General features: G+C 44.7%; 1 long non-coding RNA gene and 1 pseudogene across 1 annotated transcript; both read left to right on the top strand.

The window, feature by feature from the left end:
• The first annotated feature begins 426 nt into the window (after nt 1–426).
• LOC146784481 (uncharacterized) lies at nt 427–86,338 on the top strand. Its single transcript, XR_014970837.1, has 3 exons — nt 427–476; nt 51,734–51,910; nt 85,006–86,338. It is a non-coding gene; the product is annotated as an uncharacterized LOC146784481 (long non-coding RNA).
• Nucleotides 57,967–60,827, top strand: LOC146784482 (serine/arginine-rich splicing factor 5-like; annotated as a pseudogene).
• Nucleotides 86,339–121,896: the final 35,558 nt, after the last annotated feature.

Genomic DNA, 121,896 nt, shown 5'->3' with positions numbered 1-121,896 from the left:
AAGGTCTCAATCTTTTGGAGGATTGGACTTCATTAATATAACTGCGCCTCTTCTTAAGCATTTTTGCGAGTTGTGGTTCTCTACACAGGCATTGACTGTTTTAACTGCCCTGCTCTGTTCTTTTTTATTGTTCAATGTGTCTCTCTCCATTTTTGCCTCTTGACTTTATTACCGATTTTGTAGTTGCTGAAATATACTACGCTCTGTTTTGCTCCATTATATTCAATGCGGCAAGATCTGCCACTTCAGGCCACTCGCTTCCCTAATTTCACTATTCTCTATAATGCACATGAATGTCTTCACACTTCAAGATGGCCGTAGCTTTTGCAACTGCAAGTCTATCTTTTATTTCTATTACTCACGGTCACCTGACCCACTGCTCCCAATAGGAAGGTCCCATTTATAGCACCTCTTCCCGGTTCACTCAGTGCTGCGATCGGCAATACTAATGGATTGACAGACCCAAGACCACGTAGGTAAGCGAGAGTGCCCCATATGCTGGTTTTTCCCATCATAGATGATGCTCTCACAATCCTAATCTCCCCTTGCTCCTTCCTTTTAGCATTTGCACGAAACTGGACTCGAGACCGCACAAACAGCTTGATATACATTCAAACATGTTTACCTTGGACCTTTTGTAAATCGGTAAGCGCGTACGCCTGCACGCTTAGATCTCTCACTCCCAGATAACACTTTCACATCCCTAATCTACCCCTTGCTCCTCCCTTTCAGCCTTGGCTAGGAACTTGGATTGCAACCGCTAATGCGGCTTGTTTTATATCCTATCACATTCTGACTGAACCTTCACAATCAGTAAGCACATATGACTTGCACGCTATGCTTCCCCCTTCCCCCTTTCAGCCGATAACTAACATCCTTCCCCTCCCCCTCCATCCATTGCAGATCTCCAGTTTCCCGATTGCATCACTCCACGCATCTTTACCAAGACCTTCTCCTTAGCACGTACCACGCCGTTGGTCTTTTGTCTTGATTCTAAGACAGTCTGCCATCTGTCCGGGGGTAAGCTCACTACATGAGCACCAATAGATTCTCCACCTCTTTAGGTCACATTGCGTCGCTGCGCAGCGCGTTCTTAACATCTGGCACTTCTGTCCTTTCCTTTTGTTTACCACCGACAACACAGCTCTGAGTAGAGAACTCCTCTGACACTTTTGCTAGATCCATCTTGATTACCACCATTTTTATGGATTATCTATCGTTTCGCATCACTCTTTCTAGAATTTCTCACGGTTTTCTCACGTGCCCTCCTTTTCATTGAGGAGCTCCACGCATTATATCGGAAACCACAACAGAGGCAATTTCACAAGCACTTTTTAATTTTATTTTTTATTTTTAAAACAACTTTATTAACCAAAATTGCATGGCAAAATTACAAAATTGCACCATATCAAAGTACCATGTATATGAATACAATATATTTCAGCGAGGTTAAACTTGTGTGCATACTGCTGGGAAGCGATACTTAAATTATATAGTATAAGAGCACCAGGACAGTGGGACGAGTCATGATAAGAGGCACCGTAAACAAGGGGGAGGGGCGGGACAAGCTGAGGGGAGTAAGATTGGGGGCAAGCTGCTCAATGACCTTCACCGGAGAGGCAATTTCAAGAGCACTTTGAATGAATGCTGATACTACCCTGCCTGTAAACTAATTCCAATGCATTCTTTCTTTCCTCCTTTTTAGGTCTCGCTGGCGTTGCAGCGCAAAGCGCTGCCGCCAACGAGAAACTATTGTTGCTGTGATGCCTCTCAAGGGAGACAGACTTGGGCACGAGCCGATTCTGGTCCGGGCACGAGCCGATTCTGGTCTGTGAACGCTCTTCACAGTGTGCCCGGACCAGAATCAGCTCGTGCCCAGGTCTGTCTCCCGGCAACAATAGTCTCGTTGGCGGCAGGTCCCTTTCACCCTCCCAAAATATCATTTCCTGTTTCCCTTGCACTCACTTGCTGTTAGTCTGCCCTTCTCCGGTGATGCTCTTCACCCCCTCCGCTGCTGCTTCCTCTGCCCCGGACCCTCCATGCTTCTTTCCTTGGGTTTGTTTTGTTTATGTCCTACCTGGCGGGTTCCTGGAAAGCGCGTGACTCCCCCTGGTCACGTGTGACTCTACAGTCCAATTGCAAGACCCCGGCAGCAGGCGTGGGCCAATCACTAGCTGCCCGCTACATGGGCAGCCAATCACAGACAGACTGGGTGAGTGTTGCGCGCACGCCGTGGCGAGTCTTTCGCTCATGGCATCTCTTGCACGCGGTGTTTTCTACAGGGCCGCGGAGTAGGGGTCCGGCTGCATGTCCTGTAACTGGCGCTTCAGCTTCATCCGGAGAACGAGAGGACAATCCCCCGCACGCCCAGCTAGATTCCTCACTGAGGCAGGTTATTTGTGCCTTTCTGCCCTCTGCTCCTCTCGTCTTTTGTGCCCTTCTGCGCCACTCGTTTTTGTGCCTTTCTGTCCTCTGTTCCACTCGTTTCCCTCTTGTTTTGTGCCTTTCTGTCCTCTGTTCCACTCGTTTCCCTCTTGTTTTGTGCCTTTCTGCCCTCTGCTCCTCTCGTTTTTTCTGCCCTCTGTTCCACTCGTTTTTTTGTGCCCTTCTGCCCTCTGTGCCACTCGTTTTTCCCTCGTGTTTTGTACCTTTCTGCCCTCTGTTCCTCTTGTTTTTTTTGTGCCCCTCGTTTTTCCCCCCTTTTGTGCCCCTTTTGCCCTCTGTCCCACTGGTTTCCCCGCCGCTGTGGACCCCTTCCAACACTACATATTCACCAAAGGATTGTGTGTGTGTGGGTCGGTGTGTGGCTCTTTTGTGCCCTTCTGCCCTCTGTGCCACTCGTTTTTGTGCCTTTCTGCCCTCTGTGCCACTCGTTTTTCCCTCTTTTTTTTGTGCATTTCTGTCCTCTGTTCCACTCGTTTTCCCTCTCTTTTTGTTCCTTTCTGCCCTCTGCTCCTCTCGTTTTTGTGCCCTTCTGCCCTCTGTGCCACTCGTTTTTGTGCCTTTCTGACCTCTGTGCCACTCGTTTTTCCCTCTTTTTTTTGTGCCTTTCTGTCCTCTGTTCCACTCGTTTTCCCCCTTTTTTTGTTCCTTTCTGCCACTCACGTTTTTGTGCCCTCCTGCCCTCTGTTCCACTCGTTTTTTTGTGCCTTTCTGCCCTCTGCTCCTCTCTTTTTTTGTGCCCTTCTGCCCTCTGTGCCACTCGTTTTTGTGCCTTTCTGCCCTCTGTGCCACTCGTTTTCCACTCTTTTTTTGTGCCTTTCTGTCCTCTGTTCCACTCGTTTCCCTCTTTTTAATAGTGCCTTTCTGCCCTCTGCTCCTCTCGTTGTTTGTGCCCTCTGTTCCACTCTTTTTTTGTGCCCTTCTGCCCTCTGTGCCACTCGTTTTTCCTCGTTTTTTGTGCCTTTCTGCCCTCTGTTCCTCTCATTTTTCTGTGCCCTTCTGCGCCACTCGTTTTTTTTCCTTTTTGTGCCCCTTTTGCCCTCTGTCCCACTCGTTTCCCCACCGCTGTGCCCCCTGTGGACTCCTTCCAACACTACATATTCACCAAAGGATTGTGTGTGTGGGGCTCGGTGTGTTTGTGTGTGTATAGATGCAATAGGTCTCGCCTTTGCGAGAGCTAAAGTTATTGACATTGTAAATGACTATGCCATTTATTTATCTGTTTTCAAAAGCAACCCATAAATAAAAAAGTTTGTCATTTACAATACCAATAGCTCCAACTTATGCAAAAGGTGAGACCATTGCATTGTAAATGCTTGTGTTCAATTCCCATCAAACACCGTTATTGATGTGAGTGGCCATTACCCCGCCTGAGTTCGAGAATTTAATGGCTGCAAGAATGCTTGAGAGATTTTTGGTTTATCATTGTATAGTTTGGAATAATTCCTATATTCACCTCCCTCCACTGGTGGAAAACAGCAAGCCTCAGAGTTATATCGGCTTTACTTTCTTTGCTCTTTCTTGTTATGATGCTTACACAAATCAGGGTTTTAAAATACTTTAAACCAAGCTGTGACTTTCTTAGTCAGAGAAGCTAAGGGCCTGGTTCATTGACTGGCCGGTGCTCCGCCGTCCAACAGGGTGATGGAGGGGACATGACATATGCCACCCTGGCAGACCACCGCCTACCACACCAGGGGATCACCTCTCCTATATCTGTGCTTTAACAGGAGCCTCCATCATAGAAGCTCTTGTGAATACACACAACTTTGGTGAGCATCCACCATGTTTCGGGGGGCCAAGCCCCAAGCGTTGTTTGTTTTTCAGCAACAAAGTCTCAGAGGGGGAGCTTGTTTCTGAAAACAAAATACTTAAATACCTTGACAGCCTGGGAGTTTTCCTGATGGTGAGGGGGTCGTTTAGTAATTATTTTTTTTCTGTTCAGGACTGCTAGGTTTTGCGCCATCTTTGCAGCCGGGTACCCTGTTGTCAAACTATAAATCAAGCACTAGATATAAATTCATATGTTAGTATCAGAGCGAATGCAGGACACATGCCTACTCTTTCCTTTCCTTCAGTCCTGAGACCCAGATTTCTTGGAGGAGGGCAGAATCCATGCCAGACGTTCCTGATACTCTGTGGTTTCCTCTCTTTCTATGTGTCTCTGTCTCTCTCTCTCTCTCTGTTTCTCATTGTGTCTCTATCTCTCTTGTATCCCTGCATCTCCTATCTCTGTCCCTCTCTGACTCTCTTCACTCTTTCTCTGTCTCTTTTCTTTTTCTCTGTTTCTTTTCTCGTTCTCTCTGTCTCTCCCTACATCTCTATCTCTCTCTCTTGTTTCTATGTATCTCTGAACCTCCTATCTCTCTCTGTCTCTCTTTTCTCTTTCTCTGCCTCTCCATGTGTCTCTATCTGTCTCTCGTCTCTATTTATTTCAGATTTCCTCTGTGTTCTGTCCCTCTCTGACTCTTCTCTCTTTCTCCCTCTCTTTTCTCATTGTCTGTCTCTTTTGTCTTTCTCTCCCTCCGCCTCTATTTCTCTCTCTCGTCTGTATGCATTTCTGAATCTGTCTCTCTTGTGTCTATGTATCTCTGATTCTCCTCTCTCTCTCTCTCTCTCTCTCTCTCCCTCTCCCTCTCTCTGTCTCTTATCTCTATGTATCTCCTCTCTCTGTTTCTCCCATCGCTGTCTCTCTTCTCTCTTTCGTTCTCTCTCCAGAGCTTGCCCCTTGAGAGGTGAGAGCCGAGAGCCATGTCAGGACCCTAAGGCAAGTCCGGCTCAGTTGGTTTATACTCCGTCATCAGCTGCAAACATAAACCCATCTGAGGATGAATTTTCGCATCACCCAATAACCAAACAAGCAGATTATGAAATAAACAGCCGGAGAAAACAAGTGCCACTAATTTGTTCTTCACCCTTCAGTGTGCTTTATTGCCCAATATCTCCGAAGAGGAGAAGCAAACATGAAACCATTGTTTAATTCCTAGAAAGTCTCATAAACTCATCTGGCGTGAATAGATCCTGCGCAGTGACACAGAGCTAAACATGATAAAGGTCTTTTTAATGAGACTTAACAGCCACCTTTGATGCACACATGCGAGTAGGAATAATAAAGGAACGTTTCTGAATGTTTCCATATCTTTTATTGGGTATACGGAGAAGAGAAAGAAACAATGATACAACGATGCATTTCTCAGATGCTGCCAACATCTTGTTGTCGACATGGCCATGTAACACCCACCTCTGTGATGTAAGGCCTTGTGAGCCAATCAGACAATAGAAAACAACGGTCCTCAGGCGAAAACTCACTAAACTCTCGAGGAGAAATAACAAGCATTAAAAATGCAATAGGTCTCGCCTTTCATTAAGTTAAAGCCATTTGCTTTGCTATACAAAACCATTAGCAAAGCAAATGGCTTTAACTTAATCAAAGGCGAGACCTATTGCATTTTCAATGCTTGTTACCTTTTTCTATGGTTCTAGCAATTAACGCCACATGTAAACAGGCATGTCAATTATAATCTCCTGAAGATGATCCCAGCATTGTTTTAAGGGAACGAAACACCGTCGACACCTTGCACACCATATACACTTTCAAAATGCTGTAATTTCTGTGTAATGGTGTCTTTTGCATATTTTGTTTGTTCTATAAGAAATGTGTTTGAAACAAACAATCTCCCTTGACTGAACCCCTCACTTTATGTTGTATGTCTTTCTTACCCAAGTTGGATGCAGGCATGTGTCCCACTGAAACTGTTTTGTGTTTATTGCTTGTAAATATTGTTTTGATTGCATATTAAATATCTGTCCGGCTGGAAAGATGTCTACAATATAGTACTGATTAGGTCTATATTTACTGATCATAACTTATTTTCTGTCTGGGGACCACTGTCTGTAGAAAAAGCTCAATTACCCAAAGGTCCCTGACCGACTATATTTAAGTCTCCTTGTTTGTTCATAATATCAAGGTATAGACCAGCAAGTTCCGCCTCCCTCCTTGTGGAAACTGCTATTACTTCTCCTAATTGAGGGATTTAGGCCAGATATCTCCTACCGATCCTATCTCGTAGAGAATGTTGCAACTTCTCACTAGTGTTTTGTTGGATGTTTTACGCACTATTTGTAATGTCTCTCTGATATGTAGGATAGTCCCCTCTGAGTGGAAGAAAGCCTGTGTGGTGCCACTATTAAAAAAAGCCTATGAATGATCCATCCACTCTCAACAAATTCCATCCGATTTCACTGCTTCCTTTCCCAGTAAAAGTCTTGGAAAAGTATGTGAATTCAACACTTCCAAAATATCTTGAGAGTAACAATTTGCCGGACCCAGCACAGTCATGTTTTTTACTAATTCATTGAAAGGAAACAGTTTTGGTCACTGTTCTAGGTGATGTCAAGAGGGCACCAGACTATGGCAAATTTGTTGAGCTAGTATAATTAGATCGTCCTCTACCTTTGACACCGTCTCCAATGAGATCTTGTTATCGAGATTGGCGGAAATAGGTGTTGGGGACACAGCATCGAAATGGTGCAGGTCTTATCTCAATGACAGAGCTCAAGAGATTTCTCTCGCTTACTACTGCTCGAGGTTTACAACCATTAAACAGGGAGTCCCACAGAGCTCATCATTAAGCCCTACTCTCTTCTATCTGTTTGAGACCACAGGCTTAGCTGATGCACGATCAGGGAACCGTCTTTATGAATTATGCGGATGACCCTCAGCTTGTCATCTCGAGGATTTCATTACAAGACTGGAGGCTCCCACTGTGCATAACATCTTTTATTGCCACTCCTGCGGCATCAGTGGAACATAATTGTGATTGCTGTGGATATGACAATAATTGGCAAGAAATGAGGGAGAACTCCCTATTGGACACCAGTAAGGTGTCTGAGTTAAAGGTAGGTGGTAACGGAAAATATTCAGATTTGTGAATGAAGTGGTAAACTCCCCACTGGAGTATATTCCTACTCTAATTCGCATCACTTTCCTGGCCGCCCTTTTGGATTGTATCATTGGTAGGATGTTGGATGTAATATGTCTTATGTGGGAGGAAATGACTAGGGGTGCATGCTTCACAAAAGGTGTAGCACGTGTTTTTGTCCACAAATGTGAACCTTTGCGCACAGTTATGAAAATAGATGTATTTTTGCATATCAGCATTCCGGCTTATATAGTTCACCATCTGCACGCTGAGCTAGCTGTATGGAATGAGGCCTTGACAAGACGTCTAGAATGAAGAAGCCACCGTGCATCAGAAGCGCACCATTTTGCATGTGTGATCTACCGTTTTCACTACTGCCTATTCCCTTGGAACCCGGAAGCAGCCTCACTTCCTTGACAACACCCACAACTTACTCCTTTTCTCATATCACATCACTTCTCAGAACCCATACATTCTGAAGACACTGAATGGAAGTTTTATAACATGACCAATGAGTCACCTCTTGGGTGTTCACAATGCCAGGCTTTTAACCTACCAAGTGCTGTCAGCCTTGTAAAAAGGCCAGGAGGATGAAACACCTACCTGCTGCCCCGGATGTTCCATGTATTCGGCTGGTCATCTGCTTATTATAACAACTGCATCATCGCAACAACTCTTGAAGAATAAGAAGGTGGTTTTCTGGACATTACTTGAATCAAAGGAAGAATCTCTTACAGACTTTCTAAGATTGCTTTGAAACATTTTGTGTTGTGTGCTCCAACCCCTTTGTGTTTTTCCTTGCACATCTTTCTTTTATCAGACGCAATGGCTGGCTGACCATTCACAAAATGTTGCTCATAGTTCCATTGCTGGGCGGGCATGGCTGCACTGAAGGTTAAGAGGCTCCTTCTCTTCTGGATTAGGTCCTCTTCCCTGCAGGTCTTCATCTACCCTCTTTATTAGCATATCTAAAGTTAGACCACTCATCACGTCACTGTGTAAAGAAGGGTTGGGCCCTGAAAGGCATTCTTTCACAATGTATTCAAAGTGTGTTCCTACATGTTCTTGGAAAAGTGTGGTCCACCCTTGAAGAGTGCTTTCAAATTCAACAACCAACCAGAGAACCAGAGATGCAATTTGAATCAGTTTTAAGAAACTAACAGTTATGATGTAAGTCCATAGCAATCACTGAAGCAATCAGTGCATCTGGCTAATTGAGACGCCTCTCTGTTTGACAGATACAGATGCCTCTACATCTAGTGCAAAATGAACTCATTTTATTTCTAAACACTGATGGACTGAACCATTCCACATATATATATATTCACTGAAAAAACCATAGGTTTCAGGCACGTGTCATGAGTGATGTCACTGACCATGTCATGAGTGATGTAATATGTGACGTCATCAGCAGTGTATTGCGGGCGCGCGAGTTATAGTTAGCTGAACTAACTATAACGGGGGAATTTCTATGGTTTTGTACGAGTGAAAAGTCCAGCTAACTATATCGCCCCTGAAACCTATGGTTTTTTCAGTGAATTTCTAAGGTTTTTTAAATGCTAATTCCTAGCTATAACGTGCCTGAAACCTATGGTTTTTTCAGTGAATTTCAAAGGTTTTTTAAATGCTAATTTCTAACTATGCCTACAGAGATAGGACATGTGAAGAAAGAAGGAAAAACGCACAGAAAGAAAAAAAAACAAATGCAGAAAGAAGCAACAGAAGTCCTCATAGACGAAGAAAAGTGCAGGAAGAAATATAACATGCAGAAAGAACAAACAGAAGAGCAGAAAGAAGCCTTGTTTCAAAATCATCCTGTACCTTCAACTTTTTCAGACGGATACTGGTGGTAACTGAGTCTGCCTAAGCAGTCCTAGAGCCAGTGCTATGTTAAAAGACACTCAGAATACAGTGAAAACACCTACATACACTAGGGCACACTATGCGTTGGGGTCCCCCTGTGATTAGCATGACCTCCTCTGTAAGCCCCTAGTATATAATAGGGCAGGGGATTAAAACTACCTCTTAAAACGCACCACAGGGCGAGTTTGAACACGTCACCTCATGCCCCGTCCCCTCCCTTCCCCACTGTGTAAACACACCCTGTAGCCATTTTAAGTTGGGAGATTAAGTACCCTTGAATCCTGAGGGTCCCTAGGGTCCAACTAGACCACTAGGTACCTCCAGTAAGCGCCACAGAGCTGCGTTGCAGAGAGGTGTAAAAAGTGGCACGGCCTGCACCACCTCTCTGCAACGCAGAGCAGTGGTGCTTACTGGAAGCACCTGGTGGGCAAGTTGGACCCCAGGGTCCCTCGGGATTGAAAGGGAATTATTTCCCCAACTTAAAAACGCGCCACAGGACGTGTTTGCACACGTCACCTCAGGCCTCGTCCCCTCCCTTCACCACTGTGTAAACGCGCCCTGTGGCCGTTCTTAGTTGAGAGATTAAGTCCCCTTGAATCCTAAGGGTCCCTAGGGTCAAACTAGCCCACTAGGTACCTCCAGTAAGCGCCACAGAGCTGCGTTGCATGGAGGTGTAAAAAGTGGCGTGGCCTCAGAACACCTGTCTGCAACGCAGCTCCCTGGCGCATACTGGAGATACCTGTTGGGCTAGTTGGCCCTCAGGGACCCTCAGTATTGAAGGGGAATTAATTACTCAACTTACAACTGGCCAGGGGGCGCGTTTGCAGAGTGCTGCAAGGAGGGGGCATGGCCTCTGGCGCGATGTCGGTCTTTTATTTATTTATTTTTAAGAAGGAGGGCCGTGTGGCCCCCGTTCTTTTTCTAATTTATTAGCCCTGGGGACCCCATCCCCCAGGACCTGCACCCTAATTTTTTTTGTTGAAAAAAATTAATTTGGCCCTCCCAAGGCCTTAATTGGCCCCGGGGACCCCAACCCCCGGGTCATGGCCTTTTTTTTTAATTTTTTTTTTTTTATTCTTTAGGAGGGGGGTGTGTTGCTGGATAAACCGTATGTACCTATCACCATGACGATTTGCGTGATATTCATTAAAAGGCGACTATGCATACAATGAATCCACGTAGAATGTATTCACACCGCTAGTGGAGCTCTGACATGTCTGACACCCTACCGTGCCTAATCCCGGCGCCCCCGCTGGTGGGTACCCTTTAAGTAGACACCCTTGTCGTTTATTTATACAAACATGAGTAGCTATTGACGGGCACATTTAATACACATGCACACCAAGCCATTCAAAGGGGATTCGACAAAAATTCGACCAAACTATGCAAGAAACCCCCTCACGGTTAATAAAACACACATCCACCGCCGGATGTGTAATACTTTTTATTTTACTCTCTGGAAAGGAGACAAACCTCACTTGAGAGTCACAGCGTGCTCCTGGCTGAGCCCAATGCTGTGTTACACCCACCATTGCCTGCTGAGTGCCACACACCTCTGTGTTGTATTCCACCATCTAGTGCTTATGCTATGACACTCTCTAGGCCATGTGCACTGTAACACCACCCCGTGAATATGTCATGCCACACTTGCCTTCGCACGGGTTATATTGCCCCATCTAACGTGCCTTCCTCGATGCCTATGTTATAAAGCACAGCGCTATGCCATACTTATTGCAATCTGGGACCCATATCTTTGTCACAGTGCATGTGCAATGTTTCACTACCCAGTACATATTTTATATTACAACTTTAGAGACTACTTAGGTTACACAACACTGCCCTGTGCATATTACACTCCAAGGCGCATATCACATAGCAAGCGCTAGTGCCTGTGCTATCTCGCGCTCTCCAATGAATCTGTCATTGCGCACAATGTATTGCATATTATATTTCACGCCCCGGTTCATCTTATATCACACGTTTTGGTGCATAGTTTATACCATATACTATATCTAGTTTTCATTTTCAATCGTGCTCTCAGGACTATGTTCTATATAACACTGCGTCCACCTACCCTTTTCACGGGCATTACATTTTACGATGAGGGGTGGAAGGTCAGGGGATGTTTCTGCCAAGTGAGCCCGTAGTCACAGTCCCAAACGTTCTCTTCTTCCTGAATAAAAGTGAGAGTATGCTGCATACTTGTTCATATTTTAAGTAGTTCGCACAGACACACATTTTAAAATCAATAAAGTTCCTAATACCCACCTTCTATGAACAGTTAGCTTGCTGCCCCATCCACCTCCTCCCTATCCTCTGTTGTCTGAATCCATGGACTAGCCTCCTCCCTCCTGCCATGCATGGTCTGATGTGCTGCCACTGCCCTCCATTTAGCATGATGTACTAGTCCACTCCTCCTGCCCTCCATTGCCCAATTCTATGGGCAATCATTGACCTCCTGCTTAGCCTCTGTGCTTAGCTTGCTGCCCCTATTCTCCTTCCCCCTGCCCTCCGATGTCTTTGTGCATGCCCCTGCTCCATCCTTTTTGACCACCATGTTCCATGGACCTGCCACTCCTATCTACTCTGAGTGTTCTGTTGAGCTGCCACTCCCCTCCCACCTGCCTAGCATTGTCAGATGACTGTAACCTGTCCCTGCCACCTCCACCCTGCCTGTCCACATGCCATGCCCCTATCCCCTTCCTCCTGTCCTTCATGGTCCATTTTACTGCCACACCCTTCTGCCCTCCCTGGTCTGTTGTGCTGCAACTGCTCCTCCTGCCTGCCCCGCGCGGTCTGTTGTGAGGCCCCTTCCCCTGAACTCTCTTGTCTGTGCCCAGGTCCTGACCCGCCCTTCTATCCTCCATGGTCCTTTGTGCATGCCCCTGCACCCTCCTTCTTGCCCATCATAGCCATTGTGCTGCCACTAACCCTCCTGCTTGCCCTGCATGGTCTTCTGTGCTGCCATGGCCCCTCCCACCTTCCCTGTGTGGTCAGCTAGCTGCTCCTGACCCCCTCCCACCTTCCCTCCATGGTCTGTGTGTATGCCATCAGTCTCACTGTTGCTCTCCGTGGTGTGTCTTGTTTCTAGTGCCCATCCTGCCTGACCTCCATGGTCATCTTGCTGCTCCTGCCCTGCCCCCTTGCCCCCAGCCCTCTGTTTCCATGTGCAGACCCCTATTCCCTCCTTCCTGGCTTGTCGGTTCCATTGTAATGCCCCTGATCCGTCCCTCCTGCCCTTTATGGTCTGTTATAATTAAGGCTCCCTGTTTTCCGTTTTTACGGATTTTTACAGATAAATACAGACAGAAAGCAATGTGTTTTCTGTCTGCATTTATTTTTTAAAGTGGATAAATACAGAAAATTGTGCTTCTTTTAAGTGATTCTCCGTGCAGCCTTTCATGAACTATAGGCCAGCAGCTGAGCAGATGGACAGCAAGTGAAATTAAAAACAGGATGACATTTCTTTAAATAACAGCATATGTCAACTTACATTTATGGTATAATGCTAGTATATTACAGTGGGTGTACTGTTATGTAATATTTGGCTGCTTAAATAGCTAAAAACCGACAGACATCATAGTATGAGTGTGTGTCTATCAGTTAAATAGATATGGAAATGTACAGTTTTACAACTTCATTTATATGTAAAGTACAAAATAAATATGGATAAATACAGATAAAATGGCCAAAAAATAAATATGGATAAATACAGACGGAAATGGCCAAAAAATAAATACCATAAAACCGGGAGCCTTAGTTATAATGCAGCTTTCACTCCTGTCTGTCCATTATGGTCAGCTAGCTACCATTGCCTCTTTCCCCTCTGTTGTCTGTTGTCCATGTGCATGGTCCTGTCCCCTCCCTATTGCTTTCTATGGATTGTTGTGCTGCACTCAGTCCCGCATGCCCTGTGTGGTGTATTGTGCTGCTGCAAACCCTGATGGGCCCTGTAGGGTCAGTTTGGTGCACCTCTCAATGTCCCTCCTGTCCTCTGTTATCCGAGTCCATGTCCCTACCCCAATTCCTCCTGCCTACCATGATCCAATGTACCATACTTGCGAACATTTTGAACTTGGTAAGAGGGAGATTTTGAAATAAAACTGGGGTATTGATTTTCCCTTTTGAGTTACATTGAAAAAGAGAAGATTGTAGACAGGAACCAGATCAAGTAAAGCCCATTTGAGCTTAAAAACATTGGACGTTTCCTGGCTGAAACGGGTCTGTTGCATGTATGGTTGTATGACCACTGCCTCTTCCTTCTGCCCACAATGGTCTATTACATCACCACAGCCTCTCTTGCCAGTCCTGTATTGTTGGTTTGTAGCCCCTGCCCCCCTTTCCACTGCCCTCCATAGTCTGTTTTGCTGCCACTGCCCTTCCTGCCTGCCTAGTGTGGTCAAATTGTTGCCTCTGCACTCTCCTGCCTGCCTTCAATTTTCAGAGTCCGTGCCCCTGGCCTCTGCCTCTCAACAGTATCCCAATGAACAACTAGATTGCTAACATTCTATATTTATTACAAAAGTGTGGACTGCCTGACGTCATCTTGATGTAATCAAAACTGTAATGCCTAGAGCATTTCCTTTAGAAATTACATATATGAGAGGGTCTTATTTGCATCAAAATTATGGTTAGTGCTCTAAAAACTAAAATGAGGACATATTTTCTGAGTTTTCAAATAGCGACAAAGAACTTTTAAATTATTTGTAATCTTTATGTTTTTGTATCCAGTTGACCACTTGATTAAATGTTGCACCTAGGGGAGAGGATGTGGTATTACTTCCAGAGCTGCAGACTTTGCAACTGGGGAACCAGGTTGGAGTTTCTGCTTCAGCTCAACATTCTGTGATTCTGGTCAAATTACTTAATCTCCCCATGTCTACAACCAAAATGAATTTGATCTTGTGTGATGTAACCAATGCTCATGTAAAGCACTCCAATACCTGACAAGTCTGCACTATATAAAACTGCAAATACACAACAAATAAGTGTTTTGCACACTTCTGTCATTGGGCTACATTTGGGCTACATTTGGGTGATATTTGGGCTACATTTGGGCTACATTTGGGCTCTTTTGTCTCTGGTGGCCATTTTAGGAGATTTATTTGTTATGAAGTTTCCTAATTTCCTCATTTACTGCAGTCTCCTCAGTAGGAAATGCTTTCAGTGTTTTACTTTGATCCCATCAAGAAGGTATTCAGATATGTCACACATTTGCCATAAATTCTGAATGTTAGCACTCTAGTTGCTCATTAGATCACTGTAGTAAAGCTACTGCTCACCACGGAAGTCTGCTGCTAGTATTAGAAGTGCATGTTTCAGTCTGCATATCAGACTTTTTTAATGAAATAGAAGAGGATTTGAGAAGTCACTCAAATATGCCCTAATTTTTATTTCTTCACCACTAATCATAATTTCAATGGCAAAATGAACCTCCTCATTGTGTTCCCTTTTAAATTAAATGTTTTAAGTGTTACCAGTTTATTCCAATCAAGATGGCTTCAGGTATGCCATACTTTTGTCATAAGTAAGAAAGTAAGCGCTCTAGTTGATTTTAAGAACACTCTGGGACGTTCTGTCATTGGGCTACATTTGGGCTACATCTGGGTGATATTTGGGCTACATTTGGGCTCTTTTGTCTCTGGTGGCCATCTTGGGAGATTTATTTGTTATGAAGTTTCCTAATTTTCTCATTTACTGCAGTCTCCTCAGTAGGAAATACTTTCAGTTTTTTACTTTTATTCCATCAAGAAGGCATTCAGATGTGTCACACATTTTCCATAAATTCTGAATGTTAGCACTCTAGTTGCTCATTAGATCACTGTAGTAAAGCTACTGCTCACCAGGCAAATCTGCTGCTGGTATTGAAAGTGCATGTTTCAGTCTGCATGTCAGAATTTTTTTATGAAATAAAAGAGGATTTCAGAAGTCAAAATGTGTTTTTCTTTCTGCAGCACTAATCATAATTTATATGGCAAAATGAACCCCCTCATTTTGTTCCTTTGTAAATTAAATGTTTTAAGTGTTACCACTTTATTGCAATCAAGATGGCTTCAGGTGTGCCATACTTTTGTCATAAGTAAGACTGTTAGCGCTCTAGTTGTTCTTTAGAACACTCTGGTAAGCTGCAGTAGAACACAAAGGAATCAACTGACAGTCTCTGCCCTTGTTGGATGTACATGTTTTACTGAGAATGTCAGACTTCATTCTCACATGACTGAGAAAGATAATGTGAATTTACAGAAAATATGCTCTCAGTTTAGCTTATAGATCACCTTCCAAACCTCTGTGGGAAAAGCATGAGAAAATAGTTTTCTCTAAAACATGGTTCATGATATCACAGCAGAAGGCTTTTTCACATGGTAAAATCACCTTAGAACACACCACAATTCCTTAAATGAGTATGGTACCATCAACAAATGATTTATAATGTAACTAAAGTCTTAAAACCTTCTATTAACTGCAATGCTTTTTAATGAGGTGCTATCATGTATATTGGTCCCAGGATGGCTGCCAACACTTCTTGGATGAAGTGCTGACAGCCAATCAGATCTCAGGATGAGATGTGTGGTTAGGCTCCGCCCAGATATATATATGATTTTACTTTTGATTTTCTCAGGAACTACTGAACAGATTGACTCCATATATGCAAAAGGCACATCCCTGAGCTGAGGACTACCTCTTTGCCAAATTTCAAGTAATTCTGTTCAGCCGTTCGGGCTGTACCTTGGACTAAAGGTCCCTATGGAAAATTGCATGGGGAAAATGCGTTTTGGGACCCCCCTTTTTTCTCCGCCCCCGCTTGACGAATCCCCCCGAGACTTTCAGGATAGGAGCGGAGCGGAGCGCCCCACCTATTTCGAAAATTTCGCGAGGATTCGTCAACCGGCGTCAAAGTTATTCCAAATAGAATGTTGCGGATTTCCTATGGAAACACGGTCCTAACTATAACTATCTACTGGCGACCGCCACTAGATAATATATGTATATATATATATATATAAACTTCCAGGATGCTCCTTCTGATTGCTCACGGACCCGTGGGAGTTGGCGCACACGCCAGCGGAGCATGCTGGAATTCCAATATTCAGTAAATGTCCATTAACGTGCGCTCTCAGTACCAAAAGATTCCACAATGCAGAAGATGCGGCAAAGGGGTGTTTATTCACAACGCGTTTCAACTACAAGAGTCTTGATCACGTGATCAAGACTCTTGTAGTTGAAACGCGTTGTGAATAAACACCCCTTTGCCGCATCTTCTGCATTGTGGAATCTTTTGGTACTGAGAGCGCACGTTAATGGACATTTACTGAATATATGTTGTACCGGTAGCAGGCACCGTTTACCGACATGCCTTCTCGGTCAGGAGAACGCGCTCGGCTTGCATCAGTTTGGTTAGGTGTTTGGAAGACACAAGCGCGTGCCCCCCCAGCTGGTTTCAGATACTCACCTGAGCAAGGGACCATACGGGGAGAGAAGAAGTAGCAGTAGGCTGCTTTAAGGTGGTTGAAAATGGAGATGACATCATTGCACCCTGCCTTGACTGCCGGAGGATGATTGCAACACGCAGCCAGCAATGGGACACCACCTGGTGTATGAAAAAGCAGATCACTGTATCTGCAATCACAGCGTGGGACATGAAAACCCGAGACGGATCACAGCAGGAGTGGCGGAGTCAAAGGCTGAGAGAGGCGGGGTCAAGAGCAATATGCTCCAATGAGGGAAGTACTATCTACCTTCAAATACAAGCCCCCAGGCAGAACACTATCAAAGTGAAGCGGGCACTGAGGAAAGCCACAAGGCTGAAACGCGTCTACCCAGCGTTTCACCATTTTAACAAGACTTTGAACTGGGAAACCTTTGCAATAAATCCATCTTCTCCACTGAGCATGTGTCGGACCCGTTTCTTTTGAAGTGGGATTGGACTCGATGTTGTACCGGTAGCAGGCACCGTTTACTGACACGCCTTCTCGGTCAGGAGCACGCGCTCGGCTTGCATCAGTTTGGTTAGGTGTTTGGAAGACACAAGCGCGTGCCCCCCCAGCTGGTTTCAGATACTCACCTGAGCAAGGGACCATACGGGGAGAGAAGAAGTAGCAGTATGCTGCTTTAAGGTGGTTGAAAATGGAGATGACATCATTGCACCCTGCCTTGACTGCCGGAGGATGATTGCAACACGCAGCCAGCAATGGGACACCACCTGGTGTATGAAAAAGCAGATCACTGTATCTGCAATCACAGCGTGGGACATGAAAACCCGAGACGGATCACAGCAGGAGTGGCGGAGTCAAAGGCTGAGAGAGGCGGGGTCAAGAGCAATATGCTCCAATGAGGGAAGTACTATCTACCTTCAAATACAAGCCCCCAGGCAGAACACTATCAAAGTGAAGCGGGCACTGAGGAAAGCCGTAAGGCTGAAACGCGTCTGCCCAGCGTTTCACCATTTTAACAGGACTTTGAACTGGGAAACCTTTGCAATAAATCCATCTTCCCCACTGAGCATGTGTCGGACCCGTTTCTTTTGAAGTGGGATTGGACTCGATGTTGTACCGGTAGCAGGCACCGTTTACCGACACGCCTTCTCGGTCAGGAGCACGCGCTCGGCTTGCATCAGTTTGGTTAGGTGTTTGGAAGACACAAGCGCGTGCCCCCCCAGCTGGTTTCAGATACTCACCTGAGCAAGGGACCATGCGGGGAGAGAAGAAGTAGCAGTATGCTGCTTTAAGGTGGTTGAAAATGGAGATGACATCATTGCACCCTGCCTTGACTGCCGGAGGATGATTGCAACACGCAGCCAGCAATGGGACACCACCTGGTGTATGAAAAAGCAGATCACTGTATCTGCAATCACAGCGTGGGACATGAAAACCCGAGACGGATCACAGCAGGAGTGGCGGAGTCAAAGGCTGAGAGAGGCGGGGTCAAGAGCAATATGCTCCAATGAGGGAAGTACTATCTACCTTCAAATACAAGCCCCCAGGCAGAACACTATCAAAGTGAAGCGGGCACTGAGGAAAGCCGCAAGGCTGAAACGCGTCTGCCCAGCGTTTCACCATTTTAACAGGACTTTGAACTGGGAAACCTTTGCAATAAATCCATCTTCTCCACTGAGCATGTGTCGGACCCGTTTCTTTTGAAGTGGGATTGGACTCGATGTTGTACCGGTAGCAGGCACCGTTTACCGACACGCCTTCTCGGTCAGGAGCACGCGCTCGGCTTGCATCAGTTTGGTTAGGTGTTTGGAAGACACAAGCGCGTGCCCCCCCAGCTGGTTTCAGATACTCACCTGAGCAAGGGACCATACGGGGAGAGAAGAAGTAGCAGTATGCTGCTTTAAGGTAGTTGAAAATGGAGATGACATCATTGCACCCTGCCTTGACTGCCGGAGGATGATTGCAACACGCAGCCAGCAATGGGACACCACCTGGTGTATGAAAAAGCAGATCACTGTATCTGCAATCACAGCGTGGGACATGAAAACCCGAGACGGATCACAGCAGGAGTCAAAGGCTGAGAGAGGCAGGGTCAAGAGCAATATGCTCCAATGAGGGAAGTACTATCTACCTTCAAATACAAGCCCCCAGGCAGAACACTATCAAAGTGAAGCGGGCACTGAGGAAAGCCGCAAGGCTGAAACGCGTCTGCCCAGCGTTTCACCATTTTAACAGGACTTTGAACTGGGAAACCTTTGCAATAAATCCATCTTCTCCACTGAGCATGTGTCGGACCCGTTTCTTTTGAAGTGGGATTGGACTCGATATATATATATATATGTATATATCACTTAAAAAAACCATAGGTTTCACACATGTTATAGTTAGGTGGACATTTCACTCGTAAAAAAACGATGAAATTCCCCCGTTATAGTTAGTTCAGATAACTATAACTCGCGCGACCGCAATCCACTGCTGATGACGTCACATATTACATCACTCATGACATGGTCAGTGGCATCACTCATGACATCACTGATGACATCATCCTTTTGATAGAGTGGCGGTTGCGCGAGTTATAGTTATCTGAACTAACTATAACGGGGGAATTTCATTGTTTTTTTATGAGTGAAATGTCCACCTAACTATAACATGTGTGAAACCTATGGTTTTTTAAGTGAATTTGCAAGGTTTTTTTAAATGCTAATTCCTAACTATAACGTGTGTGAAACCCATGGTTTTTTCAGTGAATTTGTACGTTTTTTTAAATGCTAAGTTATATATTTATTATTATATATATTTATTTTACAATAAGCTACGTATTAAAAATTTTGGGGGGGGGGTTTTCACAGTGCGCGCATGGTGCGTGCACGGTGCGTGCACCCCGCGATTTTTAGGGACCCCCTGACAAAGGCTAGGGGGTCAGGAACTCTCTACCCTGCCTCCTTTTCACGTTCGCCACCTTCCTTTTTCACTCTTGCGCTCAAAACAAACAAAATGGCGGCCGACACTTCCTGATTTCGACCGATTAGAACGTTGACTGACATGTAACCACCAATCAGAATTACGCTTGCGCATGTTAGGGTGCGCGCACGGTGCGCGGCTATAGATATTTATGTACTTTAACTGCAATTTTCTCAGGAACTACTGAACAGATTGACTCCATATATGAAAAAGGCACATCCCTGACCTGAGGACTACCTCTTTGCCAAATTTCAAGTAATTCTGTTCAGCCGTTCGGGCTGTACCTTCGACTAAAGATCCTATGGGAAAATGCATGGGGAAAACGTGTTTTGGGACCCCCCTTTTTTCTCGGCCCCCGCTTGACGAATCCCTCCGAGACTTTCAGGGTAGGAGCTGAGCAGAGCACCCCATTAGCTTTGAAAATTTGGCGAGGATTCGTCAACCGGCGCCAAAGTTATTCAAAATAGAATTTTGAGATTTCCTATGGAAACACGGTCCTAACTATAACTATCTACTGCCGACCGCCAGTAGATAATATATATATATATATATATATATATATATATATATATATATATATATATATATATATCCAGAGCACTCCTACGCCACCGCAAGTTCACAGAAAGGAGCACGGACCACAGTTTGATGCTCGTGATGATAGTTTATTTCATTCGAGGTAAGCCAGCCATGACGCGTTTCGACTCCGTGGAGCCTTGATCACATATATAAATTATATATATATATATATATATATATATATATATATAATTTATTTTTTTCACTGAAAAAAACATAGGTGTCAGGCAAGTTATAGTTAGAAATTAGCATTTAAGCAGCCTTAGAAATTCATAGTAAAAAAACCATAGGTTTCAGGGGCGATATAGTTAGCTGGACATTTCACTCGTACAAAACCATAGAAATTCCCCCGTTATAGTTAGTTCAGCTAACTATAAATCGCGCCCCCGCAATGCACTGCTGATGACGTCACATATTACATCACTCATGACATGGTAAGTGACATCACTAATGACATCACTGATCACATCTCAAATGACATCACTGATGACATCATCCATGTGATAATTTGATGCATCTTCTCACACCCTAATATAACCTTTGATACACCCACTCTAAATTACAGGCTGCCATTCTCAAAACCATAGACACTCCTACACCAATAACTACATACCCACGCACTGATTCTTAAGTTTACACACACATCCACGCACTCATCCGTACAGTCACTCATACTTATGGTCACTCAGTACAGGACTATCATATGCACTCATGCACCTATATAGACACTCACACACTGCCACTCATCCATAAAGTTAGTCACACACCTAGTCAGTCATGCAACTAATTAATCACACTGCCATTTACTCACCTATACAGTTATACACACACCAGTTCACTTACTCATACAAATACTAGCACATTCTTACGCTCTTATACAATCACAGATAAAAGCACACACTCATACATACTCCAACACACATATATACTGCCTTTCACATATGTAGTTACTCACACATGTACCACTGAGATATACATTCACTCACTAACACACCCATACACACACTCAACCACCCATATAGTCCATCACAGATGCCCTCTTGAAACCATGCACCTAGTGAATCATCCACTCACACATCTATGCACAGAGTCACACACAGCCCACCCACACAAACACTCAGGCACCCATACAGATACTCAGACAACCAATCAATAACCGATATAGACACTCATGTAGCTATTCACAAACCCATGCAGCCGCTTACACACCAACAGACAGACGGATACAGAAATTCACACAGTTTAGTCACTAACCCATGCATTCAGTAAGATACGTTTAATCACTCACTTATAGAGTCAGTCACGCACCTACTAAATCACCTATTCAGACACTTATACACCCACTCATTGTTCAACACGCCTTTCCCTATATATATTAAACATATTTAAACTTTACAGAAACACACAGTCACTGGATGATGTCATCAGTGATGTCATCAGTGATGTCATTTGAGATGTCATCAGTGATGTCATCGGGTGATGTCACTGACCATGTCATGAGTGATGTAATATGTGGCGTCATCAGCAGTGCATTGCGGGGGCGCGAGTTATAGTTAGCTGAACTAACTATAACTATAACGGGGGAATTTCTATGGTTTTGTACGAGTGAAATGTCCAATTAATTATAACGCCCCTGAAACCTATGTTTTTTTCAGTGAATTTCTAAGGTTTTTTAAATGCTAATTTCTAACTCTAACGTGCCTGGAACCTATGGTTTTTTCAATGAATTTCAAAGGTTTTTTCAATGCTAATTTCTAACTATAACGTGCCTGAAACCTATGGTTTTTAAAGTAAATTTCAAAGATTTTTAAATGCTAGTTTCTAACTATGCCTACAGAGGTAGGACATGTGATAAAAGAAGAAACAACGCACAGAAAGAAGCAAAAGAAATGCAGGAAGAAGCAACAGAAGTCCACAAAGACGAAGGAAAGTGCAGGAAGAAGCAAGACATGTGCAGAAAGAACCAACAGAGGAGCAGAAAGAGGCCTTGTTGCAAAACCATCCTGTACCCACAACTTTTTCAGACGGGTACTGGTGGTAACTGACTCTGACTAACCAGGCCTAGAGCTAGTGCTATGCTAAATGACACTTAGAATACAGTGAAAATGTCACGACCCACAGAGGACGCCGACGAGCACTGCCAGGTTACAGGAAGAACACCCGTGGTAAACGGGAGTAAGGGGAACTACAGTTCCCAGGGCGCAAGGCGGGCAGACGTACATACGTCAGCGCGCTCGGCGCAATCAAGAACAAAAGGAACATCCGGCGGAACTCAGGTGCCGGTTATTTTGGTTTCCTGGTTCGAGCAAGACAGAGTGCTGCGTACTGGTAGGGGTGCTCCGCACCGACTTACTTTTCCTCGCAGGCTCAAGGGCTTGCACTTCTTGAGCATTACAGGTTTGAACTTAATCTGTAGTGATTTCGAACGTAGTCGATCCCGTTGGACGCCGATCACGGCATTGCGGGATCGCCAAGGCTTTTGCTTCTACTTCCGAATAGACCTTTGTCGATCCCGTTGGGCGCCTTACGAGGCATTGCGGGGTCGCGAATACAGGGTCTAGAATCCTTGAGACAATCAGAGGTTCGAGTCCGAGAGAAACCAGACATACAGCGGTTTCGTCTTAGGAGGGACTCAGCGAATGCTCCCAGAGCTAGCAGTACTTACTATCAGAACATTGTGGTAGTAAAACCGCTGCGATACTGTTGGGGGTCATACGTTGTTACTTGCTAGTACTGCACAAGACGTATTGGAGCAGTGCTATAGGGGTGTGTTGAACCCCCACACAGGGGTGCAGGATTTACCCGGGGCGCTAGTCCCATCTGCACGTCATTTGTTTATTTGTACTCCATACAGGGGCGGTGAGGTGACTTCTGGCATACGTCCTCCCCCCCCCTGTACAGTCCGTACACCTAGGAATGGTGGTAGGTACTGAAAACCTAGGGAGATAAGTGAGTGGGGGAGTAGAGTGAGAGGGTGACCCCTATGCTAATCCCTGCCTTCTCTGTAGGACTCCCGAACATCAGCTTCAAGGGGATCCACGTCTCCCAAGCAGTTATTTCCTTTACAGGTACTGCGGGGTAGCTGGGGATAGCAATGTGCCCAGGGTTCTAGGGCTGTTCTAACCATAGCATACTGTTTATTTCTCTTTCAGGTCTCCCTCCCCGCAGTTCCCATCCTTTCCTTCCCTCGCCTGATCGCCCTTCTGTGTCTGTCATATTTATATCAGACCAAGGGGCTATCTGGAGGTGGACCCCTTACAGCATCGTGCGACCCCGAGGACTATTGGACGGTGACAAAATAACCGGCCCACGAATTTACTGTCCTCCCAGTCGCACGGTGGGATGGCCACCTTAGAGGACGTCTTAGCCGCTTTGGCCCAGTTACAGGCCGAGGTGGTTGCCTCTAGAACAGAAACTGCCACACTACAGGCGCAGGTAGACCGCTTGGAGCGGAATCCCTTTGATGCTGGCCCACAACGCCTTCACCCCGCGGCCCCTGTAGTGGTGGAAATCCCCACGCCAAGTCCGTTAGCCACCCCGGAAAGATACAGCGGGGACGGCGGTAAATTGCAAGTCTTCCTGGCGCAAGTTATGTTACATTTTACATGTAAAGCCAGGGCCTTCAATACCAACCATTCGAAGGTCGCTTTCCTTCTCTCCTATTTATCAGGGGATGCAGCCCAATGGGCAGTTCCCTTAGTGAGGAGGGACGACCCGCTCCTGTACGATTGGACCGCCTTTCTGGTAGAATTTGAGAAAACTTTCAATCGCAGAGCCGCTACGCTTTCGGCAGACAGGGATCTGCTGGAGTTGCGACAAGGCCATAGGGATGTCATCGCATATCTCAACGATTTCCGACGACTAATAGCAGAGTCAGAGTGGCCTGAAGGGAAACACGCGGCTATCTTCCATCAGGGCTTATGCGACGAGATGAAAGACGTCTTGGCACAGATCGACCCACAACCCACTTCCTGTGAGGCTCTCATAAGTCTGGTCCTTCGGTTGGACCATAGAATGAGCGAGAGAAAAGGGGAGCACCGAAGGCGAGAGAGACTTGTACCTAATATGGAGAATACCAAGACGACCCACAATGCGGCGCCCAGTAAGCCAGAGCCTATGGAAATCGGAGCGGTACGGTCCACGCTCACCGCCGAGGAACGAGAGTATCGGAGGAAGAGAGGCCTGTGTTTATATTGTGGGCGGAAGGGTCATTTCATACGGGAATGCAGTATGAGGCCAAAAAGTTCGCGTCCCGATCAAAAAGCAGCAGTAACTCGAACTAGTTTATCGTCGGCGGGAAACGACTCGGCTTAAAGAAGAAGGAAGGGAATTCTTTGAGCACCTTGTATATCCCTTCATTGGAAGAGCTGAAAACCCCGAACAGAAATCACTTTTACGTGGACTTGCATATTCTGGTAGCGAGGGAATGGCTGCCAGTCCAGGCGTTAGTGGATTCTGGGGCCACAGGGTGCTTTATCGATCAGGACCAGGTGGTACGTCTCGGAATAACCTTACAGGAGAAGAGCACGCCAGAGATGGTGTTTGCGGTAGATGGAAAGATGTTGGATTCCGGTCCCGTGAGATTCCATACAGGACCCTTGTCGGTGCGGCAGGGAAAGGAACACCAGGAGGTTCTTTCCTTTAATGTTATTCCGGCACCCCATTACGGCGTCATCTTGGGGTTGCCGTGGTTACGTCTCCACAATCCGCTCATCAACTGGCACGAGAAGACCCTACAGTTCGCCTCGGATTACTGCATGGCTAATTGCTCCGTTTCCCCTCAGAACCCAGCCTCCTCGTTGGCAACGGGTTATCAAGTGGCAACTGCGGTGGAACACGCGGTTGCGTTGCCGGAAGCCTATGCCGAATTCGAAGACGTCTTTAATGAAGACAAGGCTGAAGTTTTACCTCCGCACAGGGCTTACGATTGCCAAATAGATCTGATACCCGGAGCAGTCATTCCAGCCGGACGGGTGTATGCCCTAACGGAGCCCGAACATAAATACCTTAGGGAATATCTTGATAAATACTTGGGCCTGGGGTTTATCAGAGTATCTAAGTCTCCCGCAGCATCACCTCTTTTTTTTATTCCCAAAGCAAATGGCGAGCTCCGTGCGTGTGTGGACTTCAGGGCGTTAAACGCCATTACAGTCAAAAATCGGTACCCTCTACCGTTAATTAACGTGCTGCTGGAGCAGGTAAAGGAGGCTGTGATATACACGCGTCTGGACCTAAAAGGAGCTTATCATTTGGTTCGTATGAGGAGAGGTGACGAGTGGAAGACCGGGTTTAAAACGCGCTTCGGCCTCTACGAGTATTTGGTTATGCCGTTTGGGCTGTGCAACGCCCCGGCTGCCTTTCAGTTTTTCCTAAATGACGTCCTTCGTGAATACCTTGATCATTTCGTCATAGTGTACATAGACGATATCTTGATCTATTCTAAAGACACCAAGGATCATACTCACCATGTAAAGACCATACTACACACCTTGCGCAAACACCACTTATTTTGTAAGATCAGTAAGTGTGAGTTTGGGGTAACCATGGTGGAATTTCTAGGGGTGAACCTCACCCCCTGGGGTCAAGAAATGTCGGAACGGAAGATACTGGCAGTGAAGAACTGGCCAACCCCTCACAACCTTCGAGACGTGCAATGTTTCCTGGGGTTTGCCAACTTTTATCGTCGGTTTATCGATCGATTCTCTGACATGGCAAATCCCCTGACTCAACTATTGCGCAAGAAAACAGTGTTTCGGTGGACCGCTCGAGCCCAACAAGGATTCGAAGAACTGAAGGACGCCTTCTCAAAGGCCCCGGTCTTGGCTCATGCTCACCCGGAATACCCATTCATCGTGGAAGCAGACGCCTCGGACACAGCCGTGGGAGCGGTGTTGTCACAGCGACACTTCGAGACAGGCAGACTGCATCCAGTGGCGTACATGTCTAGGAAGTTAAACCCCGCTGAGTGTAATTATAACATCGCAGAAAAAGAGCTGCTTGCCATCAAGGATGCTTTCAGTGAATGGAGACACCACTTGATGGGCGCCAGACATGTGGTCACGGTTTACACCGACCACAGAAACTTGCAGTTTATGACGGCCGCGAGACATCTCACACCCCGTCAACTGAGATGGACTCTCTTTTTTGCAGGGTACAACTTTCTTGTTACCTACTGGCCCGGAAGAGAGAATAAAAAAGCGGACGCTTTATCCCGACAAGCCTCTCAGGGTACCCCCTCGACAGTTCCCAAAGGAGCCATCATCAGTTCGGAGCACGTCATCGGGGCTACTTGCACGGATCCGTTCCTACGGAGTATAGCTCAAAACGTCAGGACTCCCAGGTGGAGGGACTGGCTGAGAAGTAATGCTGAATGGAAGCTAGTACAAGGCCTGCCGATGAGAGAAAAGCAGTTGCTCCTTCCAATCCGATCTCTACGCCTGCAGGCGTTTAAATGGTGTCATCAACTACCTTGTGCGGGTCACAATGGCAAAGAGAAAACTCTAGACAGGATTTTGCGTCAATTCTGGTGGCCTTCGGTACACAAAGATATCACAGCCTGGGTTGAGGAATGTCGAGTGTGCAGTCAGATGAAATCCTCGCATACGAAACAAGCGGGACTGTTGCATCCTCTCCCCACACCCGAACTCCCCTGGGAAAACATTTCAGTGGATTTCATCGTTGGAATGCCTAGTGATAAAGGATGTACCGTGATTACGGTCATTGTGGACTATTTGACAAAAATGGCACACTTCGTGGCTTGTAAGACACTACCCTCTTCAGGACAACTAGCGCATCTGCTGTTAGAGAACGTGGTGCGACTGCACGGATTGCCAAGGAAGATTGTTTCGGATCGAGGTGGTCAGTTCACTGCCCATTTCTGGAAAGCATGGTGTTCGGCCTTGGGGATCGAATCCAACATCTCCACCAGCTTCCACCCCCAGACGGATGGGCAAACCGAACGTGTGAACCAAACCCTGAAACAATATCTTAGGTGTTATTCCAGCGCATCCAAGAACGAGTGGGTGGACTTACTCTGGTTGGCGGAGGTGGCATATAACAGCGCTTCCCACTCGTCCACCAAGCTTACTCCTTTTTTCTGCTCGTATGGTTTCCACCCCTGGTTTTCTCCCTTCCTTAAACCCGTTCTTGCCACGAAGGTGCCTGAGGCGCAGTATAGAATAGAACGCATCCGGAAAAACTTCCAGGCAGCTAAAAGCAATTTAAGAGCAGCGAAGGGCAGTTACAAGGCTTATGCGGACAGGAGTAGACGGCAGGGTCCTATTTATAAAGTAGGAGATTACGTATGGTTGTCCACCAAACATATAAGGTTCAAGCGCTATAGCATCTTTAATCCCAAATACATCGGGCCATATAGGGTGGTGCAGTTAGTAAACCCTGTAGTGGTGAAGCTTTCCTTGCCGTCATCACTGAGAATCCACCCGGCATTCCACGTGTCCCTCGTGAAACCTGCCGTAGGGGGGCCCAGTAAAACCCCTGCGCCTACCATCATAGACAGTGAGGTCGAATACGAGGTGAAGGGAATACTGGACTCCAAGATCTATCGCAACCGGTTGTGGTACCTGCTGGCGTGGGTGGGATACGGGGTGGAGGAGAACTCGTGGGAACCTGCTTCCAACGTCCATGCTCCCAAGCTGAAGGCTCAATATCATAAGGCCCATCCAAAGAAAGCTTGCTTCTGTCAGTGCTCTTCGGGGGAGGGATGTACTGTCACGACCCACAGAGGGCGCCGACGAGCACTGCCAGGTTACAGGAAGAACACCCGTGGTAAACGGGAGTAAGGGGAACTACAGTTCCCAGGGCGCAAGGCGGGCAGACGTACATACGTCAGCGCGCTCGGCGCAATCAAGAACAAAAGGAACATCCGGCGGAACTCAGGTGCCGGTTATTTTGGTTTCCTGGTTCGAGCAAGACAGAGTGCTGCGTACTGGTAGGGGTGCTCCGCACCGACTTACTTTTCCTCGCAGGCTCAAGGGCTTGCACTTCTTGAGCATTACAGGTTTGAACTTAATCTGTAGTGATTTCGAACGTAGTCGATCCCGTTGGACGCCGATCACGGCATTGCGGGATCGCCAAGGCTTTTGCTTCTACTTCCGAATAGTCCTTTGTCGATCCCGTTGGGCGCCTTACGAGGCATTGCGGGGTCGCGAATACAGGGTCTAGAATCCTTGAGACAATCAGAGGTTCGAGTCCGAGAGAAACCAGACATACAGCGGTTTCGTCTTAGGAGGGACTCAGCGAATGCTCCCAGAGCTAGCAGTACTTACTATCAGAACATTGTGGTAGTAAAACCGCTGCGATACTGTTGGGGGTCATACGTTGTTACTTGCTAGTACTGCACAAGACGTATTGGAGCAGTGCTATAGGGGTGTGTTGAACCCCCACACAGGGGTGCAGGATTTACCCGGGGCGCTAGTCCCATCTGCACGTCATTTGTTTATTTGTACTCCATACAGGGGCGGTGAGGTGACTTCTGGCATACGTCCTCCCCCCCCTGTACAGTCCGTACACCTAGGAATGGTGGTAGGTACTGAAAACCTAGGGAGATAAGTGAGTGGGGGAGTAGAGTGAGAGGGTGACCCCTATGCTAATCCCTGCCTTCTCTGTAGGACTCCCGAACATCAGCTTCAAGGGGATCCACGTCTCCCAAGCAGTTATTTCCTTTACAGGTACTGCGGGGTAGCTGGGGATAGCAATGTGCCCAGGGTTCTAGGGCTGTTCTAACCATAGCATACTGTTTATTTCTCTTTCAGGTCTCCCTCCCCGCAGTTCCCATCCTTTCCTTCCCTCGCCTGATCGTCCTTCTGTGTCTGTCATATTTATATCAGACCAAGGGGCTATCTGGAGGTGGACCCCTTACAGCATCGTGCGACCCCGAGGACTATTGGACGGTGACAGAAAACACCTATGTCCACTAGGGAACACTATGCGTGGGGGTACCCCTGTGATTAGCATGACCTCCTCTGTAAGGCCCTAGTACATAATAGGGCAGGGGGATTAAAATTACCTCTCAAAATGCTCCATGGGGCGCGTTTGCACAGTGGTGAAGGGAGGGGGGCCTGAGGTGACATGTGTGAAAACACGCCCTGTGGCCGTTTTAAGTTGGGAGATCAAGTCCTCTTGAATCCTGAGGGTCCCTGGGGTCCAACTAGCCCACTAGGTACCTCCAGTAAGCACCACAGAGCTGCGTTGCAGAGAGGTGTAAAAAGGGGCATGGCCTGGATCACCTCTCTGCAACGCAGGCCTGTGGCGCTTACTGGAGGTACCTGGTGGCCTAGTTGGCCCCCAGGAGCCCCCAGGATTGAAGGGGACTTAATTCCCCAACTTAAAACGCGGCACACGGCATGTTTGCATACGTCACCTCAGGCCCTGCCCCCTCCCTTTACCACTGTGCAAAGGCACCTCGTGGTACGTTTTAAGTTGGGGGATTAAGTCCCCTTGAATCCTGGGGTCCAACTAGCCCACCATGTACCTCCAGTAAGCACCACAGAGCTGTGTTGCAGAGAGGTGGTCCGAGGCCATGCCACATTTTACACCTCTCCCCGGGGCCTGGCCTCTCCTTTTATTTTTTTGTTTTTAATATACAGGGAAGGGGGGCCACGTGGCCCCCCCTCCCGGGCCACTTCTAGCCCCGGGGACCCCATCCCCCGGGGCTGGCCCTCTCCTTTGGGGACCGTTTGGGGAGCCCCAATGCCCCCACGTTCCCTGCCGGTTCCCCGCCTCCTGCGGGAGCCGGAATTGCTTTTCCACATGGGGAGCTGCTGACATGCAGCTCCCCGTGTGGAAAAGCAATATGGTTTGGATTTTGGAAGAGAGAGCAGGTTTCCTGCTCTCTCTTCCAAAATCCAAACCACTGTTTGCTATGGCAGGGCGGGAGCCGCAAGGCTCCCACCCTGCCATAGCAAACAGCAGTGTCCCGGGGGAGGGCACCTTGGGACACTGCAGGAGCTGGCCCTGAGGGGTGGCAGTCCCCAGGGCCATCACAGGCTCCAGGAGGGGGGCCATGCAGACCCCCTCCCAACATTGGGAAAGCACTGGGGAGCTGGTGGTCCCCGGGGCTCAGGGGTCCGTAATGGACCCCCAAATTTGCATAGTTAGGCCCCAGTGAGGTGGTGGTCCCCGGGGCGTGTGGGGGGGGGGCTCGACCCCCCCACACAGGTTGTTTATTTTAAAAAAACAAGCCCCGGGGTGTGGCGATCACGAGGGCTGTGGGGGGGCCATGTGCCCCTGCAAATACTTTAGAAAAGCCGGGGTGTGGCGGTCCCTGGGGCTTGAGGGGCCTTGGAGGCCCCTCACCCATTTAAAACACAAGCCCCGGGGGTGGCAGTCCCCGGAGCTACGGGGGGCCGTGAGCCCCCCGCAAATATGTAAAGAAAGCCCCAGGGGTAGCGGTCCCCAGGGATGGGGGCCCCTTTGGGCCCCCCATTACAATATAAACATTGCCCCCGGGACTTGGCCCAACCGGGGGCTAAATAATAACGTATCATTTTTTTTTCTTCGCGGCAGGATCCACGGATCCTCCGCGCATCTCACCGCTTTTTGGCCCTGGGGGTCCTTGTGGGACCCCCTAAGCAGGACTAGGGTGTCAGGGTGTTCCTACCCTGCCCCCTTTTCTTGTTTTACACGTTTTGTTTTCTGTTTTCTTGTGACTCGGTTCTACCGAGTCACAAGATGGCTGCCAACACTTCCTGGTTTGGAGTGTTGACAGCCAATTAGAATAAAGCTCGTGGCCGGGAGGGTGCGCGGATCCTCCATGCCTCTATATATCGAAACTTTTATTTTTTTATTTTCTCAGCAACTACTGAATGGATTTACACCATTTAAGAAAAAGAATGCTTCCTGAACCAAGCACTACCTTTTTGCCAAATTTGGTGTAATTCCGTTCAGCAGTTCGAGCTGTAGCGGTGTCTAAAGTTTCCAATGGGAAATTTATTTTTTGGCCTCTATTTTTTTAATTTCTCAGGAACTACTGAACAGATTTACACCATTTAACAAAAAGGTCTCTTTCTGAACCAAGGGCTACCTTTTTGCCAAATTTGGTGTAATTCTGTTCAGCAGTTCGGGTTGTAGTCCTGTCTAAAGTTTCCTATGGGAAATAACATGGAGAAAACACGTTTTGGGACCCCCCCTTTTTTATCAGCCCCCGCCTGCCCAATCACCCCAAAACTTTCAAGACAGGAGCTGACCGGAGCGCGCCACGAGTTTTGAAAATTTGGCGAAGATTCGTCAACTGGCCCCAAAGTTATTGGGGAAAAAAAACGCTTTTCCTATGGAAACTAGGTCCTAACTATAACTACCTACTGGCGACCGCCAATAGGTAATATATATATACATATATATATTCACTGAAAAAACCATAGGTTTCAGGGGCATTATAGTTAGGAATTGGCATTTACAAAACCTTAGAAATTCACTGAAAAAACCATAGGTTTCAGGGGCGTTATAGTTAGCTGGACATTTTCCTCGTACAAAACCCTAGAAATTCCCCTGTTATAGTTAGTTCAGCTAACTATAACTCGCGCCCCCGCAATGCACTGCTGATGACGTCACATACTACATCACTCATGACATGGTCAGTGACATCACTGATGACATCTGAAATGACTTCACTGATGACGTCATCCAGTGAGTGTGTGTTTCTGTAAATTTTAAATATGTTTAATATATATATAGGGAAAAACCTATGGAAGAATGAGTGGGTGTATAAGTGTGTGAATGGATGATTTAGTAGGTGCGTGACTGACTATGTAAGTGAGTCATTAAACGTATCTTACTGCAGACTAGTGACTAAACTGTGTGAATGTTTGTATCTGTCTGTTTGTTGGTGTATAAGCGGCTGCATGGTTTTGTGAATAGCTATATGAGTGTCTCTATGGGTTATTGATTGGTTGTCTGAGTATCTGTTTGGGTGCCTGAGTGTTTGTGTGGGTGGGGTGTGTGTGACTCTGTGCATACATGTATGAGTGGGTGTGCATCTGTGATGGACTGTATGGTTGGGTGAGTGTATGTATGGGTGTGTTAGTGATTGAATGTATATCTCAGTGGTACATGTGTGAGTAACTACATATGTGAAAGGCAGTATATATGTGTGTAAGAGTATATAAGTGGGTATATGTGAGAGTGTGTGATTGTGAGAGTGGCTGTATGGATGAGTGTGTGCTTGTATCAGTGATTGTATAAGAGCGTAAGACTGTGGTACTATTTTTATGAGTAAGTGAACTTGTGTGTGTATAATTGCATAGGTGAGTAAATGAGAGTGTGATTAATTATTTGCATGACTGACTAGGTGTGAGAGTGCCTCTATGGATGATTGGTGGTGTGTGAGTGTCTATGTAGGTGTATAAATGCATATGATAGTCCTGTACTGAGTGACTGTAAGTATGAGTGACTGTACAGGTGAGTGAGTGGATGTGTGTGTAGATCTAAGAGTCAATGAGTGGGTATGTAGTTATTGGTATTGGAGTATTTATGGTTTTGAGAATGGACATCTGAAATTTTGATTGAGTATATCAAAGGGTGTGAGAAGATGCACTAATTTATCACATGGATGACGTCATAAGTGATGTCATCAGTGATGTCATTTCAGATGTCATGAGTGATGTAATATGTGACGTCATCAGCAGTGCATTGCGGGGGCGCGAGTTATAGTTAGCTGAACTAACTATAACAGGGGAATTTCTAGGGTTTTGTACGAGGGAAATGTCCAGCTAACTATAACGCCCCTGAAACCTATGGTTTTTTCAGTGAATTTCTAAGGTTTTTTAAATGCCAATTCCTAACTATAACGCCCCTGAAACCTATGGTTTTTTCAGTGAATTTCAAAGGTTTTTTAAATGCTAATTCCTAAGTATATCAGGCCTGAAACCTATGGTTTTTTCAGTGAATTTCAAAGGTTTTCTAAATGACAATTTTGAATGTATTAATTGGTATACTGATTTTTTTGATACTGATTTACTACATTTTTTAAACTATTTATTTTTAGATATATATTTTTTAATTACATTATAATTACATTATACATTACAATACAAAATATACTTTCTCAGAATGAATTACTTTAGTTTAAATACTTGGCAAATAGGCAACAGACTTTTAAGTGCAGTAGATACAGTTGTTGCAATGGGCAACACAATTTCAAACACAAAGCAACATTGAGCTCAATGTGAATTTCTAGTTAAATGCAATTAGTTACTTTATGGATTACTTTTCTAACCACAAGACTGGATCCTAGATTCAGTCCTTGGACATCTCCTGTAAACAGTTGAGTAAAAGCGTTTTGGTTACAGTAGTGATTTTTAAGGAATATTATTGTATTTTTAAAGTTGACACTTAGAAACTTTTTCCCATAGAATCACTAATGTTATCCTACGGCAGAAAATTCACTTAGCAGGTAAGTAGTGTTATCGTTACTTTTTCTTACTCAGTGGTGGATCCTGGATCCAGCACTGGCCAACCTCCTGTAAACAGTTGAAAGAATGTGTTTAAGTCATACAGATGATTTTTTAGGAATATTTTTAGTTTGTGAAGATAGACACTTAGAAACTTTTCTGGTGAAAACCACACAATGGATTCCTATGGAAGGAAATAAAAGTTACTGGTAAGTACGCTTAGAATTACTTTTCAGGGTCAGTGCTGGGCTAAAAGATGCAGCCCTGGGTTCTCTCCTGATAACAGGTGAGTAAATCAGAATTCGTAGTTCGGCTGATTTTAGAGGAATATTTGTACGTTTCAAAAATGGACACTGAAAATTTTCTGGTGAAAACCACATAATGGATTCCTATGGAAGGAAATACAAGTTACTGGTAAGTACGCTTAGAATTACTTTTCAGGGTCAGTGCTGGGCTAAAAGATGCAGCACTGGGTTCTCTCCTGATTACAGGTGATTAAATCGGAATTTGTCGTTCGGCTGATTTTAGAGGAATATTTGTACGTTTCAAAAATGGACACTTAGAACATTTTCTGGTGAAAACCACACAATGGATTCCTAAGGAAGGAAATACAAGTTACTGGTAAGTACGCTTAGAATTTCTTTTCAGGGTCAGTGCTGGGCTAAAAGATGCAGTACTGGGTTCTCTCCTGATTACAGGTGAGTAAATCGGAATTCGTAGTTCGGCTGATTTTAGAGGAATATTTTTACAATGGTGAAGGAAGGGGGAGGGGCCTGAAGTGACGTGTGCAAACACGCCCTGTGGCGCGTTTTAAGTTGGGGAATTAATTCCTCTTCAATCCTGAGGTCCCCTGGGGGCCAACTAGCCCACCAGGTACCTCCAGTATGCGCCAGGGAGCTGCATTGCAGAGAGGTATTCAGAGGCCACGCCCCTTTTTACAACACTCTGCAGCACAGCTCCGTGGCGCTTACTGGAGGTACCTGGTGGGCTAGTTGGTCCCCAGGGACCCTCAGGATTGAAGAGGAATTAATTCCCCGCGTAGCCCCCCTCCCCAGACCATAATTTGCCCCGGGGACCCCATCCCCCGGGGCATGGCCCTTTTTAAAAAAAGTATTTTTGTTTTATAGAGGGGGGCTGCATAGCCCCCCTCCTGTGCCACCTATGGCCCCGGGGACCCCATCCCCGGGGCCATTTTTTTAAATTTTCTTTTTTTAAATTTTGGGGAGGGGGGCCGCGAGGCCCCCTCCCGGGCCACTTATGGCCCGGGACCCCATCCCCCGGGGCCTGGCCTCCATTGGGGGTCATGGGGGGTCCCCAATCCACCCACGGCCCCGCCGGCTCCCCGTGTCCTGTGGGAGCCGGCATTGCTTTTCCACATGGGGAGCAGCTAACATGCTGCTCCCCATGTGGAAAAGCAATCGTCTTTGGTATTTGGAAGAGAGAGCATGTTTCCTGCTCTCTCTTCCAAATACCAAAGCAGTTTGCTATGGCAGGATGGGAGCCGCGAGCCTCCCACCCTGCCATAGCAAACAGCAGTGTCCCGGGGGTGGGCACCCCGGGACACTGCAGGAGCCGGCCCTGGGGGGTGGCGGTCCCCAGGGCCATCATTGGCTCCAGGGCGAGGGCCGCGTGGCCCCCCCACTTAAGTTAAAGCCCCGGGGGGGTGGTGGTCCCCGGGGTTTGGGGGTCTGTAATTTTACATATTCAGTGCCCCGGGGAGGTGGCGGTCCCCGGGGCAAGTGGGGGGCTCGAGCCCCCCCACACAGGGTTGTTTTCTTTTTTTTTTTTTAAAGCCCCGGGGGGTGGCGGTGGCGGGCCACGAGCCCCCCGAATACATTAACATAAGCCCCGGGGGTGGCGGTCCCCGGGGCTGGGGGGCCCCTCTGGGCCCCCATTATAAAACCATATTGCCCCCGGGACTTGGCCCCCTCCGGGGGCTAGATCTAAACGAAGCGCGGGTGTCCGCGCTTCGTTTTTTTGTTTTTTTTGTTAGCGGGATGCGCTATCCCGCGCATCCCGCAATTTAAAAAAATGGTTTGGGGGGGCATTGGGGGTCCTTGTTGGACCCCCTGAGCAGGCCTAGGGGGTCAGGGTGTTTCTACCCTGCCCCCTTGTTGCGTTTTGCGTCTTTGTTTTTGTGCTTTCTTGTGCCTCGGTTCTACCGAGGCTCAAGATGGCTGCCAACACTTCCTGATTCAGAGTGTTGGCAGCCAATTAGCATTCAGCTCTTGCTCGGGAGGGTTCGGGGAGGGTGCGTGGAGGATCCGCGGATCCTCTGCGGCCATAGATATTTATGTACTTTTAACTCTAATTTTCTCAGGAACTACTGAACGGATTCACACCATATATGCAAAAGGCACGTGTCCGAACTGAGGACTACCTCTTTGCCAAATTTGGTGTCATTCTGTTCAGCGGTTCGGGCTTTAGCTGCGACAACAGATCCTATGGGAAATTGCATGGGGAAAACGCGTTTTGGGACCCCCCTTTTTTCTCGGCCCCCGCTTGACGAATCACCGTCAATCAAAACTTTCAGGGTAGGAGCGGAGCGGAGCTGGCCAAAAGTTTGGAAAATTTTGCGAAGATCCGTCAATCGGTGCCAAAGATATTCCCAATAGAATGTTGCGGATTTCCTATGGAAAATAGGTCCTAACTATAACTATCTACTGGCAACCGCCAGTAGATAATATATCTATCTATATATATATTCACTGAAAAAACCATAGGTTTCAGGCACGTTAGTTAGGAATTAGCATTTAAAAAACCTCAGAAATTCACTGAAAAAACCATAGGTTTCAGGGGTGTTATAGTTAGCTGGACTTTTCACTTGTATAAAACCATTGAAATTCCCCCATTATAGTTAGTTCAGCTAACTATAACTCACGCGCCCACAATGCACTGCTGATGACGTCACATATTACATCACTCATGACATGGTCAGTGACATCACTCATGACATCACTGAGTGAAAAGTCCAGCTAACTATAACACCGCTGAAACCTATGGTTTTTTTCAGTGAATTTCTGAGGTTTTTTAAATGCTAATTCCTAACTATAACGTGCCTGAAACCTATGGTTTTTTCTGTGAATATATATATATATATATATCAATCAAACGAGTACTCCTGTCTGCCACTCACTCTGGCGGAACCTGCAGGCAAGGACCTCAGATACTCCAAAGAATTTAGAGAGTCCCATGCTGCGTTGGTGGATGCAGTAGTGTAATTTTATTAAGTAGAAAGTCCACAAATTAAACAGGCATAGGTGCCGATTCCGATCCTGGAAAAACCGGGTACGAACCGTCGGTCGGAGCGTTTTCTCCGTCCGACTCGTACCCGGTTGTAAAACTTTACAAACATGCAAGTACGATTCGCACGGAAACACCATTTCCGTACGAGTCGTACAAAACACCGACCGATGAAAATATACAGACAAATGTGATCTGGGAAATCGCGGACGTGACGTCGGGACGCGTTCAGGCAGCGTTTCACGAACCGGGAAGTACGAATCGAACCGACAGCAGTCCGGACGGCAAAATTTACGGCACCCAAAAAGTGCCGGAAAAGCGAAGTACGCCACGAAACGACCAGATTAGGGTGCCCGGTACGCGCCGTACCCCCCCCCCAGCCCCCGTGAGTATGCCCCGTACCCCCCCAGCCCCTGTATGTACGCGCCGTACCCCCCCCGGCCCCCGTATGTACGCGCCGACCCCCCATGTATGTACACCCGTGTACGTACGCGCCGTACCCCCACCCGTGTATGTACACCCGTGTACGTACGCGTCGTACCCCCACCCGTGTATGTACACCCATGTACGTACGAGTCGTACCCCCACGTACATACACGGGTGGGGGTACGACTCGTACGTACACGGGTGTACATACACGGGTGGGGGTATGGTGCGTACATACGGGGGCTGGGGGGGTGGTTCGGCGCGTACATACGGGGGCTGGGGGGGTGTTCGGCGCGTATGTATGCACATGTCTCCATGGTTGCAATGGGAGTTCGGTGCGGACGGTGTTTTTTCCATACGGTTGTAACATCGGACGCACGGGATGGATCGTACTTGCGTGGTCGGACTTCACTTTTCACATTTGTACGGTAAATCGTCCGGGGACGTGTCGGACACATTTTCCGACCCGAGGACGTGTGGGGAATTATTCCCAATGCGATTCGTATGGACTTTTTCCCATGCGAATCGTACTTGGCAGTTTGTACGGCACTTGTACGATTCGTACGGTAAAAAGACCGGATACGAGTCGTACGGGGAAATTTTTTCCAGGATCGGAATTGGCACCATAATGTCTGCCATGACACGTTTCACTCCTCACCGGGAGCTTGATCACATAATGCGTATCCTCAAAGGGAACTCATTAAAAAACAAGATAGCGGTAAGTGTTAGTCCCTTCAGCCCTCATTGGGCCGTGAAGCGCAGGTAATGCCCATATTTAAAACAGTCTCCCCACATGTAGCGTCAACATAATTTCGCATTTGTCGAAATTACCCGCGCTTCACGGCCCAATGAGGGAAGAAGGGACTAGCACTTATCGCATCCCATCTGGGCAAGAGGCTGGCAGCAAGACACTACAAATCCCAGCAGGCATTGGGAAAACGAACTAAAGATCCCATTGGAGAGAGAATCTTTAAATAAAGTGGCAGCTGCCATACTAATTACTGGAGTCAGCCTATGATTAAGGAATCGTCCGGAACGCGTCAGGCTCATTCAGAGGTTGGAGTGCTGGCGGTGCCAAGAAAAAGATTGCAGTCTCAAGTTTTGAGCACTCATATGATAATATATATATATATTCACTTAAAAAACCATAGGTTTCACACATGTTATAGTTAGGTGGATATTTCACTCGTAAAAAACCAATGAAATTCCCCCGTTATAGTTAGTTCAGATAACTATAACTCGCGCGCCCGCAATCCACTGCTGATGACGTCACATATTACATCACTCATGACATGGTCAGTGGCATCACTCATGACATCACTGATGACATCATCCTTGTGATAGAGTGGCGGCCGCGCGAGTTATAGTTATCTGAACTAACTATAACGGGGGAATTTCATTGTTTTTTTACGAGTGAAATATCCACCTAACTATAACATGTGTGAAACCTATGGTTTTTTAAGTGAATATATATATATATATATATATATATATTCACTGAAAAAACCATAGGTTTCACACATGTTATAGTTAGCTGTACATTTTACTGATAAAAAACCAATGAAATTCCCCCGTTATAGTTACTGTAGGCAACTATAACTCACGCGACCGTAATCCTCTGCTGATGCTAATACTGTATTTATTTGCCCATGTCTTCTTCCATTAAATTTTAGCTATACATATATTACAAATATTTTTTTTTCATAAAGACACATATGTCATCAGCAGAGCATTACGGTCGCGTGAGTTATAGTTGCCTACAGTAACTATAACGGGGGAATTTCATTGGTTTTTTATCAGTAAAATGTACAGCTAACTATAACATGTGTGAAACCTATGGTTTTTTCAGTGAATTTGCAAGGATTTTTAAATGCTAATTCCTAACTATAACGTGTGTGAAACCTATGGTTTTTTCAGTGAATTTGTACGGTTTTTTAAATGCTAACTTACTTTACGCCATTCGTGGCGTGCGCGCCCAGTTAACGCAGTTCGTTCCGTGCGCGCACGGTGCGCTTCACGCACCGTGCGCGCACAGTGAGCACGCGGTGCGCTTCGCGCACCACGCGCCCACTTTACGCAGTTAGTGCCATGCACGCACGGTGGTCACGTGGTGCGCGCAGCGCACCGCGTGCCCACATTATGCTGCATGGGCCATGTACGCACGATGCGCTTCGCGCACCGTGCGCACATGGGGGACATATTATACGCATCGTTGTGAAATGTTTTGTTTATTATTTTCGTTTAGTTGTTAAGCCATGCACACATGGTGCCATTCGGGCACCATTTGAACATGGGGTGGGGAGAGTGTGGATAATTTTTTATTTTTAAACAAATTTTTACCGTACGCGTACGGTAAGCGTAATCGGCGATTTTTCGAAAAAAACAAAACAAATTTTTTTGGCCTTGGGGGTTGTTTGGGGGCCCGTATATCACTGCTGGGTGATTATTATCTCAATATACTGCCCCTTTACAAATTTTTGGGCTTCATTTATGCTGCCCCACTCAGAGTGCGAGAGAGAAAATGGCGGCCGCCGCTTCCTGGTTTCGGCCGATTCGAATGTTTACTAAGATCTAAGAGCCAATCAGAATCGCGCTCGCGCACGTCACCGTACGCGTACGGTAAGCGCACCGTAAGCGCACCGTAAGCTGGCTCAGATATATATATTGATTTAAAGGCTATTTTCTCAGAATCTACTGAACAGATTTACACCAAACCTACAAAAGGCACTTCCTTGACCTGAGGACTACCTCTCTGCCAAATTTCAAGTAATTCTGTTCAGCCGTTCGGGCTGTAGCTGTGTCTAAAGGTCCTATGGAAAAATGCATGGGAAAAACGCGTTTTGGGACCCCCCTTTTATCTCAGCCCCCGCTTGACGAATCCCCCCGAGACTTTCAGGGTAGGAGCGGAGCGTAGCGCCCCACCTATTTTGAAAAAATTTGCGCGGATTCGTCGACCGGCGCAAAAGTTATTCAAAATAGAATGTTGGGGATTTCCTATGGAAACGTGGTCCTAACTATAACTACCTACTGGCGACCGCCAGTAGGTAATATACAGATATACATATATATATATATATATATATATATATATACATATATATATATATATATATATATATATATATATATATATATATATATATATATATATTACCTACTGGCGGTCGCCAGTAGGTAGTTATAGTTAGGACCACGTTTCCATAGGAAAACCTCAACATTCTATTTTGAATAACTTTGGCGCCGGTCGACGAATCCTCGCGAATTTCTCAAAATAGGTGGGGCGCTACGCTCCGCTCCTACCCTGAAAGTCTCGGGGGGATCCGTCAAGCGGGGGCTGAGATAAAAGGGGGGTCCCAAAACGCGTTTTTCCCATGCATTTTTCCATAGGACCTTTAGAACGAGCTACAGCCCGAACGGCTGAACAGAATTACTCAAAATTTGGCAGAGAGGTAGTCCCTAGGTCAAGGAAGTGCCTTTTGTAGGTTTGGTGTAAATCTGTTCAGTAGATTCTGAGAAAATAGCCTTTAAATCAATATATATATCTGAGCCCGCTTACGGTACGCTTACCGTACGCTTACGGTAAGCGTACGGTGGCGTGCGCGAGCGCGATTCTGATTGGCTCTTAGATCTTAGTAAACATTCGAATCGGCCGAATCCAGGAAGCGGCGGCCGCCATTTTGTGTATTTCACTCTGAAAAAAAAGAGTGAAAACAAGGAAAGGGGGCAATGAGGAGAGTTACAGACCCCCTAACATTTGTAAGGGGGTCAAAGAAGGACAGAAAAGTACAAAGAAAACATTTATTGATTTTAAAAAAAATCACGGGGTACGCGTACTGTAAGCTTACGGTAAGCGTACGGTAGGAAAAAAAAAACAAAAAAAAAATGAAAATCAGATTTAAGTGTTTAGATATTAGGGGGCTCTAAAAAGAGCCGTTGTGTTTATGAAATGATTTTTTAGTGGTACCTACAAGTAAGTACCGATGCAGAGTCTAAGGTTCAAGAGGAAGACTCTGTTCCCTTCATCATTGAAGTGCACACCATCTCCTCTATAAATGTCTTGCATGTCATAACGCAAGTTGTTGTGGTAAATGGCACCCATACCATAGTCACGGAGGAAAGCAGAAACAGATTTGTTGACGTGCTTTCTTGCTTTGTCATCGCACCGCATGCCCACCGTGCGTGCATGGCACTAACTGCGTAAAGTGGGCGCGCGGTGCGCGAAGCGCACCGCGTGCTCACTGTGCGCGCACGGTGCGCGAAGCGCACCGTGCGCGCACGGAACGAACTGCGTTAAGTGGGCGCGCACGCCACGAATGGCGTAAAGTAACTTAGCATTTAAAAAACCGTACAAATTCACTGAAAAAACCATAGGTTTCACACACGTTATAGTTAGGAATTAGCATTTAAAAAACCTTGCAAATTCACTGAAAAAACCATAGGTTTCACACATGTTATAGTTAGTGGAAATTTTACTGATAAAAAACCAATGAAATTCCCCCGTTATAGTTAGTGCAGGCAACTATAACTCACGCGACCGCAATCTTCTGCTGATGACATATGTGTCTTTATGAAAAAAAAATATTTGTAATATATGTATAGCTAAAAATGTATGGAAGAAGACATGGGCAAATAAGTGTCTAAATACAGTATTAGCATCAGCAGAGGATTGCGGTCGCGTGAGTTATAGTTGCCTGCACTAACTATAACGGGGGAATTTCATTGGTTTTTTATCAGTAAAATTTCCACTAACTATAACATGTGTGAAACCTATGGTTTTTTCAGTGAATATATATATATATATATGTATATATATATATTCACTGAAAAAACCATAGGTTTCAGGGGTGTTATAGTTAGCTGGACTTTTCACTTGTACAAAACCATTGAAATTCCCCCGTTATAGTTAGTTCAGCTAACTATAACTCGCGCGCCCGCAATGCACTGCTGATGACGTCACATATTACATCACTCATGACATGGTCAGTGACATCACTCATGACATCACTGATGACATCTCAAATGACATCACTGATGACATCACTGATGACATCATCCAGTGAATGTGTGTTTTTCTGAAAATTAAAAATATTTTATATATGTATATCTCAAGGTCGATGGAAGAATAAATGGATATATAAGTGTCTAAATGGATGATTTGTTTTTGAAAAATTGATTGTGTAACTGACTGATTAAGTGTATCATAGTGAATATATGGCTTAGTGAGTAATGTTTAAATATGTAAATATCTGTATCAATCTCTCACTTTGTGTATAAGTGGCTGCATGGGTTGGTGAGTAGCTACATGGGTGTCTATATAGGTTATTAGTTGTTTTTTTGAGTATCAGTCTGAGTGTCTGCATGGTTCGGTGGGGGGTATTACGTAGTGCATAGGTGCATGAATGAGTGACTCACTGTTTGTATGTGTTGAAGACAGCATGTGTGCAGGACTGTATGGGTGGATGAGTGTGTGTATGGGTGTGTTAGTGAGTGAATGACTGTCTCAATAGTGTCTTTATGAGTAACTACATATGTTTTAAACTATTATATGTGACTATTGGTGTATATAAGTGAGTATATGTGAGAGTGAGAGATTGAAAGAGTTCCTGTATGAATAAGTATGTGTTTCTATAAGTGATTGTTTAAAAGACTAAGTATGTGTAAGTTTCCGTAGAAGTAAGTGTGGTGGTGTGTGTATAACTGTATATGCAAGTAAATGTATGTTTGATTCTTTATTAGCATGAGTGACTATGTGTGTGAGTAACTCTATGGATGAGTGGCATTGTGTAACAGGATGTATAGGTGTATGAGTACATATGATGAGTGAGTACATGTATGAGTGACTGTATAGGACTGTTGGTGAATGAGTGGATGTGTATGTGGATCTTAGAATTACTGAAGAGGTTGTTGTAACTGGTATTGGTTTGTCCATTGTTTTGAAAATTGTAGTCTCTATTTTTGAATGTGTGTATCAAAGGTTATATTAGGGTGAGAGGAGGTCTGCCACTCTATCACAAGGAGGATGTCATCAGTGATGTCATCAGTGATGTCATTTGAGATGTCATCAGTGATGTCATGAGTGATGTCACTGACCATGTCATGAGTGATGTAATATGTGACGTCATCAGCAGTGCATTGCGGGCGCGCGAGTTATAGTTAGCTGAACTAACTATAACGGGGGAATTTCAATGGTTTTGTACAAGTGAAAAGTCCAGCTAACTATAACACCCCTGAAACCTAGGGTTTTTTCAGTGAATATATATATATGTATATATATATATACATACCGTGATTCGGGTGAGTTGAAACGCGTAGCTGTTTGCTACGTGCTAATAAAACAACAAGTGGTTTATTACATACGGAGACTGGAGTGCAGCGTTTTTCTTCCTTTGGAGAAGTGGGAGTGCATGTGTGATATATATGCGATATATATATATAAATATATACGGCTCTCTTCAAATAGACCAGAGTTGTGCCACATAATCAAACTGGCGCTCCTCAGCATTGAATGAGATGTACAGACATTTCCCGTTAATGTTGGTGTTTAAATACACAGCTCAATACAACGTGCTGGTCCAGTCTATCTACATATATAGTAAGACCAAGGTCACGCAGCGTTGTGGCAGTATCACACAGTGCGCATCTGGTATTTCAATGCACATCCCCATTATCAAACAGCGCTTGTCCAATTCACATCAATGGCCCATATTCACATACCATGTCCTCAACGCCCATTAACCCAAAGTCCTATGGTCACATATGCTGGCCTACAACATTCTGCAGTGATGACCAATGTGCACAGTTCTTCATCTCTCAAATTAATTCTGGTGAGCCTTTGGGTATGGTATCATTTGGTCCATCCGTATACATACAGCGAACTGCATGGATAACCAGTGTGTGTATAGGAGAAAACGAGGTTGGAGCCCTTCAAATGAGGATTCCTTAAAAACTGTGGTGCAGAAGTCACCTCATAATACAGAGCCCACTGTATACTTGGTAGCATATTGGGAATACTTGGGAATAGCTTTAGAGACATACATTTCAATAATGATATTTTCCAGTTAGCTTTGTTCTGAATGAAGGGAAAAGTATGAGGCAGTTAAAATATAATTTTAAGATAACATTCTTCCACCTTCATCAGGCGTTTTGCCATTAGGGTCTAAGTGCTGCTTTCTATCAGCTTACCCTTATCTTTTCATAGACTGTGTCCTCTATGTGGAACAAAGCACTGGGCAATGATCTGAAGTGACTGAGCCAAGACCCCACAGCACTGGAACAAGACAGAATATCTGTGTTTCAGTACCTCCCAGTATTGGCCTAAATTAAAGCGATAGCTCAAGATCAGACCAGGAGGCTCAAACTTGCACAGTGTTGGCCAAGAACACACATTACTTGCCAAAGACCACACCCCATGAATCACATGTCACACAGTACTGAACCAATATCAGGCAATGCGGGATCAACATCACACAGAGCTTAGCCAAGATCACATACTGGTGGACAAAAGAACAGTCAAATCACGCGTGACTGAGACAAGGTTGCACAGCACCGAATCAAGACAACAAAGTACTGGCTCAATATTGCCTGTTGCTGACCCAATCTTACTCAACACATGCGCAAGATCATACATATCTGGCTTAACAATGCATAGCACTGGCACAGAATCAAACACTATTGGTCCATGATCAAACAGCGAGGGTCCAACAGCAAAAGGCCCAAGTACAAACAGTACATGGCCAAGGTCTCAGCTGGACTAATATCACCCTGTGCAGATCTTTATGCACGGTTCTAAACCTGGTAAACTTGTACTGAAAATCTTGTGGCATCGAATGCATAGTCCAAGCTTAACATGTCCTCTTGAGGGAAAGCGATCTAACAGTGGAGTCGATGCCCATGCGCGCTGTCGCCGAGGGGAGGATTCACCTTGCCTTGTGGCTGGAGCGACTTCTTCGGGGTGGAACAGGTTTCGGGCATCGGGTTCAACCGTTGGATGGCAGGCGTGTGCTGGGTATGTGAATCTACAGCTCTACATGCCAAGAACAGATGTTTACTGGGTAAGTAACATAATCCTTCCAATTTTCGATTTTTTCCAAATTTGTTTTCACTAGTGTTATGGCCTTGGTTAAGTCTCCCACTGTTTAAGAATTTAAAATCTGTAGAGTTATTAGGCCTTAGTAGTGCTTAGCATTTTTTTAAGTCTCTAATATGACCCTAACTACTTTAAAAACCATGACAGAAACTCCAGGGTCCAGCAAGGATCTCAACCCTGAGAAAATTGCAATGATTCCCAGGTAGTGGATGAGTAGAACACTGACTCCATCACTACCCCCTCAGATAGCAACCGGTCCTAGGACGCTTGTTTCCGGTCCAGGGAAGACATGGCTTGGCAGTTTGGGCTGGACTGTTCCCATGAGGCACAGGGTCAGACTGATTTGCATATGGCCATGTCTGAACTGGGGTGGCAGAGTGGGCTAAAGAACGGTGATGGATTAAACCCAGATCAGTTGACTGGGGGTGAGTGCTTGCAATGTTCAATACTCCGTCCATCATTTCCTTTGGTTTTTGCTTTGTTCGCCATAAGTTGGCAGGGTATGCTCAGACGTGAGTACCTTGCTCACTTTGCCACTGGATTGAAGCAAGCCTGGCTGAAGACGGCTGAAATGGGTTTAGGAAATCAACGGATTTCCCTTTTACCCCGTCACAATTAGCTCACTCACAGTTTTGCTTATTATTAGCTTCTGAAACACAATTAAATTGCATTTATTATTATTCTTTGCATTGACTACTTGTATAATTCCAATTTCTCATTGTATTAATTGTGATACTCTACCTACTTTTTGTGAATGGGACCATTGTTCCTTAAAATACAGAGACTCTTAACAGCCTGAGGGTGGATGCCGGGGAAGAACTGGGATCCCAACAAAGCTTGCTGTCACAACTGTAGAGCATTTGGACACCGAACTGGAGATCCTAGCTGTAAAAACAAGAGAAATGCCTCTAGGCAACTTGCAGTACATGCAGTTGCTAATGTCCAGATGGGATTCCAGGTGTGGCCTGACCATGCCATTGACCTCACTGAGGCAACATTATTCTCTGAGAAAGGGGTAGACTTATCCCATGCTGCCTGGCCCACTAATATGCACAAATACAGGCAGTAACCCTTGATTAATAGGACTAGAATGGATACAGTGATACTGGTGCTATTGTTACCATGGTGACCCAGCAACTGGTTCACTCAGATTAATACCTGATTGGAAGTACCTATCCAGTCACCAAGCCTGACAATGTAACAAAGATCCATCCCATGGATATGGTATCTTTTGACTGGGGGAGAGTAGTTGGAAAGAAGGAAGTGGTTGTGTCCTCAACCATCCATGTAGACTGTCTGCTTTCTAAATGATCTGGAGACTTTCCCTTGGGCTGGAGCCGAACTGAGGACCAATGTAAGCATGTCTGGTCTCTCAGAATGGTGTTTTGTGAAAACCAGAGAACAGAGCAGAGCTCAAAGTAAAAAAGAGGTACTGGATCCTGAAAGAGTGGACCAACCCTCCTAGAGAAAAGGCAAGACGACAGTGGTACCAACTTCTAAACAGATTCCAAGTCAGAACCCCTCTTCTCAGGAAGAGGACTTGTTATCCTCAGAGGGATCTGAGCCTGAGTAGCTCGGCGCTTACACGGAAGAGCTCTTGGTCCCAGGGGGAACCTCTAGGATGGATCTGTGCCCGGGCAAGAAACCTGTCCCACTCGAGAGCCGAGGCTTCAAGCTGCTGCACATGAGAAGGGTGATATCAGTGGCACCCAAAGGGTCTAGTGGGAGGATGGACCTTTATACAGAGAGGCCAGAGACCCCAAACCTGGTGCAACCAGGAGGCTGATAGTACCGCAGAGGTTTAGAGAGTTCCTCCTCACTTTGGCCCATGATATCCCATTAGCTGGGCACCTTTGTCAGGCTAAAACTTGGAGTAGATTAGTCAATCACTTCTACTGGCCAGGGATGTCTCAGAAGGTGAATGACTTTTGTCAGTCCTGTGCCTCCTGCCAAGCCCAGTGGTAAGGCAAGAGGTGACCTAAAGGCCCCCCTAATTCTACTTCTAGTGGTTGTCGTACCCTTTGAAAGGGTAGAGGTCAACATTGCTGCCCCCTGCACCCTCAAACAGCCTCAGGAAACAGATATATTCTAGTGGTAGTGGATCATGCCACTAGGTATCCTGAAGCTATTCCACTTAGGACAACTACTGCCCCAGCAGTAGCTAAGGCCCTCCTTGCTTTGACGCCTCATCAGGGGTAGTAAGCGCTATATAAATGTAATTACAATACAATACAATACAATGGGCTGCTCACCCATTTGAAAGGGTCATAGCAGGAGACAGGCTATTAATTGTCTTTATAGGCTTTGTGCCATATGTGCACAAGGAATTTGCATACACGGGAAATTTTAGACTATTTGCAAGGGTAATGCAAGGGCAAATTAATACTTGAAAGATGACAAAAGTGTCTCTATATAACATTGATATATATATACAACTGGGCACTGGAAAAAAACGACCCAGTATTAGGTGGTACCCTAACCAGGTCCCCCAACATAACTTTCAGAAAATCTCGATCTATGAGGGATATGTTAGTTAAAAGTAGTCCTGAGGTGAGAAATACTACTAACTGGCTCAACACAAGTAAGGGATTTATCAAATGTGCTGTTTGCAAACTTGCAAACATGGTGTTAATACGACTGAATACATTACGCCTTTCAACAGTAAACCTGTCCACATCACCAAGAAATTGACATGCAAAACCGAGTTTGCCGTTTATGTGCTGGAGTGTCCCTGTGGCCTGCGATACGTAGGCAGCACCAAGCTACAGGTCCACAAGCGGATACTCCAGCACATAAAGGCAATACACAATGGTGACAATACATATCCGGTTGCTAGACATTTGGTGAGAGTCACTCCATAATATCAATGAAGCTTAAACACTTTGTTGTGGACTCGGTTCCTCCACTAACAAGAGGTGGTGACCGCGAGGCTATGTTACGCAAATTAGAGACAAAATACATTCTAGAGCTGGATTGTAAGACTCCAAATGGTTTGAACTCTAGTGAAGATTTTTTTACATACTTATGAAGTTAAGGGTTTGTTCAAACTGCCTTAAATCTTGTTGCTGCCTCATCATTATTGTTTTTAATCATTCAAGGTTTTAAGTTTTGCACGAATTTGCACACGTGAATCCTATGAGTTCATTTGGTGAAACTTTATTTTGCACAAGCACTTTATTGTAGACAAAGAGTGATTACTTTTTATGCCCACTTGGGCTGTATTATGGAGTATTTGTAATTGTCTAATTTTGGCAATATGGTGCATGCAAATCAGGATCATGCAGGATTGGAAATATGCTTTTAATAATATAAAAAAGTTTACATTGGTTTTACTTTTTACAAGCATCTTTTACCATTCTATGTGAATTTTTAAACATCAAGCATTTGCACTTTGTTTTTATTGAGCTTCATATGTATATATTTAAAATGTATCTATTTATATATTTATTGAATTACAATCTGCTCATTTTTGCACCTTAATTGATTTGCCAAATGAAAATTCATAATACTGCGAATTGATATTAGCCATTGAGCTGGAAACCGTGAGGATTTTTTCTATGTCTATCAATTTGATTGTCACAATATGTTGCACTATCACTTTAAAAGGCTGTGCATGCCCCCTTAAGGTGTCATGTGATCAAGGCCCCACAAGGGCTGAAACGCGTTATGGCTGGGTGCACGGGACGAAAATAAATTAATTGCACCATATCTGAGTTCGCTTTGTCTTTTCCTGACCGAGAAGGTTTCAAGAGACTTTTTATCGATACATATATCTATATATATATATATATATATATATTCACTGAAAAAACCATAGGTTTCACACATGTTATAGTTAGCGGAAATTTTACTGATAAAAAAACCAATGAAATTCCCCCGTTATAGTTAGTGCAGGCAACTATAACTCACGCGACCGCAATCCTCTGCTGATGCTAATACTGTATTTAGACACTTATTTGCCCATGTCTTCTTCCATACATTTTTAGCTATACATATATTACAAATATTTTTTTTTCATAAAGACACATATGTCATCAGCAGAAGATTGCGGTCGCGTGAGTTATAGTTGCCTGCACTAACTATAACGGGGGAATTTCATTGGTTTTTTATCAGTAAAATTTCCGCTAACTATAACATGTGTGAAACCTATGGTTTTTTCAGTGAATTTGCAAGGTTTTTTAAATGCTAATTCCTAACTATAACGTGTGTGAAACCTATGGTTTTTTCAGTGAATTTGTACGGTTTATTAAATGCTAAGTTACTTTACGCCATTCGTGGCGTGCGCGCCCACTTAACGCAGTTCGGCATTTTGACTTGGGAAGAATATGGGTATCTGAAAAGGGATTTCCCTACCCTCCCTGTCCTGTATCTTCTTCCGAAGATACATAAGGACCCCAAAATGCCCCCAGGGAGACCCATTGTCTCTTCCAGAGGCAGTGTGACAGAATGTATCTCCAAGTACATAGATCATTTTCTGAGGGAGTATGTTGTGACTCTCCCGAGTTACATCCGTGACACCAAGGACTTCCTCAAAAAAATCGACAACTTCACATGGAACAGTGAGCTCCTCATGATCACACTCGATGTACACAGCCTCTATACTATTATTAATCACCAGCAAGGTTTGGAGGCGTGTAAGCATTATTTGAAGGACAGGCCCATCAGGTTCCGTGATCATACCTCAATGATCATAGACATGACAGAATTCTGTCTGTTGAACAATATATTCATGTTTGACGGTTCTCTGTTTCGCCAAACCACAGGTACCGCGATGGGTTCGTGCTTTGCTCCCAGCTTCGCCAATCTTTTCATGGGGAGCTGGGAGGAGTCTGTTCGATCCCATCCGGGTCTCATCTCGGATTTTGGACATGTGTCGTTGTGGCTTCGCTACATCGACGACTTGTTCATTATCTGGAGGGGGACCGAGCGAGAGGCTGAGAAGTTCATTGAGAAACTCAATGACAATGAGTACAACATCAAACTCAGTGGGAATATCAGCAATATCTACGCTGAATATCTCGATGTGAAGCTCGAAGTAAGGGAGAATAAGATACACACCTCCCTGTTCAGAAAATGTACTGCAGGTAACAGCATCTTACATGCTCACAGCAGCCACCCGGATACTCTTAAATGGAGTATCCCCTATGGTGAGCTGCTGAGAGCAAAAAGGAACTGCAACACAGAAGAGGCATACGTACTTGAGAGCAACAACATCATCACTCGGTTTACGGAGAGAGGTTACCCGAAATGGGTACTTAAGAGAGCACTTGATCGAGCCAAACAGGTAGATAGATCAACTACCATTGCTGACAAACCGTGTGATGAGACGGAGGGTGAGGCCTCCCCTAGAATAATTACCACTTTCAGCACAGATGCCAATAAGATCAGGCATATCATCTCGAAACACTGGGGTACCCTCAAGAGTGACAACGTTATTGGGGGGGTGATTCCAGACAGACCCAACATAACTTTCAGGAGAGGGAGAAACCTTAGAGACATGTTGGTACGCAGTGATGTCACTATCTATCCACAGAAAGACCTGCATGGCCTAAGGGGTTTTTTCCCCTGCGGCCATTGCAAAGCGTGCAATAAGAGTAATTTTCGTAAACATGTCAGATACAATGGTGTCAGTAAGGAACTCACCCAATTCCTCACATGCAGTTCGACATTTGTGGTGTATGCCATTGAGTGTACATGCAACCTCTGGTACATCGGCAGCACCACATGCATGGCCAAGAAGCGCATTCTGGAACATGCCAGGGCCATAAAAAATCAGGACCCCAAATACCCAGTAGCGCGTCATTTCAGAGAGACACATCGCTCAAACACCAATGACATGAGTTTCTTCATCCTAGAACAGATTGAAAAACATCCTAGGGGGGGGAACAGGCTACTCATGTTAAGGCAAAGAGAGTCGAAATACATCATAGACTTTCAAACAAAAAATCCCACTGGATTGAACCAGGACGAGGAGTTGTCAATACACCTTAAAGAATGATCCTGTTGACACCCAGATAACACCTGGGCGTGTCATTCTTGTACATACATACATCTCTATATTCAGATTTTAGTGCGAACCTGGAGCTTCTCATTATTGTAGTTGTCTTGCTTTTCACATTTAGTTTCTCTTTCCAGACATCTGTTCATCTGAACATGGGATGTTTTTTATAACTAGCCGTGGCATATGTTATTGTCACATTGCTGGATGGGTGGCTGCTATTAGTGCGAGTCATGTTATCCCCTCCCTTTATTCATGAGGGTGTCACTATCATAGATACTTACTACCAGTTACTATCCTTTGCTCTATGACTGAATGCTCTTCCTCTTTTATCTTCTTTCCTAATTTTTGTTTCCTGTGTTTCTTTTTAGTCACTTGAGCCAAGGACTTGGCCCTTCTATCAAATTTCACCAGCACAAGATATTTATCAATTCCTCACATGACACAGGAACTTGTACATCACTCACTTCTTTCTCTTATCTTTTCGGATGGCAGAAATGATTGCAACTTCATCATTGAAAACACGAGCACATGAGGATGACGCTTTGGTATTTACCTTTCAATGTCATTTTATGCATTATGTATATCCTTTATGACAACGTGATTAAGATGGACATATCTTTTGGACTTTGGAACCGTACATAATACTATAACCCCATGAGATGTAACTGACCGATGCTTGAGATGCTCGTTGTGTACAACACGGGGCACTAGACCCCCATTAGTTAGTATTTTGCAATTTTCCTGTGTGAACTGCCAATCATGCGGATCACTGGTTTCTCTTACCTCGTTTTGTTAATTATGAGAATGCGAGCTTCAACACATCTGTGTTTTATTTTATTTTATTTTATTTTTAACACAGAGCACAGTACACTTATACTATTGTGGTTCCATTGTTCAAATTAGTCAGTCCGTGTGACAACATGCAGCGCCAATTGTTAAGTTATTGTATTTCACGCTATCTGGTCACTGAGACGATGTTGGGTGACAGTTCTTTCAAGTGTATTCACACCGTTACAAGATGTCCGCTGCACCCAGCACATTAGTCCACCTTTCAATGACTGTTGTTGTTTTCTATTTAACTGCATTGCCATTCGTCAGCCTACATTCACGTGATCAAGCTCGAGGGCGAGCGAAACGCGTTGTGAATAAACGGCGATTTCACCTTGGTACGGAGTTTTGTGTTTCTGAGAGTGCACTTATTTGTAACGTTGGTTCTAATGATATATATATATATATATATATATATATATATATATATCTATATATATATATATATATATCTATATATATATATATATATATATATATATATATATATATATATATATATATATATATATATATATACATATATATATATATAAAAAACCCCTACCAACATCTTGCCCCACCCCCTAGATAAAACTGATGATTACCTGCACTTATTTTTTCTCATTTAAAGGACTGACCCCACCAATATTGTGCAGTGCATCTCTTGCTTTCAAATGAATCTTTCAAACAAGTTAGGCCTTGGCCTTACCCGAGTCTAAAGTGGATTCTAGACTGAGTCGGACTCCTAAAGGTGCCTCTGAACGCTGTTGGGCTGAGTCAGTGTGGGTTACAAGTCTCTCTCATTCGACCTCTCACTGACTTTGCTGCGCTTCACACTCTTTAACGCAAGACCAGGAGAAACGGATCCATGGAACATTTTTAACATAATCACTAACTGTGTAAATGAATTCCATTTAGATTTTTATATATAAATATACCCTGAAACTGTGACATGGATGTGGCCCTCTAGGACCAAAGGTGGACAAGTATATCCTTTCAGCAGAGACACCTGGTTTATAATGATATGTTTTTCCATAGGACAATCCATTGCTGGGAATGAAAAAAATAATTAATTTCCGGACCTTGTGAAACGACTTGCATTCAGTACCTGTAAACACGAAGAAGTTGGCAAAGTAAAAATAACCTCAGACAAACAAAAAAAAAAAGTCAACGTGGCATGATGCAGCGTTTTCCATTTAGAAAGGTGTATTGGCACATCGCGATGGCGCAATGGCAGACGTATCCGGCAATTAAAGGCGGCTCCCATGAAGAGCGAATCTTGCATAATCACCAAGGAGTTGATAGGCAACACCTCTGTATAAACCAGGCAGTTTGGTCATTCCCATAGCTGTCACATGGGACCATGTCATTCATCATATCTTCAGCCAGTTTGACTTTTTAGGGAAAAGCGCAAGGTATGCTGGACTGTTTTAGTGCATGTTTACAAAGCTTAAAGTGACATTACAACTCCCAGAATGCAATGTGCTGCTGGCAAAAAATGCAGGGCTATTTGATTGTGTCACACATTTAATCAGGAGTGAACCGTTTTTTCTTAAACTGTGTGCACTGGAGTCCACCTGACTCTTTCGAATTGTAAGCCACAGCCCTTTGATGTTTGCATTTCTTTAGCTTCAGCCCTCATTCTTAGTGGCCTGTTATTTCTTTTTATTATACCACACTTGTGCCACACTGTGCAGCATTCATTCAGTCTATAGGAAATGTCATCCATTCATAGTAGGCAGCATATTTTAAGAGTGTTTGGTTTGGAGAAGCACAAACTAAGAATCTAAAAAGTACCACAATAGTTAGTGTTGACTTTACTACTAACAACGTGTTTCTACACAAACAAACCCTTTTTAGCAACATTAGGATAGAGAGACTGGGGGAAACCATAATGTTCTAAACTATATTATGCAGTTTGCATGAAGCTATTTCATGAAGGTTTATAGGTCGTTGTACTTTTTAAGTACTGTAATGTATGAACTGCAAGTAACAAAACGATCTCTGTGACATAAGCAGCAACCCACAGATATAATACCGTTTTGCAATCTGCATGTTACACATTCTTTGCAGCAGGCATATTAACCCTCTGCATTCTACTTTATGATGAGTCAAAACTGCCACTATGCAAAACTCAGATCTATTTCCATCAGGAACATTAATCATCACAGTTCTCCTGACATTTTTATTATTGTCTGAAAACTGTTAGGAACACACACACAGAACTCTGCAGCAGGTGCTTTTAAAACCCATAAGTTATTTTGTATCAGGGCACATGCCCAGCTTAGTGTCAGGTACGGCTGCACTGGTCACACCACCCTAAAGCCAGCCCTTGCTGCTGTGGCTCACCGGCACTCATTTTTGGGGGCGGGCACCTTTTTTTCCTCATCAGTCATTTACCGAGAGCAAGAGGGGGAAACAAACAAAGAGGAAAGTAGAAGGAAACGAAAGACAGAAAAAACACCACAAAGGCAGGAAGCAGGAAGCTGCAAGAGTTAAACAAAGTGGCAAGGCGTGTCTGATGGATTAAAGAGGCAGGAGGTGGATTCCAGAATATGCAGCCTTAGTATTGGGCGTGCAGACATTTACATTTAATAACGTCAGCTGTGGGCTTCTGAACAGAGTTTTGGGCACAGATATTCCTTATTTTACAAATTAAGCACTGTATGAGTCAGCTTACACACACAGGTCCTGTTTCTTAAGTCATGTGCGGGTGCTGAGCTTTTATCGGTAGTCTAAAACCAGCTGCCAGAGAAAATGAAGCTGAACTTTTTTTCAAATGATATGGATGAATAAGGGACATAGATCTGAAAATGAGGCTTTGGTTTTACAGAACTCCTGAAACTTACCAGTTATCTTCATTACTCCAAGTTCTACTCTTCCCCGTCACAGTCCTCGCCTAGCGAGCTCTAGCTCTCCCCTCCAGGCGTATCACAAAGCTTTCAAACAATTGTTTCCAATCCCTTCAAGATGTCGGAAAAGTCGCTTCCTATCACTTGGTATAATAGAAGATGAGAACTGACCTCACATCTTTTAATCCCAAGCATAAGCCGACATAATCCCCTCAGGAGGGAGGGATGGGAAACTTGGCCTGTGACAGGGGGTGACGGGGAAAGGTAGAACTCGGAGCAATGGAGATTGCCAGTATGTAATCAGACATTACCTCCTACTCCCTCTTCTTCATCACAGTCCTTATCTAGCGAGTCAATACGGATGCAAAAGCACAACATCTCAATGAATGCAGATTAAGCTACATTTATTTCATAAACCTTCTAACTGTTGGGAAAAAAAGAACACAAATACAAAGAAAATCGCATCATGGATTGTTCACAGCACTTAGAACAGACACTCCAAAAGCTGCTGTACTCCTACCACCCAAAGTCAACTTACAGGGATTCACAAAAGTTGTTAAAGCCCACTTAGATACAATACAAAAGGTCTGTATTGTAGCCCCCTTGAATACTGCCTAGGAGGCTGCCACACCTCTGGTAGACCTTCCCTGGACCACCCCAGATATATATTCACCTCTTCCGCCTTAAGCAGATATAACGGCACACATCATCCATTTACTCAGTGTAGCGGTTGAGGGCCTCAACCCTTGACCAGCAAGACCAAATGTAATAAACAGAGAATCTACCTTTCTGAAATGCTGAGTCCTCTCCAAATAGATTGCTAAGGCTCTACCCTCATCCAGAAATGTAAATCTCACTTCTCAACTGAATCAGGAGATGGACACAGAACTGGTAGTACTATCTCTTCTGTACAATGAATTTGGGATTCTACTTTAGCAACAAAGCTAGGCCCTGGACGTGAAATGACTTTGTCCAGAAAAAATTGTGGAAAGGGTGCAGAACACAACAATGAATCTAATTCTACTGCCTTCTTTGCAGAGGAAATGGAAATGTCCACTAGAAAACTCAAGTTTAGCAGTAAGGGACTTTGGCTCTGCAGTCACCAAACGAAGACTAGGACAAAGCGGTCTTTCCACAAAAACATCTAAGTAATCTTATCACTAGTGGAACCAAAACTACAAAATCTTGATTCCTGAAGGCTATCACTGCTTCCCATTGGTCTCTCAATGTTGATAGATCAAGATCCAAATCCGAACCTTGTGTACGAAAATCAAAAACCAGATTAATTGCTAAATCTGAGGACTGTCTTTTCTTATACCAAGAATCAAAGTAGTTACAATGCCGAGAGAACACCCTTATTGTTCCTGGACACCTAGACGACTGTACCAGTTATGCCACATCTGGAGAGCGGCCTTTTACCTTCCAATTCAGCCTCTCAATAACCAGGCCCCCAACCTGTCTCTGAGGTGTCAGAAGGAGCAACAGAGGTAGTTTCAATGGGTAAGGATCCAATGGAATCACCAAAGGAGGCCCCTTTGATAGTTGGAGAAGGGTTAGAAACCAAGGACTGAGGTTCCAATGGGGAACAACCAGGAGAAGTAAAGCCTTGTCCTCCTTCACTTCTGTAAAACCCTTAGAATCAGGGGAATCAGAGGAAAAGCATACAACATGCCTTTTTGTCAAACATACTATTTTGCATATATCTTCCAACCTCTCAGAGAGGACGCAATTGTGTAGAACTTGAGAAGAAGAGCATTCGTTTCCAAAGCAAACAGATCCAACAGATGAAGACCAAATATCATCCCCAGCTGTTACAATGTCTGCATCAACAATGCTGTTACAGATGGAAAGATTCTGCTGGGATGATCTGCTGCTTCATTCTCTCTTCCGGGGAGGTAGACTGCCTTCAGACCCAAAATATTATGTTCCATCCAAAAACAAATCACTTGAGATAGAGAATTTAATGACTGTACCCGGCAACTTCTCTGATGTTCAAGTAACTCATTACAATCCTGTTGTCTATCCTGATCAGTACTGTTTGCTGTTCAGGAAGCAAACTGTCTGCTGATCAGGAAGCAAACTGAAAAAAAGTCAATGTACTGTTTGCTGTTCAGGAAGCAAACTGTCTGCTGATCTGGAAGCAAACTGAAAAAAAGTCAATGGAACTGACTTTAGCTTTCTCCAATTGGAAGAAACCAACATTTTCTGGGGAGACCACTGTCTCTGAGCTAAGACTTGATCCAGAACTTCTCCCCAACCCAATAGACTGGCATCTGTGGCAGTTATTTTGGTTGGACAACACCTGAATGGAAATACCTTCAAAAAATTCTCCTCCTAAAGCCACCATTGCATCTGCTGACAAACAAGGGGGTCCCTTGGAATATCCTTATCAGCCTGCCCTGACCACAGATCTCAAAGGAACAGGAAATTATTGATTAGAGGATAGAGATGTACTCTTGCCCAGGGGACCACAATTATTGTAGCAGACATCAATCCTTGCACGCTTAACCACTTCCTGGCTGGAGTAGTTGGTTTCAATTGAAGACGTAACCAGGCCATTCTGAGTCTCTGAGCTCTTGTCTCTGGAAGTAAAACATTCTCTTCTATGGTAGTGAACTGTCCCCCAAGGAACTGAAGAATCTGGGAAGGGATCAGTTGAGACTTTTTCTAATTTAAAAGCAGAAGATGGCTTAGCACCACCTTGCAGACCTCTTGGACGGGCAGCTTTGTTTTTGAAAAAGAAGATGAACAAATGAGACAATCATCGAGGTATGGAAACATTTTGAATGCCCTTTTTTTAAATGAAACCCACAAAAGGAGCCATCACCTTAGTGAATACCCTTGGAATCGAAGAAAATCCAAAAGGCAGTACCTGAAATTGATAATGGTTGTGTCCCAAACAAAAACAAAGGTACTTTTGGGATTCTGGATGAACCGGCATGTGGAGGTAAGCATTGCAGAGATCTTTAGACACCAAGAAGTCTCCTTTGTTCACAAAAGGAAGGATCAATTTAAGGGAGAGCAATTTGAACCTTATGTGGGGAATGAACAAGTTAAGTGCCTTGAGATCTAAAACAGGCATGAACTGGCCTGACATTTTGCTGACCAAAAACAAATTCCACTTTTCTCTCTGCTGAAAGGGAACTTGAATTATCTCTTCTTTGTTCAACAGTTTTTGTACTCTCCTTGAAGGGCCTGTCTCTTCACTGAGTCTCTTAGAAGATAAATAATACAGAAAAACCCTTTAGGAAGCATAGTGAATTCTATCCAATATCCTTCCTGAATAGGTTGTAACACCCATCTGTCTTGAATCGATTGTTCTCACTGTTTCAGGACGTTATTCATCCTTCCTCCCACCAGAAGTTTCAGTGATGTTCTGGCATAGTCCATGTTTCCGGGATGTCTGAGACTGACTCGTTGATTCTAACCTGCTGAGACCAGGGCTTGTCAGAAGGAGGGACTCCCCGGCTGCATCCTATCCCTTTAAAGGGCTGATTCCAAACTTTGAACTGAAAATCCTGACCAAATGCTCTACGAAACCCTCAATTTTTAGAGGCTTGTATCACTGCCGGCAGTAGCTTCTTATCTTCATTCAACTTCTTCATTAGATTAACCAGCTAATCATCAAACAATTTTGGACCCGAGACAGGAATCTTCATAAGCAAATCCTGTTGTGAGGCATTGGCTTTCCAGGGTCTCATTCTTAGCTGCTGATGTACCGCTATGTTAGAACCCACAGCAGAAGAAGGCACAATCAAGGAATTATAAGGCGTATTTGACAGAAATCAACTTTACCTGTCCATAATTACTAAAGTCTGAGAAACATCTGCTCCATAATCCTCAACTAGCATCTGAATGTCCTAAATGAGGGACTGGACAGTGTAGAATGAATAAGCCGCTCCCTGAGTAGCAAAATTATTGACTACATAGGCTTTCTTCATCACCAAATTTACTTTGCTATCTACTGGATCAGACGGAGATGCTTCCTCATAAACTATGGAGCCCTGAGATGAAAGAGCAGCCATCAGAGAATCCACTCTGGCTATTGACGGGAAATCCTCCAAGAACCCCTGCAATAGGTATTTCTTGGCTAGGAAACGTGGAAAGTTATGCTTGTTCACCTCCTCCCTTTCTGTCTCCAGAACCCTCTTAATTGCTCCATGTGAAGGACAGGTTTCTGGATTCTTTTTAATAAAATGATATGGAAAAAAAACTTTTGCTTAATCAATGTTAGGATGATCAGGAAACAACATTTTCAACCTTATATGCGCCAGCACCTGTTTAAGGTCAGTCCCTCAGATAAATCTTCTGCTGACCCGCTAATCCAAGTCTGGGTCATTAGGATGCAAATGAGGGGGGGCGACCTATTTAGCTTTGAAAGCCACAGCCACCGCCTCCTGAACCATGTCTTGCAGATCAGCCACAGTAGGAATGGAGACTGAGGGCTTCTCTACAGCATTCGCCACATGATGTGTCTTACTTGAACATTTCTTTGTCTTTATACTCTCCATCTTGCACTTCAGCAAAGACCATCTCCAGAAGCTAAAATGTATACCCCTGCTGGGGATAGAAATTAAATGCCTGTAAAGCTTAGCTTTGTACATCCTGGAAATAATAACTATAGCTCCCAACAAATCAGAAGGTACTAATGACCAGGAAGCAGCGTTTACAACAAAACGGTAACTGACAATCAGAATTCATGTTCCTTAACCACTCTGAGGCCAGAAATTTCAGTGGAAGTAATACCTGAACTTTCCCCCGCACGGGCATCATACGCTGCCCCTCAATGTGCGAGAAATCTGCTGTTCACACCATGGCTCCGCGAAAGCAGGAGCTCTGATTAGCATTTTAATGTAAATGAGCAAACTTAGCAGACCCTCCTACCAAGCCATAGAATTAGACATGAGGCCACTAAAGCAGGCTCTCTAGTGCAGGAAATATAACAATTTCAATAAATAATGTGAAACGTGGTGGGCTCAGAGAAAGCCTTGCAGAAGAACAAAAATAAAGTGTGAGGTCAGTTTGTGACTCATTTTACTGACAGGAAACAGCTGATCTGACATCTTGGAGGGATGGGAAACAATTGTTTGAGAGCATGTCGATATGTCTGGAGGGAAGAGCTAGAGTTCGCTAGGACTGTAGCATGACATTGAAGAAGGACGAGGAGGTATTTTGATGATCCTAGAGATGTAGATGATGCTGTCTTTGAACTGGATGGAAACGAACTGTGCAGTGGAGGTAACTTCATAACTCGCTCCAGAAGTGGTGGCGGTGGCATGAGTGGGACGAGGAGTAGGAAGACGCAGAGGCCGTTTTAGCAGTAGTAGTTGTTGTCCACATAGTAGTGATAGGAGATCTACTCCACCTGTTGGGACTGAAAATCTCCTCATAGTAAAAAACTTCAAGAGTGAGCTAGCAGGATCTGAATGAACTTTCCTTTGCTGATGCACACAGATCCAAATTAAATGAAGGGGTTGTTGAGTTTGCATCTTACAGTGACTTGAAAACTGCGATTGAGAAGATGTCTGGGAAAGAGGGAAATTAAAGAAAGATCATGTCCCGGAGCAGGTCTCGTTCATGCAGCAGAAGCTCATCCCAATATCGTAGCTAGTCTTGCTCCAGAAGCCATAAATCTAACGCCAGGACACGAAGCAGAAGCCATAGCCGAAGCTATAGGAGCAACTGCAGTAAACAGAGCAACAACCGAAACCACAGAAATCAAAGGATCGGGTTTTTTTTGCATATAGAAATATATTCAGTCATGTTGGCTCCAAGTCGTATGTGGTTGAAATTGAACTAACTCATTATTATGCATGATGTAGGTCGCAAACTGCGACCCACTAGGAATAGCTGCCATGACAGGGATGGTGGCCTGCTGGGGTCAGCATACCACCATGTCTATAACTGCTTTTGGATAAACAAATCTTATTTTAAAACGCAGCTCATTTTCCTTAGAGGAAAACAGGATACATTAAAAAACACAAAAAGTTTATAAAACTTTTTTTCACAAGTAAGCTATGGCTTTAGAGACCACTGCTGTTAGACATGGCATCCCTGGTGTGGTTTTCACCTAACATTTTGCCTTCAGACCTCCTGTTTTTCCTGACTTCTTTTTTGATGGACTGAGGACAGAGCACTTTACCTCTGCCAACCAGCGCTAAAGTGCTTGTGCTCTCTTCTTAAAACATGGCAACATGGCTTATACTCAATTGGCATATTTAATTCACTTATAAGTCTCAAGTAAAGCACGCTATATATGCCCAGGGGCTGTAAATGAAATGCTACTAGTGTGCCTGTAGTAAAACTTGTGCCACCCACTTAAGTAGTCCTTGAAAACATGTCTCAGACCTGCCATTGCAGCTTGTGTGCATGCAGTTTTAAACTGCCATTTCGACCTGACAAAGTAACCCTCTTGCCAGGCCCAAACCTTCCTTTTTAGTACATATAAGTCACCCCTAGGATAGGCGCTGGACAGCCCAAAGGGGAGAGTGCAATGTATTTAAAAAACTAAGGGCCAGATGTAGGTGGCCAAATACCGAGCGATAACGCAGAAATTCGCAGAATTTCTGTGTTACCGACCGGTATTTGGCTGAGTGCAATGTAGGTGAGTTGAAACCTACTTGCAAAATAAGGAATCGCAAAAAAGCGATTCCTTATGTTGCTCTTGCATTTAAGGAATCGGAAATACCGATTCCTTAAATGCAATGTACGTAGCACTAAAAATAGTGCACTTCAGCCTTAAGGAATCGCTAATTACCACCAACTTCAAGTTGGTGCTAAGTAGCGATTTCCTTTGAAAAAGCACTTTTTTGCTTTTTAAAATGTGCCATGTGGCACACATGCATGCCCTTAGGGCATGCATGTGTGCCACATGTGCACACATGCACATTTCAGGGGTGCAACAGGGTGTCCTTTGGACACCCTGGCACCCTTGAAATAGCTCCCACTATTAGCGATTCGGTAATACCGAATCGCTAATAGTGAATATCTTCCCATTCATTCCTATGGGCCTCCTAGCCCATAGGAATGAATGGGTAGGTATTCCTTAACTACGAATCTCAATTACCGATTCGTTAATAAGGAATGTTAAGGAATCTCTAATATTTTAGCGATTCCTACCTACATTCCATTTAACGAGTCCTTAATAGCGATTCGGTAAAAATCGCTATTAAGGACTGGAAAGTCTCCCATTGACTTCAATGGGAGCCTGTGTTCCGACCGACAACACAGGCTCCCATTGAAAAAAAGGGGTGGTTGCGACAAACCTTGCACCCTGGTGCAGGCACCCCATGTTGCCTGCCACACTGTACATGGTTTTAAAGGAGGGTCCCCTGGTACCCTCACGGGCCCCAACCGGGCCAAGGAGCGCCTGCTATGGGCCCCCAAATCAGATTCTGACAGCTGTTCCGTATTGGCAGACTGATTCGGAAAGGCTGTCCAAATCTGACATCGCAATGCGTTGGTCGGTTGGAAACGCGGTCCATAGAGATGTACGATTCGGCTTCGACTACCTCGGAGTCTCCAAATGCCGGTCGGACCCAATTCAGACTGACCGAACAGTTACCTTTCCATCATAATTGGTTGGTCGGAAAGGAGAATCCGAATGCCGTTAGAGCATTCCGACCGACATCGTAATCAGGCCCTTAGTGTTCAAACTCTCTTGCTTTACTCCTTCAATGCATGCCAGTGAATAAAATATGAATGGCACTACTTAGTGTTCAAACTCTCTTCCTTTCCTGCTTCCACATGTGAGCATGAGTGCAGTAATCACGATACAAAGAGAAACCTGATGGTGTATTATTTTATCCCCTGCCCCTCATCAGCTCTAGCTGACACAAGTCTTAACACTGTATTAAGTAATATAAATTCAGGTTTTGATTGCACTGTATACTGGGCCGACTTTTGGCATGGGCGAGCTGGGCCCAGACCCAGAGCACCAGCCTCTAGAGGTGCCCACTGGCCGGTCTGCAAGAAGGATGTGCATGCGGCAGTCTCCCTCTGACCGGGCTCCAGTGATTTCCAAACTTCTTTTTATCTTTTTAGTTTTAGTATGCTCAGGCACCCTTTTTAGCACCTATTAACTCCCACAATTCACCTCCCCTCTCCCTCTCACCCCCTACTGTCCCACATTTCACACACCATTCACCACCACCACCACCTTCTCACCAGTGTGAAGGAGGTAAGATATGGTTAATTAGGGTATCTTCGGGAGAGGCGCGGAAATGTTTGTGTTCAGAGGCTGTCACTCCATGTGATAGCAACTGGCCTGTGAATAAAAATCGAACGCCCTGTTGTTTCTTGCTTTGGTGACTAGCAGCAGCTTGAGGTCCAAATTTGTTTCCGCTCAGGAAGCTATCTGAGCAAAGGCCAGCCCTGACTGTACAGTTTTCAGGTGAGCTCTATGTGGCAAATACATGGATTTGTATGAGACAATGCTTTGCAGTATGGCCGAAAGTAAAACAAAAAACAAAGTGCTATGACACAGTCAATGCTGGCCCCACAATAGCTCTTTTTAGGTTTCGCCTAGGCAGCGCTTGCGCTGTCTCTTTGAGACATGCTGTATTCAGGTATGACTTGAAGCTCTGCCTATTTTCCACCCATCGTTTCAATTGGCTCCTGTCCCTGTCCTTTGTAAATGGTGGCTTTGCATTGGTCAATAGGATTAGTAGCCCCTCCTTAGTACCACCTTTTCTCTTCTGGTAACCTCCCATGAGGACTCCCCCTGTTACATGTGTTGTTAGTTGGTAGCCTTTAATTACAGCCTCCAAGCACTATTTTTCCAAATTGCTCTGTCCTGCCTACTGTTGCAGGCAGCACACGCTCTCCCGCAATGCTTTTCCCCCCATTTTTCTAGTTCTGCACGCCTCTGCAAGCTTAATGGTGGCAGCGATTTTATTTTCTTATTTGTTGGCTGAACGTGGCTGCAGGGGCAAAAGAGAGCAATTACAATATCAGGTGCACAAGTTGGAGCGTATTCACCATCGCATTGGAGTTCCTAGGATTTGGCGCCAATTGGAAGCTGTCAGGAAACAGTTGTCAGGGTTAGATCTCGACAGATCTGAGTATTCCTTGCTGCGTCTGAAGCATTCTTTTTATGTGGGTGGGAAAAGATGTGGGAGGTTACTGGCAAACAAACTCAGGACACAACGAAAAACCATGGGAGTTGAATCCTTAGTGGAGGATGAGGGGGTAGTTGTCAGGGGGGATGGTTCCATCGCTTCCAGGTTCAGATACTTGTATAAAAATCTCTACTTAGAACAATCCTTCACCGCTGACAGGCCAGTCCTTTACCTACAACGTGGAAATACAACCCGCTTGACAGATGATCAAGCAATGGCGCTTGATTGCCCGATATCTATAGAAGAAGTTATAACTGCCATTTCCAGACAGAGACCTCTGAAATCCCTGGGTCCCGATGGATTCCTGGCACTTTTCTATAAGACCTTCTGTGACTTATTAGCTCCACTCCTCATGAGACTCTTCAATTCAATCACTAACTCTTCCTCGATCCCACCCTCGATGATATAGGCATCAATTGTGGGCATCCCTTAACCCAGCAAGGACAACCACTGGTGTGGGTCCTACAGACCCATATCATTGCTAAATGTAGATGCTAAGCTGTTTACTGGCATTCTGGCAGCCCAAATCAACCCTTGATGCCAGTATTGGTGGCCCCAGACCAGGAGGGCTATATTCCCAAGGGAAAATGTGCGGATAAAACCAAAAGTATCTTTCACCTCATAGATGCGGCTAACTGCTCTAAAAGAGAGATCATGCTACTCTTTATCGATATCGAGAAGGCCTTTGTTCTTGTTCAGTTCACAGGCCTTTCTTGGAGGAGACACTGGCCCATTTTGGCTTTTGTTTTGGAGAAGGGTTCCGAACCTGGATCTTAAGCTATTATCGGGAACCTAAAGCTACTGTTAGAGTTAACAGACAGAGTTCTGCAACCTTTCGAATACACCGAGGCAGACGAAAGGTGTTTCCATTTTCACCTGTTATTCGTGCTCTAAATGGAGCCATTCATGCAAAGCGTGAGGGACCACCCAGGTATTACTGGAGTAAGCATCGTTGGGGAGGAACATGTCATAAGCTTATACACACATGACGTTATTACGGCATTAGATAATCCCTGAGACACCCTGCCAATCTTTTTAGAGGAGGTGAGGGAGTTTGGAGAGGCCCCAGACTTTCACATAAACCTCCATAAGTCGCAGGCTCCGACTATGTCTATTCCACCAGATACGACTCAACTGTCACAGAATTCTACCTACTTGGATATTCAGCTGGCGCCGACATTGGAGGAGGTCAAAACTCTTAATTACCAGAACCTCTTATGATGAGTGAAGGCTGATTTGGTTTGCTGGAAACCCTATCCTCTGTCTTCGCTGGGTTGAGTGGCACCTCTGAAAATGACAGTTCTACCCAGGACTCTATTCCTTTCCCAGTGCATCCCTCTGCCGCCTCCACCAGGGATGATATCATTTTTACAAGAGCTGATACAGAACTTTGTTTGGGCCAACGGATGCCCTTGTTTGAAAAATAAGCTTTGCTTGCGTACTCCTGCGGAACGGGGCCTGGGTAACCCAAGCTTACTTCATTACTATCAAGCGACTCAGCTTCACTACCTGGTCGAATGGTGCAGAGCAGAGTCAGAGAAGCTGTGGTTATTTATGGATCAGGCAGTTGCCGGAATTCTGCTAGGAAGGATTCCGTTTCTACCTCTTGCCCACAGACCACGGGCCTCTATCTGTTCCCGATAACTGGCTCGATCCTGAGGGCCTGGGATAGGCATGTGATACGGAGGAGTCTTTCATCGTCTCCCTCCCTCCTAACCCCAGTAGTAGGGAACACGGCTTTTACGCCGGGACTGGACCAGACAGAGTTCCAGATCTGGCAGGAGGCTGGATGCCGCTCTATTGGGCATTTTTCCAATGAGGAAGGTTTCATACCTTTTGATAGACTTAGAGAATATCTTGCAATACCTGAAAGGGAGAGGTTACACTATCTCCGAATCAGACACTGGATCATGCAGCCCTCGGTCAAAGTAGAGGCACAGAGACACTTGACGAGGTTTGAAAAATGGTTTCTCACCAAACAAACAGATAGTCATCTCATCACGCACTTCTACACAATGCTGCTTCCTGCTGTACCTGGGCCGAAGTCCCCTGCAAACCTCCACTGAGAGGTGGAGCTGGGTAGACAGTTAACCCATAAAGTGCACCAAGATATATAGTACAGGGCGTGGCATTCAGCACGCAATATATCAAGCATAGAGACTGCTACTAAAATAGTAACCTACTGGTATTCAGGGGCGGCTCCTCTGCTAAGACGGAGAAGCGTCACCCCACTGCTTTAAGAGCAGTGCAGAGGAAAAATAAAATGATAATAACGAAACATTATTATCATTTTATTTTTCCGTTCCTGGGTGCAGAGAGGGGCGGGCTAGGGCAGCGGCCAGGGGAGGAGTGGTGTACACACTCAAAGTATGCATAAATGTTTGACCAACAGTCTTTGGATGGCCAAGCATTCATTCGCAATTTGCATGTTCCTTACCAGGCTGCATTTCACAGCCTGGTGGGGACCATGCACAGGCTCCCTGTCCCCGTCTTGAGCGCCAACCACGGCGCTCAGACCAGTCAGTGCATTACAATGCAGTGTTGTGATTGGCTTAGGGGAAATTAGGGGAACCAATCACAATGCTGCATTGCAGTGTTGTCATTGGCTTAGAGAGCCTGGGAGCCCGGGTGCTTCCTGTGACGAGGAGAGGCAGCGGAGAGACGGCGGCTGACAGTGTTACCAGCAGGCAAATTTGCTTTGTTTTTCTTAATTTTTTTTATTTTCTAGCCCCCACACCCCCCCGCCACCGTTCCATACCAGCCGCCATTGCTGGCATTTGACACCCACCCGGCTGAACAGAGGTAACCTGACCCGCAGTGCTGACTGCTGGCGGTGCTTCGCTGCCCTGGCACTCTTCTCCACATTCTGTGGGATTGTCTTAAGATAACTCACTTCTGGGAAGAGATACTAACCAAAATTGATACACATTTTCAGACTCAAATTCCCCGTTTTCTGGCCAAAACCATTTTGGGACTTCCCAATGTCCTTACATACCCACTCACATCACATTAGCTTGGCACTGGGTGCAGCACATAGACAATTCTGGCGCACTGGGGGATGGAGAGACTACCGACACATCTAGGATGACTCCACTGCATTCGATATGCACTGGGGATGGAGACACTAAGGGCTTGGGGGTACTCCTATAGAGACTTGTGGCAAGCATATATGACCCTCCTTTCTCCTGAATTTAGAGAGCTGACCTGTCCCTGCTACCTGAGATTGTGCCGTTTGACCAAACCGATCCATACACCTGGGAAGGGGCATCCACCCCGGTAATTCATTCCTTTTCAATTTTTGCTCTTTGTTTTCAGGATTAGCTGTGAGTACTCCGGGAGTGTGGAGGGTGGGATGGGAGGGAACGTTCGTTGAAACGGGTTGAAATAGTTGCCCTGTTTCGTATGATAATCGTTCATGCGAAACAGTGCAATTGATATGCTGTTGAAACCGAGGAGCTTTGTGTGTGAGTATTGTTGCAACCATAAATACAGATTTGAACCTAAAATAGTGGTATTCATTATTGATTGTCTAGGACAGGGTTGTCCATGTTGGCATAGGATGGACAGGTTTATGCCATATACATGGATACTAAAATAAGATAAAAGTATATACGATGATTCTAAAGAGAACTAATTTACATAGACACAAATTCCTGAAATGCAGAATTCAAATACTTTATTGTTTGATTAATAAAAATCATTACAATGATGGACGTGCAACAATAAAAACGTATGTCAGACAGTTGCTAAAATATTTTCACATGTGGAGCAATAGAAAAGAGCATTAATTGAGTTTTTGTATCTTTACTTACATTATTTCCTCATGCTCTTTTAAAAGCGAGCCTAGATGCGGCCATTTAATCTATCAATAGCGTCACGTATAAATAGAGGATATGATTTTTAACAATAAATAGTTATTTAAAAACCTGAAATCCAGCAAACATACTGCCCTTCTGGATCTATGTTAGGCAAATCTGTCTAAAGGGATCTGATTCTGGATTAATTTGCCGAAACCTGAAATTAACCACTGCCTGCATAGTATTCAGGAGCTAATCAAGACTTAAAGTCTGACTTATAGTTTGGGCAGCAGATTTTAAGTCCACCAATTTAGCAGAATGTTTACCCCATCCATGCTGGAAATAGTAATTCTGACCCGCATAAAAGAGTTCAGCAGCAATAGTTAAGGTATCTCAACTAAAACGGCGATTGTGCATGGGCGGAACCTCCTTGAAGTAGAAACATAAAAACTAAAAATACACCAGTGTCTGTCACTGCTGGTGCCAGTTCTGCCACAAATGTGAGAACTGTAAATATAACACCAAACACATACCAAAGTGAAGTCAACCACATATATAGTCTCCAAAACAGACTTAGGGTGTCTTTGAAGCATGTTAGCGACAGAAAAGTACAGATTTGTGAAAGGATGCCACCCTTTCCGCGGCAGACTTTCAGAGAGGTATTCTCATCAAACACGGTGATTGCCATCTTCCATGGGGAAGGTAATAGCCCACCTTTTCTAGCTGAGTTACCCTTGCACCTTGCCAGGCCTGATGGTGGAATACCCACACACATAGCATGATTTCCACTAGATTAATGCTATAATTTGTACATTCGGCCCCTTCTTTCTTTAAAAGAGGATTCATTACACCAATACTATCAGTGTCAGAGATTGGACACAAACATTGCTGCACAAAAAAGAAACATATCACACAACATATTTCCAAACTGGCAGTGATTGAAGTGACGGGAAAACGTGGTCTTGCCTCCCCACTGCTAAATGAACCGAAATTAAAGAAGATTAAAGGGTCAAGGAACAGTAGCTAATACTCCTAAAAGTCCCAAAAAATGAGGTCTGTCATGCAGAAAAGCACAGTTTACACTAAGTCTGTTCATGCCTCATTTAAAAGGAGCACTTTCATCAGTCACATAAATGTGTAAGAAGGCCTCAGGCCTTGCCTTCAAGAAACAGGAATCTAATCTGAACCTGTTTTTCTTCATTCCCTTGCAGTCCTGCCAACGTTTGTGCTTTGAGTTCTGTATTGTTTACATTCCACTGAAAGAATGTGGTGCAGTGGAGGAAAAAGCCCACTGCAACTTCAGTTATTGCCCGAGGCATTCATTCACAGTTATATCACATGTCAATCACCAGTGGGCATGGCAAGGTGATAACTAAAGATCAAGCGAGCTTCTTAAAGATTCATTTGTTTTTCAGTAATACGATGATCCGGCAATTAAATCATTGCAACTGACAATAGTGTTATCGTCAAACACTTAGACGTAACATCCCGAAGCTGCGTTTCTTCTGTTTTACTCATTTAAAGGTTTGAAGCCAATGCCTGCATTTTGCTAGAACTAACAGGCAGCTAGTTCTGTCTTATGATGTGGTGTTACTGCATTTATGATGACTTTAAATTCTAAACTCGGACACAGTCACGAAAATCCACTCACTGCTTACAAGGTTTTTTCTCTCACTGACCTACTTTTAATGAAGGTCACGCGGTTTCCCGTAATTTTTCTACTGGATACAAAAAGTTCCCGAAGCACAGTCACGAAACTTTTCCAACTCTTGCTTGTTCCCCTTCTGGCACAGCCATTAAACACTTCTTTTCTTGTGCTTCTTTCCTTCCTCTGCACAGTCATGAAACTCTTTCTATTCCTGCCTCTTTCCCTCATGCCACACATGGTCCGTGACTGGCTACCCTCCCCTCCCAGCTTTCCACACCACCTTGAAGGATAGACATAAGCAAATTATCTTTGGAAGGCGGGGGGTCAGGGACCCCCCGGCCGTATTTATTATACAAAACAATAAAATGATGAATATTAACATAACATCGATTATGTAAGAATAAGCAAAATTCATGACATTAGATTTACAGTATTGTAGACAAAGATTGAAGGCTAACCTTAACAAACGTCTAATACAGCGTGTATCCTATCCGAATCTAACATCCTGCCTGAATTTTGCATTCTAACATTTCTGGCCGGACGGCAAGGTCGCTAACCGGTGTCAAGTCCTACTAACCACGCCCTTACCCACAGGTGCGCATGCGCGACAGGGGACCGCCTACCCCGTCGGCATCGTGAACTTCATTTAACCAACAAGGAGGGCCCTTACACTCGGCGTCATATGCTGACGTCATGGTGTATGTGCGGGGTGGCTACCTGCCTAAGGAAAGCGTGACTCCCTCCCCCGCATTTTTAGCAGCTAGCGGATATTCCTGCCCCTGAAGTTCTAGGAGGGACCAGTGGCCCCTCCCCCTGGGCCGCCCCCTCCGTGGATGGTGACGCCCCCCCTTAGGACCTTAAATTGCTGCTCACCGATCATGACCTTACCGCCCGACCAACCCTAATAAATACGACGATGAACCTAGGGAAAAAGAACTAGCTAAAGGACAGCTACACTAAACTAAAACCAGATCATATAAATACAAAGCATGCTGTGCTAATGGGAAAAAGGCCTAAGTACACACAATATTACCTTTATCAGAACAACTTAATCGCAGCTATATAACGGGAAAAAGGCCTAGGTACACCCAATATTGCCCCTAAAATAACATAATCTCAGCTGTATAACGGGAAAAAGGCCTAAGTACAGACAACATTCCTAACTAACCACAACCAAACCTACCTGTCAACGGGAAAAAAGGCCTATGACAAATTTAACTAGAACCCCCGACTAGCATGTTCAGTACCTTGTTTTGGGCTGGTGGGTGGGGAAAATTAGCAAGCCCCAAGCGTGGGGCAGACGAGAGGCGCGGGGAACAAGCCAAGGGCAAGAGGGTGTCCAGCTCGCCCTCCGCGCCTTAAGTAGCGAATTTACTCGCCGTTCTCGGGGCCCGCCCCCCGGCCGTCCCGCCCCCCTGCCCCGGAAGCTGAACAGCTGCTTCCGGGTCACGGGGGAGGCGTCAACCAATCGGTGTTGAGGGCGCGCCGCGCGCGTCATCGCCCCGCGACACACCCCCAACACCGAAAGGCCGGGGGAGGGGGGGGCGCCGCACTGCCATGAGGACGTGAGGGCCGAGTGGCCCCCACTTTACATTCTCTCCCTCCATCGGCCAGAAACTTAAGGAGCTCGCCTTAAACGCATCGTGCATTCAAACTTTTCTGTAATAATCCCCCCCCCCCCCCATTCATTATTGATAATTCAGTATTAGCACCCAGGTGATGAGTACTAACTACTGGTCTAATTGGCATCTAACTGGGTTCTCACATTGTCTCCTCCTTTCTAGACAAGGCCATCAATTTTGTTAGCAGAATATCGTACAACTCGTGTGACTTGACAGAGCTGGACAGGCCTTTTATTCGACTGGGCATTTCCCCGTGGGCCTGAGCCGTTGCCAGGGCCGGACTGGCCGTAGCGGGCACCAGGCATTTCCCCGGTGGGCTGCTAGGGTGGGGGCCGGTTTTGGGCTCCTGGGGGGCTGTTTTTGTTACTGGGGGTCAGCAATATCGCCCCCTGTGATGGAGACTCCCACCCTCGGGTCATGCAGCCCTTACTCTCCCTGCCCGGGTTATCACCCTACGCCGCTCTCCATTCCAGGGCGCGCGATCCAGAGTTTCCACCAAAGCGTCCGTGACAACAGGAACCCCGCCCCTCTCTCTATTGCAGAAACCAATCCCGACCGAAGACCCGCCGGAAGGGATACCTCCTGAACCCGGAAGTCCCTCCTCCAAGTCCCCAGCCGGAGACAGAAAAGACGGAAGGCGAGAGACAGAAGGCGTCGGAGGATCGTGGCAGGAGATTTCGGCTGGAGGTGCGACGGAAGGAGAGGACTGGAGTGGCGAACCTGAAGAGTGGTCTGAAGACTGGTGGAGTCCCCCGGAGGTGGCTGAAGAGCGGCCGTAACTCGGAGGAGAGTTACGGCGGAGCCCGTAAGTACCAGCTTCCTTCGTTAGAATAACATAGTAAACCCGTATGTACAGTAGTCCCCCTGTATATATACTCCCTCTATATTAGGCACACCATTGCACCCTGATAGGAACCCTTTGTAGATATTGTACAGCATCTTGCACTGTGTATAGTAGCCCACACGACCCTTTTCCGAGCACCCCTCTTTTCTCAGAACATCCATCCTTCCTCCTCCCCTTCCCTTTTTCCTCACGGTCTCTTTCGCCTTTATCACCCCTGGTTGCGGTAACGGGCATAGAACTCCAGCAGGACTAACGGCTCCCTCTGTTTTCTCTTACTGCCCTCCAAGGAGCCCATCCAACCTCATCCCTACGGCAGACGGCGAAGACCTGGAAGTCAGGGGAGCCCCATCGACGTCGACCGCGACAGAATAATCCAACACCATTTTCCTCCTGTTCGGGCCTGTCTCAGTGTACTCTCCTATTGCACGCAGTGCCTAGGCACAATAAAAGAACAATATTGCACACTATATCCGGCCTCCTTGCCTGCTTTTCCAGCCCGCCGACTCCCTACGCCCACACCCCCCTGTAACAAAACAAACTGCTCGGCTGCACTCCCCTTCACCCCAGGGGGGGCGGCTGAGCAGTTGGCAGGGCCGGTTTCTGTTCCCAGTCCGTCCCTGGCCGTTGCAGGCCGGTTTGGAAAGCTCTGGGTCACTCCTGGTGCCTCTGTCACTTTCCCCAGCTCCCCGAGGAGCAGGCATGAGGAGGCTTCAAGAGAGAGAGCTGGGGTGAAGGGAGTGAGAAAGCGACCAGAGAAGCAGAAGGGCGAGACAGAGGAGAAAAGGAGAAGTCAAGAATGGATGGCTGGGAAGAGGAAGACTACACAAGGAGAAGGGCGAGGGGCTGGTTGGAGCATTTTTGCCAGGGCTGCTTTCATTTCCCAGTGCGACAATGCTAATTGAAAATTATTAGGTTGGGGCCAAGTAGCAAGCCATCTAAAAACGACTTATCTTTGAATGCAAAATCACTAATAACACCTTTCAATTACCTATTCACCATTATTAAAAGGCACTGTTGTCACCCTGCACTGCCAATCATCAGCTAGTGGCTGTCTCTAAAAATCCGTGTACCCCATCATGGTTGGTTATGGACTGCTAGTACATGTGGGGATTTCTAAAGTGCTAGCCCAGCTACATAGGAAAAGACATTATTCGGGCATGCCTTCCCAATCTAGAAAAGAGCCACCCACCCCTGTACCGAATTCAAATGGACACGAACAGGCATATTTATCAATAAGTCACACAGCAAGCCAACGTGCTGCGCTGCGTGACAGGCAAAGGGCAGGAATGTGCCATTTTTAACATAATACGGTGCATTACTGTCTTTTCCCAGGGCTGGTGCACAATGTGCTGGCTAGCGCCAACGCAGGACCCTTGCACGATGGTGTAAGGGTGCCTGTGTTGTAAGCAGGATTGTTTTTTGTGCAGGAATGGACACATTCCTGCATAAAAACAATACCCTGAGGCATTTTCTTCTTTGCATGTGTGCTCCATAATGCAGCACACAGCACACATAGAAAGAGGAAAAATTAGGAGAAATACAAATATTTTTTCTCGTTATGCCTCACCAGGGAAGGCGTAGCATCTTGATGTATTTCCAGGTCTACCAGTAATGGTAAATCTGGAAATGCATCAAAATCCAAGGGTGTTGAATGGGAAAACCCATGCACCACTCAGGGAATGCCTCCCTGGGGCAGGGTAACGCAAAACAGTGATTTGCGCTGCATTTCGTTACTCTAGATTTATCAAGCCACTCCTGGCCGCGCAAGGCCCTGCGTGCTCATCAGTTGTTCATCCCTTAGCTACGTACATATGCAAACAGACTATGTGCTTATGTGTGGTCTGAGTTGTCTGAAATACAATCTTCTATATTCAACATCTTCGTTCTACCATTTTACGACCTATGTTTCACCAACCTCTGTATGTGCAGCCACCAAACATTTGCAGCTGTCTTTGAGTACAGACTTGCAACTATGTACAACACTCTTTAAAGGGCTCAACAATCTAAATAATTATAAAATGCTAGCTGTTGTTAGTAAGGAAGCTAGGGATGGCTGAAAGTCTCAAACACCATAGTTAAGGAACACAATGATATTTTTAATCTCCAATGACAACCCATAATGTTTCTTTTTGCAATAAAGGCAAAAATCCCAGACATGTCATTTTCACAGAACCAACATTTACACAGCTCATTACAACCTACACCTGAAGTGCAAACCAGAGTGTACCTAGTATCAATAAAGATGTAACGTCTGTTCCTGACTATACATCGTCTCCAGTTTTATCTTGGTTTATTCAGTAATGTTGACCTCCCTTGTCTGTTGCAGACTTTCTTTTTCATTCAACATCGATGGCCCTTCCTACTGGGAGGTTCTTTGGTTCACAGACCATCGTTTCAGCAGAATAACACTTGCTAATTTTGTCCACCTTCAAAATAGCAAGGAACACCATCTCGATCTCTGCAAAGTGTCAAGATACCCTCAACTTACTGGTGACACAATACTCACAAAACATACCTGTGCCAGCGATACCTTCAGAGCAGCTGAATCCAGCTCAGTGAAAAGATGAGTTAACAGTAGCACATCATGACAGCAAAACTGAATGTAGGAAATGCAGTTTTAGGGAAAGAACTGCACTCCGCTGAATACTTTAAATGGTGCTCAATTATAAAGGAAAATTGGTAGTGTTGTGTGTTTCCTGCATGGCCCATAGTAGTATTCCCTATGTTAGCCTAACTGTGCACATTGTAGGCCTTATTTTTCCTTTGCACACATTAATATATAAACATGCTTGCTCTTGTGCCACACCACCAACAAGGTCAAACAATAAGGTCTCCTGTTATTCTTTTTGGTCAGGCACTAGCACCTACATATAACACAAGAATGCAGCTGTTGTTTATGTGAATACATGTCTTGTCATGTAGATAAGCACATGAGCCCCAAACAGACACATGTAACGAGAGTTCTGAGACAAAAACACTGCGTGTGCTGAGATGTAGAACGTCCATCTGTGTATGCTAAGGTACGGGGTCTGCCAGTAATCCCAGAGATCTTTGGTATATAATCATTTAGCTTCAGTAGCAGGGCAGAGGGGTTTAAGTTTGTCTGTCCAATAAAATGACAGGGCTTTTTATGGTCTACGGTTTATGAACCATGCTTACAGTATTTTTAGTATGCATTTGTTTTCTTATTGTGGCACATATGCTGCATTTCAGAGCACAATCGTTTAAATAAATATTCTAAACTTCCTCCATGTCTCCTGGTTACATTATTGTGGACAAGTACAAGTGAGAGAGCGAAAGGGTGTGTCCTGTTACCACGATCCCTGAGAGGGTAGAGAGGGTTGTGTACTGACGTGCCAATTGACTAGTCTCGCTGGTAATGTTAGTAGGGCAAGTGAGTCTCTATCGCTAGTAGGATTCGGCCGCAGAGTTAATGCAGCGATATGGTTACTTAGTCCCTACATATTAAGGTTCTATGGTTCCAAGCATAGTTCTGTTCTAGAGCGGAATCCCTACAAAATGGTGCTGCCAACGTTTGGTCTGGTACTTACTTGCGGGTACCCTGAGTAGTGCTTGTACATGTTCGCAATACCCTTGTCCATGGTGTTAGGGATTTGTCCTCCACAGTTTTTAGGGAACACCTAGTTCTGTTAGTTTTTCAAGCTTGAACATTAAAAGGTTATAGCCCTCATTTTGCTACCCTTCAAATCCATCCTTAATTAATTATGGCACAGCCCATTGTTATTACTGTTTACTGCTGTCCGGAAGTTACACAGCATTTACTACAACATGGAGTACCTAATGCGGGTGCTCCTTTAATTTTTGTTGTTGAGGCGGACGCAGTGAACCGCTTTGAAGTTTTTTATTCCTGGGTCACGTTTCCAGCTGTGGGCGCTAATGATAATACCTTTCATAAATTAACAGTGCAGCAGGCACCTAATGCATATAGTCCATTTGCGCTTTTTGAAATCCCTCTAGCCGTATGGGGACACCAGCTGTGATTTAATGGTGTCCTCCCCCACGTCTTTGGGACTGTTAGAATGGGTCCCTTAAGTCCTGAAGGGGCCACATGCCGGCATTAGCGGGCTATACTCCCTATCCTAATATGGTGAACATTCATTTAGTAGAGACACACGCTTTGTATAATATTCTAGTGATATTATATTGACGTCTTACTTAATATATTTCCTGGGCTTTGCTAGCTAGTCTACCTAGACTTGGCATAAAAGGACAGGCCCAAAAACTGACCAGTAGGACCTGTGATTAGTTCTGTAGTTGTTCATTCAGTTATGGGCAAAAGACCCATAAATCGTGAAGAAATACCATTTTAACCGGCTAAATAAATTGACCAACTTGAAGCTCTGTTTCCCCTTACAGGATCACAAGACAAACACTGAATTTTAACTATATGCTTACCCACTGGACTGGTCCCTAGTCTACCTGACTGCAGCCCCTGGGGTATTAGTTTTGCCACTGTCTATACTCTTTGTCATGGCACTCCCTCAATGGCGGTTCTACTAAATACAGGGCTGAACTACAGAGACCAACCACTCAGATGGTAAAGGTGGTCAAGTAGTTATCCCAGTCGTGAGAGAAAATGGTAGGGTGATGGTTGCAGTGCAGAAGGTGAAACAAAAAGTGCTATTAAAAATGACTATCTAGATGCTAATAATTTTATTCTGGCGCTTATCTAAATGCCATTAATAAAACCTGTGCGTAAACAGCTTAAAAAATAACTGCTGGATTGATGGTCGACATGTTTCGGCAATCGGACAATGAGTCCACGCTCTCATCAGGACCCAAATACGCTACTGCAAAAATGTGGAAAACGGAACATTCAAAGAAAATTATAGGTTAAAAGCATGATTTCCACCAGGAGGATATAACATACAACCTGATCTGCTCTGTATGTCCAATTAGAACTGTTACAGGTAGGAAACCTAGATATAAATCAGAAATTGAAGGAGGTTCAGCTAGACGTTAGTGACAATACAACAGAATGTATACAAAGACAATGTGGCTTATCATTTGTCATGATCATAGTATATATATGACTACAAGTCAAAAAGTACTTGGATTATGCACTTACCCACAAATTTATGGGCATGTACACATTCTGTTGTATTGTCACTAACGTCTAGCTGAACCTCCACATTTTTGCAGTAGCGTATTTGGGTCCTGATGAGAGCGTGGACTCATTGTCCGATTGCCGAAACATGTCGACCATCAATCCAGCAGTTATTTTTTAAGCTGTTTACGCACAGGTTTTATTAATGGCATTTAGATAAGCGCCAGAATAAAATTATTAGCATCTAGATAGTCATTTTTAATAGCACTTTTTGTTTCACCTTCTGCACTGCAACCATCACCCTACCATTTTCTCTCACGACTGGGATAACTACTTGACCACCTTTACCATCTGAGTGGTTGGTCTCTGTAGTTCAGCCCTGTATTCCCAGATGATGATAAGCCACCTCTGGTGGGTGATGGGAATTATATTTTTGGTATATTACTCATTGTAATCGTTTTGGAGGTTCCTTTTGTCTAGTTCGTTAGAGTTATGTACACACAGTATATTAGACCCTCAGTACTTGTTGTTAAGTATATATAGATTTGGGGATTTATACTGCAGATGGTCTTTAAATTTTCCCTTGGACCCTCCTCCACTTTCACACTTTGTGAGAACCTTTTGTATTCAAGGTTCTACTAAATATCCTCAAACAAATACAGAATGAGCATGGGGCAGGTCCTGCCCTCGATATGGGAATAAAACCTTTGGTAAATGTCCCCATCGTCTCTGAAATAATTATTTCTAATGTTAAAGGTGAAGCAGCGTCTTTGGCTATACACCAGCTGCTTGCCACGGTGGCAGTAGCTGACCGGAAATGCGAGTTGCCTGTCATTATTACTAGTGTGTATACCTCTCTAGGATGTAAAAGTTTGGAGACCAGACCTTCAGTACCACCGCTTGGCAGGCCTAGCTCTGGCAAGGATGCCAGACCAGCCCATGAATTTCCTAAGAAGCCATGGGATAAATCTAAACAATGACAAAAACCTAGGCCACATGGGGGTTCTCTGCATCTGAATCCCCTGAGAGGAGATACGATTTTTGTGATCACACAAAACATTTAAACTCCTGACAGGTATCAGATTCCTGATCCTTGTCATCCCTGTTTCTTTAAGGACTAGTCTGATCAACAATACGATAGAGGAGGGAGATCTGACTGCATACAAGAAGAGGATATACAACTCACATCTTACGTGAAGATAAAGAAGGCGGATAGACCTCCTCCATATAAACCCCCTTCTTAGACAAAGCAAGTTGCTGCATTAGCTGCTAAATATGCCATAGACAGTGATAACCCTCCTCTTGAAAAGGAGTTGGGGGTGTGGCAGAAGTCACCATAGTACACCTGAATCTCCACCAATTTCTGGTAGAAAGAGCAACTGAAACATTTATTACATTTGAAACTGCGGACACCCGCATAGCCCCCCCAGGAATGACTCTTTGACTTGGATATTCAAATTGAAGGTGACGTCAAACGCACCATTAAAGCAGTATTTTGGGACAATTTAACTGCGTCCAATGACATTCTCTTGGCTGAGGTTTATTGGCTCTCACCATTTTTTCTTGCATGCCCGCAGGGTGAGGATGCCATACTCTCTTCTTTCTTGCATCTAGTACCAGACGAAGTCGAACAAACATATGCATCTGATTGGGTTCTTGCATTGGCCCCCATTCTTTTTTGTAGTCATACTGGTTGGGATAAGGATTCTCCTTATCATGTTATTCCAGTACAGTCCACACCTCAGGTACAACCAAAGTATCCTATTAAACGGGATGCGAAAGCACTTGTTAAAGAAATTCTTTCCCAGCTGGTGCACCAGGGAGTAATTAAACCTTCTGTGTCTCCGATGAATGATCCTCTTTTTCCTGTTATGAAACCAAATCATTCATATTGCATTGTCTTAGATTATAGACATTTAAATAGTCTTACATGCACTATTGTGGTAAAACAATACACAGTACGGCACTCATTAATAATGTGGTCCGTAAAAAATATAGGACCAAGAGCACTTTTGGTTAGCCACAATTTGGCTCCATAGAGCCATGACTGGTCCTCATTTAGCACCCTTGGTTTTCAGATGCGCTACGCATGACTCCCTATGGGATATAAGAACAGCACAAAAGTTTTGTGCGCACAGATTGTATTGATTCTCCATGACATTGATCCTGATGATCTGTCATACACGGATGATATGTACTTCATTGAAGATGAATTGAACCCTTAGTTAGCGAGAGTGGACAGCATAATATGCAATTTGCAGTCCTCGGTTACAAATTTAACTTCAAAAAATCTTTTGTAGCTTTTTTCAGTGTCTTTTTCTTAGGATGTGAACTTACACATGAGGGGAAAATTCTTGACCCTGAATTTCTGGAAAAACTGTGCTCAATTACAGCCACCCATACACTTACAAAAATTGCAGTCTTTGCTGGGATTCTTGAATTTTGGCAGGACATACATACAAGATTATGCTCAACATATTAAACCTCTTTATGCCGGCCCAGATTTTGTTGCTTCCTACTGGACGTTGGAACATACTGATATGCTCAGATCGTAACAGTCTTACTTGCTTGAAACACGCCTTTTACATACACGTCAATACTATGAACATAGGCTTAGGCATCCGTGTTTTACCAGTAGCAATTCGATTTACATCTGTCACCTTTAATTAAGGTGAAACAGTACCAATAGCTTATAAATCGCATTTCTGATCACCTGTGGAGATTAATTTAGCTTCTACTGAAAATATTCTAACTGATCCTGAAGGAACGGCCACTTGCTCAAGGTAAACACATTATTGGCATTTCTCCTGTTCCTGCCCTGGAGACTGTTACAAAAGCCAGAGTTCCTAATGCAAAAGCCCTCCACCCTCATTAGATACAATGAGCTACATCCTTAACAGCCGTGGATCTAGACTTTGTCTTTGACCCTTCTTTGTAAACACAAGAATTTTTGCAATATGCACAAGTTTATTCTTTGCCTTCTTCGATCTGCCTTTTGACCAATATAGGTCCATCATTTATACTGCTGGGTCTTCACAACCTGCTATTGGTTCTAAACAGCATTATTCTGCTGCATGTGCCATCATTCTTAGTACTATCTCTGATGGCATCTTTCCCTCTCAAACTACTTGCATGCAATCTCTTGGGGACTGCACTGTGCAGTTGACTGAACTGAAGGGTTTACTTCTTGCACTTGAAAATATGGATCCTAAATTTCCCACACTTTTTATGTGTGATTCATATTATTGTGTACAATCTCTCAATGATAATTTACATTTTTGGTGACAAAATGACTTAGAAGAGTGCAAGGGTAGCACAATCAAGCACAAGTTGCTTTTGGTTAAGGTGGCAGATCATAAAGATAGGTTGCCACATGTTATGCATACATTGAGCCATCATCATGTGGGAGCACACGCCATAGGGAATATTCTGGCTGATGAAGCTACCAAATCTGCAGTAGCTACAGCTAAAATTGCAGCGATCATGCACTCTAAGACTCATATCGTCAATGATACTTTGTTTTCCATCAAAGCTTTAAAAAGGAGCACCCCCTTAACGAGGGGCTTTCCTTATAACTATTCCTATAATTTAAATGGCCAAAATGTTCCTTTTGTAACTATTCCTGGCATTGGTGATCGCATGATTCCCATGGCAGACTGCAGATATGATTTCATTGTAGGCGCACGTGAAGGTATAGCTTCTGCGAATGCCGGTGTGGCTGCCACCATTTCACTATTAAAGAAAAAACATTGGTGGCAAGGTTTTATACTAACAGACCAGAAATTATGTTTTGTGTTGTGACATTTGTCAACAGATTAAAAGCTCTACTGTGACTCGTCCATCGCAGACACAACTTTTTATATCTAAGCAGCCTTTCGGCTGTATTTATTTAGATCAATGTGCTCCACTGATTTCAGATACTGTATTCAAATTAGTTCTGGTTGCAGTTGATTCTTTCTCTGGATTGTCTCTCTGGGTTTGGCCACAGTGCTCAGCTGATGCTCGAACTCTTATTAAAGACTTGCAAGACTTCATCTGGACTCATGCCTGTTGCACATTCCATTAGGACCAACGTCGGCTTTCGTTTCTAAAGGGTATGGTTATTCAATGAAATCCATGGGTGTGCAAGTACATTTTTCTTCTCTGTATAGATTTAAAGTGTAATTCTGTTGTGGAGATAATGAACCATGACTTAGATCAGCCCTTAACGGTTAGTGAAATAGTTACGGGGTTGGATTGGTTGATCCATCTATTTGGGGTTCAACGAGCTTTAAAAATCCTCACAAAAAGAACTCTGGGTGGGTGGGCCCTGTATGAATTGCTTTTTGGGTGGGTGGGCCCAGTATGAATTGCTTTTTGGCATCCAGATGTATGTTCCAAAACTTGATGGTCCAGACTTTGTTGGGGAGCAGCAACCTTTGACGTAGATTACTATTGTGCTGTCTTACAGGACCTACAAAAGATCTGTGGCGCTAACTCACACAAAAATGTGCCTGCATCTCATCCTTTGCTTCTGAAGTTCCTCTTCCAGTTTCCCGCTGGCTTCCAAACATTGGAGATCTGGTTCGAGAATAGGTGGCCATAAAAAACAAATTTGACCCAATGTACCGTGCTCCGGTTCCAGTCTCTGGTCTTCAAGGTATACAAACTGTGATTTTGCCACCTCTCCAGGTTTATAAAGACAAGCGCTTTGTCTCCATTGAACATGGCATACTACACCATTTGGGCAATACTACATAATATGCCACGGTATAGAAATTATTTTCCGCAAGACTTTTCTTTACAGCCTGTGAGCACCACTGATGCTGATACTACCTGTATGAGAGATGGGGAGACTAGGTCCTCTTCCGACAACTTCCCTGACAAGATACCTGTTTCTACTATCACGTCTTCTACAACAGATGTCATTTTTAATGATCCACTGTTGGTGGGTCCATCCAAGTTGGTTTTTCTAGTCCTACTGCTGAGTCCCAACTTCCTGTTTTCCAGATGAGTACCTCCAGATACTACATGGATAAAAATGATTTTTCTTCTGATAGTTCTTCTGTTTTGAATCCGCCTCCAGCACCGATTTATGTTTTTATTTCATGATTAAAAGGCACTTATCTAGTCTCTTTGGAAAAATGTCTGAATCATACTTTTCTTGGTTTTCTTGTTCATGTGGATTGGATCTGTGAGTGTTTTCCTACTAATCAATGCCCATTCCCTTCTGGAACGTTCTGCTGCAGAACTGGTTGATGGGGTGTTGGCCCCCCACTCTTCATCACATAAAAAGAAAAAAGACTTGCCCCTTGTTAACATTTTAGCCACTACAGTGACTGATGAAATTCTATGGGATTAAGTTCCTTTTGACATATTTGGTCCGACGGAGATCCTGCAGTTACCATATGTGTTCAAAGTTTCTATGGGTGACGTAATAGTACCAGAGTTACAGTCAGATGATTGGGTTGCTGATACTGTATATTCTATGTTTTCTGAATTAGTTTATTATACTGTTTTTGAATCAGAGGACCTTCATCTTAGTCCTGCTAATTGTGCTGATATGTTCTTTTACCATCAATCTGGACACCATTTTCTACATAGAACAATTAGACAGCATCCCTATTTTAATTATACACAATGGAAACTTTGTCCAACTCCCCCTCAAGAGAGTTCCAAAATGCAAAATAATAAATATACATTTTTGGGCATATGACACTTCAGACCCCATGTCATAATATTTTAAATTAACACCAACATCATGAAAGAATTATATGCATACTCAAACTAAGCTTATATATACTGCAATGTTTTTTAATCAGTTGGCCCTTAAAGATTAAGATTATTGGAAGAACACTATTGATTTGAAATTGATTTGGGGTACGAAGTCCTGGCAGGTTCAGGGCATGGAAACCTTGTTTCGAGCCTGTCTATTCCCCACACAGATGATTTTCTTGAATGAAACAATCAGACAGACCACTTGTCTGGGATTGGCCGAAATTTAAAAAATGAATGCTCCGACCATTCCCTTGTTGCCTGCTTTAATAAATGGCAGAGTTTGACAAATTACACAGAAGAACAATTAAATAGAATGGTGCAGAAAGGTACATTTAATTCTTCATTTTCCAGTCCTGGCGGGTGGTTAGTATGACCAGTGGACATAAATGGTTGTCATGCTTGTTTTCTTAATTCCGCACCTGGGTTTAAATCAAGTAGACCTGATCCCCGATGTTCACAGTCAACACATTCTGGTATTATTATCACCTATTCATTAGGAAATGTATGTCAACAATAGTTGGAACATTCAATACTGTCAGCAGTAAAAAAAACACCTTTCTCTCCTGTCCGAGGACATTAATTTATCAGATTTTCTTTTAGGTCCCAAATCCCCCCATTCTAAAAGATTTATATATGCTACCTATAATGAAATTTGGAAATTGTCCAAGATGGAAGCTGCTGCATGTTTAAGACAAATTGACCAAGATAATTTGGACAAAGTGCTTGCTTTTGTTGATAATAGTATTAATATGCTGTCATCTCATATTTACAACTTAAACAACACTGTATTGTCTCTTATTGATATTGTGCAGGGTGACATGTCAGTGCTGTATCATGGGCAAGGTCAGCTTAGATATATTGTGCAGTTTAGCTGGACACTTCAAACACTCAAAAATGGGCGTGTTCCTTGGCATTACTTGAATTACAATGATTTATTTCTGCCTTGTAATTTAACACATAAACTACAATTGATGGCCATAAAAGACGTGACCTATACAATGCTGCATTAAAAAAATTAGAACAGCTCCCATTCACTATACCTGAAAGCCTTTAGTGGTGTGGTTGATACACAGAGCTATGTCACTGCCTATTTCGACATTTCAATTTACAGCTTGCATGAAACATTTTCCTGTGGATAGATATGAACCCTAGATAGCAGTTACATAATTGAATTATGGTCATTCCCCTTTACTTATCATTGGGAACGTAGTGACAAGGAAGTTTCTTAACAGTGGTGACAAATGTGACTCTACTGTCGGTCATTCACTCATTTGTAAACACGTTAAAATTCACTGCGCATGTTACACTTCGGCACCTATTTTGGCTTGCTATTTAAAAGTAATTCCAGTTCCCTCAATTCTCCCTTTCAATACAGTACTCTCTAACGGATGTCATCTCGTTCCTAGTGATCAAGACTGTTGTGGAATGATGGCTAAAGTCCTGTATATATTTTGTAAGTTTTCCAGTTGGTAACTTGTTGTAACAACGTCTTGTTTCCCCATCCGCATGGGATTGTAGATAGCTCATTGTGACCTTCTATTCCAACTTTGAAGGTAGATTTCGACAAGCTAAGCAGACTCAAAGCATTATTGTTCAGCAGCGGCCCGTGGAGGTGAGAGAGGTAGGGCAGTGGGGCCGGGTGAGGTGGGATTTCGGCAGAGGACAATAAGGGAAAATTCATTATTTATTTAATTTTCCCTCTTGGTCGTCTGTCGAATCTCCCCCTAACATGGCCCCACTGCCCCACCGCTCTTACCTGCATGGGCCGCTGCTATTATTGTTTTAACAAGAAGTAGCTCTTACATCTTCTTCTGAGGCCTTTGAATTGCAGGTAGCTAGAACTTCTAGTAATACACAGTTATTGTTAAACACTAGCCTTCCCTGCATTTCGGAGAATTGGTACATCAAATCTTTAATGCCTCTAGTACGGCAAGCATTGCCCGCTTTTTTTAAGTTGTGGGCTCCGGCCTCGTTAGTGCTATTCAGACCATCTTTGGAGTAATCCCGGCTTTTATCCACTCCATTTTCTCTAGTGTATTCAGAGGATTTCCACTGCTGTTATTCTTCATTTGCCACATTCTCAACTTGTACCTGTTTCTCTGCAATGGGTGCTTCTTTTGCAGGTGCCCTGGAACTGGAATCGCTCCAACACTACTGCGAGCCTATGTTTGAAATGTTTGGAATGCTTCTACAGCAAGAACTGGATCTGGATTGGACTTTAACATTCTGCCCTGCCTGGTTTACCTGGATTCAATCTATGTTCCGCTGCATTTGTTGTCCATGTGAATGGGCAATGGACATATGCCTGGCTTCACAGACCCCCCCACCCCCCCCCCCTCTGCCTTGTACTTTGAACTGCTAATGAGTCAATTAGCAACCCATTTTCAGAACAGTCCTTTGGGCTCGCAACATCTTCACAATGCAAGGTTTGAGCCTCTGGCCTATGAGGAACTATGTGCATCGGCGCATTGATCACAAGATACAGGCTGTATTAACGGAGATGCAGTTTGCCTGATAACTGTCTCAGCATTGGGTGAGACCAGAGAGCATGTTTATTCTTTGGAGCTCATTACAGGGCCTGTTGACCAATCATCCTGTGTGGAATCAGATTCCTTCATGGAGTCTTTGGCCTATGAAATTGTGAGTGACACTATGGATTCCTCTGAAGCACCTTGATTTGATTAGTTTTACAAATTGACATTTCTTTCTAATTTTAGTTTTTAGTCATTCATATGTCTGAAACCATGCTTTGGGTATGCCTACTTTCTAATTATATTGATCCTATCTAGTATCCTTTTAGTGCTATTGTGCTTACCAAGGGGAGGGTGATGTGTGTTTCCTGCATGACCCATATTAGTCTTCCCTATGTTAGTCTAACTGTGCATGTTTTAGGCCTTTTTTTTCCTTTGCACATGTTAAGATATAAACCTGCTTGCTTTTGAGCCACATTGTACTTTCACATGGAACCTGCATATATTGTCGCATTCTGTTTATTCCTGGAATTTAGTTTCAACACCACTGACTAGGTCAAGCAACAATGTCCCTTGTTATTCTTTCTGGCCAGGCACTAGCACCTAAATATAACACAAGAATGCAGCTGTTGTTTATGTGCATACATGTCTTGTCATATAAATGAGCACATGAGCCCAAAACAGACAGATGGAACAAGAGTTCTGAGACAAGAACACTGCATCTGCTGAGATGTAGAATGTCAATCTATGTATGCTAAGGTACGGGGTCTGCCAGTAATCCCAGAGATCTTTGAAATATAATAATTTAGCTTCAGTAACAGGGGAGGGGGGTTTAAGTTCCTCTGTCCTATAAAATGACAAGGCTTTTTATGGTTTATGGGTTATTATCCATGCTTACAGTATTTTTAGTATGCATTTGTTTTCTAATTGTGGCACTTTTATTGCATTTCGGAGCACAGTAGTTCAAATAAATATTCAAAACTTCCTTTGTGTCTCCTGGTTATCTTATTGTGGACAAGTACGAGTGACAGAGCTAAATGGTGTGTCCTGTTATCGTGATCCCTGAGAGGGTCGAGAGTGTTGTGTTCTGGATGGCCAATTCACTAGGTTCTCTGGTACGGTTTGGAGGGCAAGTGAGGCCCTATAGCTAGTCAGACTCGGATTCATATTTACTGATATGGTATGGTGAATCAGTGCCTACATACTAAGCTTCTGTGGTTCCAAACTTAGTTCTGTTCTAGAGCAGAATCCCTGCAACAGTAGTTAGCAGTAAAATGCGGACTAAGGTCATAGTGCTTCCCTTACCAACAAGGCATGACTGAGTGTAGTACAGGAAGATCAGCAGACACAGTCCCTTACAAGTTCATCCCTGTAATCAGTCTAAACCCCCATTTGACGGCAGGAGGAGTACAGAAAGTACAGAAAGTACCCATTCCAGTTCTCAAACAAAGATACTGATAATCAGTTTTAAGCAAGTAATGACTTGATGCTCTGAGGGTGAGTAACTGTGGGCCATGGTAGTGTGGTTGAATGTTTGAGGATACCTGAAGGGAATGAAGCTTTCAGGTAGTAAGAAGTTAGCTTCTAGTTGCCATTTGAATGGGGGTGGCATTCCAAAGTAACTGTCTGTTGCTTTGTAGCTAGGCTTGTACTCTAAAAACCCCCATTCATAGCGGTACTGATGGTTCATTAGAATTTATGGTCAGCTGTCAGTCAGTGGCTGATGGTTGGCAGTGTATGCTAATAACATTGTTGTATAGCATGGGAGGATAGCTATTGAAAGCCCTGTCATGAGGGGCTTTGCGCCCGCATCCAGTCAGGTGCTGCGCCCCACTACATAATAAGTGCACTTCAGTGGCCATCACACACAGAATGAAAACACATCACACATAGGCTCAAAACCAAAATAACACCCATCCACTCACACACCCTATATGATGTAGTTTGCGCTCCATGTTGTAAGCCCTTCAGTGCCCCACACAGGTGTAATAAGTGCTATACTAATGTTACAATACAGTACAATACAATCCAGGATCTGAGCTCTCCAATGCAAATGTAGGTTGGAAGGGTCCTTCCATGCCTCACATATTACATGTGGTTGAAGCTGTTTTAACACTTAGTGCTAATGCTTTTTTGTTACCCATTAGTGAGTTCTGCTATTGCAAATGTAACCTGCTGAGCAACTGAAGCATAATGCCTCATACTAGGTGCAGAACTAAGCATCCCGCATCCTGTCACACACCTTGCTCTGCCTTCAGGTGCCACTAAATATACCTAGCTTCAGCAGTAAGAATCTGTGCAACAATAGTCCTCAATTCAGCTACGGGGTCAGTGTAACATATGCAGTCTCAGCTCTCATTCTTGCTGCACAATCCTCGCCCTGATTAGGCCTCAACCCAGCATCAGGGCTCAGTGTAAGGCATGCAGTCACAGACCTCACTCAAGTTGCACCTGCACATCAGCTGTAGGCTTCTCTATGGAGACAGGACTCAGCTTCTGACATGCAGTCACATGTCTCATTTTAGCTGCACCATTCACTAATCATTGGGCTTCAGTCAGGCGACATGGCTCAGCACTTTATATACAGTCACAGGCCTCACTGTGTCTTCAGGTTTCACTTAGATGTAGTCCTCACTCCCACTTGAAAAATCAGCAGAAGGCCTCACTCTAGGTCCAGGGCTAAGCATCTCACTAGCAGTCAAACATTTTGCTTTGTCTTCAGTTGTCGAAGGAGATGTGATGGAAAGTTAATTTGTGGAAGAATATATAAAAGGTGTTTATTACAAGACTCAGAGCTCAGAACTGCTCTAAGACTGAACAAATTGAGAACTATAGAGTTTGCGGTATCAACGAGAGGTGTGTAGTTCCTACAGGGTGAAAAGTCGAAGGGGAATAAAGTTTTCCGATAACAGACTTTCACCTAGTGAGTGTAAGTGCACAAGGGAAGGGGATCCCTTAAGGGTGGAACTGAAACCCTCACACACCCAGCAAGCTAGGTGTCATGCTTCATCATCTGGGTTTTGCTCCTCGTCGGGTCGGCGGTGCAATACCCGACGGGCACCCATACAGGGGCTCTTTATCGGAGATCTTTTGTTCCCTGCCGTATGGTGCATGCGTGTGAGGGCCCGGGAGTGTAGATGTAAGTGAATTAAAAAGGTTGGTTAATCTGAAATGTAACTTTATTGGCTCAGTCAACCACCTTGTTAAAAAGGGGTGAGTGGCGTCAAAGCTATATTTGCTCACAAAGGAGGAGTGGCTAGCTACGCTCTACTCTTCTGGTCAACATGTTTCGCGCCCAGTCGGTCAGAGGGATCTCATGGCGCTTCGTCAGGACCTATAATGCTAAAGTGAAGTGTGCTAAAAACTATCTACAGTGTGGTGTGAAAACAAGGGTGAAAAATAGTTTGTTAGTCAACCCTTAATAGGTGCCCCTACCTTATGTATTGTTTATAAAAGGGGTCACCTAAGGAAAAGGAAAAAAATTTGGAAAAATATATATATCAAGAGCCACCCTTGGCATCTGTAAAACATTAAAAAAAAATAGTTAATAACCACCAGTTCAGTAAACCAGTGATCCATTTGATATAATGCAGACTGTAATTATACTGGACTACTAACTGGATATTGACCAATCAACCAATTATGATTTATCAAGGAAAGGAAAAACGGTTAACACAGGAAGCATAGCGAGGCTCTAGTTAAAAAGCACAACCATTATTACAGTTGTAAAGAACAAATCATGGTTAAGTGTGGACTCACCAATTCTTTTTTATAAAAACCTCATCATCAGGTGCATGGCGCGTCAACAGGGGGAGAAACACATTCGTTCCCTACGGTATAATGATATTATAAAGAGAAGAAGTAGAGGCACAGGCAAATTTGAAGTTAAAAAGGTCACAAGGGAGAGAACTCCATCCTTAGTGTCTCATAAACATATTGCTCAAGCGTGTGACACCTCTCGTGTGTTATAATAATATGGTCTTTAACGTGGTCAACCAGGTGCAGCTAACCGAAGGCGAGACAAAGGTGTGCATGTCCCGATTGGATCATCAAAAAAAGCCTTTGATAAATTATAGAACACAAAAATGAGTGTGAATACAAGAAGCAATGTCTATCTATGTGTGTGCCCGAATTAGTCATTGCAATCCTTAGTGTGAAGTCACAGTGCAAATGCGCGTGTTAAAAGAATTGCGCCCAAGATGTGGAAAGGTCAAACTCATAGACCCGTGATGATCGTGTTACTGACCAGTACAGAGTCCTATGAGATAAAACATCTCAATAGCATCGCATTGCAGCAATTCAAGTGTGTCCCGGGGCTAGACAGAGACTTGATGAAAGGTGCGGTTTCTCCTTAAGGTGTCTAGAGAGCCCCAACGAGTGTCTAATGTTTGAAACCACACGTCCGAATCATTCATCGAGGAAACCCAGGGTGTACTTACACGGCAAGATTCCCCTGGAGGTAAGTAAACCTGCCCGCGTCGCCGAACCCGGAAGCTGAGAGATGGGTCGGTGACGCTGTATTTTATTCAATCAATGATTGGCTAGGAGCTGGTCACGTGTGATGATGTCACGTCCATAGCAACAATCACTAGCTAAGTGTATTTTATTCAATCAATGATTGGCTAGGAGCTGGTCACGTGTGATGATGTCACGTCTATAGCAACAATCACTAGCTGAGTGTATGTCATTCCGGATGTGAAAAGGAGTTTATTTTGGGCGCCATGTTGTAGTCGTCAAAATGTGTTATAAATACTTCGAAGGGAGGCATAAGTTAGTACCCCACGGAGCGAAATAGTATCGAGAAAGGCTAGCCAAGGAAATATTCGATAGCGTTTAGGTTCACCCAGGCATGCGCACCATATGTTATGCCTATTGTCGGTGGTTCCTACCAGATCTGGTTAGTTAGGTAACCCAAACCGGGAGCCATGATGGAGTGGTGTGGGTCTAGGAGCAAGGTAGGCAGGTAGAAGGGAATTTGGCTCTATTAGTATAAGGAGCAGTGCATAATCAGTGATGCTAACATCCGTCTATGCTGTGGTGGCTAAATCACGGGCTCATGGTGTAATGGTGCAAATGTTGGTCAACATAAAGGACTAAGTGTCAGTAAGCCCATCAGGTGGTACTAGTACTGTCCTGCCACTTCAACACTATCGCTGGTAAGGAGTCCTATCGATTAGATATTGTTGACCAGGGTATGTCATCATTGAGGCCAAGTCTATCCAATGAAAGGCGATGTACCCAACGTTGTTCTAGCCTAAACAAGGAATGTTGAGACATTCCAGGCTGGCTTTCAAGGACAATCCAATGTAGATCTGTAGGGCTATGTTTACATACAAGGTAATGACTGTAAAGTTTCGTGTTAGATTTGCCGCATTTAATGTTGCTTTTATGTTCAGTGATACGTGTTTTCACTGCTCGTGTCGTCATCCCTATATAATAGAGATCGCATGGGCAAATTAATAGATAAATACAGTTAGTAGAATTGCAATTCGTATGTCTTTTTAGGACCCATTCGAAAGTGGCAGTGAGGCGAATAGATTTTGCCACAATAGTTTGTCCACAGCAAGAGCACCCTCCGCAGGTATAGTGACCCTGTACAGGGGGAAGATTCCAGAGGGTGTTATGTGCTGAAGTTATTTGTTTTTTTGGTCTCGTGTGTATCAAAGTGTCTTACAGATTGTTAGTCCTTTTGAAAGCGAAACGTGGCGGGGGAATCATGAGTGTACCTGAGGATAGTATTCCCCAATGTTTCTTTATCACTTTTTTAAGGTTGTTGGACTCTGGTGTAAAAGATGTTACACAAGTAATGGTTTCTATGTTGTCTTTTGTTCTCACTTCCAAAAGGGCCTCGCGATTGTTATTTCTGGCCCTCTTCATTGAGTTGTGAATTACTCGGGGAGGATAGCCTCTTTGTGTCAAATTCCCTGAGAGGATGTTGGCCTCAATTTTGTAGTCAGTGATAGAGCTACAGTTTCTCCTGAGTCGAAGGAATTGGCCAAAAGGCAAGTTATCGCGTAGGGCAACATTAGCTCTCACGGAGAACTATTTTGCATTTAAAGACAACCTTTACCATCAGTCCCAAGGTACTTCGATGGGGAGTACCTTTGCTCCCAGTGTGGCCTGCCTGTATATGGCGGCTTTTGAAGAGGCAGTGATAATGAACGTGGATAACCCCTTCGGGCCAAACTTAACCCTGTGGAAAAGATACATCGACGATGTCATGATCTTATGGAAAGGGGATTTAACAACCTGCAACGAATTCTGTGAATGGATTAACACTAAGAATCAGTTTTTGAAATTCACAAGTCATATCTCTGACTCTGACATCCCTTTCCTAGATTTAAACATCAGACTGACACCCACAGGGTTGAGTACAAGTCTCTACAGAAAACCAACTGACAGGAACAGTTTACTTCTCTACAGCAGTCACCACCCTAAGGCCCTACGCGATAACTTGCCTTTGGGCCAATTCCTTCGACTCAGGAGAAACTGTAGCTCTATCACTGACTACAAAATTGAGGCCAACATCCTCTCAGGGAATTTGACACAAAGAGGCTATCCTCCCCGAGTAATTCACAACTCAATGAAGAGGGCCAGAAATAACAATCGCGAGGCCCTTTTGGAAGTGAGAACAAAAGACAACATAGAAACCATTACTTGTGTAACATCTTTTACACCAGAGTCCAACAACCTTAAAAAAGTGATAAAGAAACATTGGGGAATACTATCCGCAGGTACACTCATGATTCCCCCGCCACGTTTCGCTTTCAAAAGGACTAACAATCTGAAAGACACTTTGATACACACGAGACCAAAAAAACAAATAACTTCAGCACATAACACCCTCTGGAATCTTCCCCCTGTACAGGGTCACTATACCTGCGGAGGGTGCTCTTGCTGTGGACAAACTATTGTGGCAAAATCTATTCGCCTCACTGCCACTTTCGAATGGGTCCTAAAAAGACATACGAATTGCAATTCTACTAACTGTATTTATCTATTAATTTGCCCATGCGATCTCTATTATATAGGGATGACGACACGAGCAGTGAAAACACGTATCACTGAACATAAAAGCAACATTAGATGCGGCAAATCTAACACGAAACTTTACAGTCATTACCTTGTATGTAAACATAGCCCTACAGATCTACATTGGATTGTCCTTGAAAGCCAGCCTGGAATGTCTCAACATTCCTTGTTTAGGCTAGAACAACGTTGGGTACATCGCCTTTCATTGGATAGACTTGGCCTCAATGATGACATACCCTGGTCAACAATATCTAATCGATAGGACTCCTTACCAGCGATAGTGTTGAAGTGGCAGGACAGTACTAGTACCACCTGATGGGCTTACTGACACTTAGTCCTTTATGTTGACCAACATTTGCACCATTACACCATGAGCCCGTGATTTAGCCACCACAGCATAGACGGATGTTAGCATCACTGATTATGCACTGCTCCTTATACTAATAGAGCCAAATTCCCTTCTACCTGCCTACCTTGCTCCTAGACCCACACCACTCCATCATGGCTCCCGGTTTGGGTTACCTAACTAACCAGATCTGGTAGGAACCACCGACAATAGGCATAACATATGGTGCGCATGCCTGGGTGAACCTAATCGCTATTGAATATTTCCTTGGCTAGCCTTTCTCGATACTATTTCGCTCCGTGGGGTACTAACTTATGCCTCCCTTCGAAGTATTTATAACACATTTTGACGACTACAACATGGCGCCCAAAATAAACTCCTTTTCACATCCGGAATGACATACACTCAGCTAGTGATTGTTGCTATAGACGTGACATCATCACACGTGACCAGCTCCTAGCCAATCATTGATTGAATAAAATACACTTAGCTAGTGATTGTTGCTATGGACGTGACATCATCACACGTGACCAGCTCCTAGCCAATCATTGATTGAATAAAATACAGCGTCACCGACCCATCTCTCAGCTTCCGGGTTCGGCGACGCGGGCAGGTTTACTTACCTCCAGGGGAATCTTGCCGTGTAAGTACACCCTGGGTTTCCTAGATGAATGATTCGGACGTGTGGTTTCAAACATTAGACACTCGTTGGGGCTCTCTAGACACCTTAAGGAGAAACCGCACCTTTCATCAAGTCTCTGTCTAGCCCCGGGACACACTTGAATTGCTGCAATGCGATGCTATTGAGATGTTTTATCTCATAGGACTCTGTACTGGTCAGTAACACGATCATCACGGGTCTATGAGTTTGACCTTTCCACATCTTGGGCGCAATTCTTTTAACACGCGCATTTGCACTGTGACTTCACAGTAAGGATTGCAATGACTAATTCGGGCACACACATAGATAGACATTGCTTCTTGTATTCACACTCATTTTTGTGTTCTATAATTTATCAAAGGCTTTTTTTGATGATCCAATCGGGACATGCACACCTTTGTCTCGCCTTCGGTTAGCTGCACCTGGTTGACCACGTTAAAGACCATATTATTATAACACACGAGAGGTGTCACACGCTTGAGCAATATGTTTATGAGACACTAAGGATGGAGTTCTCTCCCTTGTGACCTTTTTAACTTCAAATTTGCCTGTGCCTCTACTTCTTCTCTTTATAATATCATTATACCGTAGGGAACGAATGTGTTTCTCCCCCTGTTGACGCGCCATGCACCTGATGATGAGGTTTTTATAAAAAGAATTGGTGAGTCCACACTTAACCATGATTTGTTCTTTACAACTGTAATAATGGTTGTGCTTTTTAACTAGAGCCTCGCTATGCTTCCTGTGTTAACCGTTTTTCCTTTCCTTGATAAATCATAATTGGTTGATTGGTCAATATCCAGTTAGTAGTCCAGTATAATTACAGTCTGGATTATATCAAATGGATCACTGGTTTACTGAACTGGTGGTTATTAACTAATTTTTTTAAATGTTTTACAGATGCCAAGGGTGGCTCTTGATATATATATTTTTCCAAATTTTTTTCCTTTTCCTTAGGTGACCCCTTTTATAAACAATACATAAGGTAGGGGCACCTATTAAGGGTTGACTAACAAACTATTTTTCACCCTTGTTTTCACACCACACTGTAGATAGTTTTTAGCACACTTCACTTTAGCATTATAGGTCCTGACGAAGCGCCATGAGATCCCTCTGACCGACTGGGCGCGAAACATGTTGACCAGAAGAGTAGAGCGTAGCTAGCCACTCCTCCTTTGTGAGCAAATATAGCTTTGACGCCACTCACCCCTTTTTAACAAGGTGGTTGACTGAGCCAATAAAGTTACATTTCAGATTAACCAACCTTTTTAATTCACTTACATCTACACTCCCGGGCCCTCACACGCATGCACCATACGGCAGGGAACAAAAGATCTCCGATAAAGAGCCCCTGTATGGGTGCCCGTCGGGTATTGCACCGCCGACCCGACGAGGAGCAAAACCCAGATGATGAAGCATGACACCTAGCTTGCTGGGTGTGTGAGGGTTTCAGTTCCACCCTTAAGGGATCCCCTTCCCTTGTGCACTTACACTCACTAGGTGAAAGTCTGTTATCGGAAAACTTTATTCCCCTTCGACTTTTCACCCTGTAGGAACTACACACCTCTCGTTGATACCGCTACTTAGGGCTTATGTGTAGGACCTCTATAAAAATAGCCCACCTTTTACTCTCCTTCTCTTTGTTGAACAACTATAGAGTTTGACCAGTGCTGCTGTCTTAACTAAAGCAATGGTAAAAGTGTAAGTCTTTTTTTAACCAAATTATCTCTTTTTCATCCTGAAATGCCAGAAACTATTAATAACAAAAGTGTAAACTGTCTGGGAAGAAATTCTAGAAGGTTAAGAGGATGCCTCCTTGTGTAAACTAGAAAGCGCAAGGGTCTCTGGGATCTAAGAAAAGTATTGGGCCTGCATGAACGAGTGAGGATAGAAGGGTAACATGAGGCAGGCATTCCTCTCATGCGCTGTCAGGGCAGGGCAGGGCAGCACTTTGTCTCTTACCCTTGCATGTGCAGGCTGCTAGTTTGGTTAGGGTCTGAGCCATGACCTGAATAGTGCTTGCTCAGCTGATACTTGTCTGCCTTTGGGAGCCTTCAGGAGCTTGGGAGGGGAGTGATGTGTGAACCACTGTTCAAAATGTTGGGTTCTTTTGGTGTAGTAGTATTTGGAAGAATCTGGGCCTTTTAAATATTGTGTAGTTTCTACTCAGGTTGCAAGCCATGGTTGCTCTTTCACTTCTTTTCTTATTCATGGGATGTGTTTGCTCAGAAGTAGGCAGTATTCTGGCTTTTAAAAAAGTGCATGGCTGCTGCTCATGTCACCAATTCAATTTCATACTTTTTTTGACATACTTTCTGTAGGAAAGTAGGATCTGTTTTCATGGTCACCCCTACTTTTTGCTGGTGTCATTATGTTTTTCTGACTAGTCTGACTGGTATCCTGCTAATCAGGACCCCAGTCTGTGTGCTTCTTCCCTAAATTGGACATGGTGAGTACTTAGGTACACCTCAGATTGACTACTGGTGTACCCTGGTAAGTCTCTAGTATATGGTACTAAGGTACCCAGGGCATAGGTACACCAGGGGTCACCCATGGGCTGAAGCATGTATTATGCTACCCATGGGAGACCACTCAAATTGTGACTACAGGCCTGCAATTGTAGCCTGTGTAAGCTGGTGCTAGCACCACTCACGACAAATATAAGTTTCCTTGTATCTGAGTTCACTGCACTTAAAACCTATAAGTCACCCCTAAGGCAGGCCTTTCATTCCGGAAGGCAGGGTGATCATTTATAAGTGTGAGTGTGTCCCTGCATGAGCAGGACACCCCTACAATCCACGGAGACCATTCTCCCGGTTTGTAAGTGCGTCAACCATTACAATACATGGAGTGGCCATCCGTCATTATGCGATGGCTAACTCTAAACTGGCTGTAACAAGCCCTGTTGTGTTTGATATCAAACAAGTTGGAATCATACCTCAAAAAGGTGTTGGAGGTGTGATTCCATGCACTGTAAAGCTACGCCTGGAGGCCCTCAGTGGTTCCGGTGACAGTCTTCTAGACACGTACAGCAAACTCTGGCTGCTGCCGACCAGAGACACAATTCTGCCCTCCTGCTGCTGAGCCAAGCTTGAGCAGAAGGAGGGAGGGCAATAGGTCTCCTGTCACAGGAAGGTGTGGCCACCTCCCATTCAGCAATAAGTGTATTGGGCCAGGGTGGGAGCACTTGCCAGTGCCACTAGACTGCTTTGAAGGGCGCATTTGGTGCTATCCTTGCATACCGCCTTTGGAAACAGTTCAGTGAGCCGTTGGCTCCTGCTCTGGTGCAAAACTGGACTAAGGACATGAGAGTATCCTCCCCACTGTCCAGCCCTTCCTCGGGGAGGGACCTCTGAATCGTCCCAACCCTTTCCTTAGGGTACTTAAGGGATTACCTGTGGGTGGTTCCTTAGATTCATCATGGGACATGATTCAGATCCGAAACCACTTCATCTTCCACCGTCTGGGCACTTTGGACTTCATTGGACTTCGCCTTGGGAACACTGCAACTTTGAAGACTTCTGCTGCTCCTGGTCTCGTTGTCCTGCCATTCTTCTGCGTCGTCTGTGCCTGTGCTCCATACAGGGTCATCTACAGGCTTGTGGACATCCAAGACACCCGAAGGACTCTCCCTTGAAGTGAAGGAGTCACTTCTCTGCACCTTCATGCACCGCAACGAAGCTGCCTCATCTGCTGTCCTACCTCCTATGGACTCCGAAAGGTTCAGCAACACAGGTGGTGGTTCTGCAACTCCCACAAGGCCTGCACTGTCTTCACAACAAGTTTGAAGCCAGTATCCCTCGTTGGAACTGCTGGAGCAGTACCCCTGTTCCCTGCGTTGACTTGCCGTTGCCAAGGCTTGTTGACTCTCTTCACCAGAGTTCTTTGAACTCAAAGAAGATCCAGCTTCTAGCATTTCTTGCTACCAAGATCTAAGTCTTCACTGCATCCTCTGCACCGTGGGCCTTCATCATTAGTGAGCTGCTCGAGGCCCTCTTGCAACTCATGTGCCTTCTGCCCATGGGTCCTCTTGAGGATCTTCTTTGGATCCAGTGGGCTCCCCTGCTTGCTCGGGCCTGCTCTAACTTACCTGCTTGTGGTGAGACAATTGGACCTGGCTGGTCCTGACACTGCACCTTTTTTGTCTACTACGTTTGTGGTCATTGTCAAGGTTTGTTGGTGCTCCCGACAGACACCGACCCCTGGCTCTTGACATCTGATGTGGGACAGACCATGAAAGGCTCATGGTCTTCCACAGTATCACCTGGTCCGCACAGCTGCAGCTTCCAGGGCACCGTCAACTCTCCTGCATCTCCGACATTGGTGGGCATTCGTCTTCGGTGCCTCCTGGTCACTCCTGATTGGCATAGACTCTGTCCTCTCTGCTTGCAGTTACCTCACATCTTGGATCCGGTTTTGGTTTCCACCGTACTCTTTCACCTTTTTCGCCAGCAGCATTTTCACTGAAGTCCTCCATTGTGGTCTTTGGCGGTTTCCGACGTCACTTTGCACCTATGCACCCGGCTTCCCTGGTATAGTTCTCCTGGTTCCTGGGGTATCCATGGGTGAGGTGACTTTCCAACCTTCCATCTTCCACTGGGTTTCTTAAGGGTCCTCTGGGAAGGGTTCTTCTTCTTAAAAACTGCAATCGTGACTTACCCATTGAATTGTATTGAGCCCTTGGTTGTGTTCCTACTCTGCACACGGCCTCTGTGGGGTTCCTGGGTACTTACCATGGGTGGTTCCTTGGGTCCCTGACTCTTCTCCGTCTTCTGGGTCCAGTCTCAAATGAGGTCGTGGTTCGCATTCCACTTGTTTAGTATATGGTTTGGTCTCCCCTGACGATCACTGTGTATTTGTGCTACTTACGTGTTCTATTACTAAAGTATTGTGTGTATTGTGATTACATCTCTGGGTAGGAGATACTGCAATGTGTTACTCGGTGCTTATAATAAAAACATATTTTTATAACTAGACTATATGTGGTTATTTTTCACTTAATCTACACTATGTGATTAGTACTGGTGAAACAAGCTCCTTTACATTCCTACTGGACTAAGACTGAAGACTGCTCTCCACGGCTACCACTTAGACAGCTTTCTAAGGTTAGGTAAGACCACTAAAATCCCCATAAGGGTTAGTCTGGATTTGTGCAGGTTGCTTCACTTACATAAGTGAGCACCATATACTAAGCCAGCATCCTACACTTTCACTCATTCAATAACATCTGTGCCGGGTACATGTTGCTGCATGAATTACTGTGCCTTCTCTTATATTTTATTGCGTACACACACTGAACATTATGTTGCCACTTTGGCCAGGTTGGTGCTGTGTAGTATCCTATATGTGGTACTCTTTATTACAAATCTAATTTGCATGTCTATTTCTATGACACTTGTAACTGAGCTAACCTAATAAGGAGCTGTGTGAGGCAGCGTGTGTCAAAAGACAGGGTGAGTTGTATGCTATTCTGGTAGCAAAATTGTTGATTTTCACTGTGATTTAGTATGGCAGGTGGTATACTTCCCCTCAAAGGCAGTGGATATCCCATCCTCCATATTACAATTATAGGATATAATGCACTTGTAATATGGTGGACGGAATAGCCATCATAATTGTGAATGAGTATCCCATCCAACAAACTGTAAATCATGTACTGTGTCCAGTGAAGAGGATGAGTTGTATGCCATTTTGGTAGTAAAATTGATTAGTTTCTGTCTGATTTAAAGTTTGGCAGATGGGAGACTCCATCTTATGTGTTACGGCTATTTCATCTAATGTAATATAAATATAGGATATAATGAACTTGCGATACAGCGGATGGGATATCCATCATGTTTGTGACGGAGTACCTTATATAACTTTGTCAAGGAGGGAGAAGACTTATTATGTGAAACCAATCAGGTTAATAATAAAGTAATCATTAGTACTCATCATCAGGGTGCTAATCACTGATTTTCAATGGGGAAAAATTAATTACAATGCAGTCATTACATCACACTGCTTTTACAACGCAACTGCTGCAATGCAACTGCCTTTACATCGCCTGCCATTACAACGCATGCCATTACAACGCATGTCACTACAACGCATACCATTACAACGCATACCAGTACAACGCATGCTATTACAACACATTATAAGGTAAGTAATGGAGGATTTTTAGTTTTAGTGTGTGTATGGGTTTTGGGATAGATGGGAATAGTAATTTTTCCCTTCACTATCCAACACTTACCCTACTGTTGCACTCACTGGAGTGGGAATAGTAATTTTTCCCCTACACTATCCAACACTTAACCTACTGTTGCATTCACTGGAATGGGAATAGTAATTTTACCCCTACACTCTCCAAAACTTACCCTACAGTTGCATTCACTGGAGTGGGAATAGTAATTATACCCCTACACTCTCCAACACTTACCCTACTGTTGCCCTAAAAGTATTATGCGTTGTAAAGGTATGTGTTGTAAAGGTATGCGTTGTAATGTAATGCGTTGTAATGATAGTTTTTAAAAATGCGTTGTAATGGCATACGTTGTAAAGTCATGCGATTTAATCATAGTTGCGATATAAAACCGTATTGGAAAAGCATGTGTTGTAATTGTTTGCATTGTAACGTCATATATTCTGTCAATGAGGAATAGAGGGATGGGTGGATTTTTGAGGAGATGGAACTTCACAGCGGTGGTGAATGAGCATATAAATGATGTCAAATGCATGGTGCACTTATATAGAGTTCCTAAGGTTCTGCCTGACAGAATGGGAAGGGTGTCAGGATAGACAAAGGGAGGAGAAGAGTGTAATGGCTGTGCCAGGGAGGGAAAGCAGCACGGAAAGAAAGAGATTCATGACTGTCCAGTAAGGACTTTGGATCCCTTAGAATGCTATTTGGGAAGCTACTTGATATTAATTAGAACATGGTCAGTAAGTGAAAAATGCACTAATGCCATTAGATCTCACAAGAAAGCCATGCATCTTAGTTCTAGCAAAAGCTGGTGCTAATGTAAAACGTTTCAATGAAGGAAAACAGAGGAAGCATTGTTTCTGCATCTTATTTCTTAATACGTGATGATAGCACAGTTGTCAATTGCAGTAATACAATTACCAATCTTGGTATTATCAAAAAATAAACAACATACTCGTAATAAGTCTGTTTGTTTTTTAATTACCTCTTCATGCTGAATGGGCGACTGATAACATGCAATGTAACCGTGAATGAATGTCCCAGGGTAGCACCTGAGACTGTAGTGGGGCTTTCCCCTATTGTACAACACAGTCTTTCAGTGTAATGTAAACAATATAAAAGCTGGCAGGACTGGAAGAAAATGAAGAAGAGGTTCAAATTAAATTCATTTTGTTTGAAGGCAATGCCTGAGAGAATCTTTAACAATTGTGTGACATTATTTAGAGTGAGGCTTGAAACTTTACTTTGCTAGTCGATAGCCACTTTTCAATTTAACTCGGGCTTTTAAGTATTTTTGCTACTGTTCATTGATCCTACCTAGTCGTCTTTTAAATCAGCTCATTTAACAGCGCTTTTAAAATCCCATTTATTCTTCAGCCACTTCCGTCATTACCACTGGTGTGAAATGGGCATGCTGCTTGGTTTAGACACTGAAGTGCTCTGGAGCATTGGCTACCAACCCCTGAAGGTGAGCCCAGACTTAGCGATGGTGGGTCCAAGGCAAATGAGCGTTTGGGTAGTTCTTCCGCCATCACGCGGTCCTCGCATGACACTGGAAGTTCCACGTGTCTAGACCTCTCGTACTTTGATGGGCCAGGTTACGTTAGCTTCTAGGTTGTTCATCACATCTACAGGTACTTCACCTTGAGGTGTACTGTGTGGTTAACCTTGGTTAGTATAACTAGAACCCCACGGTTAGTGTAGATTTACAACTCACATTTAGGTCCTGAAGAATTGCTGTTAGATCACTCTGACATGAAGGCAAAAAACATGTTGACCACATGAGGCTGAGCGCAAAACCCAGACACAAAGCATAAGGTAGTCGCCACTCTTATTTTAACCAGGATGGGAGCCAGTTTCATTAAAATTTGATTTATCTGGACCCCCTTTCCTGTTTTAATTCACTTTACACATCTACACTTGGTAGGCCCCTCACACCCACTGCACCATACGACAAGGAATAAAAGATCTCCGCTAAAGAGCCCCTCATAGGGTGCCCGTCAAATATTACAGCGCCGACCTGACGAGGAGCATGCCCTATGATAAAGCATGACACTCAGCTGGCTGGGTGTGTGAGGGCCCTAATTCCGAAAGGAGGGATTCCCCATATCCCCCTGTTTGTAAAAGGACATCCTATCGCCCTTTGCTTCACTCTCTCCCTTCTTCTTTCACTGACATACATAGGAACTGCATACCCTTTTGGTTGTTTGATTTGTCTCGGCATGTATGCTGGACCTTAAATAGCCCACAGTCCCCTCTCTTTGGTTTAACTTTTAAGTTTGCTGTTATACTGCAGGCCAGGCATGCTTTAACATGCAGAGCCTTTGACAGATAAAATAATAGAGACTCCTCAAAATTCAACAGTTCATTTCTGTAACATGCAGAAGTGTTTCACTTTAGTACATTACTTTTTATCACTGCATTGAGAGAAATGTATTAGAAACAATGGCTTCATGACATGAACTTGCAAAAATTCATGCCTCCACCACACTGAGAATGATGCCACGAGTCAAACAAGAAATATACAAAAGGTGATGGGAGGCTGCTAGCAATTAATCTATCCACTGGAAATTGCTTGGTGTAGCATTCCAACCCATCTTTCTTTTGCCCACCATGCCACCTCAGTTTGCACCCAGCCATATGCAAATCAGTCTTGACCTTGATTCAATGGGAACAATCCAGCCCAAACTGCCAAACCAGGTCCTTCCTGAACAGGAAAAGAAGGAACCCAAAACCGGTTTCACCCTAATTGGACGTCTTCAGTCTGGTGTAGCTTGGTTCCAGTGGTACAGTGAGAACAAGATAAATGTCTATGCATACCCGTTGCCACTTAGGGCATTACATCAAATACACAAAAGTTGCTCAGTGGCAATCGCTCAGGATAGTATTCAAACCCTTTGTTCTTTTGATCATCATGCCACCTCTGTTTGGACCCAGCCATATGCAAATCGGTCTTGACCCTGCTCCAAAAGGAACAGTTCAGCCCTAGGAAGCCAGAGGAACCGATGAGTTTAGAAAGGGAAGGCTCTCTGCCTTGGGGGTAAAGGGGTGCTGCTGAGGAAGACCCAGGTCCCAGGAGAGGTCCCAGACATCCTGACAGGAGACAGGTCCTATGCCTGGAGCTATAGGGCAGGAGTGCAGGCATGTGCTCTACCGCATCGGAAGAAGAGCAATGGCAAAAGCAAGCACACGAACCAAAACCTACATTAAGAGGCCAGGAGGCTGCAAATCAACAGCACTGGTAGCTAGAGCTGACCACCAGAAATAGAATGATACAAAAGACTTTTGGTCTTGTAGGGAGACCAGGTCCAGTCTGGTGCAAGTAGAGTCCTATCCAAGGTCTCTAGGTTAATCCTGTGGAGATCAGGGTGACATGGCGGTTGGTACAAGGGAAAGGAGGGGCTGGGAGGGAGCATGCATGTGGACCTCTCCCAACTGGTAAATTCTTCCCTGGTCCCCCTAGATCCTGGCAACCTACACAAAGATGTCAAGGAAATTGAGAACCACCGTGCTCCTCTTTGAAGATCTGCTCCTGAGGGCCCCCAGTTACCGGGACAAAGAAGACACCCTGAGTGCAGTTGCAGGAATCCAGGCACTTGAAGCATTACAGTGTGCCACCCAACAGGCCTGGGGGAAGTAGGGAGCACACTTGCATCACTGTCTCTCCACTGAAACAAGCAGGATAAAGTGGGCTGCCGACTTCCCACCGGTGCACAGAGAGCTGTTCTGACTGTGGGAGCCAAATGGGCTCTGTGGGATTGTGCCCATGAGAGGATTAAGGAAGCGCCACATTCCCAGGTGCACCAAAATGAGGCACGGGCACCTGGGTGTTCAAAACACAATGTTGTAAGGCAGCAAATTTAGAAAAAGAAAACGATAGCTACAGGGCTTGGGTTTCCTCCCTAAGCACCAACAGTTCCAAATCAGCTAGGGCTGGGACACGCACTAGATGGCCACATGCAGGTCCAAAATATTTGCATATTTCTTTTGGTAGTGCCCCTGAGAGGACAGGCACACCACCAATCTACAGAGACAAATTGTTGTGGTTGCAAGCAGTGCAGCAGACCCTGTTAGAGATTCCTAAATCTCTCACTGATTGAAGTTAATGATCCTGTGAGAAGGCACTCCTTGGACTCCTGCCTTAAGAATCAGGAGTTTGGCAATTCCTATTGGTGGGTCCGAAGGCTCATTTGCAGGCTGGTTTGCAAAAAAGACTTGTACATATTTTTTGAAAATCCTAATGACAACATTAACAGTGAATCATTCTATGTCTCATTGAAGGCCATAGAATGCTTTATTGATAATGACAAATTTAACAATTAATAATTATATGTATTAATGTAGGTCATTGAAAAGCTTTATTGACAATCACAAAGTTAACAGTGAGTTATTACATGCCCTAATTAATGTAATTTTGGTGTGGTGCCATCCGTAGGGATTTTAATGGTGTTGCATTGGTTTATTTTTATATACTCTGCTTATATTAATGTGCTCATACCCTGACAAAGCCAGAAGGTTTGCCTTTCTGATAACACATTCCCTGGTGGCAATTGCATGCATGAACAAAACAAAGCTCTGGAATAGCTCACAGGTTTTCACATGAACCAAGTGAAGTGGGGGTAGACTTTTACACAGACCCCCACACCTTTGCAGGCTTTTTGCATTTTAACCCCCTCCATTCCCCCCTTGCCTCTTCATCATTATCTAGACCTTGTTACGTACTGTGAAAATGCTCAGAGAAACTTGTTTTGGCAATTTAAATGTATTTGACATAGGGAAACATTCCCATGTGTCATACGAAATAATACTATGAGGCGTGACATGTTCGGTGACTCGACCTAGTTTGGTTACCAAAAATTGAACAGCAAGAGGTACCAGTTGCAGTTGCTTTGTCTGTTAGCATTAAGCAAAGAACAGTGACTCTTGTGCCAGGCTCACAGGAATATTGTTCTCCTTGGTGGTCAGTGTTCCATTTGTAAGACAAAACAAGCTTTTCTCACTTTTTTAAACAAACGTTTCCGAAGCAAATACTACTGGCCTAGAACAGAAACCCTCATGTTAGCAATAAAAAGAGTACAAAGTAGTTGCTTTGGATCAGCTCTCTTTAACCATTGTCTCGGATGTGTTTTAATGGCTTGCTCAAAGAGGGACATATTGCTAATGGTTTTAAGAATTGCCCCTTCTCTCAACAAACTGTTTGAAAAATGATTAAGGCAGTGCTTAATTTGTGCCGTGCTCAGCACTGGCACTTAATTGCCAGCACCGGGGCTTATGACTGCCTGCCACACGGTAGTGGTGTCTGCCAGTTTAGGTAGGAGCACAACAACCTCTGTTTATTATTTAAATTTCCAGTTATTAGTATTTGCCTCCAAAGCCATTCTTATAGCTTTGGGGGCCTGTAATAGTATTAATTTAAGAGTGTGATGATTAGTAATGTGTTGGTGCTGTCATTGGCAGTGTTGCCAGGGGCAACAGATGGTGCAAGCTCTAGTTTTCTCCTGTCGAGGGTCCCGGCACTAAGATTTTTACAAATTAAGCACTGGGTAAAGGTAATATTCCTCTCCAAGCACGTACGCAGACCTCTGCAGGGTCCATCCACGGCCGGTCCATTGGGGCTGAGGGCCCACCCCCTCCACCCTTTGCCCCCCACGAACAGTGCCTGTCAGGCTGAACAAAGGTCAGTCTGACAGACACTGTTCATTTCCGATCAGGCATCCAGGAGCCAGACATGCTCTAAATGCACAGGCTGCTGGCAGTCTGAGCTGAGCTTTGCTGGGCTGAGAAGGTCATAGCTCCAGTGCGCATGACAGCTTCAGCTCAGCAAAGGTCCCTGAGGCCCTCCCCTCAGTTACGAGGGGTAGCGCCACTGATTGCCTTGCACCTGGGCGCTTCAGTTTTAAGCCCTCTAGCACCCAAGATCGAGTGTCAATCAGTGACACTCAGTTGCAGCCAGTAAGTTTTACAAGAAGGGGGGGGTGGACGGGACACACCCATTGGTACCTCCATTGGCTTTGTTTCAGCAGTAGTAGTGCAACTTATACAGGATCGGCAATGCAGGGTTTGCACGCACATCACACTAAGTTTGCAAACTTCACGGTCTCTCTGCTGTATGCAAAAGCACTTTTAACATGCATTACCTGCTTTAGGGCAGATGCAGCAATGGAGGACAACATTATGTAGCAGTGTTGACTAAATTAAGCATAATGCTGTATGTTGTGATGTGCTTATTCTCTATACACTCTCCCTACTCTGGCTCTCTGCCTGCCTGCTCAGTCTTTGATGAGGTATGTTAGAATGTTGAGGGTGGTTAGAATTCTAGTGGGATCAGTTGGTGAGAAGGGGCTGAGCAGGGAGGACGCTGCTCCTGGTGGGGCATTAAGAAGGAACAGAACATCTCCTTATAACCTGTAACATGTGATTTGGATCTGAAGAATAAATCATCATTCATTAATACAAGACCTTGCCTGCGCTCATTCATTCCTCATAACACTGGCGACGAGTTAATGAACCTGCGTGTACCTTCAAGGAGTTTGGACTTGTGAAACTGAAGGGCCTACTTTGGATGAACTTGGAACTGAACAAGCGCACTTAAGAAAAAAAAGAAGTAATTTTGCACTCCACAAGCCCCACCAGTGACCTAAAGACCGGTCAGCCCTATTGTGGATGTGCCTGATGATGGACTGGGGTGAGTGTTTCCCCAAAGGACTAATTGGACTAGTTACTGATTCCTGACTACCAGTTCCTGCTTATACTACTGTGCTGTGTACCTTGCTGGTTTCCTGCTGATTCCCTGCTGTGTCTTCGATCGTTTTTGTGCCGTGGATGGTGGTCTAGTATCTATTCAAAGAGGCCGCTGGTGTGACAAGGCTGACTAATGTGAATTTTCGGCACAAAGGAAAGGGAGCGATCAGCATCTCACAGAATCACAGCATCACACGCACTGTGGAGCATCGCGTTTCAGTCTGAGTGCCGTTTCAATTGGTGTTGGTTATGTCTGACTTGAGCTGCAACGTGTCAGAGGAATCGACAGCTGCACCGTGTACTGGGGATTTGGCAACTGTGAGCTGTTCCGGAGTAAACTGTGGTACAGTACAGTAGAAATTCTCCGACTTTGTGTGCCAAGAAGTGGATCTTGTAGTGACTTTTGTGGAATTACTTCCACGAGTTTTGTTTGCCCTTATGCTACTAAGTCTATGTAGAGACTTGAAGTATGCGGTAATTTTCAACCGCCGCAATCGGGCTTTAAAAAAAAAAGAGAGACTGTGACTAAACTGCGGATTTATGATCGGACACTCCTTTGTCGGGGGCACGAGTCGAGCCCCAAGAAGTGTTTGCCAGGACTTTGTGCTCACATGGAGCATTGGCGCGTGACAGCTGTGGAAGTAATTTAACGACCTAAGATGGTGGCTATAACGGCCAGAAGTTGAATTGAGGTTTAAAAACATACCGGCATTCTGTAATTAGCGCGTGGTTCTCTTGAAGAGTGGGTTTCCGCGCGCTGAGCCGTCCTCCAAGTTCTTCTCCGATGCGCGTCATTGTGGAACGCGTATTGTCAACGTAATCCCGGATGTTCCTTGGTGACCTCAGCGTTGTTGTTACGGCGTTTCGTAATTGCGTAGTTCAACGCGGAAGGTTGTTGGGCGTTGCCCTGGTAACCACTGCGCGGCGAGTTTCGTGATGGTGGATTTACGTGTGCCAGGAAATGTCCAGGTTATTCTTTGAAAGGAAGTTTGGTGGCAACACAGGTATTTCGGGACGCTATCCTGCATGATGTTCCTGCATTTGGATGTTATCAGTTTGGGAACCATTGGTGAGAACCTCGGGTGAGAGATCGCTCACCGGAGTCAGAGACTTTCCTTTTCTTTATTTTTAGCATTGTGGGTTTTTAGCACAGTTGGTTCCTGTGAACGTGGGGGTTGGTTTTGGGTTATTGTTTATTATTGGGGGATTTGTGCATTTGTTGTTTAATTTCTTGTTGTGGCCAGTATATTGTGGGGTTCAAGGACATACTGGTTTTGCTATGTTGCCCTGAATTGTAGGGGGTGAAGGTTACCCTGTGTTTGTATAGGGTTAAAGGATACCCTAAATGGTCTAGAGTCACCTACGTTGTGGGTGTGTCTTGGGTTAAAGGTTACCCTAAATTTGTCTTGGGTTATGAATAACCATAGTGTTTTGCGAGTGTGTTTGAGGGTTAAGGGATACCCTAAATTTGTCTTGGGTTATAAATACCCATAGTGTTTTGCGAGTGTGTTGAGGGTTAAGGGATACCCTAAATTTTGTCTTGGGTTATGGTTACCCTTAGTTTTTTTTTGCGAGGTTGTTTTGAAGTTAGAATTGCCTTGCAATTTGTCTAGGGTTGAGATAACCCGAGGAGTGTGGCGTGAGTGTTGGGGTTAAAATTTGCCCTAGATTTGCTTGTGTCTCAAAGTAAGTTTGTACTTACTTGGTTTCAGTTTTAAATCTGTCTTAGTGGCAGATCTGTCTTGTTTTAGGTTGTGCAGCTTAGGGTTGTAGATCCCTTTTCTGCCGCAGTCTTGTGCCTTTTTATGAGGCATAATGGGTACGTTGTGGGGTGTAGTGTAGTGTCTTGTACCCATAGTTGTAGTCTGAGTTTTCATGCTTGTTTTGTAATTTTTGTTTTTGATCATTATCAGGGGAAGGATGGTGTTTAATGTGTTGGTTATTCATCTTCCTTTTCTACTAAATGTGTGTTAAATTTATTTTCATGCATTTGGCTGTTTATGATCATTATCGCTGGGGGGGTGATGTTTAATTAGTTGTTATTAATGCATCCTCCTATGCTCAGTGAGTGTTGTATTATCTTAACACTTGTTGATTGTTTTCAAATATTATAAGGGGGGAGATGTGTTGTGATGTGCTTATTCTCTATACACTCTCCCTACTCTGGCTCTCTGCCTGCCTGCTCAGTCTTTGATGAGGTATGTTAGAATGTTGAGGGTGGTTAGAATTCTAGTGGGATCAGTTGGTGAGAAGGGGCTGAGCAGGGAGGACGCTGCTCCTGGTGGGGCATTAAGAAGGAACAGAACATCTCCTTATAACCTGTAACATGTGATTTGGATCTGAAGAATAAATCATCATTCATTAATACAAGACCTTGCCTGCGCTCATTCATTCCTCATAACACTGTACATTATCTGATACTTTATTGTTTTGACATTTTTACACATACTAACAGTCACTACAAAGATTTTGCCTCATTAGTACCAGTGTAATATACAAATGCAGCAATGGGAAAGGTGACCACTTAACCTTTGCAAAGGCCCCCCCACTTCGGAGCTACACAAATTACATTTTTAGTAACTTTTGATCCGTTTGAGCTCCAAACAATTTTTCTGTTAAAACCGTCAGGTTATGCAGCAGATGCTGAGCCATAATTATGTGGAAAACATTTGCAAACTAGGATATTTTGCCATTTGTGTTTGAACTGTTCTTGTGGGAAAAGGGGGGAGCAGTGCTGATGACAGAAACGGCACAGCTTGGAGACAAATGGCTTGTATTTGGAACATTCTGTGATTGGAAACATATCCCACTTGGTGGATGTATTTTAATGTCAATAACTTATATTCAACCTTAAACATGTGTTTCCATTGGTTGACTTAAAAAACGCAATGAGCTGTAACTGGTCAGTGAAATTGCAAATATTAAAAATTGGGATGCTTTGCTCTTTATGGCCACCTCTGACTACGCTCACTGACCTAATCCTCAGGTTATTTCCACCCTCTGATTCTCCGCCCACAGTTCCCCTACCTTTTTCCCCACTTTGACCAATGGCTGGCCTCTGGCATCTTTTCAGTTCTTCTTCCACCTTGAATGCGTGCATGTGTTGGGTTGAATGTGGTTGCTTACAATAGTTTAGTAAAGTTTAGTTGTAGTTTGTTGTGTGAGATGTACAAATTACAATACATTATATATTTAATATTTAAGAAGGTGGTATAAAACAAAGAACACACCAATTTACAGTATGATACAGATTTTGCAGGACTAATGGCGGACACCTGCCGAATGAAAAACAAAATATTCCTAGAGCATGCAATAGCATCTGCCAATGAAAGATTTTGTTGCAAATACCAATATTATCATTCTCTTTAGGACTTAGGGCCTGATTTAAAGTTTGGCAGACAGGGTACTGCTTCGCAAATGCAACGGAGTACCCTGTCTGCCAAACACTTGGTCCGCCTGCCTACATTAATGATGGGTAGACCTTACATTTTTCGTCAACTGAGCCCCTGCTGGCCCCCTGAACTGAAAACCTCCTCCGAAGGCCCAATGAAGTAGGAGCAGCTGGAGGAAGGACATTACACCAACTACCCTATTTATAGTGGATAACATTATGGTTTTTTCCCTGTCTGTCAACATAGAAGATGATACAGCAGCAATTACAAATCTAATGTATTTTCTGGCCAGACCTGAATTGGAAACTTTAGCTAATGCTGAATCGGCATTTGTCTCTCCACTTCTTCCAGTCTAGAGGCCAGATCTCCTCACCTTCTCCCACAAACCAATATTCTTTCCTAAAGCTAATTTAACATCTCAGTGAGTTAAGATCTTGCTGCTGTGGTCTCTGATAACCTGTCGGCCACAGTTCTTGAGGGGCGTCACAGCCCATGAGCGACACTTACAGGTCGATAAAATAAAAACTATTAAACTGAGTAACAGCAACAGCTATATATTACGGTGCTATGAAAAAAGACAACTACAGTAGCAAGTGCTATGTAAAAGAAAAGCTGTGACTATTACACACAGAATTCTATTGATTTGTCTATTGAATGGAATCCAGGGTCATCAATCACTTTGAAGGAAGTCGCATTAAGATGTGATAAGATTATTGTTATAGGTTGACCACAATTAATGCATATCATGCTTAAAAAATGAAAAACCTGACTTTTTGCAGGATTGAAATTCTGTCAAAAAAGATATATCGTGGATTTTCTGTTGTAAGAAACTCCTCTGCCTCAGTGGCTTTGCACGGGAGGGGGGCGGTTCTCTGTGGGCAGCACAAATGTTGGGATCAGCGGCACCCACTCAACCTGCGGCCCTCACGGGGCGGAAAACGCAGGAATCGCCAGTCCCCCCCCCGTCCATGTGCTCTTACATGTGGCCACCGCAGGGCGGCAAACGCAGGGACCGCCACAGCCAGCCAATGACCTAGCTACGCAATTTCTCTGCCTCCAAGGTAAGTGACAAATGTGGCTGTGAATCATACACCAAACAGAAGCTACCAAAGTAGTGTTCCCTCAAGACCTAAATTTCTTTAAAGAAAGGCTTCTCAAAGCTCAAACATAGGGCATAAGAAACATTCTTCTCCACACAGACTAGTTGCTTATTATTGCATCTTTTATTTCATTTTTGTTAATTTTTTTAACAAGATTTTTTTTTGTGTTTCACATCTTAAAAAAATAATGTTTGGATATATATATATATTTACTTAAATTACAGCACAGTGACTATCATCATTTGTCAAATGGTACTGTACATTGAATCACATATAGTGAAATAATGATAATTTAATTCAACACATCCCCACACATAATCACACCTCTCACAACTCTACAGTCATATCTCTTGCACTCAATACATTCACACTCTATACACCAGAACAACACTGCATACACAGATGGAAAAACCGGGTGATAGAATCAACCCTCAATGGCTGTGCTGGTAGCTGGGGTGTCTCACTCTCTCTCTAGTCGACGTACGTTTCAATGGTATAAGAACTTCAAAACCATCTTCTTCAGGACCTGTTATCTTTTGCTTTGTAACGGGTGGAAGGAGGGGGAAGACACTGTGAATCGTACACCCCATTGGGTGAGGAGTTACTGATCTAATAATAAGTTCATGTGCCGATATGTTTTTAGGAGCCCACTTTTCACACTGCTGAAAACCAAGGTTCCCGAATACCAAAGCTGCATAGTTCTTGCATCGCAGTCCTCTTTGCTCCACTCTCCTACAGCTCCTGTCTCTTCATCTCACTGTTGCAGATTATTTGTCATGCCTGATTTCTCCCCTTTTCCGGTTTTCATATATGTCTCTTCTTTCTGCCTCCTTCCTTTTCTACCTTTCTCTCTATTACTTTGGGTCCCCGTCTCAAGATGCAAAATAAGTCCCCACAAATTACTTCCAGTGCCCACCAACTGAAAGCACAGGCACAGATTAAGCATTGGACTTTTCACTAGAGTGTTCATCCACCAAATGGCTCTTCTGATGGTGGAGTTCATCCCGTTGACAGAGTAACATCTACTGCATTAGTGCAAAACTCTAAACATGATGGATTTACCTTAACTGTTACAGTGGACGTAAGATCCACTCACCAACTGTTCCATCACTTCCCATGTCTAAGCAATTGTGCAATTCACATTGAAAACTGCAATGCATCCTAATCTGGTTTGAACAAAATGCTTCGAATAGGTAACTGTGACAAACATGAGTAGCATAAAGAAATTTGTTGGCAACTCGTAGCACACAAATAATAAATAATAATTACAAAAGATAACACATAAAGCACTGTAGAATACCAATAGATAAATAAACGTGTGCTAGGCATATGACAATCTAGAGCATACAACCCAGTTGTTGAATCAACAATACCGTCGGGGAGCAGTCCAATTCAAGTTTCACACCACGAGTCCATGAGCCAGCAGAACTTGAGGGCCTCAGGCTGCTCTTCGCGAGCCTGGGTCACATGATGCCGCTGCCTCTACCATTTCAATGAAGTCTTTGTGCATGGGCAAGAATCTCGTTCATTCATCCTGCCCCTGGAAATAATGGAGAATGTGTGGATCAGCCTGCATTGTCAAAGCCGAAGAGCCACTGGTGCCTTTAGACCTTCCTTTAGAGAAACTGACAAAGGACTTTTTCATAACTCTCCTCAAAATCCTCTAGACCTTTCCAGATGATAAAACTGCGGCTCGTCTACAGCAGATGTTGATGAGTGATGCATCAGTGTTTCTGGTTTAGCGGTGGGTAGTAGTTAAGGAAGGTTATGTTACTTTAAATATACTTACCATGCATGATAAAGGCATGCGTGGTAAAGGCATCTGCATGGTACAGGCATGTGTGGTAAGGGCTGCGTGGAACAGACATGCACGGTAAAGGCATTTGTTGCAGTGTCAATTCTTTTTGCTATCATGAAATTTAATTTTGCCGTTCATAAGAGAGGTAATTGAAGATTATTTTTTTATATCTTTACGCGATTTATAAACTTCAGTATTTTATGTCTGTTATCAAACTTATTTTGAATATTTGTGAATTATGTTTTTATTGTAAAGATGTTAAATGGTGGTGTAAGTATTTTTATTTTTATATTGAATGAAAATTAAATATTTTGGCTGACTTACAGAGCATAGATTTTACATAGCACTTAATACTGCAGTTCTTCCCATTTCTAAGTAATGGATTTAATAGGTGTGCCAATTTATTGTTGCTTATTTACCCACGTGGCAGTGATGAAGTGCTGGGCTGGACCTTCTAGTATCCACACCTGTTACTTGCAGGTCCAAGCACACGTGGAGTCCAAGCCATGAACTAGCAGGCTACATTTGATGTTTCAGGTTATGGGTACCTTGGAGAACAGGCTCCTATTAGACCCAATGAACCGAAAGGCCATATCACTCACTTGTTTGTCCATCTGAAATATAAATAACCCAATAAATTACTCATCACCGTCCCCTCCTATAGTCTTAACTAATGGAGAATAGAACTGTGGAACAATATCAGAGGCAGTACAGACAGCAGCACCTTGTCAATGGGACAGAGGCACATATTTCAATTCTGGACCTCTGAATCATCGCAATATCTAGAAATAAAAGTAATCATATTTCCGATCTAAATCACCAGGGGAAAATAGGGCATTCTTTCAGATTGAGAGGTTCATCAAACATTTCTGTCGGAAACAAACAACACTGCTTACCAATGTTAACACCGAACTTTCTTAGGGCCATATTCACAAAGAACTATCGCTGACTTAACGGCACTTTATCGCAGCCAAAGTTGCGATAAACTTATCGCCCCAATCACAAGCTTTTGTAAACAGCCCACAGCACGAGTTTACCCGTGATAGCAGCCGCAAAAAACATCGCCGCGGATGACCCCCGCAACTATCGCTAATGAGATGCAGAGTAGGCGTTCCCGTGCCAAAAGCCACTACAACACCACTCCACAACATTTGCAACAAACAGCCAGAACTTCGATAAGAACACAAAACAGGTGATAAGGCACGTTAGCAGCAGGAAAATAACACCTGCTCTGACCTGGTGCTAAGTCGGACCACAGCCTGCACCACAAAAGGGAGCCCAGCCCACACCCACATCGGAAGGGCATCAGATGCCATGGAGCCACTGGTCATGCGGCCCGGACACCCAAGAGGGCCACAACACCCACCAACACCACCCCAGGACCCCATACAGCACCCGGAATACCCCCCCCCCGACCACCACCCAGGCAGTGCTGACAAAGACTGCGGACCCCCAGGAAACACACCAGCCTCACAGACCCAACACCTGACAATGTCATTGCCCAATACAGACTCAAAAGGACAACCATCGCACGCATCATGACCAACAACGCCAAAAAGGCCGACGGCACTGACTCAGCGGACAACCAACATCCCACCCACACAATGCTGCTGGCTGTGCTGCATCTGTTGGCCCCTGTTACCCCCAACCAACACTCACCACAGTCAGAGGAGTCACACAGCCAGCCACATCCCAGTCCCTCACACCTGTCTCGGACATCACCATCAGCCTGGTATCCCAGTCCCCATACATCCAACATAATGCGCAGGATCTGCTGGAGACCAAGCAAAGACCATACGCCATAGCTGGATGCACGCACGAGTTGGGGGCAATCCACAGCACACATGTCCTGCCTGTGCCCCCTGGTTACACAGCACACAATCACCGCAACAGAACGCACATGTCTCACATCCATGTGCAGGCAACAACCAAACCCCGTGGAACCTCCACCGATGTCGCCTACAAATTCCCCACCAGTGTGCATGATACCTTCATCCTCCGACAGTCCATCAGCACCCAGCGTTACCAGGATGGCACCAAGGGAAATGCACACTCCCTTGGCAAGTACAAAATGAACACCTCCACAACCATGCAACTCCAAACACTGGCAATGCACACGACACAAAATCACAACCAACATGCAAAACAATATGCCCATCCACCAGACATGACAGAACAACTCACAACGGTAAGCCGTGAACATGAGCCGTCAACGGCATGGCACCCCAGCCACACAATAGCTGAATGTGGGGAGAGGTGGCAACCAGGCATGTGTGGAGGAGGCAAGTGACCCATGAATGGGAAAGTACACAATTCCATGAGTGGCGGAGATGTGCTAGACAGACTGCAGCATGCGGAACACACCCATATCCATGGCGACATACACCGCTGGTGTCTGGAGTGTAGTGGACAGTGGACGCAACCATGTCACCCCAGCCAGTGGGGGAGTTCGCGGAAATGTTGCCTGTTACGTCCCCCCCGTAAGTGTGAAAGGAGTGGGATGGCCCGGCGTACGCCAGGCCAGCATAGGGATGTGAATAAAAAGCACGTAGCCCTGGGCGTGGTCCTCTTCCTGAAAGCCCAATGTTTCTGCCAGGGCGGCGCCACTCACCTCACAAGTCCGACGCCGTCCTCGTGAGCGGAGTTGACTGCAATCCTGTGCGCCTGCCGTACCCCGCCCGCTGGACCCCGAAGCCACACTGATTACCTTCCAACACCGGCGTGTGTCATGGAGGGCCCACCACGTGCCTGCGCAAGCTCCAAGCCCAAGTGCCGCGTCCTTGGCAACCTCTCAGACCATCACAGCCTCCACGACACCGACCTTTCTCATTGACGTACTCTACTGCCGTCTCCGGCCTACACTATGGTCAAGTAGGTCACACATTTAGAACTGAGTCTTGAATACACGATGGCAGAGTACATATGTTCATTGCAGAGTTTACATCAGGGTACTCCCTTCGACGTGGTGCCGCCAACTCTGTGCATTGCATCACAACCACATGTGTCTGTGGGCCTTCGCAAACTATTGCCCTCGGCCTACGCTGCGCACGAGTAGGTCACAGAATTGGAACTGAACATCGATTTTTCAACGGCAGATTACATATCTTCACACGCAAGGAGGCGTGAGAGGATGACGCGTTGCAGCCCGGAGGGAAGAGGATCATAGTTACGGAGGTGATCGAACACTACCGACAACTGCCCTGTTGCCACTAACTCTGTGCATCGTGAGCCAACGACAGGTGGCTGTGGGATCTTGCTGACCGCTGCCCCCGGCCTACACTGCGGTTGAATAGGTCACACACACCTTCAAATTCAGCCTCGATTTGTTTATGGAGGACTTCATGTCATTGTACAGGCCTCATCACAGAGTGCATCCCCTTTCAGCCCCAGTGCCAAGATGTCTATTTCCCGAGACCCATGGTCACTTTCTGGTTGGACTTTGGGGGCGACTGAGTCCATGGACTTGGGGTTTTCATCGCCATCCTGGCAGTGATACTGACTTCGTCGCGAAAACGAGGCAGTGGCATTCCACCCCACCATTTGCTGCTTCCAGATAACATTAGACCTTTTGCCTCATGCCCTGGAGGACACCTTCCACTGTCCTCCGCAACACTCCACCACATACACCTCGGACATTGGTGAGGACCAGCTCAGGTCGCATGGCCCATCTGACTGCACCGCAAGTGACCGTCCCGTGGCAGGGTGCCTGTGCCGGCCGCTGTGCATCCGGGGCCACTAACTCTGTGCCGGACATGTCCAGAACCACTTCTTCTGGGGTATTGCATGGCCTCAGAGGCAATGGCCTTAGTGTCATCAACGCCATGTGTCTGTGGCCTCTGCGCTGTCCGCTGCCTCCGGCCTCATCTGTGGGCCAGCAGGGCTCAGACATGAAATCGAGTTCTGACCGGCCCGGACGTTGTATCACTGCAGGAGGCACACGCCACCTCCGCCAGGACAACCTCCAACCACCATCTGCCAGAGTCGAAACGTTGGTCCTGACAAACCTACTGAGTTGCAAAACACCTGTCGTGGATGCCATCATCAGACTGATACCCTGCTCAGCACTCCAGGTGCCTCTGACTCAGTGCCCCGCAAGCCATTACTGATTGTGTTTTGTGCTGTGGAGAGGCTGCGCAGCAATGTCATTTCAAGCAGAGTGGGAGACCTGGGACGTTGTTGAGGAAGCTGATACAGGTCTCACACACCACACTGCATCTGCATCAGGAATATTGCGAAGGGCCACAATCCAAGACTTTTTCTTCACATGAGCGCGCTCATCTCTAGTGCCCCAATCACAGTGCACTGCAACTCACGGACACTTCTGTTTGCATGTTGTGTGTCCTCTGTACTTTCTCCATCTTCCTCCATGTTGCTCGGTAGTTGACTCTGTTATGCAGGTGTTTTAAGTGCCCGTTGCACTGGTGTCCACTGTTCGAGTGGTTGCCAGCACCAAGCACTCCATGCGTGCTGGCCTACACTCACCCCACACACATCCAGCACAGGCATCACTGTACATGTGGCCCTGCCATTAAAGGGGCCGGGCGCACGTGCCCGTAGCCAATTCAACATGATATCTGAGTGTGTCCCTGTGGTCTTGTTGTATGCATGAGGGCCCTACGACATTACATTGTGCTGTGTACAGCGGATGCAGACATGTCACCGCAGGCAGCAGGGTGGAGCTTGGATATGTAGTTTTGTCGTCACCCACTCAATTCGTAAGGGGAGTGGGCCGTCGTAGGCAGAGCCGACGTGGGTGTATGACTGCTATTTGCGTGCCCCTGGGCGTGGTTCTGTACTGTGAATGTGCATCTGCATGTGTCTCTATGGCTGTGTGGGTCTCCTTTGTGGGGTGTGGGTGGTCCCTGAAGTGTAATGGACACTAATGTATGTGATCTAGTTTGCCTTCCATGGGTTCAGACCCCAACCACGCCTGTTCGGCCACCTCCTTTTGGCATGCTGGCACATGGCAACGGGGTGCGATGTGTGGGTGAGTGAAGTGTCTTGAGCCAGCTGTGCTTGCGGGTGCTTCCTGCTGTGTGGTCTGTTGTAGGCTATGTGTCCTCTTCTGAGTAGCTTGGCTGACAGGGTCCTGGTGGTGGGTTGCGTGGGATGTCCATGGACTGTTGTAGGGCGTCATTGTCGAAGGTGTGGTGGTCCTGTGTGCTCTGCTGGAGGTGTTGTGTGCCCCTCTGCAATGTGAAGGGGAGATGCATGTTGACATTGTGTTGACATGTATCTTTGCGCATTGTTCTGGTCTTCATGCAGACTGTATGACAATATACATTGTGACTGTTCGTGAGCTGCTGAATTCTGCTGCGGGACAGTGTACATTTGGACTACATGACAGATGTGAGGTCGTACGCGTACATTTCCATTTCACAGTTTCCTGCTCTGTCAGATGTAGTAGGCATGTTTCTGTGCATGTGCGGAGCAAGTTGTGGCCTCTGTTCTGCAGTGTCAGCTATGCGCATTGTACCATGTTGTCGTCAATGTGGGTGTGCTGTTCTTGCTATGTGTGTGTGCTGCTGTGTGCCAAGGGGATGAGGGACATGATCCTGGGTAATTGTGGGTGTGCAGTGTGCTACGCCTCGTTGTGCATGTGTGCCATTGTGCCCATCTCCCCCCGTCCCCCCAGTCCCTGTTGGTTACTCTCCCTGTTGATGTTGTGTTAGATCCTCTCGAGCTGTGCCCGTACTCCCTTCTCCTTGCACCGTCTCCACACTGATGACTGTGGCCTTGGTTTCCTCCAGCTCCTCCTGTGGCACAGAACTGCCACCTCCTGTTGCCGTTGCTGCCTTCCTGTTGGCAGTGGGTTTGTGCCTGGTTTTGGTTGTCACGTCATGCCGTTACCTCTTGGCCTCCTGGATTGGCCTCCTCGGCACTCCGACTGCATTCCAGGTGGTCTGCTTGTGGGTCAGTTCCTGGTAGTGTTCCGTCGCCTCCGTGACGCTGGTCTTGTTTTCCTGCGGTCTGCACCCCGTCTTCCTCTCCCTCCTCTCCTTGGCCTTCCCTGACCCCAATATTCCTTGCTGTTTGTCTGTGGGGGTTGTGTGGTTTGCATTGGCCTCTGCGCTGGGTCAGGTTGCATCCATGTTGCTACGTGCTTTGGCTTGTTTCTGGTGTGTTGTTTCTGTGTTTTTTATGGTGCATTTCCCCGCCAGACCCGTGGTATTTGCAGGCCTTTGGCTCGTTTTGACTTTTTGTACCGCCATTGGCCTTGTCGCATGTTTTTTTGCGTTTCGCATTTTTACGGCATGGCGTTGGATTTTGCGCGGACATTTGACGCGTAATCAAGTGACTATCATATGCTACCGCCGTGTTGTGAATACTTGGTTGGCACGGCATCATTTTCCCGCGTTGGGCTGCGATGTTGAGAGTTGTGTTAGGCTACTCTTGCAGTAGTTATCACACGTTCTTGTAAATATACTCCTTAGTGTTTATATCATCCTTATCAATCTCAGCACATATGAAAATGGACCGATTACTTTCCTAAGCATATGGCCTTCGCTCCAACCTAGGTAAATCAATCAGTGAAAGATGACGATTTATACTTTCCAAGCACAAGTCTCTGAATATGACTTTTCCTGTCCTCTACCAGACAGTCCCTCTAAAATTCACAAAAAAATGATTTGGAGTTTCCAAAGGCCGTCGAAAGAGTCTCTACAGCCAAGAAATTTACATGTTTATGTTGCAACTAATAAATGCACACAAAAAATACATTTCTTACTTTGCAATACATATGATTAAATTGCTTTCCAGATGCATATTTCTTCAAAATATATAAAGTACATGATTCGCAGTCAATCATATTTCAAGATTCATATTGTTGTCAATTACGTACACTACCAGTTTATAGCTGAAGTTTGTAACCCTTTGGCAATGAAGGCAGAAAGCAGTGGCATCCTCAAATTAACCCTGGGCGGAGTTCGCGGAGTTGCGCTATGCGAAACTCTGCAGGCGTCGGAGTGCAATAGAAAAATGCCGTTGGAGGTCGTTTTCAGTGCCGGATGCTTGTCTGCATTGTGCAATCATCGCAAACAGCACCATGCACAGTGCAAGCTGGCGCTGCATTCCTTTCTGCCGCTCGAGTACATTTTTTCTCAAGCGGCAGCTTTCTCACCGCCAACAGGCAGTTTCTCAACGCGAGCGGTCACGAGCATACATGACCACTCACAATGAAAACCTGACTCCCCTGCGTTGAGTAATTTTGGCGGGAGGTTTATTTTCCACGCTCGCGCTCGCCAACTTGATGTTGACGATCGCAATGAGGAAAAATCTCGCAGTGAGGTGGATTTTCCTCACTTGACCTCGACAACTTGACGTTGCCGAACGCCAGCGAGGAAAAAAACTCCACTACGCTACACGGAGTTTTTGGGAACTCCGCATGTTCCGCGGAGTGCGGAAAACTCCGCAAACTCGGAAAACTCCGCAAACTCCGCGAGCGGAGTTCACCGTCCAGGCTTACCTCAAATATCCATCACAAATTAAATTAACTTTTAACAGAGTTTGACTGGGCTTCAATGTTCCTACAGAAGCTGCCTCTAAATGTTTGCTCCTGGTAACTAAAAATCAAAAACAACCACTAAATATATACAGTCTTTCACAAACACAGTTTGAACTGTCCATCAACCAACTAAAGTTTATGGAGAGACATTATTTTTTTTTTAATTATTATTTTAATCTGGCTAATCTCCAGTTTGTTTGCCTTCCAATAATGACACAGTGTTGAATTGAGTACCCTGCAGCCCATCTACTGTCCGTGTTACATGAACAGGGTCATCCATGTATTTGTTTTTTAATTATTTCAGAACATTTTATTGAGGTGTTTTTACGGGAGAAAAAAAACCAGACTAGCATAGAGGTAAGAGGATTGGCGCACAAGTGAGAGTTACATGTATGGTTCATAGTAGATGTTAATCACATATGCGTAATAGAGATATTACTATATGCAAATAGTACAGTCCACATTTAAGCTAATAACTCAAGTAAAATGGCCATGTATACGTGAGCAACGTATCCAAAGAGTAACTGTGACGAAAAACAGCAATACATGGCCAGACAACAGGCTGAAAAAACTTACATTATGAGACTGTATATAGGCCCAAATAGTTGCATATGATATAGCAAAAAAACTCAGGGACACCAACCCATGCAGAAAAAATATATCTAGTGGAGGACAGAATATGCTGAGAAGAAACCAGAGAGCCATGTGAACCAAGCGTATAGTACAGAGGATACAACAAATAATTAAATAGAGGTTTCACTCTCGTATGTGTGCAGTGGGTTTCGAATTAAGGAATCCAATGATTTCCAATTGTTTGTGATAATAACCCAGGCGCACCAAGTAGGACTGGACATATGATTTTCTGGTTAATAATTAATGAGGATGACCTTAATTACAATCGTCAGTAAAAGGTCTCGTGAGTGGGGGTGCATATATAATTCCGAGCGTGGTGTGTCATTCGTGCATATTGACAAGAAAACACGAGTGATAATCCTAGGAGGAAAAAGATCTACATCCCATAAAGATAAGGGAAGATCAGAAATACATTTTTTCTAATGTAGTGGCGCTGAAAGACACCCCTGCTTTAAATCATTACACACTGATGTTCACCTCATGTAGGAACCTGATTTCTGTGATCTTATGGGAACCCAAGTTTTGGAATTTAATAAGAGACACAGTTGATTCCTGATGATCTTTATCCACAATTATTATTGGACAATAATAAAAGCCATTCTATAATCAACAGAACAACAGGAAAAGTGGTTACAAGAAAGTTTGATGACCACAAGCAAAAACACTACAGTTTGCTGATGAAGACACATGTTAAAAGAAGCAACAAATGTTATCATTGAATATGAGAGGCTACCTGTCCAGGTATATGGCACAGTTAGTACAACAGTGTCCCACCCTTCCTCACTTCTCTCCACAGCCTTATATCAACGGCTTAAACTGGAGTCAAGGCATGCCAGAACCTCTGAGTGTATGAGGATTCCCCAAAGAAACAGTATTTTAGGTCAGACACTACAAGCTCTCTGGTTGCAAAAGACGTATTGTCTGCTTACCAAGAATATGCAGCAGGCTTAAAGCCCGGCCATTGCTTACCATTGGTTGACTTTATTGTTTCACCCTCCTCAGAAGCATAGTCTCTTTTCTTTCTCCCTTCATCTGCTCACTTTGAGGGAAATACTTTGTTTGTTTTCCACAGGAGATCATTGAGAGTTCATGTTATTTTCACCTCATGTGTTTTTCTCCACCCTGCTTTCCATGTTGCTCTTTCTATTCATT

The sequence above is a fragment of the Triturus cristatus genome, chromosome 11 (genome assembly GCF_964204655.1).
Source record: "Triturus cristatus chromosome 11, aTriCri1.1, whole genome shotgun sequence".
NCBI lineage: Eukaryota > Metazoa > Chordata > Amphibia > Caudata > Salamandridae > Triturus > Triturus cristatus.
Note: the sequence above shows the minus strand (reverse complement) of the source record. Positions and strands in the feature narration are given on the sequence as shown.